Source organism: Lampetra fluviatilis, chromosome 16, assembly GCF_964198595.1.
Source record: "Lampetra fluviatilis chromosome 16, kcLamFluv1.1, whole genome shotgun sequence".
In the NCBI taxonomy this organism is placed as follows: domain Eukaryota; kingdom Metazoa; phylum Chordata; class Hyperoartia; order Petromyzontiformes; family Petromyzontidae; genus Lampetra; species Lampetra fluviatilis.
The window spans coordinates 166,006-287,901 of record NC_136290.1 but is presented as its reverse complement, the minus strand read 5'-3'; the positions used below and the strand labels follow the sequence as shown (position 1 = coordinate 287,901).

The window sequence follows — 121,896 nt, the reverse complement described above, 5'->3', positions numbered from 1 at the left end:
GTCCACAGGTTTTTGACTGCTGCTCACACACAGCAGCCTTGCCATGGAGTATGGACGAACTCGAAATAAACGCGCATGTCGGATGCATGGAAGCGGCTATTATTATCTGCGTGCTTATGACATTCAGCCATGGCCCCTCACGTGGGGAGGGAGGACCCCGTTGGAGCACGGCAACGTGTGAGGGGGGTTCAAGAGGCCCGTGTGCTGAGCTGGGATGCACACAGGCGCCTGAACCTGCGAGCACGAGGCACGGCGCAGGAGCGGTTCGACTCATCCACACGCACCTGGACGCAAACGAGAGACGATGTTCCACTCAGCCGGTAGGGTCACGTCGCTCGATTCGGGCGCCCAACACAACATGGGTGGAATATTTGTAGAGTTATAAATAGCGCAAAATTTAGACCGTCTGTAACTTTCAGTGTGTCTGACTTTTCATCCATGGCATGCGACAGTGGAGTTGAATATGAACGTACAGTTCAAGATTGGGCAGTACTGCTCACCACCCCAATACTAAATACTCCATAACGTGTCCTGAATTGCACTGCACTCTATACGTGGCGTGATGTGTTTACCTCCGCCAAAAAAAGAGTAGATGCGTCACTGGACATATCACAGCAAGCTGCGAGCAAAGTAATTTGCGTTCACTTTTTTTTATGAACGCTTCCGTTAAAATTCAGACGCAATATTTTCAGCTTAATTTAACGGAATGGTTTAAAACAATTGATTGTTAATCCCAGAGCAGTGTAAGACACGCCTGCGTTGTGATCATGGTGCGATATTTTAAGTTAATTACCCTACCAATCGGATGTTCTTATGTGGAACTCAAATGGCTAAATATGTATTCCCAGACTTACAAACATCCACACTTATCATACGAGCTTTCATAAGATAGGACAGTCATCAAGTTACAATCCCAATTCGCTCCTGGGACCCATTCGTACATCAAACGGTTCGTAAGTCGGAACACAATAATGCACTTTATTTAAATGCACATACGGTCAGTGTCATGGCGTGTGTTACGGTTCTACAAAAAGGGAAGCATTGTTAAACTCTTTTATAATAAATATTGTACATTTGCATGTAAAACTGAAATTATATATACTGCATAGTAAATAAAACGTTAAATAAAGTAACATAAATAGAAAAAAGCTGTTTTATATTCACTTACCTTGAGTCCTGATGCGAGCTTGTCGTCGGAAGGGGGGTAATGAGCCACCACAATTGTTCACACACGGGAGCACGAACACAGACAAAGACACACACACCCCAACTACAAAGATCCCCCGTGTAGCCTTAACATGCTCTTGAGGCAAGTGCTGTTAGCGAGCAACGCCTATGAAGGTCAGCACGGCACATGCCTGGCCGCCTTTGTCTCCCCAGTAGCGATGTTTACACACCGCACCAGATACTCATTTGAGGCTGAGTCGGCCTAGGGGAAGCCCAGGTCCCATTCAGACAATTGTCGCTGGTGTTGATAGTGAGCGGGAATTGAACTTTGGTCGCCAGGTTGGTAACACAAAGACCCCCGTGTAGCTTTAACAAACTGGATGAGCAAGTGCTGTTAGCGAGGAGCACTTATGAAGGCCGGGACGGCACATAAGGGTGTTGTGGGTGGCCAACACCACGCCCGGCCGCCTTTGTCTCCCCAATGGTGATGTTTACACCCCACATCATGGACTGGTGTTGGCCGTGAGCAAGAAGCGAACTCGGGGTTGCCGCTTTGTTCAATATTTTCATGAGCAAGAATAGAGGATTAATAACCCGCCGTTATGTTATTAAATTTCATCATTATGAGCTCCGTATGGGGGTGAAAGCAAAATTCGAATTTAATTTTAAAGTGGTTCAGACTCGCCAACTTTCACTGCTTCAGAAAAACTTTGGGGATGGACAACAACAACAACTTGCATAATAAAAACCTTTTGTTTGTTTGTTTTTAAATAAGGCTTAAAAGTTCATTTTTCCTTTGTCTGCCGATCCATCAGGAGAAGGAGCGGGGGCCCGTGAGCCCCACAATGCCTTCCCAAAGGCCGAGTCGCAGAAGCTCGGGCAGCAAATGCGCGCCCGCGCCGAGCACATCTTCGCCTCGGCCTTCGGAGCAGAGGACACAAAGGAGGAGATCTCTATATTTGACGTCCCTGAGCACTGCCCGATCGGTCACCGCGAGGCCAAGGAGAGGCAGCTTCTGAAGGAGAGCGACCCCGATGCCGTGGGAAAGAGGTGCAAGCGCCGCATGAGGGGACGCGGCTTGCGTCCCATAGTTCACCTCCGCTGCGAGACCTTTTAAAGCATCTGCTCTTCACATTCAGGCTTTTACAAAAATACATCCATTCCTTGTGTGATATTTAAATAGGCAGTAAGTATTACACTCGGCAACCATGGAAATGTTTTGGCCTCAGCATTATGATATTGTTTTGACTATTTAACACGATATTACTGAATTTTTGAGCCTCAAATTGTCTGTGGGTGATATTCGCTTCACTTGCAAGCAAATGCGCATGCTTTGGTTTACGGAACAGTTTGTAAGGCTGAATTGTTCTCTGCTGCAGAAAGAAGAGACTTCTCCGGACCCACACCATCTCAGTGACCATTGTTGGCGCAGATGGCGTGGCCCGGCCTGTGTCGCCCAGCAACTTCCCCCACTCTCCGATCTCTCCCTTCCCTCACTCTCCCGTCTCTTCTGCCGCGCACTCCCCCGGCACGTCTCCGCACTCGCCTGCGAACGATGTGCCACAAATGCTGGCCATGCAACCAGCCTACTCTGACGTGCCCGACTTCCAACGCATGATTGTCATGGGGGACTACGCTGCAGGCGTGAGTTCTTTGCGTGGTCATGTGTTTCTTATTGGCTGCGTGTGGGGTTTTGTTTCTCTCAAGGGGCTCAAAATCCCTGCGTTAATCTTTGAGCCATCGCATTCACAGCATGGCTTTGAATCTACGCAGATACAATTATATATACAGTATGTGAGTGGCTGGCACTGATTGTAACAATTGCATTTACAGTAAATCCTTTTGAAGCCAGAGTCGAGAATTTGGAGGAACACATAGGGCAGTGGTGGGCAACCAAAATAACAACAATATAATTTTTTTTCGAATTCGGTGAACAAAAACCTGAATATTTCAAGAGCCGCAATGGACCTGAATACGCGACAGTGCTCCTTAATAAATAACGTGACAAAGCGATCATTAAAGAGCTGCATGCGGCTCCGGAGCCGCAGGTTCCCGGCCCCTGCCACAGTTCTAATTTCGTGGTTCTGCCAAGTTGCATGAAATTCACAATGGCTGATTTTTTTTGTTGCAGCCTGCAACACCTAGGCACTAACAAGCCGAGTGGTGGGGGGCTAGGGGGCAGCGTTTTGGGAAACGAGGCAGGGGGAGACGGGAGAGAGGCGGGGGAGACGGGAGAGAGGGTGGAAGAGGGCCGGGGGGGTAGCAGGCGCACGGCGGAATTCTAGTTTGGCATCCCGTGACGTGAGGCCGAGGGGCCAGTGAGAGGTGACACCGCCGCCTGCCGTGCTGGGCGAGGGCTGTGGCAGCACAGTCGGGGGAGTGATGCCATGCATGGCACCAGCTGTTGTTGTTGGTGGTGTTGCAATGGCGGTGGTGATGCAGCCGCTATTTGAACCGATAACAACTCGTCACTTGCACACCACGCATCGAGAACCCACTTTATTGTCGCTATCGCACCTGCCAGGATATTGAGAATCTAGGACGTTCGTTCGGCGAGTCTGGACCTCTCTGGTATAGCGACACCCAATCGAGACCGATGGTCCCCAACTCTCACTGCCGTACCCCTTCATGTGAGCCCGGCTCCCAGTGAGCCATTGGAACCTCTTCTCTCTTCTCCTGCCCCATTTGCTATTCATGGGCAGTTAGCCTTATCCAAAATTGCTAAGTCGGACTTATACAATACGCAGTTTTTAATTTACTTTTAGTGACTTGCTTACCTTTTTCTCTATTCTGCACTCCAATCGTGGTGTTCTTGTTGCACTCTCTGCTGTTGTAACTCGCTGCACCACCCATACTGGACATCTGTGAAAAAGAGCTTCATTACCTCATCGGATTCCTCCTGTAACCTAAATGCCGATTCTGATCTGTATGAGCTCGAGAGTTTTAGGACTGACGTCAAAGTTAATCTGCCTCCTTTCAAGTGGGGGATAGTGCAAGGGGCCTGTTCGTTTCGAGGATAATCGATGGTACTCTGGAGCTCGAGACACTGTCTCTTAGCGTCCCTTGTGCAAATAAACCCGGATGTGCCGTGCAATTAGTGCCTTCTCGCGGTGGAGGTTTCAGGGTCTACGCCAACTCTGGTGGTGGTTTCGCTTCGATATCTACGTCACTAAAATGTAGGAACCAGATGAGATCCAGACATCTACCAAAGTTTTTCTTTGGTGTGGCCAGACGTATACTCAATATGTGGGTGCTGCCAAGCTAATGCACATCAACTTTAACATTAATCATGACATGTTTACCCTTCTAGTGCTCACGTGCTGGGACCTGCCCTCACCGCAGTCTTATCCCAGGCCCAATGGACCTCTGTTCCATGTGCGATGCAGGTGACTCTGGAGGACCTGGCAGAGGCAGGCCAGGGCCTGTACCGCGCACTGCTCATCCGTGAGAAGTATATGCGCCTCTCCTTCCAGCGCTTCCCGTGCACCACATCGCGTTATTTGCGCACCATAGAAGGAGAAGCATGGCACGACAGTGACCAGGTTCTGCCCGGTGAGTTATTGTGGTGGCCCCTGTTGGTTCCTTTCTATCGGATTGGGAGAATCGTGGCTCTAGGCCCTGGCATATGGCACTGGGACTACACAGGCAGGGGCATCGTGACTCTGATACAGCCAGCGGATGTATGATTCCCACAACACCGCTCAAGCATCCCTTCTCACGTACAGAACGAGAGTTTGTATCATGGCTGCTGAGCACGTGACGAAATGCCCAAAAAATAATTTGCGGCCAATAACAAACAACACTACATTCATTACACTGAGCAAGGTTCTAAAAACGTAGGAAAATATACAATGGGAGGGAATTCTAAAGGGAAGCAAGGAAGAAAGAAGCAGTGCGGTGGTTGAGCATAGTGTAGAGGAGACAAACCAGGCAGTCTGGTTGATAAAGTCCTCGGCATATAAGAGAGATAGGGAGGTGACTGGTGTGCATCCGTGAGTGCTGCACCATCAATCACAAAGACTGCTTTACATTCAAATCCATTGTGTTCAGTGTGGTAGGAACTGGGTGCTCACCCCACATATGACGGCAGCGGGATTCCGATCTCGGCTGAGTTTGTGTGTTTTACTAGAATAATTATTGTTCAGTTTTAAAGAAGACGGCTTTGGCATTGAAAGGAAAACCAAGCTTCTTCAATGCCTCTTCAATGCCTCCTCAGATTAGTAACACAGCTGATTCATGGCAGCTAAAATGACATTGTTGTGCCAAGCATATTCGTGGTTTTACTTCTCCATTCGAATGCAGCTCAACTTAAAAGCAGCCCTTTGACTTTGACTGTCACTCTGGAATTGCCCTTTACTCCTGGCTGATGCTGATGATTCAAATATCAAATCTCAACGTGTTTCATCATGTAGTAGTGATGGAATATCCACAACCATAGTAGGTAACAAATCGGTACTGAACATTAACAAAATAGCGACTATTATTTGGCGGGAAATTTTTTATTGAAATGTATCTTTAAAAAAACCTCAGGCTCCAAACTTAGAGCTGCAAGCAGTACAACTTAGATTCGGTGTACTGCACAGTCGTGTGGGTCGATGGGATATGGATGCTGGAGCAATTGCATGGTAAAGTGTGGCCATGAGGACTGGCCTTGCAGAATTTCCACCCTTAGTCGAGGCCAAACCAGCCACCAACTTGTCCCACCCACAGTGTTCACTGCTCCGCCCAAGAAGGGAGAGGACCCCCTGTCGCTGGGGGGCATCCCGGAGGACCTGGGCTACAAGGTCACCTCGCGGGACGGTGTGGTGCACGTTTCCAGTGGCGGTGCTGGAGATAAAGAGGCACTGCACCCACTGCCCTACCCGGACATTGACACCTTCATCGACGACATGAACTTCCTGCTCACGCTCATCGCTGACGGGCCAACGTGCGTCCAGCTACCATCCCACTGTGTCGTATGGCAGCTGCCCCTCTCACGAGAACCACATCTTTCAAGATAACTGAAATTATTTATCCATGATAAAGGGGGTTTCATTTTTGGTTACATCGCATAAATATGAATGTGTCGTTAAACCCGCCACCAACCGACACAGCCAATTTAGCAAGGTTTGTCACTTAAACAAAACGTGAAAATTAGTTACTACTTCAGCACACCGATGTGTTTGAGAGTAAACCCATAACATTTACAATTCGAGTACGACGTGTTTCTGGTGATTACAACCAGCGTCATTGGGCGATAGCAAGAATTGTGAAGAAAGTCCAATTTTTAAGCAATAATAACCCAAAAACATGTAATTATGGATAATATTTGTCGTGAAAGCCTATGTGTTAAACTAAAATTATATACAGTGAGGGAAAAAAGTATTTGATCCCCTGCTGATTTTGTACGTTTGCCCACTGACAAAGAAATTATCAGTTTATAATTTTAATGGTAGGTTTATTTGAACAGTGAGAGACAGAATAACAACAAAATCCAGAAAAACGCATGTCAAAAATCTTATCAATTGATTTACATTTTAATGAGGGAAATAAGTATTTGACCCCCTCTCAATCAGAAAAATTTATGGCTCCCAGGTGTCTTTTATACAGGTAACGAGCTGAGATTAGGAGCACACTCTTAAAGGGAGTGCTTTATTACCTGTATAAAAGACACCTGTTCACAGAAGCAATCAATCAATCAGATTCCAAATTCTCCACCATGGCCAAGACCAAAGAGCTCTCCAAGGATGTCAGGGACAAGATTGTAGATCTACACAAGGCTGGAATGGGCTACAAGACCATCGCCAAGCAGCTTGGTGAGAAGGTGACAACAGTTGGTGCGATTATTCGCAAATGGAAGAAACACAAAAGAACTGTCAATCTCCCTCAGCCTGGGGCTCCATGCAAGATCTCACCTCGTGGAGTTGCAATGATCATGAGAATGGTGAGGAATCAGCCCAGAACTACACGGGAGGATCTTGTCAATGATTTCAAGGTAGCTGGGACCATAGTCACCAAGAAAACAGTTGGTAACACACTACGCCGTGAAGGACTGAAATCCTGCAGCGCTCGCAAGGTCCCCCTGCTCAAGAAAGCACATATACATGCCCGTCTGAAGTTTGCCAATGAACATCTGAATGATTCAGATGACAACTGGGTGAAAGTGTTGTGGTCAGATGAGACCAAAATGGAGCTCTTTGGCATCAACTCAACTCACCGTGTTTGGAGGAGGAGGAATGCTGCCTATGACCCCAAGAACACTATCCCCACCGTCAAACATGGAGGTGGATACATTATGCTTTGGGGGTGTTTTTCTGCTGAGTGGACAGGACAACTTCACCGCATCAAAGGGACGATGGACTGGGCCATGTACTGTCAAATATTGGGTGAAAACCTCCTTCCCTCAGCCAGGGCATTGAAAATGGGTCGTGGATGGGTATTCTAGCATGACAATGACCCAAAACACACGGCCAAGGCAACAAAGGAGTGGCTCAAGAAGAAGCACATTAAGGTCCTGGAGTGGCCTAGCCAGTCTCCAGACCTTAATCCCATAGAAAATCTGTGGAGGGAGCTGAAGGTTCGAGTTGCCAAACGTCAGCCTCGAAACCTTAATGACTTGGAGAAGACACTATGAGATCTCCTTTACCAGTGGCAAAATATAGTAATACGTTTTTACCCTTTTAACTGGTACAAAATCATCATGTTTGCAATAACCTCAACACAAGAAGTCAAAATGCAAACAAAAATAAACAACTCTGATGATGATAATGATATGCACTGACCTTGAAGTTGATTGGTCCACACACGAGACAGCTTTCTTTAGAGCCTAGTCTCCATTGGTGTTGAACCAGATGACGCCAAAAGGCGTACAACTCAAAGAAAGCGCACTATCAGAGTATTGAGAGCTCGGGGTAAGCATTTACACGATGAGATCTCCTTTACCAGTGGCAAAATATAGTAATAGGTTTTTACCCTTTTAACTGGTACAAGGCATCATGTTTGCATTTTGACTTCTTGTGTTGAGGTTATTGCAAACATGATGCCTTGTATAAAGGTGTCAGATTTTGTACCAGTGGAGGGAGCTGAAGGTTCGAGTTGCTAAACGTCAGCCTCGACACCTTAATGACTTGGAGAAGATCTGCAAAGAGGAGTGGGACAAAATCCCTCCTGAGATGTGTGCAAACCTGGTGGCCAACTACAAGAAACGTCTGACCTCTGTGATTGCCAACAAGGGTTTTGCCACCAAGTACTAAGTCATGTTTTACAGAGGGGTCAAATACTTATTTCCCTCGTTAAAATGCAAATCAATGTATAACATTTTTGACATGCGTTTTTCTGGATTTTTGTTGTTGTTATTCTGTCTCTCACTGTTCAAATACACCTACCATTAAAATTATAGACTGATCATTTCTTTGTCAGTGGGCAAACGTACAAAATCAGCAGGGGATCAAATACTTTTTTCCCTCACTGTACATGCCAGTGTTACGCTACGTGGAGTCATATACGTTGGTATTTTTGCCCATTTTTTGCACAATTGTGAGTTTCTGAATGCATCGCCCTAATTACAAACCTCTGTTTCTACGTTGACAACGCCCAACAGAAAGACCTTTTGCCACCGACGGCTCAACTTCCTGGGGTCAAAGTTCAACTTGCATGAGATGCTCAACGAGATGGCGGAGATGAAAGAGCTGAAGGAGGTGGCACACAGAGACTTCTACAACGTCAGAAAGGTGCATCGTCCATATCCACGGGCTCGGGTGGACCTGTACAGTCTGTTGTCCTGTAATGCCGCATGTTGTTTTCATAACGCGAATTGGATACAACGTTACCAATGTTTATGGAACACAATTTTTATGACGTGGATACGAATTGGATATAACACAATCGAGAAAATGGAACTACGTCGCACGCGTAGGAATAAGCAGTCGTACGACCGCCTCTGTGTAGCATCATCACACAAGGCGTGATGCTGCTGGATGCTTCTAGACACTACTCACGCGCCTCAGTCTTTGTTCAGCCTGCATACGCATCTTACGTTTTATCGCAGACTGTTCTTTACCCTATATTATATTATTTATTATAACGCGATTTTTACACAATGCGGTGTTCTTCAGGAACGCAACTACCGCGATATAGAAGAACAGACTGTATAACTATGACAATTTGTTTCTGATAGAGCGCCCTCCTTTATCCTGGGGAATCCCAAGAGCTCTCGACGTGCCATAAAAGACTTTATTCTCTAACAAATTCGAAGAGCGCCCCCAGTGGCAGCTGTCCCAAGTGGGCACAAGGTCACTCAACACCTGGTCTAATATACCAGTTACCTGGAGACTCAGGTGAAGGCACCGCGTGACGAAAGACACCTCGAGAGTGGAATACGAGGAGGAAACTCCACGGTACAAAATCATCGGTGCCATAAATTGGGCAAAATATGGTGTGAATTTTTTTTATTGCGGAATAACAATGAGAAAAATAACTTTCATGCAAGACTCGGTAAAAGAGCATCACACGAATGATTACATACCAGGGAACATCCGAACTCGAACTTGCACAGCAGTTGCCTTGGCGTTGTTGCCGATGAACGGCCGCGCGCGCATATTTACGTATGTTGAACTTCTTCCGTATTGTACATAGCCGGCCGTGCTTAATTGGAGGTGCGGCTGCTGCGCGCAGGTGGACACGCACATCCACGCCGCAGCCTGCATGAACCAGAAGCACCTGCTGCGTTTCATCAAGCACTCATATCTGGTTGACCCAGAGCGTGTGGTGCGCGTCAAGGACGGCGTGCCCGTCACCCTGCGCCAGCTCTTCGAAAGCCTCAAGCTGCACCCTAACGATCTGACGGTCGACTCACTGGACGTGCACGCGGTGAGGCTCGCCTCTCGCCGCACTGACGCCTCTGCAACGTTCTCCCTCGGGCCCTCAAAGGCCTACCGTTGGGAGTGGCGGACAGATAAATCGAGCGATCTTCCTCCACCCCCCGTCCGTCTGTCGTGTTACTCTCTGTGTAGAGTTGTCTCACAATTGCCTTAGCGAGTGTGTGTCTACTCGTGTGCGCTTGGATAACTGGCTCGATGCGTCGTGCCCACGTCAGCGAATTCGGCTCCCGTTTTCCAGTGGCATTCCCCAAGCTACTGATTGGCTGCAGAGTTTCTTTGCGGAAGGGGGTCCATTCATTATTCACGACAAAGCGGGATAAATGTTTATATGTGGCTTAAGTGCGTGATTTTTTTCTCGTTCCAGCACTAAATAATGCATCCCTAATAATAGTTATTTGGTATTCGTGCCATTCTTATAGCACAGGGCTATCACAAAGACGCCGTGTTTCACAGATGCATATACGCTACCAGTAGGGAGTAATGTTACTAATTTGGAGTAATTTGCGGGTCACCCCGTGACGCCGGCAACACAATTTCCTACTCGTTGTGAATACAATCAGACGTTGTTTAATGTTCATTGTGCAGCAGGTGGTGCATACATTATGGTCCGTAACCCACAGTGTGAACCAGGGCGGCCTGCTGGTTTCGAGCCAGGAATCTGTGCAACAAGCGGCAAATGCGGCTACTCATGGACCACGTCACCCCTGCTAGGCAGACATTGTGCAAAAGCATCAACTAACGCCGAGTCGAAGCCATGGTGTCTTTATAAAATGGGCAATAGCGTTGTTGTCCATCTGTACTGATGGACCGGAGCGAAGCCCCTAGTAAACATTCCACCGCTTGACTCCTTGTATAGCGATGCTCATTCTCTTTATTCTGGACGAGGGTTGAAAGGTCAAGTCAGCCTCCAAAGCGCACCATCACTTGGTTCATATTACAGCTAATGAACATAAATAATAAACACTTGGTGCAAGAATTAATCCCGAGCGGCTGTTTGGAGTCGAAAGAAGAATGTTTGCAGTGCTGGCTTGGTGTCCTGAGCTACCGGGCCACCTGCTTTGTCATTAAATCAAACGAACATTGGATTATCATCTATTGCGACACATAAGCCGATCAGCCTTAAGTTGTTTGAAATGCTATCTGATCCACAACTAAGAGTATGATCATCACCGTATGTTGTTCCACTTTTCAATCTCCGCCCACTCCAAGGGCCGTCAAACATTTCACCGTTTTGACAAGTTCAACTCCAAGTACAACCCAGTGGGGGCCAGCGAGCTGCGGGACCTCTACATCAAAACCGACAACCACATCAAGGGAGAGTACTTCGCCACCATCATCAAGGTGCCACCGTCGCGTCCCCCCCCCCCCCCCCCGCACGTCTCTCCATGGCCACGTCTCAGTCGCTGCCTCTGAACAGCGCTTCATGGCAGCTGTTTTGCAGAAGCTACAAACTCTGACTTATAATTTCCTAGTTTAAGTGAAGACAGGATTTCTCCACAACTCTGGATATCACCTGATGTTGCTTATTGTAATTATCGGTGAAGCGTCATATTCGAATTGTAAATGTTGTGGGTTTACTTTCCAATACGCCGGAGTGTTGAACTTGTAACAAATTGGCATGCTGTTTACGTGACAAACCTTAATCATTGGCTGTGTCGGGTGGTGGCAAGTTTAACGACACATTTAACTCAAAAACATATTTTATGGATAATATTGGTTGCGAAGGCCTACGTGTTAAACTTAGGTGAATCGGTTCACTGGAATGTTATGGAAGCTGCTTCAGCAATACTTTCTCCATCACGGGCGGGGGGGAGGAACGCGGTCCATGAACGTGCAGTTAGAATAGTAGGGGGTTGCAAGAACGGGCCCTAGGTTCGATTCCCGACTCAGGCCCCTTTCTGTGTGGAGTTTGTATTGTCCTCCCCCTGTCCTCAGAATGTGTGCATGAGCGTGTACGTGCTCACGAACAGCACTTGCCCAACAAGTCTTTGTAGAGTTTGAATGTTGTCGCCAAGTTTGGCCTGGGTTTCCACCAGGTTCTCCAGTTTCCGTCCATAGCCAAACACACAATCACACACACAATTTATTGGCATTGGCCAAACATCCCAATGCTGAACAATTATTAGAAAATCACTCAATTAGGTGAAAATTGAGGAGGATCCTCTTGAAAGAGTCTAGAAACTCAGTAAGACCCTCCTGGGTGAATGAGTATAATAATAAAATCATCTGTTTTGAAATGAGACGTTCCCCTTGTGCTGCTGGCAGGAGGTGGCATCGGACCTGGAAGAAAGCCGGTACCAGCACGCAGAGCCGCGCCTCTCCGTGTACGGAAGCAAGAGGGACGAGTGGCACAAACTGGCCGACTGGTTCATCCAGCACCGCGTCTACTCGCCCAACCTCAAGTGGATGATTCAGATGCCACGTATTTAGTAAGTGTCACGTCGGCCTGGGATGGGTTTAGGAGGGCAGTGGTTGTGGTGAAGCTGTGCTTCCAAACCAAATTATGTTACCAGGAGAAGCCGTTTCGCTACAAGCCATGCCCACTTCAATCTCGGTTTCCAAACAGCCTCATAGACGAGTCTGTGTTAGTTGAAATAAATAGAAAGATCAGCTGGGCACTTTAAGCAGAATATGCTACCTGTTGATCCGTTATTGACTTATGGGTGAGGCCACAATTGTCTGACCACATCTGTGTCGTTAAATGTTGTGTCCGTGATCAGTGACATCTTCAGAGCGAAGAACCTCGTCTTAAACTTTGGCACCATGCTGGACAACATCTTCCTCCCGCTGTTCGAGGCAACGATCAACCCAAACCAGCACAAGCACCTGCACGTCTTCCTCAAACACGTACGGAGCTCGCCAATGAGCTCATACACACGCGTGGGGAAACAGTTTGAAATTACTATGATTCTGTCATCATTCAAACCAGGCTTGAGCATCTGTGGAAACACATCCAGACATCCAATACGTACACGTGCAAGTGGAGTATGCATAAAATACAGAGATCCTCCGTATAGCCTTAGCAGACTGTTTGGGCAAGTGCTTTTAGCGAGCACCTAATAAAGGCCGGAATGGCACACGAGGGGGTAGGTGGCCAGCACCATGTCCTGCCCATTTTGACCTAGGGGATACCCAGGACCGGTTCAAATATATGCCACTGTTATTGGTCGTGAGCAGGAATCGAACTGAGATCGCTGGGTTCGGAGCACAGCGTGCTAACCACTACACTATCACTCCCCGCTGTACCGCCCCCCACTGTACCTGGTGCAGTGTGTGAACATCGCCACTGGGGAGACAAAGGCGGCCGGGCGTGGTGTTAGCCACAGTTAGCCTCCATAGGTGCTGGTTCGTAGCGCAGCACACTAACCACTACGCCACCGCTCCTCAAAAGTACGCACGCACGCACACACATTGGAAAGTGCAGGCCCACATTGTGTATGCAAGCTTGTGAGACGGCTCAGGCACCACCTTCGGCTTGTGTGGAAAAGTGTGCACAAATGCATGGTCTTCCTCAGCTTCTTGTAATTATACATTTTTCATTCAAAGACATTCATATTCAATATTTTAGTTTTCTCATTACTTGTCCAACGAATCTTAACTTGCCTTTTCTCAATTTTTTTTCTGGTTAATTTTATTCTTATACCCGCTATTCATAATACATTTACATTGCTCATCTTTGTCTGTCCATGAAATGTTTAACATCCTTCTTAAAATGCACATTTATGTTGCTTATATTGCTTCATAGGGTCTTTGTAATTGTCCAGCTTTCACATCCATACAGCACAACAAACCTGCATGTGAAACACTAAAGTATTGTTATTTTTCTTCTTGGTTCTTTCGGTAAAGTCACGTAGAAGGGAAATAATAAAATAATAAAAATAAAACATAATAAAATAATTCTCACGACGTTTCGGCCACAACGCAAGCAGCCGTCCTCAGGTGAAGACCAGGTCTGTCGGGGAGACAGCGTCTGAATGAAACACCACCACGCTTGGAGCGTATATTTAAGCTGGGTTGGAAGGGGAAGAACGCCTTGACAAAATAATTTGCATATCAAGAGGAATTTAGCATATATATGGGAAATGCAGATATGTGATTAGCACTACTTGGGAAATGCGTCAGAGGTGGGCGGGGGGTTTCAAAGTCATATTATGCCCGTGCATTATGCAGGATTAGCAGCATCAAAGGGAGGGGATAGGGGTAGCATTAATAAAGGGAAGGAATGTTAATAGTATGTAGCTGCAGTAACTAAACAACCACGTAAAAAACGAAAGTATAAACTACATAGTATCATCAGTATACTAAATATACTCTCCAATAAGCGGAGCTACTAACAGTAAGTAATACATTACAATTCTATGTCGCAAAAAATATAATATGCTCCCAGCTAAACTTTTTTCCCTTACATCACACGGGTCTACCCCGTACTATATACTGCCATAGACAAACCCAACATTAAATGATATACTGTATTACTATACAGTATACACCACCCTATATCTTAGAATAATACATAGTGTAATATTACACTATGTATTATTCTATCCACCCTACTGTATATCACACTGCTGTATATTCACTATACAATTACGATACTATATATTACCTTATACATTGTATTAAACATTACAATTTTATACTATTTATTATTATACAATCTGCTATACACTATACCATTGACCGTCGCGTGAAAGATACTAAGAGGAAGCAACGAAATATATCAATGGGAGAGTGGTAGTAGGAGACTTGCAGCGGAGCAAAGAATCCATTCCCTGCGGAGAATACAAGATATAAAGTCAATGCCAGTGAGTGGACTGCAGTCTAAAAGTCACCGTAAACGTGAACACAATCAGTTAAGATCCGAAATGGTTTATTACATCCTTCCAATGATTGCGGAGCCAGAATCCATCTTCTCGGTTGAAATTGTCTCTGTGTTTGTATATGTGGATTGCCTCATGAACGAATCTCTCATGGTAGTCAGATGGCTTGCAGAGAACCTCTGTCTTGGAGAAGTCAATGTCATGTGAGCCCACTGAATTCTAACAGTGATCTGCCACGGCTGAGGTGTTTGTCCTACCGTGTTTCAGGTCTGCTTTATGTTCACGGATGCGGTCCGAGACATGTCGTTTGGTTTCTCCAATGTAACTGCTACCACAGAGGCAACTTAGTTTGTAGACGCCAGGGTACTGTATGTCTGGAACCACATCTTTTACAGACGGGACCAGATCACAGGTACTGTACCTGGATCTTGTGTTTAATCAGGATTTTGGAGATTTTTGTGACCTCAGCAATGTAGGGTAAGGTGATGGTTTTGAAAGGCTCAACAGGATCCTTCTTGATGGTTGGAGTGATGGCTTTGCGGATTGTGTAGTCGGAGTAACCATTACCCTTAAGAGCTTGGCGTACGTGTTTGAGTTCATTGGCAATGTGTTCCTGGTCGGAGATGCATTGGTCTCTATTGTTATTAATGTCTTATTTTTCAACATACATCCCATTTTCTGAAATATATATTTTGTCGGCGCTATTTTTCTGTTACACACCTTCCACCTCCTGTGATCACACGACCTCGATGATTATAATTCTCCACCTACTTCACGTTGGTGTCACTTACTTTTACTTGAGATTCAGCTAAGATTTCTTCTTTTATATGACCATGCAGACACTGGTTTTACAGTTGATTGTTCATGCGTTCTTTTAGCCATCATATTTATAGTTTGACCACTAACTGCTACTCCATGCAACTCCTCTGTCTGATAATTATGTCACGATGCTGTACATAGAAAACAAATGAGGTGCTCATAAACACCCTCATCTCACTCCTCTCCTGAAGCACGGACACTCACTCACCTCTCCGTCAACTCTAATGGCTGCCGTTTGCTCCCAATTTAGATGCATTATTACTCTAAGTCCTTTTCCATGTATATCAAAGTTCCCCAGCACTGTCATTCACGATGTATCACTTCATGGAAAGCTTTTGTTTAGTCAATATAACATAAAAATGTTTCGGAATTTATATCGCCAATTTGATGTCAATGTGGCCTTTTAGTCCCCTTGTCTTACACAACGCTCTTTGCTATTTCTAGATTTAATTTACTCCTTACTCTTTCCATTGACACTCTTAATATCATATAAGTAATGTGATTCACCTGATGTATTGTTCCATGTGATTAACATTTTGTTGTACCATGTTCTTTAGCAAGGGCAATGAACATTGACTTACCCAGATCTTCTGGTATACATTCCACGTAATAAATTGCATTTGGTAATTCTCCACATGCTTACATAGTTCACAAACACTAGCTTGTGAATACGCACGTTTGCACGCGCAAGCGTACAAATGTGTGGACATTCAATGTACGAGTGGAGGCGCACTTGGTGCACTCATGTGTGCGTAATTCCACGATCTGCACTACATAGTGACCATATAGTATACTACACAGGGGTATACTGTGATGACTAAAATGCAGCTCAATCCCTGGGTGGCAAAGCAATTATTCTACGCCAGGAATAAATATTTTCAGACACTGAAAATTATTTTAGTGGCATCCCAGAATACTTTGTGACCAAGTTTGAACTTGGCCTGTCATAGGTTTATCTTCAGCCCAGACACTGCATACTCCAGGGGTGAGAGTGTGCGATATACTTGGCCCATGGGTCAGCAACCTTTCAAAGAAGAGGAAGAGCCATTTTTCTAGTTTATGGCTTTGACCAAAATATTTCTAGAGCCACATCACACGCAGAGCAACTTGTACACAAACACAGCAGTGGGTATACAGCAGATGACAAATTTTGACGAACAAAATAGGTGGTGGAATGAACTGCGTCTATTTACTTTAACTCCCCCCCCCCCCTTAGTTATTTTGTAACAATACAGTTTGACTGTTGTACATTTTGTTGTTACCTAGAGGCCCATTCCCTGCCACATTTAATCAATTATTTTTGCGTAAAATTATGTTAAATATAAAACAAAAATTTACGGCTGCCCGCAAGGGGGCCCGAAAGGGGGCAACCAAAGAGCCACATGCGGCTCCGGAGTCGCAGGTTGCCAACCCCTTAGCCTCTTAACACTCTGCTGGACGCTAAAGACAGGACAATAATCACACAATCAAGCAAAGAAGCACATGTTGCTACCTCAATGTGAGGAGGCTGCATTTGCTTTTAATAATTAAACACGAAATTGTAACTAGTGGGTTAATTACGGCAGCATTGTAAAATAATTTGACTTATGAGGGCATCCGAGTGCAGCAATGGTACTTTGCAGGCGGCAGGGTGGTGGAGTGTTAACACCGGTGCCTCACAGACAGAAGGGTCTGCGTTCAATGTCTGTCTCGTTGCGCCTTGCTGTGTGGATTTTGTATGTTGTCCCCCTGTTCTTCATGGGCTTTCCTCCGGGTTCTCCACTTTCCTGACATGATCAAATGTTTATATATATATAGTGGTGTTAACTACTCGCTGTTCGCAAACTGTGAGAGAGCGGATCGTAAACAAGATTTTCCCGCTCAATCAAACGGTCAGGGTCAAAGGGGGTGAGGTAGGATCCAAACGCCAGATTGGGAAGGACCAATCGGAGGGTCCCACAAGGTGGCCGGGGATTGGACAACTCGGCCACGAACAGGTATAAAAGCCAGCGCGCTGAGAGCTCTTGGCCAGTTCTGCTACACGAAGACCCAAGTCGGCCGAATACATCTAGGACCCTGGACCAAGCCCTCCAGCCCTTATCAGGGCTAGGGCTCAGTGTAACCAGTGGTCAGGGAGAGATCCCCTAGGTCCAGCCAGAGGACGCTGGTTATAGCAGGGAGATTAGATAGCCTGCAAGGTCCGGAGGCTGTGTCTCCTCAGGGTAACGGGTGAGGGGACCATATACCCCCTTTGTGTGATAGGGACTGTGAATTAAGATAATAAACAGTGTGTGCCATAAATAAGTTTAGAAGTCTGTCCTTTACAACACTACATATATATACAATGTAACTGGCATTGGCCAGACATCACAATGATTTAAAAAAATACCTACAAATTATCCAACTAAAATTACACACGGCAAAAAACAATTGGCAGGACCCTCCTGAAATAAGTTATTGGGACTCAGTGAGGCTTTCTTGGGCAAATGAGCACAATAATAAAAATACATGATGAAAAAATCATAATAGGTTTTACCATGTCTGGCAATAAAATATGTGTTAAGATCTTCAAACACCAAAGAGATACCTTTTGCAAGGCATCAAGTTTGCATTAACCACACATACTTGTGGTGAACATGCAAACAAATATGCTCTGATAACACTATGTAATACAATTTTTGGCCCTGGGTAGTAAGTGTTATTTTTTTATTGCTTATGCCTAAAAAGTATTTTTAAAATGGCTATTATTCCCCACATACTTTGCTTTTGTGACCAGGACAATGATATTTGAAAATGTACCTATTTTCAATGAGAAAACGGGCGAATTTGTGTCTTTTCGTTCACATTAAGTCAGAAGAAAAAACATATTAATCAAAATTAACATGTATTTATATTGAAGTAATACAAAAATTCCTACAAAAGATTTAGAAGTGAGTAGTTTTTAGAGATTTACGAATATATTGTAAATCACATTCACGAATCAGACCCCAAATGTAGTCTCTCATCATGTTCTCATTATACTGTCTTTGGTAGCGGCGTTCAAATTCCAGTATATCCTGGTGGAAGCGCTCACCCTGGTCCTCCGTGTATGCTCCCATGTTTTCCTTGAATGTATCAAGATGAGCATCAAGGATATGAACTTTGAGGGACATCCTACAGCCTCTTGTGCCATAGTTCTTCACCAGAGTCTCAACCAGCTCCACATAGTTTTCGACCTTGTGATTGCCCAGGAAGCCCCGAACCACTGTGGCAAAGCTGTTCCAAACCACTTTCTCCTTACTAGTGAGCTTTTTGGGGAATTAATTGCACTCCAGGTTCTTCTTTATCTGTGGTCCGACGAAGACACCGGCTTTGACCTTTGCCTCAGACAGCTTAGGGAAAAAGTCTTGAAGGTACTTGAAGGCTCCCGACTCCTTATCTACAGCTCTGGCAGTGGTGGCATCAGCACCTTCCAGGGGTCCACCAATGGCTCCCACTTGACGTTGTTCCTCCCCACAGAGAACTCTGTGGCCAGTCCCGCCTGTGGTAGTGCGCCTTGGTGTCCCGTGATAGCAGGTGAATTCTTGCCAGTCCGACGTTTGGATGGGTCCACCAAGCCAAATTCTTGGGATGGCGAACTTCATTGCTCTCTTTTCCCCTGTGTACCATCCTACAAAAATAAATGTATTTCACCCATGATTAATGTGTAAGAGATCCTCGCAACATTTTTAACATATTATATATATTTTTTAATAACATTGAAAATTGTAAAACATTTTAAAATTAAAAACTTTTACAATTAATATGTTTTTAACAAATTTCATAACATAAAATTCCGAGCAACAATTGTGCATCTTACCTTCCAGAGTTTTTTTGCATTTCTCACAGGTGAAATGAGGTCCCCAGGGATTGTCTTGATCCCCAACAGGCATGCCGAAATATGCCTTGTAGGCCTCACACATCTTAGCAGATGCTTCCACATAGTACTTTTTCGCTCTTGTCTTGATAAATTGGCCACAGACATAGCAAAATGCGTCTGCCGGATGTTTGCAGCCTCTTCATGCCATCTCAGAAAAATGCTGATATGTATCCACTTAGGCAGCTGGAACTAAACTGAATTGGTGGGCTTAAGGCCCCTGTATTTATACTACTATTTATATTAGTGGAAAGTTTTAGAATGTTCTAGAAGTTACTCCAAGTTTACTCAGCACTGAATCTATCAGGAATTTTCATTGAAAATAGGTAAATTTCAAAATATCACTGTCCTGGTCACAAAAGCAAAGTTCGTGGGGAATAATAGCCATTTTCTGTACTTTTGAGGTATAAGAAATTAGAAGATACCACCTACTACCCAGGGACAATTTTTGTTGTTACACAGTGTAATATATGCATTGTCTTTGAAACTGATTGGCCTACACCAAAGACAGCCTTATTTATGGCTTTGTCTCACCATGCTAAGACTGTCAGGTACCTGTGTGTGTGTGCCATGGGAAGTGGTGGTTTGTGCCATGGGGAGTGGCAAATATTTGAACCCGTCCTGGGCCTCCACTAGGTCGTCTAAGCCTTAAATGGGTAGCTGGTGCAATGGAGACAAAGGCAGCTGGGCGTGTGCTGGGTGTTGGTCATCCATCCCCCCGTCTGCTGTACTGACAAGAATAGATGCTCACTAACAGCACTTGCTCCAAGTCTGCAAAAGGCTATATGAGAGAGGTTTGTCTGTGTTGAGCACACGTGGGGAGCAGATGGAAGTGTAGTAGTTAGCGAGCACCTATGAAGGCCGGAATGGTACACGAAGGGGTGGGTGGGTGGCCAGCACCACGTCTGACCGTTTTTGTCTCTCTAGTGGCGACATTTACACACCAAACCAGGTACTCACTTGAGGCCGAGTCAACCTAGGGGAGGCCCAGGGCCGGTTGAGATGATCGTCACAGGTGTTGGTAGCCGTCAGCGGGAATTGAACCCAAGTCGCCGGGTTCAGTTGCGCAGCGCGCTGCCCGTTGCTCTACCGCTCCCCGCTATGGACGGCCCCGACTTCTGCATACGGGGTGGTTCTCGCTAGGCGGAGGTTATCATGCACACCAAAGGCAACCTTTACAGACTGTTGGGCCAAATGCTTTTTGCGAGTAGTACCTATCAACGCCGGCACGGCACACTACCACCACCCTCTCACCGCAGTGCTCCGGCCACACTTGCACTGCCGCCGCTCACCCCAACATTATGGCAGCGACTTTGACCACAGCGCTCCATCTCATTGCCTGCTCCATATCTGTCTCATTCCCCGCTCCATCTCCGTCTCGTTGCCCGCTCTGCATGGCCAATCACCGCGAGCGTTTCAGAGCTTGGCCAATCTCGACGTTCATTTAAGTGCCGGGTTTTCATCTGCGCAGCATCACCAAATAATGAATTTGGTCAAATTTATACTCCATATTAACGATTTCAAATTAATTCATACAAATTTCATCATAATTAAATCTGGTCCAGTGATTAATAATACGTAGAATATTCATTATAAATCACTCACGAATATAGGAGCCTGTGGTAGGATGGCAATGCAGCGGTGCTGGGGGATGTGGACCCGGGTCAGGGATTGAACCCAGCAGGGTAAAGTGCGCCGTGGGGTAAAGCGCGCCGCTCGCTAACAACATTGCGGCCTCCTCTGCGTCTCTGCCGTGCAGGTGACCGGCTTCGACAGCGTGGACGATGAGTCCAAGCACAGCGGACACATGTTCAGCAGCAAGAGCCCCAAGCCGCAGGAGTGGGACGTGCAGAAGAACCCTTCGTACACCTACTACATGTACTACATGTACGCCAACGTTATGGTGCTCAACAACCTGCGCAGGTGGGCTGGGGGAGCACCACGGGCATCTCTCCACACTGCCCCTCTTCGCCTAGCTTGTCTTCGCACGATGGGACATTGATCATCGTTCTCGTTTCCCCCAGAGTTGTGGACCCACTTGTGTGTCCGCACACACCAACAGTTATTCTTTAACAATAAAGTGAATAAATTCTGTTTACGTTAAATTTTGTTTGAAGATTTAAGTTTTTTACAACAGCTGCCCGCAAAGGGGGAAGTCAAAGCGCCACGTTCGGCTCTAGAGCCGCAGGTTGACGACCCCTGTTCTAGTCAAATGACTTTCCTCTTCTACTTCACGCATGCCTCGTTTTCCCCTCTATTCCGGAACCTACGCGATTGCATGGTTCCTTTAATCATCTTATCACTCTTACATTGCTACTGCCATGGTTACCGTTTGCGTAAACATCGCTCGTTCGATTCCTCTACCCATGTTGAAGACTCAAGTCTACCAGACACTCACTGGCTGTTTTATCTTATCCATACTGTGTTCAACCACCACTGCCGATCACAACAACATGCTCACCCACTCACTCACTCACTCATCCACCCACTCACTCACTCACTCACCCACTCATTCACGCAGCCACCCACTCACTAACCCACTAATACACCTACTCACCCACCCACAAACCCACCCACCTACTCACCCACCCATCAACCCACCCACAAACCCACCCACCTACTCACCCACCCATTAACCCACCCACAAACCCACCAACCCACCCATCAACCCACCCACCAATTATCCTACTCATGCAGGTCACCACACTTCTATTTCTACTTCCTCCATCGCTCTGCTTTGGAATTCCCTCCCGTGGTCTCTTTTCTCATGTTCTTTTATCCTTGCTCTAGTCAAGAAATGTGTTAATTATTATTTATTCAAACTGTGAACGTGCTTTTTGATAATGGCCGCTTGACGTTTTCGGGTCTGTGCTCAGCAACGGTCTTAATAAATAGAACATACTCCCACGCATCTCATATGGCCCTGCATCACTCCTCCTTAAGCCCATCACTCTCGCCCTACCCAACGTTTCCTATATTGCGATATTGCGCTTCACCTTTCGTTCAGAATTAATTATAGGGTTTTCAAAAGTCTAAAATGCATCCTACAGCAGAACCCCATCTTATCTCCTCCTACTATTGCTCCCTCCCATCATTGTGCACACGCAGGGAGCGTGGCATGAACACGTTCCTATTCCGGCCGCACTGTGGGGAGGCTGGCGCTGTCACCCACCTGCTGGCCGCCTTCATGCTCGCCGACAACATCTCACATGGGCTAAACCTCAAGAAGGTGGGGGGGGGGGGGGCGCCTTGGGCACGCGGCCGTCTCTTTCGCGGTCGCAGCGTGTCCCTGTACCCAACTGTGCCTTGGGTGGTGGTCACCCCATTGCCAGTTTTGAGCCAGTGGTGAACATTTCACATTGCTATCGTGGAGGTCAGTCTAGAGCACAGCCTATATTGCCTTCCCTGCAAGTGTTTATTTACCCGACAGAGATTATCATCAGCAGCAGCATCATTCCTCTTGAGAATAGGTTTTCCCCTTTTATCTGGCAACAAAACAGGTGTTAAGTTGTTAAAACACCAAACTGAAACCTTTTACAAGGAATCATGTCTGCATTAACCACAATACTTGTGGTCAAAATGCAGCACGGGGCTATCAGATTAATGAGACTTCGGGGGTGAGCATCCACATCATGGGACCTGCACTGCATGATGGACATTCAACAGTTGGTCACCTTGTGGCTAGATGAGTTCACATCGTAGGAATGTGGAATTTTCACTGATCTGATGGGAGATGGTCATGTCAGGAATGATCATGCTTAAGTTGGTTTTCGAGCTGAGTGGTTTTTATCCACATCTTCATAGATCCTATCTCTCGGTGCCAAAATCTAATCCCGATCACCTATCTCGTTGTGTGCCATGTCAGCCTTAATAGGCACTCGCTAACATCACTTGCCCCAACAGTCTGTTAGAGGTTGTATGGGGAACTTTGCTTTTGTTTTTTTTTATTTCCAGAGCCCCGTGCTGCAGTACCTGTACTACCTGACCCAGCTCCCCATTGCGATGTCTCCACTCAGCAATAACAGCCTCTTCTTGGAATACGCCAAGAATCCACTACTGGAGTTCCTGCAAAAGGGCCTCTGCATCTCCCTGTCTACTGATGACCCGATGCAATTCCACTTCACTAAGGTGCAAAACACTCGTTAAAAATAGTCACTAGTTTTTATTTTACCAGGTAAGGCCCACTTGGGCGATATAGCTCTTTTTCAGAGGTGATCTGGCCACAAATGATAGCTCAACGAAGTGGCTTATCATGTGGAAGGGAATTACCGGAGGACCCAGAGAAAAATCCATGTGACCACGGGGAGAACATGCAAACTCCAAGTATTCTGGCATCAAGGTCAGGATCGAACCCACGACCTCTTGTATACCTGGGGAGGTAGTTAACATCTCGCTACTGTGGCGCCATGGTGCCATCTAATTGCGCTACAACAAGCAGACTTCACAGGGCAAAACACGCAGTAAAGCTACTTGCTAACGTATGTGTTTGTTGCAAAATAGCATAATCCACAAGTTCAACTCTGGCATGTAAAATTGCAAGCTCTCTATAACCAGCGAGTACGATTGTTTGTTTCAGTCAATCTAAAGTACAGATCCAATGGACAATCATCTGATCTGGTTGATTTATTTGTAAAATCAATCTATCAGAGCTGACAATACAACATTTAAACTTAACAAATGGCATTGATAGCAATGCACTTATTGTTGTCCTTTTTGCAATAGAAGTCCAATGCCACTCAGACGCTACTAGATTACGCAGATGCTGATGCTTGTGGTGAAGCACCGATTCAATACCACCGACACCAGCGTTTTGAACTGAGGTTTCAGCCACATCGATCACTCAAGTTGATCATCCCGGTGGCACGTCGTGTCCTTTAAAACAATATACATCTCCGGATGCCAGGGGGCACAGCAGTGAGGAGATACGTGGTGAGTACTGCTTGCTATCATTCATTTTAAGCAACATATTTATTGGCTAGCTTTGGATTTTGGCCTTCTCGCCTATTTGTTAAGATAATGAACACAAGGTGTAACGCGAGGCTCGTGTTCCTCGCAATGGTTTGGCTCAAGCTCAGTTGAGCAGGGCTGGGACCACGCTCAGAGCCGGCTCACTTGAGTGGGAGCCAAGCCTGCGTCGAGCAGCGGTAAGAATACGGCCGTCAATGTTGGTGCGCCGTTCGGTTGTGCGCTGTGTGGTTGTGCGGTTGTGTGGGTGGTTCATGATGAACGTGGCTCTGCAGGAGCCGCTGATGGAGGAGTACGCCATTGCGGCACAGGTGTTCAAGTTGAGCACGTGCGACATGTGCGAGATCGCGCGCAACAGCGTGCTGCAGAGCGCGTATTCACACGAGGTGATGCACATGACGATATTGCGACATCGCTGCACGCTCACACGTCTGAGGGCTTCAACTAGTTTTCTTCTTTTGTCTGGCTTATATAGAGTAACTGTGAAGAGATGCCGTTGTAACTGATTGAGTCATTCAGTTGCTTTGTCTAAGAGTTTATGAATTGCAGATGCACTCACCCACTGCCTTCACATATGTACTTTGGGCAGTGTGAAGTTACTTGGGTCATGGTTTTTGTATTTGTAGCCAGTCACACACGAGTCTTCGAATTTGCACTTGTGCTTTCGGTATCCATATCTTGTGGTTCTGCGGATCCGGTTAAGCACTGCCCATTGTTTACGTGAAAGGTGGGATCCGGGACTGTGTGATGGTCGTGGTGGAAGTTGCTGATCACGTGTTTGTTGGGAACGTTACCAAATGCTCACAAAATCTTGCCTTAAAGCTTTCGTGACTGCAGGAATTAATATTCTTTGGGTCTTTCGGTAAAGTCACGTAGATAGGTTAAAAGAAAATAACCAAAAACTACGACGTTTTGATCGCAACACAAGCGGTCGTTATCAGGAAAAGGGGGTTCGCCTCTAAAGGCAAACTATTTATAAAGGCTTAAAATGGGCGTAGCCCAAGTGTCAGCAGCATGGGCGGGGCAGCAAATGTTAATGTAAGTGATGGTCCAAGGCGGCGCTCGTGGTGGGTTTCCACCAATTATAGGGTATAAACTTAGCAGTCATTGGAAGGACGTTATCAACCAGTTTAAGTCATAACTGGCTGTGATGTTACTCCTTTCGATGTTAGTTATTTTTTGCTCTCCGATTTTACATTAACAGGTTAAATTGATCACACTAACACAGCCATCTTTGCACGCCGACCTAGAGGTGGCAGCGGCTCTGCGATCTTACTTTTTTTTTTTTGCATGGTTAATCACATCTTTCCAATGATTAAAGGTGCGGCTTGAGACTATGAATAGACTGCATAACAAAAGACTGAGCCTTTATTATGGAGAGGTTCGGTTTGTGACTACGCCTAGCCTACATAACAAAAGTGTGAAAAAGAAAGCTAAACCTGGTAGAAAGCTAAACCTGGTAAAACAAAACTGGCTGTCTATCAGTAACTTGTAATAGTTTTCTGTCAAATAAGATGGTCCAAATAAGTGTAGTTAAATCTTTTTTTGCATGGTTAATCACATCTTTCCAATGATTAAAGGTGCGGCTTGAGACTATGAATAGACTGCATAACAAAAGACTGAGCCTTTATTATGGAGAGGTTCGGTTTGTGACTACGCCTAGCCTACATAACAAAAGTGTGAAAAAGAAAGCTAAACCTGGTAGAAAGCTAAACCTGGTGAAACAAAACTGGCTGTCTATCAGTAACCTGTAATAGTTTTCTGTCAAATAAGATGGTCCAAATAAGTGTAGTTACATCTTTTTTGCATGGTTAATCACATCTTTCCAATGATTACTCAGTTTGTAACCATCATCACGGTTGAAATTATGTCTGTGTTTGTATATTTGTATGGCTTCGTGTACAAACCTTTGATGGTAGCCAGGAGGATTGCAGAGCACCTTGGTCTCAGAAAAGACAATTTCATGAGAACCCACAGAGTTGTAGCAATGATCGGCAATGGCCGAAGAATCAGTTCTGCCGTGTTTCAGATCTGACTTGTGCTCGCGGACACGATCAGAAACATGACGTTTCGTTTCTCCAATCTAGCAATCACCACAAATGCAACTCAGTTTGTAGACTGCAGGATACTGTAAGTCAGGAACGACATCCTTCACAGATGGAATCAGATCACGGATTTTATGCACTGTACTGAATCGGACTTGGATCTTATGTTTGTTTAGAATTTTGGAGATCTTTTTGGTCATGCCTGCTATGTATGGTAACGTGATAGTTTTGGTCGGAGTTTCATTAGGCTGTTTCTGTATGGTGGGAGAAACAGCTTGGCGGATGGTGCGGTCAGAGTATCCGTTCATCCTGAGGGCCCGATGTATATGTCTTAATTCACCGGCCAGGTGGTGTTGGTCAGAAATGCCATGAGCTCTGTGGTATAGCGTTTTGATGAGAGAATTATTTTGAGATGGGTGGTGGTGGGAATCCGGTTTCAAGTAGGAATCTGTGTGGGTGGCTTTCCTGTAGACAGAATGTCCCAAGGATCCGTCAGGTCTCCTCTCAAACAGAATATCCAAGAATGGTAGTTTACCATCTTTCTCCACTTCCATGGTGAATCTGATGGATGGGTGTCTGGAATTGATGTGGTCCAAGAAGTGGTTCAATGCTGGGAGGCCATGTGGCCAAATGACGAAAGTGTCATCCACATACCTCTTCCACAGGGAAGGACGCAGGGTGGATGTCTGGATGGCGTCTGATTCAAACTTTTCCATGAACATGTTGGCTATCACTGGTGACAAGAGGGGGCCCATAGGGGTACCCTCATTCTGTTTGTAGAAGGTGCCATTCCAGGTAAAATAGGTATTGGTGAGGCAATGCCTAACCAGCGCAGGTACATCAGAATTCAATCCATGTTGGACCAAGTCCTCAATTATTGTTAGGGTGTCCGGTACTGGGACTTTGGTAAACAGAGATACTACATCAAAACTTCGATTTAAAGCTTTCGTGACTGCACGGATTCATCTTCTTGGTTCTTTCGGTAAAGTCACGTAGAAGGGAAGTAATAAAATAATAAAAATAAAACATAATAAAACAATTCTCACGACGTTTCGGCTACAACGCAAGCAGCCGTCTTCAGGTGAAGAATGAGACACTGCCAAGCTAGGAGCTTATATATAAGCTGAGTTGGAGGTGGAAGAAGAAGAGAGCCTTAACAAAAGAATGTGCATATCAAGAGGAATTTAGCATATTCATGGGAAATGCGTAGGAGGTGGGCGGGGGGGGGGTTTCAAAGTCATATTATGCCCATGCATTATGCAGGATCAGCAACACCAAAGGGAGGGGGGGGGGTAGCATTAACAAAGCGAGGGCATGTTAATAGTATGTAGAAGCAATGAAACATGCGAATGGGAAAACGGTGGCAGGAGATCTGCAGCAGAGCAAATAATGCATTCCCTGTGGAGAACACAAGATACACAGTTAATGACAGTGAGTGGACTGCGGTCTGAAAGTCACCATAAACGTGAACAACAATCAGTTAAGATCCGAAGTGGTTTATTACGTCCTTCCAATGATTGCTGAGCCAGAATCCATCTTCTCGGTTGAAATTGTCTCTGTGTTTGTATATGTGGATCGCTTCATGAACGAATCTCTCATGGTAGCCAGATGGCTTGCAGAGAACCTTCTCCAAGACAGAGGTTCTCTGCAAGCCATCTGGCTACCATGAGAGATTCGCGTTCGTTTTTGCTGTTACTAGTGGGTTTCTTAGCATTCTTAAGAATAGTGGCTATTTCAGCTCTAAGAATGCTAAGAAACCCACTAGTAACATCAGCAAAAACGAACGCTCTGAACTCGCGGACCTAAAAAAGAGAGATGATATAGTCATCCTCTCGGCAGACAAGGGCAATGCCACGGTCATCATGGATAAAGATTCATACAACAACAAAATCCTGGACCTACTTAATGATGGGATTTACTCCAAAATTAAAAACGATCCCACTAAAAGCCTAACGACAAAAACCAACAGAATCATCACGAGTTCGACTTCCCTAATCGAACCAAGCAAACGTCCCTCTCTAAAACCATCGGCGGCAAGACCTCCCAGACTCTATGGTCTTCCCAAGATCCATAAAGAAGGCACCCCGCTACGACCCTTCGTTTTGACGATAAACTCTCATACCTACAAACTAGCCCGGTTTCTATCAGATACTCTGCTTCCCTTCACAGGCAAGACCTCTTCGGCAGTACTCAACTCAACCCAATTCGTCTCTATGGTTAAGGACATGGTACTATCTCCTGATGACATCCTCGTCAGTTTTGATGTAGTATCTCTGTTTACCAAAGTCTCAGTACCGGACACCCTAACAATAATTGAGGACCTGGTCCAACATGGATTGAATTCTGATGTACCTGCGATGGTTAGGCATTGCCTCACCAACACCTATTTTACCTGGAAAGGCACCTTCTACAAACAGAATGAGGGTACCCCTATGGGCTCCCCCTTGTCACCACTGATAGCCAACATGTTCATAGAAAAGTTTGAATCAGACGCCATCCAGACATCCACCCTGCGTCCTTCCCTGTGGAAGAAGTATGTGGATGACACTTTCGTCATTTGGCCACATGGCCTCCCAGCATTGAACCACTTCTTGGACCACATCAATTCCAGACACCCATCCATCAGATTCACCATGGAAGTGGAGAAAGATGGTAAACTACCATTCTTGGATATTCTGTTTGAGAGGAGACCTGACGGATCCTTGGGACATTCTGTCTACAGGAAAGCCACCCACACAGATTCCTACTTGAAACCGGATTCCCACCACCACCCATCCCAAAATAATTCTCTCATCAAAACACTATACCACAGAGCTCATGGCATTTCTGACCAACACCACCTGGCCGGTGAATTAAGACATGTACATCGGGCCCTCAGGATGAACGGATACTCTGACCGCACCATCCGCCAAGCTGTTTCTCCCACCATACAGAAACAGCCTAATGAAACTCCGACCAAAACTATCACGTTACCATACATAGCAGGCGTGACCAAAAAGATCTCCAAAATTCTAAACAAACATAAGATCCAAGTCCGATGCAGTACAGTGCATAAAATCTGTGATCTGATTCCATCTGTGAAAAATGTCGTTCCTGACTTACAGTATCCTGGAGTCTACAAACTGAGTTGCAGTTGTGGTGATTGCTACATTGGAGAAACAAAACGTCATGTTGCTGATCGTGTCCGCGAGCACAAGTCAGATCTGAAACACGGCAGAACTGATTCTTCGGCCGTTGCCGATCATTGCTACAACTCTGTGGGCTCTCATGAAATTGTCTTTTCCGAGACCAAGGTGCTTCTGCAAACCTCCTGGCTACCATCAAAGGTTTGTACACGAAGCCATACAAATATACAAACACAGACATAATTTCAACCGTGATGATGGTTACAAACTGAGTAATCATTGGAAAGATGTGATTAACCATGCAAAAAAGTTTTAACTACACTTATTTGGACCATCTTATTTGACAGAAAACTATTACAGGTTACTGATAGACAGCCAGTTTTGTTTTACCAGGTTTAGCTTTCTACCAGGTTTAGCTTTCTTTTTTCACACTTTTGTTATGTAGGCTAGGCGTAGTCACAAACCGAACCTCTCCATAATAAAGGCTCAGTCTTTTGTTATGCAGTCTATTCATAGTCTCAAGCCGCACCTTACCATAATAATAAAAGTGGGCCATTCCTGCCCCCCCCCCTCAACCATTATATATACGGAGTGGTATCTCTTGGAATCTCTCATTTACTTGATACAGCTGTCGGGCTGTGACGGTTCCACCTGAAGACGGAAGCTTGTGTTGCCTCCGAAACGTCGTGATTTTTATTTTATTTTACTATTATTAATTTAAAAAATTTTTACCTACGTGACTTTACCGAAAAAACCTAAGAATATTACTTCTATGTGTTGCACAATTGTTCCGTGGTATTTTACAAGTGGTTTATTCTTGGCCAATTGCAAATCACCACAACCTTGTCAACGCTTTCTACCCTCTGCCAAATCCCACAGCTGCTGCACAATAGACACATTCCCTCTAAGATCTCTCCTGAGTCTCCTGCAATCTAGCCTCAGGCCTTCCTCTTAGATGCTGGACTCGTGTGAGACCATTCCAATGCCCGTCTCCCTCCCCAATATTGCAAACAAGTCCAACCATATTATCTTCAGGACCCTATGCATTGCGTATCCTGTCTTGCCATGGCATTCTTGGTGTCCATCTCAAGACACCTGAGCTTAAATGCCAACTTCTTTTTGAGGTTACGGTCCAGCTCTGATCCATGCACCACGTCCTTTACACTCAAACTCATATCACCTTTTCAAAGTGGTTCCATCGGCCATCAAAAGCCTGCATCGCTGCTGTACCACGGCTGCGATTGTGAAATCACACCGCCATTATCATCGGTACCGCACAATTCGACAAGGCCCGACTTCTCCCCACCCAGGAGCCGCGTGCTGGTGCTCATGTGTAATGCCTCGCTGCGTGCGTACGTGCTCGTGGGACGTCCCCCCGTACACCCTCTTTTACCCATGTGCAGGAGAAGAAACATTTCTTGGGAAACAACTACCTGCAGGACGGCCCAGCGGGCAACAATATCCTGAAGACAAATGTGGCGCACATCCGCCTGGCGTACCGCTACGAGACCTGGTGCTACGAGCTCGACCTCATTATGGACGCCATGAAGGCCACCTCCGAGTGAAGCGCTCACACGGCACCTTCACACATCAGTATTCGTAGGATTAGCGCGATGGCTGGCTGTGTCAGTTTGGGTTAGGGTAAGAGAGGTAGCAACAGCTTATAAAGGCTTTCATCCAGCATTGGATTAAATATGGCTGGTGATGATGAAGTGTTCAATAGTATTTCATTAGCATAATTCTACGTATGCTAAGATTGAAAACCTGTTCGACAATATCAATAGAGTACAGCAGATCCAAGTGGTGAACCCTCACTGGTATACAGCCAACTGTTTTGGAGTAACTGCAGTGATTGCTTACAGTATTAGTATGTGCCTAAAGGCATACAGGCATCTTGATACGCAAATTGCTCACTAAGCAGTTTATAATTATTCATTCATCATGCAGTCAGCGAAGGACCGTTGCACCAAATTTGCGACCTCTTGCGACAGCATTCATATAAACTGCTCTTGCTGCCATACAGCGATGTCTCGAGTGATTTATTTGATTCACGTATGACAGGGTACAATCGCGGGGGCTGTGTCATTTCTTTGCGGGTCGCAGTCCACTTCAATTATCAACCGCCAACTTAAGTGCACAATTTATTGGAGTTTGCGCATCAAGACAGGGCAGTGTCCAGAAAGTGACAGCCGACTCCCGGGAAAGGAGCTCCCAATCGCTAGTCGCAAATGCAACGATGACATTTCTGATTAAATCAAACCATCGGATGCCAAGGCGTCTTTGGCATCACATTTGGAAAGACTGCAGCTGATCCACATCAGCTTGAAGCAACATCCAGGCCTCTGCACCATACGAGAAAACTGACACAGCACTGGTACTCTCAATTTGGTTCTCAGACTTAAACGTTTCTGGGACTAAATGCGGTTGAGGACCATTCATTATTCTTGAGGCCAGGCCGATTCGGCGCATGACATCAGGTCTGCATCGTCCATCAGTGGTCATGTAGGGAAATGTATCCACTGCTTCGACAGCTTTGCCGCTGATTGCACAGGGTGCTTCTGGAGGTCCGGAGCCCAAGTTCTGGACTTCTTTTCTGCCATGAAACAGTCCCATTTTTCTTGCATTGTTGTGGAAATGTTGGACAGGTGTGACTGTATTAGGCTTCTCAACATAAAAGGCTTTAATTATGGACTCATTTTTTTTATTTGTCTGAAGCAATCAAAAATACACTGGAGTGCAACTCCGATGAATGGTAATCCAGGGACATGCGGTCAGGGGAGACAGGGGATGCAGAGCCTCACTTGTCATACTCCAATGAAAATAGCTGTTACGAAAAAAACGAATAATCAAATAAAATAAATAAAGATTTTCCACTGATCTGTGTTATAATGTCATTTCTGTACGATTCCAATCATTTGTATAGTCAAAATCACCAAATTTGCGGAGCTTCGCTGAAAATACAGGAAGAGACGAGAGGTCAGGCAGTGACGAGCTCAGCCTCCCCTCTGATTGCGCAACTCCTCAGTAACTGGATGGAGCGTGGGCAATAAGCGCGTGCCTGTTACTATCTCAGTATGTCACCAATGTAATGTTTGTAGACCCCTTTATTTCATGCCCTCGCCTTCCATACTCCAGGTAACTTATTTCACGTATGTGTATAAAGATATTTAGGCTCGCTGGTCTCGTCATGAAACTGCAATGAAAAAGCACCGGGGGAGGCAGCTATCACATCCGCCTCACAGAGGAGGACGAGTCTAACACGCCCCCCTCAGTGAGGCCACGCCCCCCTTAGTGTGTGAATCTGGCTCTGACACTAGCCAGTGCCTCCCCAGCCATTGACCTCACCGCACGTCACTGTGGTAATCATGTATGGTGGTGATGTGGATTCGCAGATAAAAGGAATTGAACTGCTCTTATCAACTAAAACAGGTAAAACTAAATCTGTACATCTTCTTGGTTCTTTCGGTAAAGTCACGTAGAAGGGAAGTAATACGTGACTTTACCGAAAGAACCAAGAAGATGAATCCCTGCAGTCACGAAAGCTTTAAATCGAAATTTAAATCTGTACAGTGTGACAGTAATAATATTCTGAAGCAATGCCTTAAATTAACACCAAAATAAAGCTACACAATTCCACACTTCCTGTTGTACTGGGTACATGTGAACTATACTGGCCAACACGAGACAAACAGTGCATGCAGTTCACACATCGACACACCAGCACGAGGATTTCTACATTGCCATCACAATGCCAGTGCTGTTGGAGAGCAAGTATAATACACAGCCCACCAAGGGGGCGACTGACCAGCACCATAGACGAGGACATCGGTGTCCCCGGTGATTATATTCATAACCACACAAGAACAGGACTCACTGCTCCTGTCTAGACACTGCCTGCTGTGAGTGTTATGTAAATGGGAATCGAATCCACGTCACTGGGATCGTATGGCAGTGAAGGAACTGCTACAGGGCTCTCACATACCCCAAAGCATGCACACATATTTTTAGTTTGTCGTTAAAGTTACTAAAATAAGCAATTTCGGAATTTATTTTCCCATTTTAAAAAACTCTAGGATTGTTCACCAACAACTGGTAAACCGGGAACCGTTTGAGAGCCGTTAACATTTGTGAAAGTCAGGAAGCGGTGATCGTATCCAGTGGAATGTTAATGAATGCACCGATTGGCACATGCGAACGTACAAACCACCTTGTGGAACAGGGAAAGGTGCAAGCTTGATCCCTCCAATGCTGGCAGAAGAGCCTACACTAGATGGAGCACGAGGGAGTACTTGGTCTACTCTCTCACGCTGACCAGATGTCTTTGAAAACGCGAAAGCACTCGCATATCGCCCCACAACAAGAGACCAGCCAATAAACTCAATGACTTGCCCATTTACACAGCTGAAGAGATTGTAAAGTCTATTGTACTAACCAATATACCAGGGCAGAAAACTTAATTTCTCATTTAATAGGTACATATTTTATCTGCTTGACACTTCTATGTATGTGGCAAACCACACGTATGCAATTATCAGAAAGTACACTGCAGTTCAGCAGGTGCATTTCTCATAAATATAAATCACAGCTCTTGTAAATATAGAGCCAGGGCTAGGGGTCTTGTGCCATGTCTATGCTAGGGTGCAACATCATACAAGCAGCACAGACCTCGCTCAAGGCTCCGTGCCACCAGTGCATGGTGAAGTGAGCAGGGAGCAAGGTGCAAGGTGGGGGCTGCTGGCTCTGTGAGGTGTTCCCCGGGTACCAGGGGCAGCTCAAGGCTGATGCGACGTCCCTGCCGCATCGGCCAGCGTGAGGATGTAGTTTGCAACATCCTCATCTGTAGGGGCGTCTGGCAGGAGCCACGACTCCTCTGGTCCCTCCACCTTGAGTCGACAGATTGGGCAGTTCCTGTTCTGCCCACTCCTGTGGATCCACAGAAAACCAAGCAGGGCAAGAAGTGTAGTGCTTGATACTTATACAGTATGTACACATCACCGTTTGTCTTGTGCTCCATGCTTTTCCTAAGACAGGCATGGGCTCTTTCTACCCACTTAGATTACATCTCACCATCTGCACTACTAAAATAAAATGTGAACTTATAGAGTATCAGAATAAAACTGCTTCTCAAAATGCTGTAAATAATTTAACTACGAATGCTTCCAAGTCCATGACTTCCTGTTGGACCTGAAAACTATGGAAGACACTCTTAAATTGACATATTGCAAGCATTTTAAATTGTGTACAATCTAAATCACGGTTCTCCCTCAATGTTTTTCAGAGCACGGTGTTACATGCTTTTGAGGGCACCTGCAGCGCGCTGTTCCATGTTGTTAGGGTCAAATCGTCACCAGTGAGCAGTGTAGCAACATCCATTATACTGTTGTAGTGTGGTGAAATATGTGGAGCACACTGTTGGCCGAGGGCAACCGAGGACAAACGCGTGCGAGTGTGCAACATAACGTTGCACGGGCAAACCGCCACCTAAATTGGGAGAGAAGCAGGTGCAGACCGGGTCGGCCCGGGGTTGCACGCTGACACCGCAGGTGTTGCCAGGGAGAAGTGCGATAAGGGGTAATTGATTTCCTGACAGGCACCAGCCTGTCTGGCCCTAAAGAGACACAAGTGAGGAGCTGGACAATTGGGAGGGGGAAATAAGGACGTGTGTGAGAGCGGAGCAGGCGTTCGTGTTGCGGGGAGCAAGAGGGAGAAGACGTCTTGCCGCTGCCGGGAACGGACTTCAACCCTCACTAGTCGCCGGGCGGGTGATGGTTGCCCCCCCCCCCCGCCTCGGTCGGAAGAGCGAGTGGGTCTGAGGGATCGTCGGCTGCGGGAGCGCTGCTGTGTGAAAGCCTCTGTGTGAGCGCTGCTGTGTGCAAGCCTCTATGTGAGCACTGTTGTGTGCAAAGCCTTGAGTGCGGAACTGCCAAGAGCGAGGGCTGCTGTGTGCAGGTTAGCAAGGTGTAGCGTAGCTAAGAGAGGGAATTGGTTAACAGAAGTGACCGTAGCGACATTGATAGAGGTGCTTACATCTGGTGCAAGAATAGGCTAATAAAGTGTAAGCAGGTGACCTGTTACAACGTGTCAGTACGAGTGATTTTATAAGACACTACACTGTTGTTGTATGCTCCAAAGTCTGCCTTCAACCCCCACTGACCAATATGGTTAAGTACTGTATAGTCAAATAACTCTGACAGCCCACAAGGCAAATGTATATCCGTGTGGTTGGGTGAGGGTGAGTATGTTAGTGGGTGTAAAAAGATGTGTGTATGTGGAGCGTGGTAGTGTAGTGGTTAGCACGCTGCGCTATGAACCCATCGACCCGAGTTCAATTCCCGCTCATGGTCAACACCAGTGGCGATTATTTGAACTGGTCCTGGGCCTCCCCTAGGTCGACTCAGTCTCAAATGAGTACCTGTTGTGGTGTAAACATCGCCACTGGGGAGACAAAGGCGGCCGGGTGTGGTGCTGGCCACCCACCCCCGTATGTTCCGTTCCTGCCTTCATAGGTGCTCGCTAACAGGACTTGCCCCTTAAGTCTGTTAGAGGCTATACGGGGGATCTTTGTATGTACACAGCGGGTGTGTAATTTGTGCTGGTGTTAGCTTATTGAAGATGGACATCACTGGAGGAATGCAGGTAAGGTTGATGAATCAAGGTGCCTTCCATGACCTGTCCCATCCTGTTGAGTGCTATCCCCATGAGTGACTTTAATGCCCGAGTGGGTCATGCAACTGGGGCTGACATCGTCCCCCGTCCTCCTGATGCCGAGGGGAAATGGGTGAGGTTCAGGACTGTGACTCATGCAGCTGAAATGACTGCATTAGGTAAGCAGTCCAGACCCCCCAGAAACCCTGGCTGATGGAGAAAGTGTTCCGGCTAGACTCCCACCGTCTACAACATTCCATGTCGGAGAATTAAGAAAGAAAGGCACTTTCAGCGCTACATCAATTTCCAACATCAAGGAAGAGAATGTGGTCCAATCTTCGACCCTCAGGAAGAGGTCTGCAGGCTTGCTGAGCATTTTGTGAGGTCTTGGAAGAGGGGAAACCCCTTAGCTCAGATAACACCATGGAGTAAATTTCAGTTAACCGTGCTGGGGCTGCGATGCCTTAAATTTTCGTATTTTGTATTTGATGGTTGATGGTGAGGGAATTCACACCAGATCCATTCCTAAGAAGCTCTGGAACAGGCTTCTGAGCCGAGATATTCCTCAACGTAAATAGACCCAAATCTGGCGGGCCCCTTAAATCGGCCAAAGATCGCTACAACTGAAGCTCATCCAATTTAAATTCATGCACAGCACCTATTTAACCAATGAGAAGAGAGCTAAATTTACAGATGTCTTACTGGATTGCCCTTCGGGCACGGTCCAGATGCACCTCCACGCCTTCTGGTCATGCCCAGATAAAAATACCTTTTACTTGAATATTATGGACTCTCTTTAATAATATCTGAGGCACAAAACTCAGCCCCTCAACTGAAACAACTCTGTGGGGGTTGAAACCAGACACTGCATCAAATCACCAGCAAAATCTACTGTAAACCTTTAACATCATGGTCAGGAAGATCATTCTAGAAAAATGTAAGGACCATGAACCCCCCCCCCCCCCTCATGGAAACGGTGACAAAGTACCCTCCTCGCCCTCGCGGGAATAGGCTAGATGGTCCCCATTCCGACAGAGCCTGATGTGAGGCACGCACGCTGGGAGGTCGGGGAGAGGGGATGGGTGTAAGGGGTGGTGCCTCCCCTCCTCCAGGGATGGACAGGAGTGAAATACTGCTCTGCGGGACTTTGACTGGTGATAAGTTCACCGAGTGCATGCAAGTTACTCCTCCCCCCTTCCTGTTGAGGAACAGCGCAGGGCGACCCAGAGCCTGAGATGAGGTGAAGCACTGGGGAGAGACAACCTTTCAAGATAACTACTGAGGGAGGGTGGCATTTGCATGCAGGCTGCCCTATCTGACATCATTACCATCGTCAGGTCTACAGGGTGAGTTCTGCAGGATTAGGATGCTTTGGTGGTCTCCAATTTTAAGGGTGACCACACATTGATTGCACCAACTACCAGGGCATCTCTCTCCTCAGTGTACCAAGGAAGGTCCTGGCAAGGATTATTCAACATAGCCTTGCACAGACACCATATTCTCTATACGTCTGCTACAGCAGAAGTGTGGGACATTTCAAAAGGGACCTACATCTCTGCTTTATTGACCTGGTCAATGGCTTATGATACCATCAACAGTTCAGGGCTCTTGGTTATTCTTCATGCCTTCGGGGTTCTTAACCCTCTGCTCACAATCATTAAGCACCTTGATGGTGGGCAGGCCCAGGAAAAGTTGTGTGGCCCAGAGTTGGTGCCATTTCCTGGTCACCTTGGGGTGTAACAGGCAAGTCCTCTAGTCCCTACACTATTTAACATCTTTAACCACGTAATTCGATGGATTTATCGGTGAAATTTCCATTTGGTATCAATACAATGGGAGTGACTAATCCCATATCTGCATGTGTCATCAATATGCTAAATTCCTCTGTTGATATGTAAAATCCTTTGTCAAGGCACTCTCCTCCTCCCACCCAGCTTAAAATATGCTGCCAAGCTTAGCAGTGTTCATTAGGACGCTGTCTTTCCGACAGCTCTGTTTCTTCACATGAGGACGGCTGATTGTGTTGTGGCCGAAACGTCGTGAGAATTTTATTTTATTATGTTTTATTATTTCCCTTCTACGTGACTTTACCGAAAGAACCAAGAATATGGAGGAGGTTCGTGACGGACGCTACTGGGCAGTTCGGGGCGCCGCCTTTCAGCAACAATGGAGAGCAGAGGAGTGATGCTCACAACAATGAGCAGAGTGCCGGGTGTCTAAAACACAAGTTGGCACATTGGGGAGCACAGTGGGTACATCTGCCAGTCATCTCAGTCAGTCAAACCACAGTACCTGGGTCTGTTCCATGACCTGCCAGCAAGCCTTCAACACTTCACGTGGCCTCAAAGTACACCTGGCCTGGCACAGACGCCACAATGACGTCATCGCCACTTAGTGGCGAACGGCGGCTGTTATGTAATGTATGTGTAGTGACATAGAATCGGTCACTTAGCAGCATAGCGCTTGTTGCTGGCAGGGAAGGGGATCTGCAGTTACAGCAGCCCTGACTGACAGCAGGTCACGTGATAGACCAGAGAGAGGGATGTAGGGGAAACATTACGGAAGAGGCACATCCAGAACCTGCTAGTAGGTTCCAGAAGGGGGGCGTGGCCAGGGCGGAGCCAGGCCACGCTGAGGGGACCTCGGGGCTGTCGTTTGGAGTGGGATCCCGTCGTGCTGCTGGAATCTTCGTCGCCGTCACCGTTTTCACCATCTCGGCATCGCCAGTCAGGCAGTCTGCCAGCTGTCCTGACTGGGAACCGTAGTTACTAAGTGTGAACTGTTAAGGCTGTTAATAAACAAGAGTGCCTCCTACTCTTAGTGTCTCTGAGTAAGTCACTACATATGTACAAAGTGAGTGTATGTTTTTCTTCAGTGGGTGAGCGAGGGTGTGTGAAGTTGTATGTTCACACAGCGGTACCAGCGGTCAATGCAGCTGTGGCAGAAACTGTGTGTGCAGGGCAGGATGACATCTGAGCGTCCGTCCATGCAGATGCAGCATTCCTCTTCATCCGTAAGCTGTTTGATCCTGATTGACGGTGCGAAGAGAGCTCATATTCAAAATAGAAAATAAACTGTATATCGCATCATAATAATGCTAAGAGACAATATTGTATTCTTTGGGTCTTTCGATAAAGTCACGTAGATAGAACAATTATAAAAAAGTGAATATTTTTATTATTTTGTATTAACTTTATTTTCCTTTTTTTATTTTTTATTTTATTGTTCTATCTACGTAACTTTACCGGAAGACCCAAAGAAAATGAATTCCTGCAGTCACGAAATTTTTAAGTCAAGATTTGAGACAATATTGTGTTTAATATTACGATTATTATGCTTATTACCGAGAAAAATCTTACAGAGCCTCAAGACTTTTTTTAGGAGGGTTTTGACAATTTTTCTCAGTAGGGAGCGATGTTGCTGCTGTATGATCCCAATTGAGCAATGTTTTTGCAATACCGCTTAAATTGTACGATTTTTAGCTATGGGAAAAAACTAGAGAACCCTGAGGTAACTCATGCAGAACAGCGGGAGAACGTACAAACTCCCCCCAGAAAAGTGTCCCGAGTCGGGAATCAAACCCAGGCTCTTCCTGCTGTGAGGCATAAGTGTTACCGCTGCGGCATCCTGTCGCCAATATAGGTCTACAATGTCAGCGGTTTGCTTTGTTGGAATGCGTCTTTCTTCAAAGTGTACACCGATTCAGCATGAGCAGTAGGGCGAACCTTCCCATCCACAGAGAGGCGTGGCAGGCTCCCCCATCTTCCATCTCACAGTCCGCGATGCTCCCAGCCTCCTCCGCTTTTGATACATCTTCTGCATCCTCCGTCTAGTGTTACACAGGATAACAGAAAATGGGGCAAACATTATTGTAGGTTGTAAATCCAGAAATTTGGAGCTCATATCACAAGTTGGAAATTATAACAATCATAATTTAAGTCTTGACTGCTCAACCCCGGTTAAACAGGTCAACCATATTAAACACAAAATGTAACTATTTTTATTTTACCAGGTAAGGCCCACTTGGGCGATATAGCTCTTTTTCAGAAGTGATCTGGCCACAAATTCTAGCTCAATGAAGTGGCTTATCACGTCGAAATTATAGGAACCAAATACTCTAAACGCATGCCTCTAAATGTGTAGGAAAAAACCGGAGGACCCCGAGAAAAATCCACGTGACCACGGGGAGAGAGACATGTAAACTCCAAATATAAAGGTATCAGGGTCAGGATTGAGCCCACGACCTTCTGTATATCAGGCGAGGGAGTTAACATCTCGCCACCATGGTGCCCCCCCCTCTGATGACTGCCTCTCTACCAAATAAATATTCCCACATTTTATGTACATTGGCTCAAGATGTCGTAAGGTTTAGATGCTAAATACATCTATATTGTATTGTATGATAACCTTCTCTCCAGCCAGGGATAAATGACACCCGATTCCCAGCCGCCGAAGAACTTAATGACGTTGTACCATGGGTTTCACTGCGTCTGCGATGCCCTGTTCCGGCGCGAGGTCACTTGTCGGATGGGGCAACCGTAGGGGAACCGGTTCTGCTGTGGCAGCAGCATCCATAGCAGCAGCACAGTGAGCCTGGCCCATCACCTCGTGGTAGAGCAGGGTGAACTGATGCAGGTTCATGATGCGCGACGCCTCGATGAGCCCCGTCGAGCGCGTCACCTGCACAAAGGAGCTCTCTGTCTCAGAGCAAAGAACAACCGAAAACTACAAGCGCACGACCGTAACTGAAAAGAAAGAACTAAATACATTTTCCACTCGGATACGAAAATCGTAAGACCAGACTTGGGTTCCTAGCATCAGAGTTGGATTTAAGAATTTTTACATCCAAGTCGATGCCAGAGGCGTAGCTAGGATATTTTGCGCCCAGGGACGAACTATAAAATTGGCGCCCCCCCCCCCGGTTTAATCACATTTTCCTATTACATCGAAAAAGGAATAACAATTTAAATTTTAATGAAACATTGTATTTAAAGAAGCAAATTTATAGAAATTATATTACATGGCTCACTCAGTCACTGTCGTAGACTGGTTGACATAGTCTACAAAAGATTAATTTTTCTTGATTTCACTGTCGCAAACTGGTCAATCACGTAATCAAAATCTGTTTTTTCCAATGTTTCTCTTTCAACGCTAAGAAGAGCAAGATCGCTGAGACAATCTTGTCCCATTGAAGCACGCAAATACAATAAAATAAGTTTCAATTTGCTGAACGACCGCTCACAGCTTGCAATTGAAACTGCTATTGTTAATAAAATTTGCAGTGAAATTCGCAAATTTGGAAATGTCGTCTCCATAAAACACAATAAAACTAAGAAGATCCAAAGAAGTTTCTGGTAGAACTTCATTCCGGTTACTGAGCAGCATTTTGCAATCTCCAATTTCTGTGAAAAGTTCGTGGCCATTGATGTCGGTGTCATAGAAATTTCCAAAATCTGCAATTTCGGCGAATTGCATCGACATCTGTGTCGGATAGAAGAGTTTTGACGTCCAGCAGAAATCCATATTTTGTGTTCAGGTCTTTTAGTCGTAAAGACCGTGTTGACATCTCCTGTTGAAGTCGATAAAGTCGCTCTTCATAACGAGCACAATTTCTTCTTCTGCTGAAAGTCCTGCATCTCTTGCCAGTTTTCATGGCATCTTCTTCTGTCCACATCTATCCCCCAGGCTGTGCATCTTGTTTTGGCGTTTTCTACAGCAACTTGGCTCAAATCATCACGAAGCTTGACAAATTCATGCTCCAAAGATTCAAGATCAGTTGCTGCTTCCTTGAAGTTCATAGTAGGATCCTGTTGTATCTATGCCCCGTTTTCCAAAAATTCCTGTAAGCGCTTCTGAACACGATACATTTTTCCAAGAATGACATTCTAGAAATGTAATAAAACTATGAAGTTAAAATTTAATACGCATGCCTGTAACTGTTTTGCATCGCTTCTGGTTTCAGGCGTCTAGTTACGTCCTCCGATAATTTGTCTAGCAGCCCTACTAGTTCATCCAGTCCTTCATAGATAGCTTTAACAGCTTCGGATCGTGCACTCCAGCATGTTTCAGACTCCCGCTTTACTGTGATGGGCACAGCTTTTTTTAACTCTTCCCAACGAATTGTTGAACGAGAGAAAAACAAATATATACTTTCAACTGTTCCAAAAAATGTGACGAAATGTGGATCCTGTTTAGCTGAGTGTACTCCTGCTAAGTTTAAGCTGTGGTTGTCACAGTTGACAAACAATGCTCTGTGATTTTTGTCACATATTCGTTGTTGAAGGCCGGATATATGCCCAGTCATCACAGCAGCATTGTCATTACATTGTGCCCGACAGTCGGCTAGAGGTATGTTGTCAGATTTCAGTCTTTCGACGATGACTCTTTCTAGGCTTGCTGCATCTTTTGCATGTATATCGATATAACCTAAAAAAAAATATTTGATAGTTACTTTTTTAGTTTGAAAATCCACATCCACAAATCTTATGACCTGAGAAAGCTGTTCCCGATGTCCTAGATCAGGAGTTGAGTCAAGTAAGATACCGTAGTACTTGTTTTTCCTGATATCACTCAACAATTGGTTCTTTACAGTCGACGCAAGTATGTGGATAAATTCATTCTGGATTTCCGGTGACAAATAAGAAACTGATCCCGGATTTTCTCCTGCGTGCTGTACGTGTTTTGCTAACAATGGGTCATACTGCGCAACGAGTTTGATCAGCGCGATAATTTTTCCAACATTTTTATCCTCATCCGCATTCAAATTTTCCTCATGGCCACGTAGTGCCTAATTTTGTGAAACCAGAAACTTAATACAGGTGAGTATTCTTTGCAATATATCTCGCCAACGTTGTTTTTCCAAATGAATCTGAGCTTGAACCACTGCGTCAATTCCAGTACCATCAATTATCCTTCGTTCGGCTTCCTTCCATGCAGTAAAAGCTGTGCGGTGGCTAGGATTGTTTTCATGAGAATTTAGTTTTTCTGGCTTTCTCCACTTGTTGAAACCGTTTGTTAACTCAAATGAAGCTCGTGAGTTTGAACTCGATGATGTAAATAATAGACAACAAAAACAGTAAGCAGCTTTATTGATTGGTGAATATAATAGCCACGAACGATTCACTTCCTCTCCGTTCGCTAGTCGGCGTTTAAACCATGATGATGTAATTGAACGTGCGTGGGCTGCTGCGGCTGCTGCAGCCGCCTGGAGCGTGGTGTCACTAATAAGAACTAAAAATAGGCCGTCGTAGTTTCTGCCACCAAAAAACAGGCCAGTGACTAAGGCTGAAAGACTGCGCCTGTCTGTTGTTTGGGACGTTCTTCCATGTAAGTTCTTAATAGGCGCGCGTACCAAAATGTAATTACGTGAAATGTAGGCTGTGTGTAGCGGCATATATAAACTTTTAGGTTGAGGTGTAGATTTGTGCAGTAGTTTCAGGCTGCCGCGCCCGCCGCAATAAGTTATAATGTAACGTTGTAAGCCTCATTTTGGCGCCCCTTTACCTTGGTGCCCGGGGACATATGTACCCCCCTGCCCCCCCCTAGCTACGCCTCTGGTCGATGCTCCCCAGCAGCGGTCGTGTCAGCCATGACTGCTTCCTACATGCCACTCGACATGTGAAGACGAGCAGCATCTGAGGCACAGAAGAGTGCAAGTTCATGCTTATTTTGATGTTAGTTGCTTCCAAAATGGTTTCGACTGGTTCCTACCGGATTGTTATACACGTGTTGATTCCTTCGATGTTTAAAAATGTTCAGACATACCAGTCATGAAGTGGCCCACTGTGGTGGGGGAGGGGTCATGATAATTGCCTCACCCATATAGACGGTGGTTCAGATAGAGACAACATTCTCAGAGGAGGATATATCGCCGCAGCCGAGACCTCTCATTTGAACAGGGCAGAAAGCATAAGTGATAACGTTTTGTCGTAACATTATACTGTAATCATGTATATAATACAGATGCTTAGACATATATATGTAACGTTATTTTTCTATTCAAAGCAGACATGGTTATTTACATCAGTGTTAATAGCCTAGATCAATGTAAATATTTACACTGAGAGTGAAAGTGTTAGTATTCATTTTCATCAGCCCCATTCTGCAGCTGTGACGACAATCGTCTGATCCGTAACGAGATTAAACTAGCAGACTAATGATGGCGCTGCCACTACCAAGGCATTATTTGTGATTGTGTGGAAGTTGAACACATGGGAACGAGCGTAATGGTTAGCGCATTGCACTACTTCCCGCTCAGAGCCAACACCAGTGACGATTATCTGAACCAGTCCTGGGCCTCCCCACTGGGGAAACAAAGGCGGCCGGGCATGGTGCTAGCCACCCACCGCTTCATGTGCCACAGCGCCGGCCTTCATAGGTGCTACTCACTAACAGCACTTGCCCCAACAGTCTGTTAAGGATATACAGGAGATATTTGTCTTTGTTGAACATGAGATCAAGTAAGGGTCAGGATGTTGTCTACAGCGTGAGACACAAATGTGGACTCTTTGACACGCAAGTAACAGCACCGCGGTGCTAACAGCGACACACACGCACACACACACCTGTATTTCGCGGAAATGTTGTTAAGACGTGTTTTGCTGTATGTCGCTTTGGTGCTAAGTAAATACTGCACTGAAAGCAGCCATCTCTTTTTGTGTCCAATCTGTCGCCGATACAAAAAAATGAGGTGCTCTGCATCACCGCTGTCTCCCAGCGAATTAAATTTTCCTCATACGTGACAGTATCCAGATATCATGTATCATGGCAGTGACATGGCTCCAGCAGTAGCCACTCTGGCCACTTGTTACAGAGGCTCGTAGTTAAAAACGGGCAGGCTGCCCTGGTTATTACTGCGGGTATTTAAACCGTAACATACACGACAGTAGTTCAATGTCCATCGAAACAAATAGGCTATCGTATGTCGGTGTCACGGTCCAATTTTGCCAAATGTGAAAAGTTACCCGCAAATGACTCAATTAGGATCACACAGTGATATCACACAGACTGTGAAACTAAAGTGTAACATCGCCTTTATTATAGCCTCGTGCTATAAAAATGGTGCAAACACCAAAACGCACTAAATTATTATTAATACTTTGCCTCACACACACGTGTACGCACACATACATGTACGCACACACACGTACGCACACATACATGCACAAATATGATGGCAACCCTCACCTTGGTGCACAGTACACGCACTGTGATTTTCCAAAGTGGTGTGGCATCAGAGCCAGGCTGCACCTCAAACAGCAGGTGCTTGTCTTGGCCCCCTGTTAACCTGCGTGCACTGCACAAACCAATATCCCCCATATAGCCTTAACACACTTTTGGAGCAAGTGCAGCACTGCACACACAAACACACATGGAAATACGAACATGCATGCGCAAGCCTAGATGAGCATAACGAGTCTTAAGAGAACCTTACAGCATATTAAATCTTTAAAATCCCAATAAAATGTAGAAATTAATGTACCAATTGCATCCTTCTTTATAATACAGTACAATATTACTTAATACTGGGCATCTTGATGCCCATCAAATACAAAATGTAGAGCTACCAGCCATATCTATACTTGGGTTTCCAGGATTGTTGTAGCGTAACACACAGTAAACAAAGACAAAAATCCTCAGTATAGCCTCAATGGGCTGTTGGGGCAAGTGCTGTTCGCGAGCACCTATGAAAGCCGGCATTGCACACGAGAGGGTGAGCGGCCAGGACCATGCCTGGCTGTCTTTGTCCCCTAGTGGCGATGTTTTACATACCGCAGCAAGTACTCATTTGAGGCCGAGTCGACCGAGGGGAGGCCCAGGACCGGTTCAGATATTCGTCACCAATGTTCGCCGTGACCAGGAATTGAACTCGAGTCGCCGGGTTTGTAGCACTGCGCACTAACCACTATGCTCCCGCTCCCCACAGTAAACAAACAGGCATGAAAATAAATATCATGTGTATCCTTATAGAACCTCAGAGAAATGCTATGAGCTAGCACCTATAAAGGACACCACAGGACACAGCGGCTTATGTGGCCAGTAGGGCACCCAGCCATCTGTGTCTCCATACACACCCACACATTACTGTCACTCATTATCCACGCACGTATCATTGATGTCACCGATGCGGCCGAGGAAGTCTTCATAGGGGAGGCTGGCGATCTCACGCAGCAGCCATGCCTGCTTGAGCATCTTCTCGGACAGCCTGGCAGCCCCGCCCTGAGACACTTGCTGCCCCATGGACCCCGTCTGCTTTTCCTGCAATGGAGGCTTCACATGGCTGCCTCACCTACACATAGCAGCAGCAGGGCACAATGTCAATCCATATGAAGCACAGCACTACCCATTATACACTCATAATAAAGGGTTTTTTGGGTTAGATCGTGCAAGTATAAATGTGTAATTAACCCGCCACCACCCGACACAGCCAATTACTAAGGTTTGTCACGTAAACAAAACGTACTAATTAGTTACTCGTTCAGCCCACCGGCGTGTTGGAGAGTAAATCCACATGTACAATTTAAGAACTGTGACGTTTCGCTGGTAATTACATCCAGCATCATCGGGAATTTTTGCCAGAATTGTGCACTTCTTAATTTGTATGGGTTATAAACTAAAAACCATAAATCGATGTCTTGGTTATAAATCCAGCTGCTGGCTAAAGAGGATGAGTGAATCCCACTTGTGCCCTTGGGGAACGCTTGTAGTGGACAAGAGTCCAAGATGCGTTCTGCTGATTGCTGCGCCACAGTCGCACGTGGGTGATACTTTTATTTTCCACTTGTGAAAAAGGTGATTTTACCTGCGATGGCCAATTTGGATACGATGTAAGGCAGTACACTGCTCGCAGGGCAACGAGCTGATACCCTCAATGAAGCCCTCATATATTGCTCATACAAAAGAAATAACGCTGTCGGGAATGTATCGCCATATATGTAATGGTATGACCCCTTTTAGTGCCGATTCAATGAGTGCTCTTTTCTCCAGGAACACTGTGAGACCTGTGAAAACGCAGTGCAAAACACTTGATGGGGAAAAATACTATATTCTCCAAAATATAAGTTTGGAGTATTTCTTGTCACGTAGTATGTGGCATGAAACCTGGTACCTCGACATGCAAGCTACAATTGCAATCTCTATGCCCTCAGTCTACCGAATAGACTTTAACCCATGCTTGAAGACAATGGTTTGCCAGTACTGTACACAAGCTCATAATAATGTATATGTGGAGACAAGAGAAGGGAATTCTTCCTATATTGTATATGCTTTTACTGGGGCTGTAACAGTTTTGAGAGTGCAGCGTTGTACACCACGAGTAACACTGTGGTCCGTACCAGCTAAGGTCACAATTCTCACCATCTGTATTGCGTTCCTGTACATTTACTCACATCGTATATAACTGTACGCTGACTTTGTTACTCCAGGACCCAAAAGTCGGGGGTACATCTGTAGTGACTGGGAATGTCACTGTGTGGTGCCGGGCCTGCGAGGCCACGGCGGGATGTATACTGTTGTATGTACAACACGGACACGGGGTGTAGTACCAGCCCTAGTGGGGGCTTTGGCGAGTGCTGGTTAAGCGCGGTGGCACCACGCACAGTGTGCGGCGCGGGCTCCCGTTGAGAGAGTGCGCTAACTTCACGGTGGCAGCATCTCTCTTGCTACAAAGACTAAAAACATCTTAAACATTTACAACACAGGATAACTACTACCGTTCACCACTGCTACATTAATGCAAGACAATGAAACTGATATGTAGGCTTTCACGACCAATATTATGCATTCAAAAAACATTATTTGGGTTATATCTCGTAAATATAAATGCGTCATAAACCCACCTCCACCTAACACAGCCAATTAATAAGGTTTGTCACGTCAACAAAACATGGGAATTAGTTACTTCATATTTCACCAACCACCACTGGTGTGCTGGACAGCAAAACCACAAAATTTACAATTTGATTTAAACGAAGTTTCGTTGGTGATTACAGCATCATCATGCGATTGTCAGAATTGTGAATAAAGTCTTCCTGTTTCCGGTATCGAGGAAGGCGATGTCATCACTGCGCCTAACACGTTAGAGGGGCCCAGTGGGTTAATGTATTCTTACACATTATATTACTCTGATAAACAGTTCATCCATTTTGCCTGTCTGACTTTCTGTCTGTCTGCGAACGCCTATCCGTGCAACACTTTTAACTGACAAACTGTTGGTTCTACGTTTAAACAAAGTACACAGATACAACCCACTATGCCCCCAGACAAAAACGTGCTATTTGTTTTTCTCCTTGGTCCAATGTAACTAATAAAATCACACTTCATAACAAATTACGCTGATCATAATGATAACTTTGAGCGCATGCCAAAGTACGCAACTGCGCATACGTAGAAACGCCAACTCGCGGTTGTCCCGAGCAACGCAAACGAGCTTGCTGAGCAGCGGGAGCGAGGGTCTCCTTCGTGGCAAAAATGCCAAAAAAATATCAAGCCACTCCAAGAGAAAAACAAACACAAAGCGAGTGGCGCTGTGGCACGTAAAACAAACAGTTGAGGAGCAGCGGCTTTCTCAACAGGTAACAAACAACGAAGGCACCTCAGCAGCACAGCCTGAGGAAACTGAAGAGCAGTGTGCATGGAGACAAGCCAGATACTGCAAAGTCACTGCAGCAGCCCAAGCTGAGGATAATCCTGAACAGCGTGCATGGAGACAAGCTACAGACTGTACAGTTACTTCTGCATATGCAGACACCGAGGTAAATCCTGAACAGCGTGCATGAAGACAAGCTACAGACTGTACAGTTACTTCTGCAGATACACACACGGAGGTAAATCCTAAACATCATGCATGGAGACAAGCTAGAGACTGCACAACCACTTCTGCAGCACGGGCTGAGGAAACACGAGAACGGCGGGCAACTTGAAAATCCAGGGACCGCACAGCCGCTGCAGAGGTACGGGCTAAGGAAACTACTGAAAAACGTGCATCTCGACAAGCTAAGGACCGCACAGTCACTGCAGCAGCACGGGCTGAGGAACCACAACATTCAAATAAGTATAACCCGTAAAAACAAAGTTTTTGACTATAAATCCTTTATATGCGTGGCAGCGAACTTAATATAAAGGATTTAAAAATATATTCGCCTGTGGAGGACGCGGGGATCGATCCCGCGACCTTTGGCATGGGAAGCGAGGGCGCTACCAACTGCGCTACTCCGCCACGGCCTGTGGAGGGGTTACGCTCTGGGCTCTTATACTGTGAATGAGTTCTATTTGAATATATGTAAAATACATTTTTTTTTTGCCTAAAAAGTGTAAAATTTTGTGAATTTTTTTTCACGAACATTAATTGTCTCGCACAACGAGTCTGTGTGGAAAATGTCAGCTCGATTGGATCATGGGAAGTGGGTTAAAAAACGACCGAAAGATTTGCACGGTCGTAAGCAAGCACGCAAGCAAGCAAGCAAGCACGCAAGCAAGCAAGCAAGCGAACTTAATATAAAGGATTTAAAAATGGAACGCCAGAGGCAAGTCCATCATGCTGCATAAAGAAGAAATAACCCGGACTGGAACACAGCAGCTTTAAATTACCAACCTGAGATTGATCATCAGTCCATGGTGATATTAGGCTCTATGTCAATTACTTGCAAAGAATGTGGTGCTAAAAAGTGGAAAGGAGAATCCAAGGGAATGTGCAGCAGTGATGGAAAAGTCAAACTTAGCTACGTGCAGACCCCCCCGAGCCACTGAAATCCTTGATATCTGGCCATACCCCTGAGTTTTAACACTTTCTGATCAACATCAGGAAGTACATTTTTTACTTTCAAATGACTTATTTTGGTCCAACAAAGGAGATAGTGGAGCCAGGATGAATGCCCACCTTCAAAATTCAAGTCTTTCATCGAATTGGATCCATTCAACCACTGCCTGGCAAAAAGCACAAGTTTATTCAGATATACTTCATGGGAGATGAAGGTCAGCAAGGCAACCAGCGATGCAGCAATGTTTCTAGTGCCAGACTAAAATTGTTCTCTCCCTCCAACGGATGTTCAACCAACACAAATTAATGATCATACGTTTTAAACATGTAGCACAACAAGTCACCTCCAATGAAAATTATCAGCAGTGCATCCAAGGTCCCAAGGGGGGAGCACGCATGCAGGTGCAATGCCCCAACTTGTGGCGAGGTTGCTGTTTTTATGGTGGTTGAAGGACATGGTAAGCGAGACATTGTGCTTCGATACCAAAGAAATACCATCAAACTAGTTCCTGAGACAAACAAAGCATATGATGCCCTACAATACCCCATAATACTGTGGCAAGGGCAAGATGGTTACCACTTCCAGATGCCTCAAATTATCAAAGCAACGGGCCAAAATCATCCTCACAAAACCGTCTCCTCTAAGGACTTCTATTCCTTCATGATCATGGACAAAGAAGGAGGAAACCACATATTAAGGTGCGCCAAACTCTTTCACCAGTATGTTGTGGATGAGTATGACAAAATTGAGAGTGAGCGCCTTCTTTACATTCAACTCAATAAAAAACGTCTGCGTGTAGAACAGTATGTTCATCTCAGGGACGCTATCAATGCTGACGGGGATGTAAACGCTCTGAATGTGCAGAGATTCGTTATTTTATCCTCATCCTTCACAGGTGGACCAAGATACATGCATGAGAGGACTCAAGATGCAATGACCTATATCAGGAAATATGGCAGGCCTGATCTCTTTATCATCTTCACTTGCAATCCAAAATGGAAGGAGATCCAGGTTGAGCTTTATCAAAACCAAAAGCCAACAGAGAGACATGACATCATTGCAAGGGTGTTTAAACTCAAAGTTGATCAACTCATGAGGCTTATTATGACAAAGGAAGGCGGCGTCATTGGGAAGACAATATGTAACTTGCACACCATTGAGTGGCAAAAACGTGGTCTTCCTCATGCCCACATATTGGTATGGTTAAGGGAAAAATTTATTCAAGTGACATTAACACATTTATCAGTACTGAGCTACCCGACCCCAAAAAAGACCCTGCCCTATTTGATGTGGTCTGCAAGCAAATGGTCCATGGCCCATGTGGGGTGCTCAATCCAAATTCACCATGTATGCAAGACCGCAAGTGCACCAAAAAGTATCCAACAAACTTCTTGAAAGAAACTCAGGCAGGGCAAGATGGCTATCCTCTCTATCGTTGCATAAAAACTGAAGATGGTGGATTTGAAACAACGCTCAGACCAGGCACTAACTCTGCCCTCTCTTATGCAAGATATTTGAGGCCCACGTTAATGTGGTATACTGCATTTCTGTGAAAGCCATCAAATGTTTGCAAATACACCAACAAAGGATCTTACATGGCTGTTTGCCTCACAAAAAGAGGGGGAAAGTGTGGATGAAGTTAAACTTTTTGTCAAAAGAAGTTACATCAGCAGCAATGAGGCCATTTGGAGAATTATTGGCTTCCCCATCCATGAGCATTCCCCCACAATGGTCCATTTGGCAGTTCACCTTGAAAATGATCAATGCATCTACTTCACCAAAAGAAATTTCCAAGAACAGGCCCTGGCTCCACAAGATACAACCTCTATGGCGTTTTTTTGTGCCAAAGTGATCAATTTTCTGCCAACCTGTTCTATCATAAAGTTCCCTCCTACTATACCTGGTCTGCTAAAAAAAATGGAAGTGCCGTGCTGGTGACGGTGAATCTTATGCCTTAGGAAGAGTCTACACAGTTCATCCCAACAATCAGGAGTGCTATTTTCTGTGAATGCTTCTCCATGTTGTCAAAGGGACAAAATATTTCTAAGACCTAAGAACAGTGGAAGGAGTCATCTGTCAAACATACAGGGAAGGTTGCAATCTTCATGGAATTCTTGAAGATGATCAGCATCTTGATAAAGCTATGACAGAAGCTTCTGTTACTAAGTCCCCTTCTCAACTGAGATTGCTCTTTTGCATAATTCTTTAAGTTTGCAGCCCTTCTAACCCCATGGGACTTTGGGAAAAATACAAGGAAGGCAGGAGTGAGGACATCCTCCGCAGAGCTCAACGAGAAAATCCCAACCTCGAGGTGAACTTTTCTGATGCCATCTTTAACCAGGCCCTAATCCTCCTTGATGACAAACTTTATTCCATTGGTGGAAAAGACCTCAAGTCTATTGGACTACCAACACCCTCCAGGGACAACCAGCATGCTCTTGCCCAAGAGATCATACGTGAAATGTCCTATGATGGTTTAGAGATTTTCAACTTTATTGAGGAAAATGAACCAAAGCTGGTGGATGCAGAAAGAAGCCTACATAAAAAAATCTTGGAAGACATTGAGTCTAAAAATGGAGGTATATTGTTCCTTGATGCACCTGGTGGTACTGGGAAGACCTTTGTCCTCAACCTGCTCCTGACTAAGTTTCACCAGAGGGAGACAATTGCTCTGGCTGTGGCATCATCAGGGATTGCGGCAACTCTGCTCCCTGGAGGAAGAACTGCCCATTCCACATTCAAGTTTCTATTGGATCCATCCCGACAAGAATCCCCTGTTTGCAATATTTTGCACAAGTCCTGGTTAATAGTGAATTCATAGTGTGTGATGAATGCACCATGCTCCACAAAGGAGCATTTGAGGCTGACAACACAACTTTGCAGGACCTTTGGCACAATTCCAGGATTATGTGTAGTGTAACTTTTATCAAGGCTGGTGACTTCTGACAGACCTTACCTGTAGTACTTCGAGGAAATAAAGCTGATGAGTTAAATACCTGCATCAATCATCATTCCTCTGGAGACACGTGATGAAATTGAAGCTAACTACAAACATGCGCGTAAATCTCCATAGAGACCAAGAGGCAGGAAACTTTTCTGAATCTCTTCTTGATATTGAAAATTGCAGTATTCTTGCTGACGACACAAATGGACTTATCACCATGCTGTCTTTTCTTGGATTTTCTGTTTGCACTTAGTCACATATTCACTTTAAGATGTTTTTTTGTTCATGTTTTTGTTTTTTGTTTGTTGCGGTTGCACCCGATTCAAGAGCTGAATGGCTCACAGGGCTATACCTAATAAATGAACTTGAACTTGAACTAAAGGCATCCTTACCACTTAAGAAGAGGAAATGGAGGAAAAAGTGTACCCAAACATGCAAAAACATTTTCAAGATGTTATCTGGCTACGGGAGAAGGCTATTTTAGCTCCAAAAAATTATGCTGTTGACAGAATCGTCATCATTTCAGCTGACAAGGGCAATGCCATGGTCGTCATGGACAAAACCCTGTAGCTACACAAAAATAAAAAAAGATCCCACCAATAGCCTCGTTACTAAAACGAACAGTATCATTACTGATTCAGCTTCATTAATTGAACAGACCAAACGGCTTTCCTTAAAACCTTCTGCTGCTAGACCACCCAGATTATATGGCTTACCAAAAATCCACAAAGAAGGTACACCCCTCCGTTACATCGTCTCCACCATTGGCTCACCCACCTACAAACTGGCCCGATATCTCTCTGAGACCTTGCAGCCATTCACTGGTAAGACCACCTCTTCTGTACTGAACTCAGTTCACCTGGTATCATCAATTAAAGACATCGCACAGCCCCCAGGTGATGTTTTCGTTAATTGCGATGTAGTTTCTTTGTTCACCAAAGTTCCTGTGCCCGATACCATTGCAATCATTGAAAATTTGGTCCAACAAGGATTGAATGCTGATGGCGAGACACTGCCTCACAATACATACTTCACCTGGAATGGATCATTCTACGAACAAACTGAAGGTACCCCAATGGGTTCTCCCTTATCTCCGGTTGTAGCCAACATTTTCATGGAAAAATTTGAGACGGATGCCATCCAGGCATCCACTCTACACCTGTCTTTGTGGAAGAGGTACGTGGATGACACGTTTGTCATCTGGCCACATGGTCGACCGGCTCTGAACCAATTCCTCAACAACATCAATTCCATACACCCAGCCACAAAATTCACAATGAAGGTAAAAAAGGATGGAAAACTACCTTTCTTGGATGTCTTAATCAAAAAGAGACCAGATGGCTCAATGAGCCATTGTCTACAGGAAAATAACCCATACTGATGCCTACCTAAAACCTGAATCCCACCATCATCTATCCCAGAAGAATTCCCGAATCAAAACGCTACACCCATAGAGCCCAATGTATTTCCGACCATGAACACCTAACCAGTGAACTCATACGCGTACACCAAGCTCTCAAGGCGAATGGATATTCTGACTACACAGTCCGTAAAGCCATCACCGCAACCGTGAGGAAGGAACCATCTGAAGATCCAATCAAAACCATCACCTTGCCATACATAGCAGGGGTAACCAAAAACATTTCCAAAATCATGAACAAACACAAGATCCAGGTCCAAAGTAACACAGTACAAAAAAATTGTGATCTGATCCCATCTGTGAAGGACAAGATTCCTGACATACAATATCCCGGTGTCTACCAACTAAGCTGTATCTGGGGCAGCAGTTACATTGGGGAAACTAAGCGACATGTCTCAGACCGTGTTCGTGAACATAAGGCAGATTTGAAACACGGTAGGACCAATAGTTCTGCCATAGCTGATCATTATTTTATTGCAGCTGGCTTACACAAAATATATTTCTCTAAAACGATGGTACTTTGCAAGCCTACTAGCTATCAACAAAGATTCGTTCATGAAGCCATCCACATATATAGACACAGACACAATTTAAACCGAGAAGACGGTTATAAACCCAGCAATCATTGGAAAGAGGTCTTCAACCACTTTCGGTCATGAGTTGATTTGTAATTTCTTGTCAACCTTCGTCAGCAGTGTGGATGTGTGGAGCGAGGTGCAATACCCACCATCTCTACACCCTCTCTCTCCCCCTAGATCTGCTCCCTTCTCTCTCCCCCTTTGTCTTCTCCTGCATTTCCTGCCCCGCCCATGCTGCTAACACACTTGGACTGCACAGCTCGACGCTCAGGGCTGGCTCCACGGCTCTTGTGCCCCGCCCACTCACAGCTTTGGCTCGTCCATTCATGCTGCCCCGCAGCACTTGGCCCCGCAGCACTTGGCCCCACTCCTTCTGACACTTGGGCTATGCCCATTTCAAGCCTTTATAAACAGTTGCAGTTGGGGGCTTGCCCCCCTTTTCTCTCTGCCTGATGACGACCGCTTGTGTTGCGATCGAAACGTCATGAGTTTTTGGTTTTTTATTATTATTTTTGTTTTCTATCTATGTGACTTTACCGAAAGAACCAAAGCATATGAATTCCTGCAGTCACAAAAAGTTTAAATAAAAATTTAGGGAGCTACTACTGTAGAGTCGGTAGATACTACTATAGCCTACGTGTTAAACAGATCCAACTATAGTCAGTAGATACCACTACAGTCAGTAGATACTATTATGTTCAGTAGATACTATGTCAGTAGATAATATTACAGTCAAAAGCACAACTGTAGTGTCAGTAGATACTACTGTAGGGTCAGTGGATACTACTGTAGTGACTTAAATGGTGTCATTATGATGTTAGTGTGGTGACTGAGTTGAGTCACTTTGGTGGATGGCACCACCTGCTGTGTGCAAGCTCCGGATTGCCATGGAAACGGACCCTGGGGGATGTTTCTGGTGAGGGTTGGAGGTGAGCAGGTGCGAACGTGCTGCCCGGTGTGAACCGGAGAGGGCACTTGACCGGCACGGGGTAGCAAGGGGACCCGAAGGGGGACCCCGAGGGGTATGTGATACAAGCCGGGAGCCTTCTGGCAAGATCGAGAAGAGGGCAGGGCTGAGGGCAGGGCAAGGCCACACTGAACGGGATAAAGGGGAAGCCCTGACAGTGATCGGGGCTCGTCTGTGAAATCAACCCTGGGTGCTAAGTATTCGCTCGGCATCGTGGGTCAGGCAGCATGTAGGCTGACGGACCCTTTCGTGTAGTTAACGCGCTGTCCACATAGATAACGGTCTAGCTAACACATAGCAGTAGAACCAGTGTACGTTATAGTTCCCCTGTTGGGATGTTGAAATAAACGTATTGCCTCCAACTCCAGTGTGTGCCTCCGTGAAGAACACTACACTGATGAAGTGTGGTAAAATACGTGGTGCGCACTGATGCCCTAGGGCAGGAGTCGGCAACCTACGGCTCCGGAGCCGCATGCGGCTCTTTACGGGCTGCTTCTTGACGATATGTACGTATGTACAGTATGTACTCAGATGCATTGCGGCTCTTGAAATACTGAATTTTGTACCGAATTGGAAAGAAATGGCTCTTCTTGTTATTTTGGTTGCCGACCCCTGCCCTAGGGAAACCGAGGGCAGGCAGGTGCGCGTGTGCAACGTAAGGTTCCACGTGCAAACCGCCACCTCTTTAAGGGGAAATTCAGTTGTGGACGGGGTCGGTCCGGGGTCGTACGCTGGCACCAGAGGTATCGCCTTGGAGATGTGCGATAAGGAGTGATTGATGGCCTGACAGGCGCTAGCCTGTCGGGCCCTAAAGAAACACAAGGGAGGAGCTGGATAATTGGGAGGATATAAGGGGGTGTGTGAGAGCGAAGCGGGAGTTCTGGTTCTGGGACCAAGGTGAGACATCTCGCCGCTGGCGCTCAAGCCAGGGATGGACCTCAACCCTCACGAGTCAACAGTCGGGTGATGGTTGATCCCACCGCCCAGATCGGACGAGTGAGCGGGTCTGAGGGAATGTAGGCGAGGGCAGCGGCGCAGAGGGAGAGCAGCTGTGTGCAAACTATGTGCTAGCGAAGCTTCTGTGTGAGTGAAGCCTCTGTGTGAGCGCTGCTGTGTGCAAGCTCTGTGTGAGCACGACTGTGTGCACGCTCTGTGTGAGCTGTGAGTGCGGAGCTGTGAGTGCGGAGCTGTGAGTGCGGAGCTGTGAGTGCGGAGCTGTGAGTGCGGAGCTGTGAGTGCGGAGCTGTGAGTGCGGAGCTGTGAGTGCGGAGCTGTTGAGAGGAACAGCTGCCGCAGGCAGGTCAGTGAGGTATAAAGTAGATAGGGGAAGTTGGTTAACAAAATTACGGTATAGACAGAGATAGGATCGCCTACAACTGGTGCGAAAGAGTAATAAAGTGTAAGCAGGTGACTTGGAACAACGTATCCGACTGAGTGATTCTACACGACACTACTATAGAATCACTAGATATGACTGACACTATTGTATGTAGGGTGTGTCGGTATATATGACGATAAAATTAAATTGGCTGGGGGGAGGGGGGGTAAAAATATTTTTTGAGGGTGGGGGGTCGACAATTTTTGGAAACCTTTTAGATCAACTATTTACCCTCCACTTTCTATTAATTTTTGATTAAGGACGTCTGCAAGCCTCTTATAAGTTTGTTGATGGACAAATGGACAGACAAATGGAACGCCGGGCTGTCACAATAGATTAGTATTTGTGTATGTATATGTTATGTATTTTAAGAGAAGACAAGTTTTGAAATATATTTTTCCCCCGGGCACAGCCGGGTACTTCCTGCCAGTATGACATAAAAATACCTGCAATGAACGGTGTGTTGTGTGTAGGAACTGCAGCGTGCGTGTTGATGTGGTTTTGTGTTGTGTGCAGGGCACAAAACAAAGTTGATTGAGGTTTTTGGGTTAGATCACATATTTACGCGATCTAACTAAAAAAAACCTCTATTATGGATATTGGTCGCGAAAGCCTACGTGTTAAAGCTATAAATGTACATACAGATTACTCAGTTGGGACTTCATACAGCAACGACATCGCTCCCTTCTGCGAATACTTAACAGAGCCCCACTGTACCAGCGCTGTACTCTCACTGTACCAGCGCTGTACTCTCACTGTACCAGCGCTGTTCTCTCACAGCACCAGGGCTGTTCTCTCACAGCACCAGCGCTGTTCTCTCACTGTACCAGCGCTGTTCTCTCACTGCACCAGCGCTGTTCTCTCACTGTACCAGCGCTGTTCTCTCACAGCACCAGCGCTGTTCTCTCACAGCACCAGCGCTGTTCTCTCACAGCACCAGCGCTGTTCTCTCACTGTACCAGCGCTGTTCTCTCACAGCACCAGCGCTGTACTCTCACTGTACCAGCGCTGTTCTCTCACAGCACCAGCGCTGTTCTCTCACTGTACCAGCGCTGTTCTCTCACAGCACCAGCGCTGTTCTCTCACTGTACCAGCGCTGTTCTCTCACAGCACCAGCGCTGTTCTCTCACTGTACCAGCGCTGTTCTCTCACTGTACCAGCGCTGTTCTCTCACTGTACCAGGGCTGTTCTCTCACAGCACCAGCGCTGTTCTCTCACAGCACCAGCGCTGTTCTCTCACTGTACCAGCGCTGTTCTCTCACTGCACCAGCGCTGTACTCTCACAGCACCAGCGCTGTACTCTCACTGTACCAGCGCTGTTCTCTCACTGTACCAGCGCTGTTCTCTCACAGCACCAGCGCTGTACTCTCACAGCACCAGCGCTGTTCTCTCACTGTACCAGCGCTGTTCTCTCACAGCACCAGCGCTGTACTCTCACTGTACCAGCGCTGTTCTCTCACTGTACCAGCGCTGTACTCTCACAGCACCAGCGCTGTACTCTCACTGTACCAGCGCTGTTCTCTCACAGCACCAGCGCTGTTCTCTCACTGTACCAGCGCTGTACTCACTGTACCAGCGCTGTTCTCTCACAGCACCAGCGCTGTTCTCTCACAGCACCAGCGCTGTACTCTCACTGTACCAGCGCTGTTCTCTCACAGCACCAGCGCTGTACTCTCACTGTACCAGCGCTGTTCTCTCACAGCACCAGCACTGTTCTCTCACAGCACCAGCGCTGTACTCTCACTGTACCAGCGCTGTTCTCTCACAGCACCAGCGCTGTTCTCTCACAGCACCAGCGCTGTACTCTCACTGTACCAGCGCTGTTCTCTCACTGTACCAGCGCTGTTCTCTCACAGCACCAGCGCTGTTCTCTCACAGCACCAGCGCTGTTCTCTCACAGCACCAGCGCTGTACTCTCACAGCACCAGCGCTGTACTCTCACTGCACCAGCGCTGTTCTCTCACAGCACCAGCGCTGTTCTCTCACAGCACCAGCGCTGTTCTCTCACAACACCAGTGCTGTACTCTCACTGTACCAGCGCTGTTCTCTCACAGCACCAGCGCTGTTCTCTCACTGTACCAGCGCTGTACTCTCACTGTACCAGCGCTGTTCTGTCACAACACCAGCGCTGTTCTCTCACAGTACCAGCGCTGTTCTCTCACTGTACCAGCGCCGTTCTCTCACAGCACCAGCGCTGTACTCGCCTGGGGATGACATCGGTGTCGATGGAGCGGAACCCTCCCCGCACTCTCCCCGCCTTGAGTCTCGCGGAGCCGTGGGCCGCAAAGCAGTGACGTCAGGTAACCAGCGGCATGGGCTATGACGTCAGGTAACCAGCGGCATGGGCAGTGTCATCTAACGAGCCACGTGGAGCGAACGTCGTATAACCAGCGGTGCAAACGGTGACATGACGTCATCGTACATTTTGTTTATATTTAAAATTAAATTAACTATTTTTATTTTACCAGGTCAGGCTCTTGTTCAGAAGCGACCTGGCCACAAAAGATAGCTCAACGAAGTGGTTTTTCATCATGTGGAAATGTATAGCAGCCAAATACTCTAAACGCGTGATGTTGACTCTAAATGTGGACGGAAAAAACGGAGAAAAATCCACGCAGTTTCAGTTCAGTTTATTTTGAAGTACGGTAACCTGTGAGCTATGAAGCTCTTAAGTTGGGTTTCATCAATAAAAAAAACCCACACCGTGTCTGTGACAGGCATAACAGAGAAAAATAAATGAATACAAATGAATACATAAAAAAGGGTAAGAAGTTATATAATTAAAAATATAAAACATTTCTTTGAAAAGTTTTGAGCAAACTAATACATTTAAAAAGTGCAAGATTGGTCGTAAAAAGTGCCAGGGGTAAAACACAAAATTTGCCAAGAAACACTACATTAAATCTCCAATGAAATTTACAGATCTCTCTAAAATATAAATGTGCCATCACCAACAAACACATACACCGAGCAAAACACAGCAGCGTAAAAAAAGTAGTATTGCAAACAACGCGCAAGACAAGGAGGTTACTTGCAGGTGTAGTGGATTCAACTGAGTCGCAGACGTACTTCTTGGAGGCAACACATAATTATTAACACCAACACATAACACGAAGGGGTTACTGCCCCTTTACCAGATAACCTATGGTGAACTACCAGGCTAACTACGCTAGTTACTGGGAGTAGCTACAACGGGCAGGACCCTAACTTGGGTCCTCGTCCACGTGTTGGTGACTTCTTCTTGGACGTAGAACGTAGATTGTATATCTTCAGATGAAGACAGCAACGCTGAACCCCGGTCCCTGTGCGGACCCGGTTTTAATACGCCTGGGTCGTGGTTGGCCCCGCCCTTGGCCACAACCACCGTCTAAAAACCTCCTGGCGTTTCTCGACCCTTCCCATAGGATCTCACCCTGACACGTGACCACCCCCTAGCCCCCACTTGGGGCCCCTGTGTAGATATTACTGGTCACGTGCCTTCCAGGGTCAACCAGAGTGCCATGGCCTAGGGCAGGGGTCGGCAACCTGCGGCTCCGGAGCCGCATGCGGCTCTTTTGAACCTTGACCGCGGCTCCGGGGCGGATGCTAGCGAGGGGAGGAGGCGCACTGTGACACCTGCTCTGGCGTTGCCGCTGCTGACAGGTCGCCGCTCCGCTCCACACTGCCCGCCCGGTGACAGGCAATAACGTTGCCGTTGCTTTGTCACATGTTTGGAAGAAGTAAAAACCTTCCTGGGCAGCAAAGAGCTCACCTTTGCTGAGCTGGAACAGCCAGAGTGGCTGGAAAAATTACATTTTATGGTAGACATGACAGCACATCTAAACACGCTAAATACAACCCTTCAGGGGAAAGGAGGCACAGCCCTGCACATGCTGGAGGAGGTTTTGGCATTCGAGCGCAAGTTGACAGTGTTTGTCAAAGATTTACAGAGAGGTACACTGTCTCACTTTCCCTCTTTGAGAGAGTTCAAACAAAGTCATGATACGATAAATTTGGAATATTTCAAGTCTGCAATCACCACAATGCAAAGTTCGTTTGGGAAACGATTCTGTGAGTTCAGAGAGGAAAAAACGACATTATCCTTCCCTGTCACTCCCCTGGCGATCGATCCATCCCTATTGAATATGACTGCATTTGCAGGTGTAAGTCAACCTGATCTTGAGATGGAACTGGCCGATATAGCCGACAAAGATATATGGGTGTCCAAGTTCAAATGCTTGACCGCTACTCTTGAGGATGTTGCCCGTCAGAAGGCCATTCTAGCTCAGAATCATAAATGGAGTGATATTGAAAACCTTCCCAAACAGGACAAACTTGTATTCGAAACATGGAATGCCATCCCCAACACTTATATAAACATGAAAAAGTATGCATTTGGAGTCCTGTCGATCTTCGGCTCCACATATGTATGTGAGCAGGTCTTCTCCAACATGAACTATATTAAAAACAAACATCGATCACGCCTCACAGATGACAGCTTGCAAGCCTGTGTGAAAATGAAGGTGACGTCTTACAGCCCTGATGTGCAGACACTGTGCACTGAGGTTCAGGAGCAAAAATCCCATTAACCAGGTAATTTAGCTATTAATTTGCCAAAAATATATTTTACATTGTTAAGTGAAAAAGTAATTTTTTTATTCAGATTGACAGCTGACTGCACGATCCTATATATATAGCAATAAGGTAAGAAACAATATATGCAGTGTTATATTTGTTTTAAATGTTGCAATGGTTTTGCGGCTCCCAGTTTATTTTTTCCTTCGGAAACGGGTCCAAGTGGCTCTTTATGTCTTAAAGGTTGCAGACCCCTGGCCTAGGGTAACCTCATCCCCTGGCTGACACTCTCACACTCCCTCCTGTAGGAGTCAGCACTGCACGCCACGCGTGGTGCCACTGCGCTATTCCAGCGCTCACCGAGCCCCCTCTAGGGCTGGTACTACACCCACCTACAGGGTGTCCGTGATGACAATGCATCGCACGCCATGCCTCGCTAGAGCCGCCATTACACATTGACATTCAGGATGTCGCTACATAAGTGATGTCCGCGATGTGAGTACATCGCACTCCGTGCCCCGCTAGGGCCGGCACCACACAGTGACATCCGCGATGTCCACATATCGTCTAGTTATATAAAGTGGCAGCTAGGCAGGAATTCACTGGAAAGGAGTGATTCAAAGTGATTGGTTGATAGTAGGGAATGTAGATCTAATCTTGTGGCAATATGATTCCAGAGACAAAGAGCAGACACGCGACCACGGTGAAAACATGCAAACTCCAAAATATACAGCAGGCGTCAGGGTCGAGATTGAATCCACGACATCCTGTATACCAAGCGAGGGAGTTAACATCTCACCACTGTGGCACTGCCAGCCACATGGCTGTCAGCAGCATGGGTTCAACACAAGTGAAGTGTCTCACGGCCGTGCGATGGATTATCTGCTGTTGTTGTTTACCTGTTGTAAACAACCCACTCGGCCCTATTTACAAAAACAAATATCCCGCGAATACCCTTACCAAACTTTTGGGGCAAGTGCTGTTAGCGAGTAACACCTATGAAGACCGGTACATCACACGGGGGTGGGTGGCCAGCAGCATGCCCGACGCCTTTGTCTCCCTGAGTGGCGATGTTTACACACCGCACCATGTACTCATTTTAGTCTAAATCAAGTTTACAGGTGGAGGGATGGCTGATGAGAGTCTAAATCAAGTTTACAGATGAAGAGGCGGCTGATGAGAGTTTGAATCAAACTCTTTGGTTCTTTCGGTAAAGTCACATAGAATGAAAAAATAACTAATAAATCACGACGTTTCGATAGCAACACAAGCCATTGTCTTCAGGTGAAACAATACAGCAGGCGGACTGCTGAGGAGGAAATGTAGCGAGAGAGCTAATGCAACCAAAGGTTATAGACGTTTGTGGTGGGTACAACCCAAAGGTAAGTGGGCGGGACTAGGGATGAAATTTGCAAGTAAATGTAATCGCAGAGAGGGTAGGAGTGGGTGACCTCGGCTAATCCGAGGAGGGGGGAGGGGGGGCTGCCGCAACGGGCGAGAGGGTGGGGGTGACATTTACAGAGGGAAAAAGGTGATAGAGAGGAAAAATAAAAATATATCAAACTTAGCAAACTTAGAAATGTAATGCAACTCAGTCAGCCAACAGAACAGTTAAGAGTCTAAATCATGTTTACAGATTAAGGGGCGGCTGATGAGAGTCGAAATCAAATTTACAGATGAAGGGGTGGCTGATGAGAGCTTAAATCAAGTTTACATGTCAAGGGGCAGCTGATGAGAGTTTAAATCAAGTTTCCAGATGAAGAGTCGGCTGATGAGAGTCGAAATCAAGTTTACAGATGAAGAGGTGGCTGATAAGAATTTAAATCAAGTTTACACATAAACGGGCAGCTGGTGAGAGTTTAAATCAAGTTTCTGGACAATATTTTGATCAGATACAGTCACACATTGTCACCGGAACTGAGTACGTGTGCAAAATTAGGGATTGATTGGACAACGGGAAGTGGACGAAATGTAGATTACAAGATTTTACCACGACACAGCTTTCAAGTTAAATAAAACCGTTGAAAATAAACTCCTTTAAAAATTTTTTTTTTTTAAACAACGGTTTTTCTTAACTTCGTTTAACTCACGGTCGAGAAGTACGTCAATGGCGCCTGAGACACGCGGCGCCTGTTTTTTGGGCGAGCCGCTTCCACAGTTTAGGGACTGCGGCGTTTTTGACCTACACAAATATATATGTAAATAATGCTTCCACACAAAATATACATTGCATTAAAGTAGCGAATTAATTGATTAATTGATGCCGATTTTGAGACAGGCATGCATTGTTACCGGATCTGAGTACATGTGCAAAATGTGAAATTGATTGGACAATGGGAAGTGGACGAAATTTTAATTACAAGATTTGACCACGACAAACAGAAGAATCAAGTTAAGTAAAACCTTCGATTTAAAGCTTTCTTGACTGCAGGGATTCATCTTCTTGGTTCTTTCGGTAAAGTCACGTAGAAGGGAAATAATAAAATACAAAAAATAAAACATAATAAAATACAATTCTCACGACGTTTCAGCCACAACGCAAGCAGCCGTCCTCAGGTGAAGAACAGGTCTGTCGGAAAGACAGCGTCTGAATGAACACCACCAAGCTTGGCAGCGTATATTTAAGCTGGGTTAGAGGAAGGGCGCCTTGACAAAGGAGTTTGCATATCAACGGAGGAATTTAGCATATTTATGGAAAATGCAGATATGGGATTATTCACTTCTTGTGGAATGCGTAGGCGGTAGGGGGGGGGTCTCAAAGTCATATTATGCCCATGCATTATGTAGGATTAGCAGCAACAAAGGGAGGAAGAAGGGTTAGCAGTAATAAATGGAAGGAATTTTAATAGTAAGAAGCTGCAGCAGCCAAACCACCACGTAAAAACTAAAATATAAACTACATCAATATCATCAATATACTAAATATACTCTCCAATATGCTGAGCTACTAACAGTAAGTCATACATTACAATTCTACGTCGCAAAAAATAATAATATGCCTCCAGCTAAACTTTTTCCTTGCATCACACGGATCTACCCCGTACTATATACTGCCATAGACAAACCCAACATTAAATTATATGCTGCATTACTATACACCACCCTATACCTTAGACTATACATTGTAATATTACACGATGTATCATTCTACCCACCCTACTGTATACCACACTGTTGTATATTCACTATACAATTACGATACTATATATTACCTTATACATTATGTAATGCGAGCAAGGACAGGGTGGGCGCTGCCTCCGCACCACTCACACGGGCCGGTGTATTGGAGAGGCGGAGCCTGGTCGTCGGGGTGAGTGGGGGCAGAGACAGGGGCAGGATGAGAAGGTGGAGTTTGGGTCACGTGAGAGAGGGGATATAAGGAAGAGACGGAGGAGGAGCTGGGGGAGAAGAGAGTGAACGAGAGGGGAGCCACGCTGGCGGTGAAGGGAGAAGTAGCGCCATTGCCACGTGTTTGGGGCCGATAGGCGTACTGGGGTGGAGTGTGCGCGGGCAGCGGAGCGTGCGGGAGTGCACGGGAGAGAGAGAGCCGGAGCGGGTGTGGGGGACCCGAAGGGCGGTGTGGCCCGAGCGGGTGAGGAAGAGCACACGGAGGAGCCGGAGGTGACGGCGTGGCGGGAGCCACAAAGAGCGTGCGCGAGGCGTACGGCGACGCACAGAGAAAGAGAGCCACACGGAGCGTGCGCAGGGCGCACGGTGAGGGTCGGAGCGAGGACCAGCAGGTGAAAGGAAAAGAACCCAATAAAGGAGCAACGGAGAGCGACAACGTGTGAAGGAGTCATTTATTACACATTATATTTAACATTACACTTTTATACTATTTATTATTAAAATACAATCTGCTATACACTATACCATTGACCGTCGCGTGAAAGGTACTAAGAGGAAGCAACGAAATATGTCAATGGGAGAGTGGTGACAGGAGACTTGCAGCGGAGCGTGAATTGTATTTTATTATGTTTTATTTTTATTATTTTTTTATTTCCCTTCTACGTGACTTTATCGAAAGAACCAAGACGATTAAGTAAAACTGTTGAATAATTGATTGCGATTTTGATGCAGGTGTAATACCGTTGAGGACTCTTGGACGCCGGGGTTGAGGCACACGTATTTATTCCGCAACAGTTGTCACAACCGCGGACATACAACACTGGAGGGGGTATCGGCCCCCTCACCCGGCTAGCTGGGAATACACTGCTAGCTATCTCTGACCTACCTCCTAGTCCTCCACTAACGGGCTAGGGGAGGCTGTCTGGCCCGACACTGGTAAGTCGGGCTACGGTACCCGGAGTCCCAGAGCACTAGTTCTGGTTCTCGGGACCACGCCGCTGGCTCGGTCCTGCGCGGCCCTGACAAAGGCGGCGTCCCAGGGCTCTAGCTAGACGATCTTCGGTCTTCACTGGTTTAGCTTTAACATTCTGCCCCGAGCCCTCTGACACATCCCCCTTTATACTCAACCCCCGCTGAGGGGTGGGGCCCCGGGCTGCCTGGTGCGGACGTCGTTGAGAGCACCCCCCCCGTGCACTCACGTAGCCCCGCCCACTGTGTTTGTTTCCCATAAGTTGCCATGCATAACGGCTCTCTCTCTAACACCCCTACATCACCACCCCCCCCCCCCCCCCCCCCCGCATAGCTTGCAGCCGTCCCGGCTGCCAACATACAAAAAAAACGACAATAAAAGCGCATTTACCCCCTGACCGCGCGTGTGCCTCACTATTTTTCAACAATAACAAGAACAACACAACAAGAACGCAACAGCAAGAAGAGAAAACAACCCGACGCACCCCCCCGATTTAATATGAATTCCGTAAAAACAGTCTATACACAATTTGCAGGGAACCCACCACACACACAACACGCAATGAACACAACCTATGTACACATCTTCCGGCCTCACAACAGTCTGCGCATTTTAGTGCGTGTCCGTGCAGCGGGCCCCTCACACGGGGTAACCCCGGGTGGTGGACCGTCAGGTGGTAACTGTCCGTCTCGGAGTGAGTCCTCATCCGACGCCGCATGACCCTTGGCATCCCCAGGAGGGGTGATCGGGCGTGAGCCCGTCATTCCTGATGCACCTGGAGGTGGCACAGCCGGCAAGGCATTAGGTGAGCGCGACGGAGACGGACCCAGTGAGTCGGTCGACCCCCCACATGTTTGGCCACGCGTGTGTGAAGTGGGGATGTGTACCGCAACGTAGGGTTTTAATCTAGAGGGGTGGACGAACCACCGCCGCTTCCCCCATTTGATGCGCACGCACTGTGGTCGCAAAACCTCGACCACCTCCACAGGGCCCCGCCACGGCCGCACCAGCTTAGAGGAGGTTGCGAGTGGCACCTGGGGACAGTGCAGCCATGCCTTGTCCCCCGGCTTCCACTGCAGCATGTGCGCCCGACCCAGTCTGAGCCGCTCATTCGCTTTCTGATGGATGTCAGAGTTTTGCATGGCAGCATCCCGTGCCTCTGTCAATTTGGCCAAATTAAATTTTACATGGTCAGCCAATTTAGTTTTTCCCTGAGGCGCGGGGATCTGCAGCTGGGCACGAACAGGCGGGTCAGGTTCGCGGCCGTACATGAGGTAAAAGGGTGAAAATCCCGTAGCTGCGTGGGGGGCCATCCGGTACGCCGCCAATACCCCTTGAATTTGCAAGTCCCAATCGGTCTGTGAGTCCGACACCTGCTGTGACAACATTGACGCGATGGTCCGATGCAGACGCTCGACCATCCCGTCAGTCTGCGGGTGATACGGGGAGGTACGAATTTTCTTCGTGCCCAGGAGCTCACAGACTTCTTTGAGCAATTTACCGGAAAAATGTTTGCCCTGGTCGGTCAGCAGCCGCTCCGGAGCACCTTTGTCCAGGACATAACCCTGAACAAAGGCCTCCACGATGGCTGCTGCCGACTGGTTGGCAAGGGGCCAGGCCATAGGCCAGCGTGTAAAATACTCCACACCAGTTAACAAATATCTATTGCCCCTGGGTGTGGCGGGGAATGGGCCCAAAATATCCAGCGCGACGAGTTCGTTAACTCTGGACACATTGATTGACTGCAAGGGTGGGTTAGACACACGTGCTGGCGGTTTTCGTTGCGCGCACCGAGGGCATGACCCCAGTAAATCCCCAACATCCTTCGTCATGCCTGGCCAAAAATAATCGAGTTGGAGTAAGGCGAGGGTCTTTTGGGTCCCCAGGTGTAGGAGGCGCTCATGTGCGGCCCACACCGCCTTGCCCCGCAACCCCGAAGGGACCACCAGCCGATGTCGATGGGATTTTCCGTCCCAGTGCATCAGCAGACCATGCACCAATTCCCATGCGTCGGCATCACCCCTGCCCTGCCCAGCACAGCCGACGCGACGACGCAACCCGAGGAGAGAGGTATCCTCCATCTGGAGGCGCCCCCATTCATTGACGGGCATCCCCAACAGGGAATCTTTTCCCTGTTGTGCGATTGAATTTGGAACCAATGTTTCGTCGTGGCCGGCGGCCGCCAGGACCGGAACCGGTATGTCCCCTGCTGGCCTGCAACGTCCCGACCCCAGGAGGCATGCACATTCGGAGGTGGTTGGCATGCGCGAAAGAGCGTCAGCATTTGTGTGGCGAACGCCCTTACGGTAGGTGGTTTCAAAATCAAAATCCTGGAGGATCTCCAACCATCGGGACAATTGTCCCGATGGCTGTTGAACTCGCAGGGCGTACTGCAGTGCCGCATGATCTGTGCGGACGGTGAAATGCCGACCGTACAGATATGGGCGATACTGTTTGATGAAATAGACAATTGCCAACAGTTCCCGACGGGTGACACAATATCTTTGCTCCGCCGGAGACAACACCCGACTGCCGTACGCAACCACCCGTTCCACGCCGTCAACCACCTGGGAAAGCACGCCCCCAATACCTGTGTTGCTCGCATCGGTGTCGAGCAAAAAAGGCTTAGAAAAATGGGGTAACTCAAGGGAGGAGCTTTTACCAGGGCGTTCCGAAGGGAGCAGAAAGCAGCCTCCTCCTCCTGACCCCAGTGGAACCGAACCCCTTTTGATGTTAAAGCGTGTAGGGGTTTCGCAATCGTCGCAAAATCTGCGACGAAACGTCGGTAATACGACGCGAAGCCAATGAAACTCCTGACCTCTCCCACCGAGGTGGGAGTCGGCCAGGAGCTGACGCACTGCGTTTTGGCGGGATCGGTAGCAATACCTGAGCGCCCCACAATGTGTCCCAAATAACGCACCAAATCGCGTAACAGATGACATTTTTGGGGTTTGAATTTCAAATTAGCAGCCCGCATCTTTAGGAAAACCGCCCGCAACCTCTGGAGATGTTCGTCAAAAGTTTTACTAAAGACGATAACGTCATCCAAATAAATCAGGCACGAATCCCATTGCAATCCAGCCAAAACCAATTCCATCAAACGCTGGAAAGTTGCCGGCGCTGAGTGGAGTCCCATCGGCAACCGGTTGAATTGGTACAGGCCGTGCGGTGTACGGAAAGCAGTTTTAGGCTTTGAATCATCGTCCAGAGGAAGCTGCCAGAATCCCGAAAGTAAATCCAATGTGGAGAAGAATTGCGCTCCCGCCAAGGCGTCCAGCGATTCGTCCATCCGTGGGAGCGGGTATGCGTCGGCAACCAAAATTTTGTTAAGGCGCCGAAAATCAACGCAAAACCGCCACGAGCCGTCCTGCTTTTTAACCAGGACGATCGGCGCTCCCCAAGGGCTGGTGGAAGGAGAAATGATGTCGGCGGCTAACATGTCATCAATAGCCGATTTGACATGGTCCTTTCGGCGGGACTTAACCGAAACGGATTCTGGCGTATTGGCGCGCTGTCACCCGTATCAATATGGTGACGCAGCAGATGAGTGCAACCCAAATCGTATTTGTCCCGACTGAAAACGTCGGAAAATTCCCGCAGTAGCATTTTAAGCTGTTGACGCTCTGAATTTGACAGGTCCGTCGATCCCGCACAAAGCGCCTCGAGCCACCCTTCATCGCTGTCCGAATGTGGTCGCGGCGCAGGGACAGCACTCACGTGATTCGCGACGGGTTCCTCACAGGGCACCGGCGTCGCGTGAGCAAGCACGGTCCCCTGCGGGACCACCACCATCTGCGAGCCCACATTGAGGACCGCGATGAAGGGGTCTCCGTCCCCTCTTACTATGGTCTGGGCCGGAAGTAAATGAGGTCCACTAACCCCGGCCCTAGATGGCCCCAGCAGAACCCCTTGGGCCCCAATGCCCTTAGCGAAGGGCCGCCGAAGTTTCAAAGGAAACAAACGCCGGCACCGTTGCGAACGCCATCCTACTCGTACCGGGGGATGGCAGAAAAGCCATGCGTCGGCCCGACGGGAGCTCAATGCATCCCTGGTCGATTAATATCCTAATCGGCATTTTGGCCAGGAAGTCCGTCCCCAGCAGGCACGGAACCGCCAGCGAGGAGGAAACAAAAATCGGCCCAGACAATTTAATATCCCCGATACAAATTAGGGCTCGAATCTGTCCGATGATGCCAAGTGAGCCCCCGTTAGCAGCAAAGAATGGCACGTTAACAGGCATCAAAGGACGGCTCTGGGCAGGGAGAATATTGTAAATTAACTCCGAAATAATGGTCGCCGATGCTCCCGTATCGACCAGGATGCGCACCTCGACCCCGTCGATGTGCCCCACAACGGCCGACGACCCCGACGACGCGGCTACAACACGATGGGCCAACACGGACCACTGGCTGGGTTCAATCTGAGTACCCAGAGCGGTGCGTGTTGGTGCGATGGTGCGCGATATTGGCCCCCCAATCGGTGCGGTGTATGAGTGTGTGGCGGGTGTGTGCGTGGGCCAAACATGTGAGGTGCCGCGACTCGCCGGGTTATGATGATGGAGCTTGGGAAGAGGGCCGGCGTCCCGTCGAGGTGTCGTCCCGCGCTGCCGAGGAGAGCGGCACCCCGAGGCGACATGGCCCCGGATGCCGCAGTTGTAGCAGCGCGGGAGCGCTGGTGATGACGACGGATGATCGGGATGGCTCGAGCCGCCCCAGTCCGCCCGTACTCCCACTCCCTGCCGCCGTTGATGGTCGATGGCGCAGATCTCCTCCGCCGGGAGGGTGGCTGCGGCCACGGTACGCCCGCTCGCCGCCTTGCTGGCCTTGCGTCGTTGCGCGAGCAGGTTTGCGTGGAGGAGTCGTGCTGCTTGGAGGGAGCACATCTCCGCGTCGTCCTGTGCGACGATGACGATCTCCAAGTCGTCCGCCAGCAGGAGTATCTTCTCTGTAACCATGGCGTCGACACCTTCGTTGTCCATTCGTGGAAAGGCCGCCTTTGCCAGTGCCAGGAGGCTTGTGCAGTACGCCAGAGGCGACTCCTTTGCCCCCCGCTGGCGATCGTAGAAGAGTTGGCGACAGTCTGACGGCGGACCGTAAACTGCAGCCAGCACCTGCATCGCCGTCTGCAGCGTAGAGCGCCTCTCCTTCGGTGCCGATGTTAAAGTGGCGAGGGCATCGCTGTCGAGGAGTGCTGGCAGCGCGCGGAGAGCCTCGGCGTCCGTCCACTTCGCCATCTCCTGGTGAGCGAGGAAGCGCCGCTGGAAGCCGCCCCAGTTGCCTTCCTCGCCCACAAATTCTTTGAGTGGAGGCAGTCGCTGATGTAGCGCAACGGCTGCCGCAGAAGGTCGCCCTTCCTCGTCCCCCTCACCCGGCTCTGCTTCGGCGCGCACGACCGATGGCATCGCCGGTCGCACCCGTGGTGACGTCCCGTCCGTTGGCGATGACGCGGCAGGTACTGTATGCCCGCCGTTGGACGCGATGCTCAGGCCGGCCACGCCCTCAACTGCAGCTGCGGTGATGGCGGGATTTTCAAATTGGTGTTCCGCCGAAATGGCGGGAAGGCGCTGTGGTCGTCGGCTTTCGTCGCCCCGTGGCGGTCCAGCAGCCCCCAGCTGAGTGATGTGGTCCAGCATGCTGGCAGCGGCGTGCAGCAGCTCCATCAGCTTGGCGTGCGCCTGCCTCAGCCCCTCTGCCGACACCTCTCCACCCTCCTGTTGCTGCGGCGTAGCCGTATCTGGCCCCGACTGCTCCGTGCTCTCTTCACCCGTCCCGGGCTCTCCGACTGCAGCGGTGTCCTCCGCGCCCGGTATCCTGACCCGAGCTGACCGGCGTGTGTCCATGTTCATAGATTTTTACTTCTGACACCAGATGTAATACCGTTGAGGACTCTTGGACGCCGGGGTTGAGGCACACGTATTTATTCCGCAACAATTGTCACAACCGCGGACATACAACACTGGAGGGGGTATCGGCCCCCTCACCCGGTGTAGCTGGGAATACACTGCTAGCTATCTCTGACCTACCTCCTAGTCCTCCACTAACGGGCTAGGGGAGGCTGTCTGGCCCGACACTGGTAAGTCGGGCTACGGTACCCGGAGTCCCAGAGCACTAGCTCTGGGTCTCGGGACCACGCCGCTGGCTCGGTCCTGCGCAGCCCTGACAAGGGCGGCGTCCCAGGGGAGTCCAGGGCTCTAGCTAGACGATCTTCGGTCTTCACTGGTTTAGCTTTAACATTCTGCCCCGAGCCCTCTGACACATCCCCCTTTATACTCAACCCCCACTGAGGGGTGGGGCCCCGGGCTGCCTGGTGCGGACGTCGTTGAGAGCACCCCCCCCCCCGTGCACTCACGTAGCCCCGCCCACTGTGTTTGTTTCCCATAAGCTGCCATGCATAACGGCTCTCTCTCTAACACCCCTACACAGGCATGCATTGCCTCTGGATCTCAATGTGTGCAAAATTTGGGATCGATTGGACAACAGGAACTGGACGATATTTTCATTAGAAAATTTGACCACGACATACAAAAAACTCTCAACTCCTACGTTGGTATTAATATTTTCACAAAACGTGTTCGCAAAGCGCTTGTCGAATAAGGCTTGCATACAAAATATAATTTGCTTTAAACGAGGAAAGTAATTGATTAATTGATGCCGATTTTGATTCAGGCATGCATTGTGTCTGGATCTGAGTAAGTGTGCTAAAGTTGGACAACGGGAACTGGACGACATTTTGATTACAAGATTAGACCACGGCATACAGAGAAATGAAGTTTAATAACTCGATTGGACAAGGGGAACAGGACGACATTTTTACTACAAGATATGACGACAACATACAAAGAGAGGAATTAAGTTTAATCATTTGTTTTCACAATTTCGTTTAACTCACCTTCGAGAAGTACGTCAATGATGCGGCGCCTGCTGTCACATCAACGCTTGCCTGATTTAATGGCTTATTTTAGAAATGAATCTGCCTAAGGCACGTGGCGCCTGCTTCTTGGGCGAGACGATTCGAGTGTAGAGACCGCGGCGTTTTTGACCTACAGAACTATATATAACTAATAAGGCGTCCATACTAAATCTTAATTGCTTTAAAGGAGCCAATTCATTGATAAATTGATGCTGATTTTGATACAGGCATGCATTGTCACCGGAACTGAATACGTGTGCAAAATTATGTATTGATTGGACGAGAAGTGGACGAAATGTAGATGACAAGATTTGACCACGACACAGCTTTCAAGTTCAATAAAACCGTTGAAAATAAACTCCTTTAAAAAAGTTTTTTTTAAACAACGGTTTATTAACAACTTCATTTAACTCACGGTCGAGAAGTACGTGAATGGCACCTCAGACACGCGGCACCTGCTTTTTGAGCTAGCCGATTCCCCAGTTTAGGGACCGCAGCGTTTTTGACCTACACAAATATATATAAATAATGCGTCCATACAAAATGTTTATTGCTTTAAAGTAGCGAATTAATTGATTAATTGATGCCGATTTTGATACAGGTATGCATTGTCACCGGAACTGAGTACGTGTGCAAAATGTGGAATTGATTGGACAACGTGGAGTGGACGAAATTTTGATTACACGATTTGACCACGACAAACAGAGGAATCAAGTTAAGTAAAACCGTTGGAAAAAAGCTTTTTTTTTCTCAATAATTATTTATAGAGGGGAGGGGCGAGTGGGGAATAGAGGGGAGGAGCGAGTGGAGATAGAGATGAGGGGAGGGGCAAGTGGAGGATGGAGGGGAGGGGCGAGTGGAGGGGAGAGTGGGGGATAGAGTGGAAGAAAGTGGCGAGTGGGGGATAGATGCTAAAATATTCGTCAATAACACTGGCATGAAGAGAAAACATAAATGGGCGATGTTTCGGCCAATGCCTGTTCTTTGTAGAAACGTCGCCTATTATATATGTTTCATTTACGGTATTATTGACGAAAATATTGCGTTTACTGTCTCTATTAGTTGTGCTTGCGCACCACTGCCAACGTAGCATCAAGAGATACTTTTAAATTTGTTTGCGGATAAGAGACACGGCGAGAAACACAAGCGTTCTTTGGGATTACAGTCAAACCTCTTCATTTGTGGATTTTACTCCCGCGACTATTTGAAATTTTATACTTGTTTACCAGTTTAACGTTCGCGGCTTTCCCCTCGACTATTCGCGATTTGGCAACATCGCATAGATGGGAAGGGGTACTCTGCTTGTGCAGTACAGCAGCGGATTGGGGTCCGAGTGCCAGGTTCCTCATTGCTGAAAATTTTACTCTTCACTTGCTGTTTCCTTTCGTGATATTTCGGGTTTTTTATTTTGATTTTGGAGTCTAAGTGTCAAGTGAATGGAGAAAGCGATAGCAAGAGTTAGAGTAGTTGGATAGACCTGGCCACCGTTACATGGTAAACGAGTCAACGGTGGGATATGTGTAATAACACGCTGGAGACGGCTTGTAGAATCGGTCCTTTTATTTCACTTCTTTCCAGTTCACAAACACTCCCCGTTGCTGGCAGGCAACGGGAAGCGGGCAGACAGCCACCAGAGACACACCACCACGTGGCACCCGGAGCGCCACTCGCGCGTGGCCTCTCTCTCTCTTTGTTCCGTGTCTGACCCCGTGTCTCTCCTCTCTCCCCTTATTTAATGCCTGGGTCACGTGGTACACTCCAGCCAATCCTCAATAGCCTGCGCCGAATGTTCCAGATCACCCCATCAACTCCCGGAACCACGCCCCCGACTTGTCTTCCCATTGGCTGAGGCCAAGACCAACGAAACCAATCACCTAGCTGACATCCCGTGATCACGCCGGGGCCATGCTCCCAGGCTCTCCCCCCATTGGCTGTAAAGCGGGACCGGCAAAGCCGATCACCACGTGAATCTGACATAGGCTCTTATTACATATGCAAGGAGTCGCCAGTGGGATGTGTAACGAGTCAAGGGATCCCCTGCATCAGTGGCGGCTCTTGACATTTCCACTAGGTGGGGCTGTTGTGTGACCTCTGAAAAGATGGTGTTCTCATTTAGAAAAACCTCGTCATGTTATTGGCCTTTCCATGAAAGTGACATAACTTTCTTTCTACCAACGGTAGGCATTTATAAACAATACGAAACAAAACAACAAAGCACTCAAATGCTGTCCCCATGACCCTCAAGTCCCCACTACACAATCCCTTTGACAGTGCCAAAAGCCTAGATAGTGTAAACTGTGACCTGCTATATTTGCACAGTACAACCTCGCGTTGTAACATAGTCATTACAGCCATGGGCGCCTTTTTCACCACCCTGAATGGGTCTCAAATGGCGTGGCTATAATGTGAAGCTAATTGCAACGAAAAAAGGGATATATCTCACTCAGACACCTCCGCAGCTGCCCCGAGACCTCCTAGATGCACAAATCAGACTATTGGAGCAATTTCTAATATAAACAACTTAAAATGTTATATTTATGAGGTAATTCACAATTTAACACGTAGGCTTTCGCGACCAATATTATTCATAATATAGGTTTTTGGGTCAGATCGCGTTATTTATAAATGTGTCGTAACCCTCCACCACCCGACACGGCCAATCAGTAAAAAATGTGTCACTTTTTCAAAGTACAAATAATTCACTTTTTTAGCCCACCGGTGTGCTGAAGAGAGATTCAACAGCATTTTTAAATTTGAGTACGCCGTTTCGCTGATGGTTACAATCAGCTTCATCGGGCAAGAATGGTGAAGCTCTCCTATTGCTTCCGTTCTTAAATAGAGCAGCATCAGGGTGACGTCATCATTTAATTCAATTCAATCTGGTGCAGTGATTCGAGGCAAAGAGGGGGAGGGTATTGTAATTATATAGATTGGTAATCGTTCAATTGTTATTCATTGGTGTTTGTTTCCCTTATAAGGAATTATTGTATTTAATTAATAATACGCTTCCAGGCCGCACTAAGCCTGTAGCTGTCAGAGCGATTTAAGTTATTTCTGTTTCTCTCAATTTCAATGGATTCTCTAATTAGTCTTGGCCAGTAATAATTAGTTTTACACAACACATCAACGTTATCAAAATCAATTGAGTGTCCTTGTTGATATATATAATTACAATACCCTCCCCCTCTTTGCCTCGAATCACTGCACCAGATTGAATTGAATTAAATGTTGACGTCACCCTGATGCACCTCTATTTAAGACCGGAAGCAATAGGAGAGCTTCACCATTCTTGCCCGATGAAGCTGATTGTAACTATCAGCGAAACGTCGTACACAAATTTAAAAATGTTGTTGAATCTCCCTTCAGCACACCGGTGGGCTAAAGAAGTGAATTATTTTGTCCTTTGAAAAAAAAAAGTGACACATTTTTTACTCATAATCAACGATTTTTGGGTTTAGATCGCGTTATTTATAAATGTGTCGTAACCCTCCACCACCCGACACGGCCAATCAGTAAAAAAAGTGTCACGTTGACAAAAGACAAATAGTTCACTGCTTTAGCCCACCGGTGTGTTGAAGCGTGAAACCACAACATTTACAATTTGAGTACGACGTTTCGCTGGTAATTGCATCCAGCATCATCGGGCAATTCGCCAGAATGGTGAGGCTCTGCTGTGTCTCCCGTTCTTATATAGAGCAGCAGCAGGGTGACGTCATCATTAACTCATTAACTCATTAACTCATCAGGTGCAAAGATTTGAGGGGGGGGGTTATTGTAATTATATACTTGATTAGTAATAAGGCTATTGTTACGATGCGAGTTGTAGATTAGTAATCATTTGGAATGTGTTCTATTGTGATTATGCTACATTAATAATCAGTTAGTGCTTGTTTCCCTTATAAGGAATTGAAATGCATCTTATTTAATAATACGCTTCCAGGCCGCACTAAGCCTGTAGCTGTCTGAGCGATTAAAGTTATTTCTGTTTCTCTCAATCTCAATGGATTCTCTAATTAGTCTTTGCCAGTAGTAACTAGTTTTACACAACACTTCAACGTTGTCAAAATCAATTGAGTGTCCCTGTTGGCAAGCATGTTCTGCCACTGCCGACAGTTGTGTTTGCGATAGTTTAATATTTCTCTGGTGTTCTTTTAGTCTTACACTAACGTTACGCCCTGTCTGTCCAATATAGCATCTGCCACATACACAATTAATCCGATATACACCTTCTGTTGATAATTTAGGTAATTCGTCTTTAGTGCACGTTACTAGTTGTTGAATTTTGTGTACTGTACCAAATCTTACTGTAATGTTTTGCTTTTGCAAAACACAGGCTAATTTGTCAGTTACTCCTGAGATAAATGGTATTTTTATTGTTTTAATAATCTGATCGCTTTCAGCAGTGTTGCTTTGCGATCGTGATTTGGCATTTAGTGCTCTGTTAATTTGAGCATTATTGTAGCCATTCTGTCTTAGTGCTTCTTTAACATGTTTAATCTCTCTCACTAGACTTTCATCATCTGACACTGTTTTAGCCCGATGTATGAGCGTCTTGATTAGAGAGGATTTCTGAGCTGGGTGATGATGCGATTTCGCATTCAGATAGGCATCAGTATGCGTTTGCTTTCTGTAAACGCTGTGTGTTATTTTACCATTTAGGCCATGCCCAAGTAAAATATCCAGGAACGGGAGTGTGTTATTCACCTCCATTTCCATGGTGAACTGAATGGCCGGGTTTTGTGCATTGAGATGATTTAGAAAATCGTTAAGTGTATCTTTACCATGTGGCCAGACAACCAAAGTGTCATCCACATATCTAAACCAAAAGGATGGTTTTAATGTGCTCGAGGCAAGTGCTCTGGTTTCAAAGTTTTCCATGTACAAATTTGCTATAGCAGGAGATAAAGGAGAGCCCATTGCTGCTCCCTCCCTTTGTTTAAAGAATTCACCTCTCCATAAGAAGTAAGTGTTATTTAAACAATGGTCAGCGAGTTTCGGAATATCTTTTGGTAAATCTGTATTCTTTACCAGTGTATCAAGTAATTTAAGCGACTCGCTCACTGGAACCTTAGTGAATAGCGAAATCACATCAAAACTCACCAAAATATCATTAGGGTTAAGTTTAATATCTTTGATCATATTCACAAGATGTTCTGAATTTCTCATGAATGATGATGTCCTACGCGATCTAAACCCAAAAATCGTTGATTATGAACAATATTGGTCGCGAAAGCCTACGTGTTAAACATTTTTTACTGATTAGCCGTGTCGGGTGGTGGAGGGTTACGACACATTTATAAATAACGCGATCTGACCCAAAAAACTATATTATGAGGTAATTCACGTTGAAAGAATCATATATTGTTTTAAACAACAAAACTATTTACAGAAAAGTATTTTTATTAGAAATATAATTTCTCATCTCCAGCTGCTTGGTGTGGCGGCGCCCCAACTACCCGAGTGGACGAACCGCGCCTGGCACAGGCTATGCACGCATTTTAGATTTCAGCTCTGGCTAAACGCTCACTTGTATAACCCATTTCTTACCAGAGTTTACGGTCCTTAAAGTTACATATTCATTGACCCTCATCCACATATCATAGCAAATTACAGCGTTGGGTGTTTAATTTCCCTCCTCGGGCCCTTTGGTCCCACTCTTGGTGTTTGGCGCATCAACCCGCATCACTGCGACCCGATTCTGACACCGCTTGCTCATCTGATCCGCGTTAACTCCACCCTCTGGCTTCTAATTTGTCAATGGGCCACTGTCCTAACGTCTTATTCCGCATGCTCAGGCGTGTCGTGTAACTATTGCCATTCAATGATTTCCCAACTCGACGATGCCCGTGCGATTTGGACCACCTTCCAGCGCCCAATCAACTGCCATGACATTTCGGCGGCATCCTAGACTGAAGCTCGCCATGGCCACCCACACGTTCCGAGAGCCGTCGTGCCGAACTCCCACCTCGTGTGAACCCGCACACTCCACACCACTGGCGTCATCACAATCCACATTGTAGCTGCATTTATGTTCATACTGTCATGATATAAATAATTATTGGGATGTTTTCTGATTTATTCTCTCATTACTGTATTGTCCTATGTGTACTCAGCCTTGTGTTTAGCATGTGTCTAATGAGTTCCTCTTCCTCCACATGATATCGATATATCAATATCTTGGGAGGAATTGTATTCATATCTCGACATTAAAGACATTCGTATGTCCTAGGAATCGTATCATGTTTCACATGCAGAGCAGGAAGTTACAGATGCCCACAACTGAAGATGAAAACTCTGCCCCCTGCCACGACACACGAGGGGAAGGTCGTGGACCGGGGGTTTTAACCACAGGCATCAGCAAATAAACAGGACCAGTGTTTGGAACAAAGTTGCAGACCTACTCACTAAATGTTAACACAGAAAAACAATATCTCAATCATGGAATGATTCCTTAATCATTTTATAAAAAAGGAGATACGATTGTTGTAAAGAACACACACACACACACACTTGGTTCTTATTCATTGTCAATGGGGAACATAACATCGAATAATATTGAACGCACCCAAGCAGAGTTTAGGAAAAAAATAGCTACAATTTTTTTCATGGGCGTACTATCCAGCAATATGTTAAAGGACAAATTCATTTGACATACCATTATGCCTATCCTTCGCAGACTATAAAATATTATTAAAAGGCATGCTGTCATTACAAGCTCTCAAAAAGAAATTATTCAATATAAATGTATATACATTATCAAATATATATAAATAATGAAAGGCAAATGGGCAGCAGATACCAGTAGCAACATATATGGGGAAATTACAGATATTTAGGAGAGTGATTTAACAGATATTAGATACTGGTGATATATGCAAAAGTTTTACGTAAGTTGTGGGTATGAAGTAAAACTTGAACTGAAGAAGTTGCGATGTTTCGTATATGAAGTGAAAGAGAAATGCGACTCAGAGCGCGACACGAGCACCGCGTGTCCTGCAGGGACTCTCATCGCGCGCACGGCGAGGCCGTCGTGCAGCCACCATGAGTATTTGTACTACTAGTAGTAGTACAGTACAACTAGTAGTACTGTAGTAGTATTGTACTATTAGTAATAGTCGTGATGATGCGCACCCATTATTACGCACACCTCAGTCAAGGCCTGGCTCGACCACAGCGTCACCATGGCCTCCACACGCCGAGTCCCAGCGCCGCCTCCGCCTTTTGGAGCTTCACGGCTCCTCCTCTCCCGTGCCGCTGCTGCTGCTGCTCGCATCCGTGCGGCCCGCGCGCCACCTGCGCGGTAGCGAGGTCCAGGGAGGCCGGGGACGAGGCCGGCGTTGGGACGCGTGTCCGCGCTGCGCCAGGAGGCTTTGTAGCTGCCTCCAGCTGCTGCTGGAGAGCGGCTACGCGTGACTGCTGTGGCTGCACTGTGAGCGCCTCCAGGCCGCGATCCTGCACAGCCAGGATGGACGAGCGGATGAAAGCGACAGCTCCTTCCAGCACATCCGCCTTCTCCAGCCTGCGGTCCTGCTGCTGCTGTGAGGCGCACGCCTGCGCCTGTTGCTGCTTCATTGTTGCTGCTTCCGCGCCACTGTCGCAGAGACGCAGCATGAGCTGCTTGAGTTCGTGGAAGCTCTCGTTCATGCGGTGCCGTCTGTCCTTCTCCACCAGGGCCTTTCGCAGCTGCACAGAACACCAGAGTTCGTGATTGTCACAACTAATGGCGCTTCACGATGTTCACTTACCACTGCACGATGCGCACGTTTAAGTGAGAGCTCGACGCATGTGTGAGTGGGCTTGTAATGCAATTGTGGATTGTGTAACAATACTCTTGATCGAGTGGATGCACGGACTCAGACTGCCTCACCTTGCGCTTCTCCCCTCGCCCTCTCTGCGGCCCCACGTGGCGTGGGAAGGCTGCGGGACTCGCGCCGCCGTCTGGAGGTGGCGGCAGCGACGCGAGTCCCATAGCGGCCGCCCGCAGTGGTTCCACACCGACCGGACTCGGGCCCAGCAGATCCCACGGGAAGACGGCGGCGGCATTCATTGGACACGAGCTCGAGCGTCTTCCTCTTCGTCTCCACGCTCGGTTCTCCCCAGCGGAGTCGCGTTTCGGGAAAGCGTTGGAGCGCGCGTCGAGCGAGCGAGCGGAGAGCTTCGGCTCGCAAGCAGCGCCCTCCCTCCTGCTGGTCCTGCGATGGATGCCGCGGTTGAGTCCGGCACTCCGAGCGGTGTCAGTCGCCTACGGGTCGCGTGGTGCCGAGACGCAGGGATCGCACGGCGCGGAGCGACCAGCGCACTTGAGTGTCGACTCGGTGACGGAGCGGCGGGGAATGTGGCGCTGAGAGAGGCGCGGCGGCCGCCTAAATGAGCGTCTCAAGGATGGGCGGGGGGGTCACAGCGAGTGGGGGACGGGGAGGGGTGCTGAGCACCGTCAGAGGGGACCTCGGAGCTGTAAAGTTCCCTGATGTGATGAGGGGGGGGGGGGGAGCTCGGGCGCGATTTGTCGGTTGTTCGTGAATACGTGGATGAGGCGTACGGGTGTGGGGGTGATGGAGCGGAGGTGGAGGGTGCCGGGGGCTGTTCATTGCCCGCGACTGTTCAACGTGACGAGGGCGTCAGAAGTGTGGCCATCGCCACGTCCGCTGCTCGCTTTCATGTCACGCGCGGCGTCAGCACACGCCGCCACAGCGAGGCGCATTGAAGTCGTCCTGCGTCTTGGTCTTTGTTGAGTACCACGTGCGAGATCGGAGGAGTCTGTACGTCTCATAGGTGCACTGTGATTCAATGCAGGTGACCCACGGTCGATTCCCGGTCACGTTCTTCAGTGGTAAGTGATATGTGAACCTGTTCTGGGCAACTCGTACATGGACTCAGCTCTTGTGGGGAATTATTGTCAAGAATCACTCGTGAACGTGCACTATGCTCAGCACTACGTCCCGTGATTATGCTTTTTTATAGCACATCAGATACTAATTAAGGCTGAGTAGACCTGGGGGAGGCCAAGGACATTTCAGATTTGAACAACAGACAGCTTCACAACCACTCCCGCACTCACGCAACATTCCCCTATATAGCCTCCACATACTGTTGGGAGATGCCCAGAACCTGTTCAGATATTCTTCACTGATGGTGGTTATAAGCGGGAATCGAATTCTGGTCGCCAGATGTGTAACAAAGTACACTAACCACGACCCTCCCTTTTCCCATATACGGTACACATACACGAAGATACATACAAACTTAGACACGTACAAACAATACTGTACCAGGCTGTGAAGTGGACAGGAGATAGCAGGACAACAAGAAGATCATGAACCTGTCTGTGCGGACCTTGAGCGATATTACGTCATTTTCGCATTTTCCCTTTCGCAGCTAAAACCACTCCTTGATACGGGATTGGATTCACAAACATTCTTAATGCAGATGCAGCGATAATCTCAGAGATAAATGCGTCATCGCATCGTTACCATTATCACTTATAATACATCAAACTCATTACAATTGCTCCCGTTACCGTGAACAATATAATTAATAGCATACTACTCGCCGTCTTTATCATGAGCCTCTTAGTCAAGGTCTGTATCACCTGTACTCGTAAATGTATCATTTAAGATCATTATATTCGTCGTTGTGGAGAATATAAATACTAACACGAGCAATGTCTCCTCCGCGTGCACCCGCTATGTCCATTCTCCTCCGCGACGTCAAGAGAGGCTCCTTCCTTGTCTGATGCATCGGCTGTTCACCGGCATTGCTTCAAGTGAGCTTGACTCCCCTGATGAGACACTGCACGTCCAAACCGATCCAGAGTTTGCTTGGAATGGATCAGTGCTGCTGAATTAATGCGATCCCAGAAGGTCGTAGGGCTGATGGGTTGTGTAACAAATACTTTCAACTTTGATGTGGAGGGCGGGACTTGTGAAGGAGGCATTGTGTATTTGTCTTGTCAAGTGAAATATATCGGTTATAGGATGCAGTTCAACTCCAGCAGTGTTTAAATAATAGGTAATTTGCGGTGGCCTACGTTGACTTTGCATTGTTTGGTGAGATTTCCTCAACTGAAGATCTCTGTTGTCTACAGTACGTGTATGTTTTAACGTGGTAATCCCTAACGTGGTAGTCCTTTGCTGAGATATACACATAGTTGTGGAGACGCCAGTGTGTTTGGTGGGACAGCGATGGCACGGAGTGGCGAGGCTGTTAGTGCGAGGCGCATTTAGTGCTCGCAGAGTCGGACTCCACGGTGGGAGCCGTGCCAGATGACACCGCGAGGAGCGTTCGCTACTTACGGTGCGAAAGAAGTACAACGTACGTGCAAGGTACATGAGAGTCTCCGGGCTGGGTGGTGCCACTTCGGGCGTGAGCCACGCTGTGGATCTGAGCGGGCCAGGATGCGCACGTCTCCACACGCAGCACCGCACGTGGCACCACACGCGGAACCGCACGCCCTCCCTCACTGCCGCTCTCATTGTCGCCGTGACTCTCACTGGTAAACAGTTCACGTCAGCGGCTCCATTAAGTCGGGCGGCAGGGTGCCGCAGTGCTAACACTTGTGCCTCAGCAAGAGGTACATGGGTTCGACTCCCGATTTGTGCGTCTTTCTGCATGAAGTTAGTTTTCCCCTTGCTCTGAATGGTTTTCCTCCGAATTCTCCAGTTTCCTCTCATCGCAAACGCCGTAGAGTGTGACTGGATTATGGAAACATTCCAATGCTTAAAATGGCCTGTAACATTGCCTAAAACTGCGACAACTTAGCATGACCTTCCTGAAAACATACTCGGCGAAGCGTTCCTGGATTTAACAAAAACGCGTAACGATTAAGTAAAATCTCACGTACGGGACTTGTGTCGCTCTCCGTAGCAGCGACAGTACCAGCTCGACAAGGGAGGTTGACAGATATAAGCGCAGTGCATCGCATTCACCGTCACACCTCGCATCACGATCCATACGGCGCTCTGTGTGGTTCATATGCGAACACACGGAGACAAATCTCACGGTCACTCCGCGAAACAAATAGGAACATCTCACCACCCAAAGTCATTAGCTTATTGACCATCGCACCACTGAAACGTGTTTTTCTATTGCGATTACTCTAACCCGACCATAAAACTCACACTTAGTAACTATGGGTAGAATTGGAATTCATACGCTAATGTATATGGCATATACTTTAGAATTATACATTAAAATACAATATAATGGTCAAGAGGTCACCAAATGACTTAAAAGCCTCGAGTAATAAACACAATTCAAATTTATTTGCTAGCAACGATTTCGCTCTCCGTTGATCTTAAAAAGTTATTCCATGCTCACATAAGCGGTGACGTGCTCATCATCTCCTGTTTACAACCGTGAGCTGGTGGTGTTGTCTTAGTGACCCTCGAAGGATGATGGGCTCAGCCAACACTCAGCCGGGATGTGAACTCGTAACATTTGAATTGCGAGTCGCTCGCTATACCGCTGAGCCGCCGCCTGACCGGGACCATCTGAATTGAGTAAGATAACGACGCAAACAACGGTAGTCTTCAGCATCAAACGAGTCCCACGATAATCACAATAATAGATTTTACTTAGAAAGGGGCACCCCAAATACACGGCTACAGCCATAAGCCAATAAAGTTCTGTAAATAACATAATTACTGAGGAAAATAATCGCGAATTCATCTGGAGCATTGAAGGGAATGTCCGCCAATGCATTGAACCTTTTTGACCAGAATTAACTTTCTCGGAGTCACGTTTGTGCTAAAATTGTATTCCCAAAACGCTCACCTCGTGCAAGGCTAGAACTATACGCTGCGAGTTTGGAGGTTGCACCTCCGCGGCACTCCTCTCTGATGTCTCGCGTGACATCAGAGGGCTGCTAACGAGACAGCTGCAGTGGTAATCGGCAGGCGAGTTCGGCTTCGCCAGGAGGTGCGCCTCCTTGGCCGGAACGAGGGTTGCAGACAGGTGCGAGGAGGAGGGGTGCCGGGAGCGCTGTGGTGGTGTGGGGGGTTGAAGGATGCGGGCCGGGTCCTGCTGTGGGGCACGGCCAGTGGGCGGAACAGCTTACCCCACGTAAGGCGCGGGTTGAGGCTGTAATGGGTGGGGCCCCCCCGCGGCGAGCGGTGCCACGAGAGGCCCCGCGCGGACTCCCTGCTGCGCCGCTTCACGCCGTGGAGCCGCGGGGCAACGCGGGGCCGCCTCTGCTGCTGCTGTTGCCGCCGTCGCCTCGATCGCGCTTTGAGCCGATGCCGTGGTGCGACATTCCATAGGCGAATGACTTTAGGTGGTGAGATGGTCATATTTTTCTCCACGTGTTCGCATATAAACCACACAGAGCCCCGTATGGATCGTGATGCGAGATGTAACGGCGAAAGCGCTGCACTGCGCTTGTATGTCAACCTCCATTTTCGGGTTGGTAAATGTCGCTGCCACGGTGAGCGACACGAGTTCCGTACATGGAGTTTTACTTCATCGTTACGCTTTTTGTTAAAAACAGAAAAACCTTTTTTCAGGAAGGCCATGCTAAGTTTTTGCAGTTTTGGGCATTTTTTTCAGCATTGGGATTTGGCGTACGGGTGTGATGGAGCGGAGGTGGAGGGTGTCGGGGGCTGTTCATTGCCCGCGACTGCTCAACGTGACGAGGGCGTCAGAAGTGTGGCCATCGCCACGTCCGCTGCTCGCTTTCATGTCACGCGCGGCGTCAGCACACGCCGCCATAGCGAGGCGCATTGAAGTCGTTCTGTGTCTTTGTTGAGTGTCACGTGGGAGATCGGAGGAGTCTGTACGTCTCTTAGGCGTGATTCAATGCAGGTCACCCTAGTTCGATTCCCGGTCATGTTATTCAGTGGTGAGTGATATGTGAACCTAAAATTAAATAAATTAGACAATATGCCTCTACATTACAGACGACTCCTAGTTTGACCCAAACCCGCGTTACACACTCACATCACACACACGTCACAGACACATTATAACAAAGATCCCCCGTATAGTGTTATCAGACTGTTGGGGCAAGTGCACTTAGTGAGCACCTATGTATTTAGCACTTCTTTCGTAGCGAGGAAGGATACAAAACGAAACACAAAAGAAACGAGTTTTCAATCTAGTTTTAAAAGTGCATAGCTCCAGTTGCTTCCTAATATTGGAAGGCAGAGGGTTCCAGACGGCCGCAGAAGCGAATCTGAAGGCGCGCAATGCAGTGCCCGTCTATGTTTGATGGACAGCCAAAAGCCACTGCCAGGATGACCGGAGTTAGCGGGATATTGTTTTATGCTCCTTGACAAGATCATCAATAAATTGTGGTTAATTTGTGGCAAGGATTTTGTGTGTAATGAGTGCGACCTCATAGGAAGCCAGTACAGCTCGGCGAGCACTGGACGAATCTTGCGGTACCCGTCACGACATGTGCTAAAGAAGGCCGGAACGGTATATTAAGGGGGTGGGTGGCCAGAACCATGTCCGACCGCCTTTGTCTCTCTAGTGGTGATTTTTACACTCGATACTCATTTGAGGCTGAGTCGACTTAGAGGAGGTCTGAAACTGATTCAGATAATCGTCAAAGGTGTTAACCGTGAGCGGGAATCAGACCGGAGTTGCCGGGTTCGTAGCGCAGCGCGCGAGCCGCTACACCACCGTTCCCCTACACGCACATTTTACACACACACACGTTACACATTACACACACATGTTACACACACACGTCACACACGTTACAAACACACACATTACACAACACACGTTACACACACACTACACACACACGTTATAAACACACACATTACACAACACACGTAACACACACTACACACACCACACACACACATTACACACACCATAATGAGTGTCGTTGCAAAGAATATAAGGAAATGGATCACACTGTTTCACGTAACTCTAACCCCAACTGAGTTGAGGCTCATAGAGCTAGACTAAGGCTCTCATAGAGTTCGTGCATGGATACTCAATTGCACACTCATACACAGTAAGCCTATATCGGCAGCACGTACTGCACACAACACAGATACCGACGAACGCGAACCAAGCACTTCACGATTTCCCCAGGCTCCATTTCCCTCCATTTAATAACCTCCGTAAATGCTCACGCTTTCAGTAACAGTTGTACTCATGTGTCCATTGTTCCTAAATAACATTTACGATTTGCCTTCATCACGTCTCTGCACGTCGGTAACGAGTGGCTTGGATTGAAAACCGGCTTGTCAGCTCTCCACAAACGTCCACATACGGTCCAATTTGCTTGATTGTGAAGTGAGGTTAATGTATTGGGGGTTCAGACATGTGCAGGCTTAATTATTACGATCATGAACTGGTTGCACGGTATACTCAACATATTTGTGAGCTACGTTGTCGGATAAATGGGACAGGAGATCGGAATTGGCGCAGCGGTGTTGGACGCCGCTGGCTACGCACGCGGCCTCTTATGCGGCGTTGCTGTGGAGGCAGCGAGGGTCGGCGGATCGCGCGCAGATGTCGCGAAACTCCTTTCTCGAGGGCGTCGAGGAAGTGCCATTCCTTGGCTTGCCAGGAGAATGCGGTCCAGCAAAGGGCGGTCGAATCTCCATATGTTCCATCTGTATGGAAGTGTTGACCCTCGCACGCGTGGGGTTACTCTGGGTGCTCCAGTTCCCTTCCACATGTACAGTCACTCGTTCATTGGCTGAGAACACATTCATTTAAAGAGGGCCGTAGAGCTTAGGAAATTGTTCGCGGCGGCCCAACACTTGGCTGCCTTTTCGCGTGTCTGTGGTTCCTCCTCGCGCCTTCGAGCAATATTCTCAGAGACCGTGGGGCCAGTTACCAATTGAAAAAAAAAATCGCAGCGTGTTAAGATCGAACGCAAAACAGAGTGTGCCTGTTGATGTCCCCCCCCCAACCCTCCGCGGGTAAAGTGGAATACAAATATACAAATATGTTGCAGGTCTCAGGCGATCTTCGCGCAGCATTCCTTTATTATTTCAGTCGTTTACTGCCGTATGCACCCTGGAAGTTGTGTGTGTCTGCAGCAAGCACGTGTATATTCTTAGGTTTTTTTCGGTAAAGTCACGTAGGTAAAACAGCTGCATCAAATGCAGCTAATCTGTCTGTGACGGTCCCACCTGATGACGGAGACTTGTGTTGCCTCCGAAACGTCGTGATTTTTGTTTTTATTTTATTTTCATTAATTTTGATGTTTTACCTACGTGACTTTACCGAAAAAACCTAAGAATATGATTCCTTGCAGTCACGAAAGCTTCAAATCTAGAAGCACGTGTATGTGTACCTATGGACGCGCGCGTGTGTGTGTGTGGGGGGAGCGGTAGTGTAGTGGTTAACGTGCTGCGCTACGAACCCGGCGACCCGAGTTCGATTCCTGCTCACGGCCACTACCGGTGACGATTTTTTGAACCGGTCCTAAGCCTCCCCTAGGTCGACTCATCCTCAAACGAGTAACTGGTGTGGTGTGTGAACATCGCCACTGGGAAGACAAAGGCGGCCGGGCGTGGTGAATCCAAGTCCCGGGTAGTAAAGCTAGTCTATATATGAAAGGGAAATTTGTGAATGTGTGTCTTTTCGAAATGTTGAACATACTTACCAAACAAACTTCCAGACTGTACACAATGCAAAAAGTATAAAAATAGACTTTTGTGTTTTGGAGGGGGGGGGCGCAATAATTGTTATATTTTGCACGGCAAGTGAGCGGTGACGTCACATCTGTGATGTCACCCGCATGCGGCAGCGTTATGCAGTGTGCCTGCTGACGTCACACATCTTTACACCACAGGGCCTGGTGATAGTTACATTTGTAGTGGGTTCGAATTAGGTGCACACACACGCAGCTTGGAGGCAACACTATTTATTAAACGGTAAGTAATATAACACTGTACATGAGGTGGTGACCACCTTCCTCAACTCACTAACACTCTGGAACACGACACAGACTGGACCAGGCAGGCAACGGCCTGCCTGGCCCAGGACGACGACCCGGGACTTGAGAACCGATGATGTCATCTCAACTTCGGAGTACAACAGCCCCGCTCTGCGTTCACACCACGCTTATATCTCCTCTGGCGTGGCCGGCTCCGCCCAGGCGTGGCTGGCTCTGTCCAGGCCACGCCTCCCTTCCCAGACCACGCCTCCCTTCCCCCCACCTCTGGGAAGGTCCGGGTCCCTCCACCACGTGACCCCCCAGGCACCCCCTTGGGGCCCCCAGCCCTCGTACGGGCCGACACAGTAGTGACCGTTCTATGTCACTACACATTTATTAAATAAATTGTGACGACCTGACAATTTGCGTATAACTACTACAGTATTACTAATTTTATTTTACCAGGTATGAATATACAGCATATAGGGTCGCTTGCATAGTTACCTAATAACTATTGTGCAACAAACAAAGGCTTCAACAAAAAGTATTAATAAATGAACTAAATGACGTTAAAACTAAAATTATACAATGTATGGAATGCATAGTTGAGTACTGGTATATAACAGCTGTGTGTTTATATAGATTGTCGATTCATTTGGCACATACAGTTGATAATCGACATGTAAATGTATCATAATTATACATGTTTGATAATTGAACATGTTTAATACCTGTTGATTCAATGTGCCCTCTATAAATCTTGACAAAGCTTTCGTGACTGCAAGAATTCAAATTATTTGGGTCTTTCGGTAATGTCACGTAGATAGGTAAAACAAATTACGAAAAACTACGTTTCGATTGCAACACAAGCGTTCGTCATCAGGCTCTTCCTGATGACGAACGACGTTTCGATCGCTTGTGTTGCGATCGAAACGTCGTAGTTGTTGTTATTTAATTTGAACCTATCTACGTGACATTACCAAAAGACCCAAAGAATGTGCCCTCTATAATTATCAAACCTATTAATAAATGAATATTGTAAATAATTTATTATAATCAAACGTAAAATGTATCAGTTATTTTAATGTGCAACGAACGTAATGTTTGTATTTCTTGAGACTGATTGAATGTTGTCTAAAACCGAACATCGTAGCAACAAATATGCCATACACACGTTGATGTGATGGATAACGGTGACGTGACGACCACCGTGTCGGACGGGCTCCCTGGCACTGCGCTGCGTCGTTACCATCAGCATGGCCCTCACCTGGGCTACAACCACACGGAGCTCCGTCTGTGCCAGGAAAGGTTGTTGGTTCTTTTCGTGGACTCTATGCGCATACTCATTGGTGTTGTATTTTTTTTCTTTCCCAAAATGCATTGAAAAAAAACGTTCAGAACATGTAGAGCGAAACGTCTGACACAATGCTGAACAACACGCGGGACAACCTGAACACACGTGGGAGCGCTCCAGCAGCGGCGAGTAACCCGGGAGCTTCACTGCAAATAAATAAAGTATGGCAGGCAACTGTAACATTCTGTCATGCCTCTCTCTTCCAAGTAAGGGCCATTGTCCGAAACGTTATCGTGGTGTCAAAAACAAGTCAAAGTGATGTATTGCTCGAATGCGCATCGAGGTAATACTCATTTCTTGTTGACAGCCCTGAGCAAGTGGTGGAAATGTCACGTTCCTATGACGGAGGCCAGTACGGTAGAACATCGATTATCCGGCTTCCAATATTATCCGACGGTCCCGGGCTGATCCGGCGAAACTGGAAAAATCGCTCCAACGGCTGTAACCAGTCCGGCGATCGTCAAACATAATCATGTTGTTTAACCAAGAGCGTAATAGTACTAGGTACATCACCCCATGATACAGTCTTCGAGATGAGAGTGGTAGGTACGGTACAGTAAATACAATAGTTTTTAACAATAGGATATTTGTTTGTCTATTTGTATCGTTATATATATGCCAATTTCATATAGTAAATACATTAAAAACGCTAAAGAAACGTATACACAACACCTGCAACATGTTATGCAAGAATGTGCAAAATAACCTATTTGAAATAATGATTAGCATACCTGTCAACCCATACGGCTTACCTATATTCTTGTACAGGGAAATCGAGTTTTCAGGTCCATACGACGTACAGCCGTTTCAATATGGGCATTTTTTTGTCTATTTGTTTGTGTTTCTCACTTGTGATGGGGCTTTTAAGGATTAATGTTGAGATTTATAAGGGCACGGGGTGACCAATAAGGTCTGAATTGGTCTTACAACTTTCGTGACGGCAGGAATTCATATTCTTTGGTTCTTTCGGTAAAGTCACGTAGATATAAAAGCATTTAAAAAGTAACAATAAGTTCAAATAATAAAAAACAAAAAAACACGAATGTAGACTGTAGCCTGGTTCTAAATCATGAGTGTACTGGCAGTCTGTAATGTAGACTGTAGCCTGGTTATTACATTTGGTGAGTGCACTGGCAGTCTATAATGTAGACTGTAGCAATGGTTAGTAAGCTGGGTGAGTGTACTGGAAGTCTATAATGTAGACTGTAGCCTGGTTCTTAACCTCGGTGAGTGTACTGGCAGTCTATAATGTAGACTGTAGCCTGGCTTTTAAGCTGGCGAACTGAGTGAGTGTTTAATAACCATTGCTACAGTTTACATCATAGACTGCCAATACGCTCACCAGCTTAAAAACCAGGCGACAGTCTACATTATAGACTGCCAGTACACTCACCCGAGGTTAAGAACCAGGCTACAGTCAACATTATAGACTGCCAGTACACTCACCCAGCTTAATAACCATTGCTACAGTCTACCTTATAGACTGCCAGTACACCAAACAAACTTAATAACCAGGCTACATGTTCTACATATTCAGTCACAAAAGCTTTAAATCAAAATTTAACCAGGCTACAGTCTACATTATAGACTGCAAGTACACTCACTCCGATTTTGAACCAGGCTACAGTCGACATTAGTGTTTTTTTCTATCTCTGTGACTTTACCGAAAGAACCAAATAATAAGGTCGGCACTGATAAGGGGTTGGCAGATATGGATTAGTGATTATTGCGCGTTTTTGAAAATCCGGCGCCCCCTTCCACCCGAAGTCACCGGATAATCTACTGTATATCAAGAGGATAACCAATTATAACTCCCCACGAAGTGGTGCTGGATATGGCAACATTTGAATTGCGAGCAGATCGTCCTTCCGCTGAGCCACTCGCCCTACTGTTGAGCCGCCCGGCCGCATTGTGCGGACATCAAAGGCGGCCGCGTGAATAGCGAATAGTGGCGGCGTGGAGCGTGGGCCGTGACTCACAATTTCACCAGAGCTAGTAACTCGATGGCTCAATGCAATTTGTCCATAATAGAGGTGTTTTGTTTGTATGATCGCGCATATATAAATGTATCGTTAAACCCGCCACCACCCGACACAGCCAATGAGTAAGGTTTGTCACGGAAACAAAACGTTCCAATTCGTTGCTAGTTCAGCACACCGGCGAGTATGAAATTTTACTTCCTCATCGCTCCGCATGTAAAAACATGTACATTACTGTGCAGTATAGATCGTTTTATAAAGCTGCATTATTAGTAAATATAATTAATGTCCAATATCCTATTAAATAATCCGTTAACTTCAATATGTTAATAAATACGAGCGAGTATATTCAAACATTTCAAAATCCATGCCGTTTGACCCATTGACGACGTTATCGGTCTTCATAGTAGAATGACGACAACAACGCGGGGCGATGCATCAGACAGCTGCAGTGGTAATCGGCAGGCGAGTTCGGCTTCGCCAGGCGGTGTGCCTCCTTGGTCGGAACGAGGGCTGCAGGGAGGAGGGGAGCCAGGAGCGCTGCGGTGGTATGTGGGGGCTGAAGGAAGCGGGGCCGGGCCCTGCTTTAGGGCACGGCCAGTGGGCGGGACGGCGCGGGTTGAGGCTGTAATGGGTGGGGGCCCCCCGCGGCTAGCGGTGCCACGAGAGGCATCGCGTGGACTCCCTGCTGCGCCGCTTCACGCCGTGGAGCCGCGGGGCAACGCGGGGCCGCCTCGGTCGCACTTTGAGGCCGCCGCCACGCGCCGTTCGCGACGCCCACCCACCCGCGCGCCGCGTGTCGCGCGCGTTTGGCGAGGTCGCGCGAACGCGACGCGCGGCCACGCGAGATATCAGAGGGCAGTGCCGCGGAGGTGCAGCCTCCCTAGGTTGTGTGTAGAGGCCGACCGAAACTGCATTTCCGGTTTTGGTCAAAACCGAAACCAGACCGAAAGTTAAAAATTGATTTCGGCCGAAATCGAAACCGAAAGTTTAACTCCACTTTCGACCGAAACAGAAAGGTATATAACCGCGGTTACCGAACACAAGATTTATGAAATACTAGCTTTACTCCCCTTCTTCGCCTGGGACTTGGATTCACCATGGCCGGCCGCCTTTGTCTCCCCAGTGGCGATGTTGACATACCACACCACTTACTCGTTTGAGGCTGAGTCGACCTAGGGGAGGCCCAGGACCGGTTCAAATAATCGTCACCGGGCGTGAGCGGGAATCGAACTCGGGCCGCCGGGTTCGTCGCGCAGCGCGCGAATCGCTACGTAGTCGCTGCCCCGCCCCCCCCACAGGCTAAAGACAAAGATCCCCCGTGTAACCTGTGAGACTGTAGGGGCCAAGTGCTGTTAGCGAGCACCTATGAAGGCCGGCACGGCACACGAGGGGGTGAGTGGCCAACATCACGGCCGGCCGCCTTTGTCTCCCCAGTGGCGATGTTGACACACCACACCACTTACTCGTTTGAGGCTGAGTTGACCTAGGGGAGGCCCAGGACCGGTTCAAATAATCGTCACCGGCCTTGAGTGGAAATCGAACTCGGGAAGCCGGGTTCGTAGCGCAGCGCACAAATCGCTACGCTGTCGCTGCCCCGCCCCCACACACACAGGCGAAAGACAAAGATCCCCCGACTGACCGGCTGACTTAGCACTAGCGTTATATTCTAAAAATAGATCTTCGGTTGACGACCGAAAGTAACTATCAGTTTCGGCCGAAACCGAAACCAGACCGAAAGGAAAAAAAATACTTTAGGCCGAAACCGAAACTATGCCGAAAGTGGCTAATTGCCAACTTTCGGCGCCGAAACCGAAAACGAATTTCGGTCGGCCTCTAGTTGTGTGCGGCGTATCGAGTGGTCTCCATTCGCCCCAGGAATATGGTTAAAGAGCCGCCTCGACTCGCACTCTGCGAGGTTCTCTTAGACGACCTTCACGGAATTCAATTGCAACGGGAAAACCTCTCCATTGCCACTGCAATGACCCGCAACCGTATAACTCTGGCCTTGCACGAGGTGAGCCTTTTCGGAATAAAATGCCAGCAAAAACGTGACTTCGAGAAAGTTAATTCTGGTCAAAAAGGTCCAATGGTTTGGCAGACATTCCCGTCAGTGCTCCAGATGAATTGGCTATAATTTGACTATGTAATTAGTTTATTTACAGAACTGGCTTATAGCCATAGCCGTGCATTTGGGTTGCCCCTTTCAATTACAAATCTATGATTGTGATTACCGTGTTTGCGTCGTTATCCTACTCAGAATTCAGATCGTCCCGGTCAGGCGGCGACTCAGCGGTAGAGCGAGCGACTCGCAATTCGAATGTTGGCAGTTGACATCCCGGTTGGATGTTGGGGGTCGATAAGACAACAGTGGCTGTGCTATGTACCGACTCGTTCGCGCTAATGTAATGTATACATTCCACCACCAGCTCACGGTTGTAAACAGGAGATGATGATGAGCACGTTAACGCTCATGTGAGCATGGAATCACTTTGTTTCAGATCAACGTAGCGGAATAATTGTTGGCGAAGAAGTTTTTTTTATGACTCGAGGCTTTTAAATCAATTGGTGACATCTTGACCATTCTGTATTTTAATGTAGAATTCTCAAGTATAGCCATATCCATTAGCGTATAAATCCCAATTTTACCAAAAGCGACTAAGTTTGAGTTTTATGGTCGGGTTAGAGTTATCGCAATAGGAAAACACAATGCCGTGGTGCGATGATCAATATATGAATGACTTCGGATGGTGAGATGTTCCTATTTGATCCGCGGAGTGACCGTGAAATTTGTCTCCACGTGCTCGCATATAAACCACACAGAGCGCCGTATGGATCGTGATGCGAGGTGTGACGGTGAAAGTGCTGCACTGTGCTTGTATTAGTCAACTGCCATTGTCGGGCTGGAAACTCGCTGCCAGGGAGAGCGACACGAATCCCGTACGTGGAGTATTACTTCATCGTTACGCATTTTTCTTAAACCCAAGAATGCTTCGCCGAGTTTTTTCAGGAAGGTCATGCGAAGTTTTCGCAGTTTGAGACAATGTTGCAGACAGCTTTTAAACATTGGCATGTTTGCATAATCCAGTCAGATTCTACTGTGTTAGCTATGAGAGGAAACTGAAGAACTCGGAGGAAACCCATGCAGATCTAACTCGATGCAGAAAGATGCCCAAGTCGGGAGTCGAACCCATGTACATTTTGCTGTGAAGCACGAGTGTCAGCACTGCGGCAACCTGCAGCCCGACTTAATGGAGCTGTTGACGTGAACTATCAACCAGCGGTGCCGCGTGCGGTGCCCGTGTGGAAACGCGCGCAGCTTGGCGCGCTCAGAGCCACAGCGTGGCTCATGCACCAAGTGGCTCCACGCAGCCTGAAGACTCCCACGAACGTTGTACTTATTTCACACCGTACGTAGCCAACGATTATTGTGGTGTCACCTGGGCCGGCTCCCACCGCGGAGTCCGACTCCGTGAGCACCAAACACGACATCGATCTGCGCCTCGCACTGACAGCCTCGCCACTCAGCCTCCGTGCCAACGCTGACCCGCCAAATACACTGGCGTCTCCACAACTATTTGTACATGTTAGCAAATAACTACTACATAAGGGATTACCACGTTAAAGCATCCAAGTACTGTAGACAACAGAAATGTTCAGTCGAGGAAATCTCACCAAACAATGGCAAGTGAACATAGGCCGCCACAAATGATCTATTACTTAAACACTGCTGGAGTAGAACTCCATCTTATAACCGATATATTTCACTTGATAAGACAAATACACAATGCCTCCTTCACAAGTCCCGCCCTCCACATCAAAGTTGAAAGTATTTGTTACAAAACCCATCAGCCTTACGGCCGTCTGGGATCGTATTAATTCAGCAGCACTGATTCATTCCAAGCAAACTCTGGATCGGTTTGGACGCGCAGTGTCTCATCAGCGGAGTCAGGCTTACTTGAAGCAATGCCGGTGAACAGCCGATGCATCAGACAAGGAAGGAGCCTCTCTTGACGTCGCGGAGGAGAATGGACATAGCGGGTGAAAGCGGAGGAGACAGTGCTCGTGCTAGTATTTCTATTCTCCAGAACGACGAATATAATGACCTTAAGTGATACATTTACGAGTATATACAGATGATAAATACCTTTCATTTATTACGGGAACATTTGTAATGTTGAGTTTATATCATCTTAATGATAACGATGTGATGACGCATTTATCTCTGAGATTATCGCTGCATCTGCATTAAGAATATATTTGTGACTCGAATCCTGTTCCAAGAAGTGGCTTTGCGTGCGAAGAGGCAAATGACGGAATATCGCTAAAGGTTCGCACAGACAGGTCACGATCTTCTTGCTGTCCTGCCATATCCTGGCCACTTCACAGCGACACGAGTTCGATTCCCGCTCATAACCAATATCAGTAAAGAATATCGGAACAGGTTCTGGGCATACCCCCAACAGTCTGTGAGGCTATATGGGGGATCTTTGTCTTTGCGTGAGTGTGGGAGTGGTTGTGGATCTGTGACATGGTAGTGGAGTGGTTAGCCCACTGCGATACGGCTGTCTGTTGATACTCAAATCCGAACTGTCTTTGGCTTACCCGAGGTTTACTCAGCCGTAAAGGAGTATCTGGTGTGCTATATAAAGTAGAATCACTGGCGAGATAAAGCCGACAGGACGTGGTGCTGAGCATAGCGCACGTTCACGATATGGTAACTACCTTCCCTGGTGTGCAGGAGGTTCGTGGATTCAATCCTGCCACTGACGTCTGTACATATGGAGTTTGCATGTCTCTCTCTGTGGTCACGTGGATTTTTCACTGGATGACTCCAGTTTTTACCTCCACATTTAGAAACATGCGTTTAGAGTATTTGGCTGCTATAATTTTCCACACGATGAGTCACTTTTTGGAGTTATCATTTGTGTTCAGGTCGCTTTTGAAAAATAACTAAAAAGCTCAATGGGCCTGGTTTAAAAAATAATAGTTCAGTTTTAGTTTGGACTTTGACAATACTTCCCCACAAGAGCTATGTACGAGTGGCCCAGAACAGGTTTACATGTTACTTAACACTGCAGAACGTGACCGGGAATCGAACTAGGTTGACCTGCATTGAATCACGCCTAAGAGACGTACAGACTCCTCCGATCTCCCACGTGACACTAAACAAAGACCAAGACGCAGAACGACTTCAATGCGCCTCGCTGTGGCGGCGTGTGCTGACGCCGCGCGTGACATGAAAGCGAGCAGCGGACGTGGCGATGGCCACACTTCTGACGCCCTCGTTACGTTGAGCAGTCGCGGGCAATGAACAGCCCCCGGCACCCTCCACCTCCGCTCCATCACCCCCACACCCGTACGCCTCATCCACGTATTCACGAACAGCCGACAAATCGCACCCGAGCTCCCCCCCCTCATCACATCAGGGAACTTTACAGCTCCGAGGTCCCCTCTGACGGTGCTCAGCACCCCTCCCCGTCCCCCACTCGCTGTGACCCCCCCCGCCCATCCTTGAGACGCTCATTTAGGCGGCCGCCGCGCCTCTCTCAGCGCCACATTCCCCGCCGCTCCGTCACCGAGTCGACACTCAAGTGCGCTGGTCGCTCCGCGCCGTGCGATCCCTGCGTCTCGGCACCACGCGACCCCTAGGCGACTGACACCGCTCGGAGTGCCGGACTCAACCGCGGCATCCATCGCAGGACCAGCAGGAGGGAGGGCGCTGCTTGCGAGCCGATGCTCTCCGCTCGCTCGCTCGACGCGCGCTCCAACGCTTTCCCGAAACGCGACTCCGCTGGGGAGAACCGAGCGTGGAGACGAAGAGGAAGACGCTCGAGCTCGTGTCCAATGAATGCCGCCGCCGTCTTCCCGTGGGATCTGCTGGGCCCGAGTCCGGTCGGTGTGGAACCACTGCGGGCGGCCGCTATGCGACTCGCGTCGCTGCCGCCACCTCCAGACGGCGGCGCGAGTCCCGCAGCCTTCCCACGCCACGTGGGGCCGCAGAGAGGGCGAGGGGAGAAGCGCAAGGTGAGGCAGTCTGAGTCCGTGCATCCACTCGATCAAGAGTATTGTTACACAATCCACAATTGCATTACAAGCTCACTCACACATGCGTCGAGCTTTCACTTAAACGTGCGCATCGTGCAGTGGAAAGTGAACATCGTGAAGCGCCATTAGTTGTGACAATCACGAACTCTGGTGTTCTGTGCAGCTGCGAAAGGCCCTGGTGGAGAAGGACAGACGGCACCGCATGAACGAGAGCTTCCACGAGCTCAAACAGCTCATGCTGCGTCTCTGCGACAGTGGCGCAGAAGCAGCAGCAGAGCAGCAGGCGCAGACGTGCGCCTCACAGCAGCAGCAGGACCGCAGGCTGGAGAAGGCGGATGTGCTGGAAGGAGCTGTCGCTTTCATCCGCTCGTCCATCCTGGCTGTGCAGGATCGCGGCATGGAGGCGCTCACAGTGCAGCCACAGCAGTCACGCGTAGCCGCTCTCCAGCAGCAGCTGGAGGCAGCTACGAAGCCTCCTGGCGCAGCGCGGACACGCGTCCCAACGCCGGCCTCGTCCCCGGCCTCCCTGGACCTCGCTACCGCGCAGGTGGCGCGCGGGCCGCACGGATGCGAGCAGCAGCAGCAGCGGCACGGGAGAGGAGGAGCCGTGAAGCTCCTGAAGGCGGAGGCGGCGCTGGGACTCGGCGTGTGGAGGCCATGGTGACGCTGTGGTCGAGCCAAGCCTTGACTGAGGAGTGCGTAATGGGTGTGCATCATCACGACTATTACTACTACAGTACTACTACTACAAGTAGTAGTAGTACTGTAGTAGTAATAGTAGTAGTACTGCTAGTGGTGGCTTCGCGACGGCCCCGCCGTGCGTGCGATGCGAGTCCCTGCAGGGAACTCGGTGCCCGTGTCCCGCTCTGAGTCGCATTCCTCTTTCACTTCATATATGTAACGTCGCAATCTCGTCAGATTAAAGTGTTACGTAAAAACAATTGCATATATGACCAATATCTGTTAAATCACTCTCTGAAATATCTGTAATTTCATATATATTTCTACTGTTACCTGTTGTCCATCAATTATAATTGTTTTGATAATTTATATACATTCATATTGAATACTTTATTTTTGAGAGCATGTATGACTGTATGCCTTTTAATACTCGTTTGTATAGTCTGCAAAGGACAGGCATAATGGTATGTCAAATGCATGTGTCTTTTAACATATTGTTGGCTAGTACGCCCATGATAAAACTTGGATATCTTTTTTTCTAAACTCTGGTTAGGTGGCCTCAATATTTATATTACGCTCTTTGAGTCAGTTTAATCCCTTTGAATACGATGATGAAAGAACTCGTAGACACATGATACACACAAGGCTGAGTACACATACGGACAATACAGGAATGATAAAATAAATCAGAAAACATCACAATAATCATTTACAACATCATGACAGTATGAGCATGAATGCAGCCACAATCTGGATTGTGATGACCCATTCACAGCTGGTAGCGCTCAGGCAAAAAAAATATGTGACCAAAACAAATACAGTGTATTCATACTGTACATAATGTACACTACCCCGTATCCGCTTGTAAGTGACAGTGTGGAGTGTGCGGGTTCACACGAGGTGCGAGTTGGGCTCGACGGCTCTCAGAACGTGTGGGTGGCCATGGCTAGCTTCTGTCATGGATGCCGCCTAAATGTCATGGTAGTTGATTGGTCGCTGGAAGTGAAATAAAGAATACATATACATTCAATGGGTATATAAACGGTTTCCACCATATTCCAAGAGCGAATGGAGCTGGTTTTGCCTGGCCTTCAATGGCAAAACTCATTTACCCCGATGCTGTTATTGTATTCACCCGTACTTTAAACCTTTGACGAGAAATTTAGGGCGCTTACAGACTGTCCTGTCTAGAGAACAGGATGCTCAAGCTTAACCGCTAAAAAGTACATTGTTTAAATCATAATTTGTGTATCAGACAGTGGTGAAAATTGCCACCAATGTCATGGTAGGAGTGAAAATATGAACCCGGCTGCGTACTTTTTTCAAATGTATTTGACTCACAGATATACCCCGAAACTAACAGACACGCACATGAACCCGCAAACATGCACAGAGACCCACAGACACTAAAACATACCTACCAACAAACACAAAGACTCACAGGCACGCTCAGAGAGCCATAGACACTACAGAGACCCACGGACACACACCAAGACCCACAGTCACACAGCGACCCACAGACACACTCAGAGACCCACAGACACGCACAGAGAACGACAGAAATGCACAGACACGCACAGAGACTCACAGACACGCATAGACTCACCGGCATGCTCAGAGACCCATAAAGACCCACAGACACGCTCAGAGAGCTGTAGACACGTACAAAGACCCACAAACACGAACAAAGACCCACAGACACGCTCAGACAGTGGTAGACACGCACAGAGACCCACAGACACGCACAGAGACCCACAGATGCACACAGAGAGCCGCAGACAAGCACAGATTCCAACACACGAAGAGAGACCCACAGAGCCCCATAGACACGCACAGAGACCCACAGACACGCCCAGAGAGCCGCAGACACGCACAGATACCCACAACCACGCATCGAGACCCATCGAAACGCACAGACCCACATACACGCACAGAGACCCACAGACACGCTCAGACAGCAGCAGACACGCAAAAACCCACAACCACGCATAGAGACCCACAGACATGCAGCATCCCACAGACATGCGCTGATAGAGACCCATAGAAAGGCACAGACCAACCGACACGCACAGAGACCCACAGACACGCTCAGAGAGCCACATACGCTACAGAGACCCCCAAGGACACACACCAAGACCCACAGTTACGCAAAGACCCACAGACACGCACAGAAACCCACAGACACGTACAGATCCACAGGCACGCTCATAGACTCACAGCAAGCACAAAGACCCACAGACACGCTCAGACAGCGGTAGACACGCACAGAGCCCCACAGACATGCACAGAGACCCACAAACAGACACAGAGAGCTACGGACACGCACAGAGACCCACAGACACGCACAGAGACCCACAGATGCGCACAGAGACCCACAAACACGTTCAGACAGCGGTCGAAACGCTCACGGACCCACATAACCACACAGATACGCTCAGAGAGCTGTAAACTCGTACAAAGACCCACAGACACGCAGAGACCCACAGACACGCTCAGACAGCGGTAGACACGCTCAGACACGCACAGAGACCCACAGACACGCACAGACACCCACAGATACGCACAGAGAACCACAGACACGCTCAGACAGCGGTAAACACGCACAGAGACCCACAAACGCACAGAGAGCTACTGACACGCACAGAGACCCACACACATGCACAGAGAGCTACGGACACGCACAGAGACACACAGACACGCACAGAGACCCACACACACGCACAGAGACCCACAGACATGCACAGGGAGCCGCAGACACGTACAGAGAGCCGCAGACAAGCACAGATTCCAACAAACAAAGAGAGACCCACAGACACGCTCAGATACCCCAAACAACACTTAGAGACCCACAGACACGCACAGAGACCCACAGACGCACAGAGACCCACAGACACGTACAGAGAGCCGCAGGCAAGCACAGATATCAAGACACGCACAGAGACCCACAACCACGCTCAGAGAGCCACAGACACTACCGAGAACCACGGACACACACCAAGACCCACAGTCACGCAGCGACCCACGGACACACATCAAGACCCACAGACATGCACAGAAACCCGCAGGCACAGAGACTCATATATACGCTCAAAGACTCACAGGCACGCTTAGAGACCCACAGACACGCACATAGAGCTACGGACACTCACAGAGACCCACTGACACGCAGAGAGACCCACATACACGCACAGAAACCTGCAGGCACAGAGACTCATATATACGCTCATAGACCCACAGACACGCACAGAGACCCACAGACACGCACAGAGAGCTACATAAATGCACAGAGACCCACATACACGCAGAAGCCCACAGGTACGCTCATAGACTCACAGGCGCACTCAGAGACCCACAGACACGCACAGAGACCCACGGACACGCACAGAGAGCTACATGGATGCACAGAGACCACAGACACGCACAGGCACGCACAGAGACCCATAGAAAGGCACAGACCCAACGACACACACAGAGACCCACAGACACGCTCAGAGAGGCACAGACGCTACAGAGACCCACGGACATACACCAAGACCCACAGTCACGCAGCGACCCACAGACACGCACCTAGACCCACAGACACGCACAGAGAGCTACGGACACTCACAGAGACCCACTGACACGCACAGAGACCCGCAGACACGCACAGAAACCCGCATACACAGAGACTCATATATACGCTCATAGACTCACAGGCACACTCAGAGACGCACAGACACGCACAGAGAGCTTCATAAATGCACAGAGACCCACAGACATGCACAGAAACCCAGAGACACGCACAGAGACCCACACACACGCACAGAGACCCACAGACATGTGTAGAGGTGTTACAGAGGGCTTAACAAACACACTGGGCGTGGTTATGCCCGTACGCCGAGAGGCACTTACATCGACGTCCGCGCCGTTCAGCCTGGGGGGCTGACACGGAGCTGGGATCCCCCACGGCCCCACCCCTCAGTGGGGGAGTGGATATATAAGGCGGTGAGCCGGAGGGCTCGGGGTTCAGTGTTCAGCTTTAACCAGCGAAGAAAGAAGATCTGCTAGATAGGCCCTGGAAACTCCCCTGGATCGCTGTCCTTCTCAGGACCGACCAGGGCAAGCCAGTGGCGTGGCCCCGAGAGCCCAGAGCCGTTGCTCTTGTCAGAGCCGGTCAGGGGACTCAGGGTGCCGTAATCCCAGCTTAACCAGGGCTGGGTTAGCTAGCCTCCCCTAGCCCGGTAGCGGAGGACCTAGGAGTAGGCTAGCTGTGACATTCAGTGTTGATCTCCCAATTAGACGCGTGAAGGGGCCGATACCCCTTCAAGTGTTGTACATCTCGGTCTGTTCTGTACTTTGTACTTAATAAATAAGTGTGCCTCCAACTACGCCGTCCAAGTCTCCTGGAACCTACTACACATGCACAGAGAGCTACATAAATGCACAGAGACCCACAGACACGCTGAGACCAACAGGCACGCTCATAGACTTAAAGGCGCGCTCAGAGACCCACAGACATGCACAGAGACCCACACACGCACAGAGACCCGCAGACATGCACAGAGAACCGCAGACAAGCACAGATTCCAACACACAAAGAGAGACCCATAGACACGCACAGACACCCACAACCACGCATAGAAACCCATAGAAACGCACAGACCCACCGACACGCACAGAGACCCACAAATACGTTCAGAGAGCCAAAGACAAGCACAGATTACAACACACGAAGAGAGACGCAAAGACACGCTCAGACAGCGGCGGACACGCTCAGAGAGCCACAGACACGACCGAGACCCACGGACACACATCAAGACCCACAGACACGCACAGAAACCCGCAAGCACAAAGACTCATATATACGCTCATAGACCCACAGACACGCACAGAGACCCACAGACACGCACAGAGAGCTACATAAATCCACAGAGATCCACAGACACGCAGAAGCCCACAGGAACGCTAATAGACTCACAGGCGCACTCAGAGACCCACAGACACGCACAGAGACCCACGGACACGCACAGAAAGCTACATGGATGCACAGAGACCACAGACACGTACAGGCACGCACAGAGACCCATAGAAAGGCACAGACCCAACGACACACACAGAGACCCACAGACACGATCAGAGAGCCACAGACGCTACAGAGACCCACGGACATACACCAAGACCCACAGTCACGCAGCGACCCACAGACACGCACCTAGACCCACAGACACGCACAGAAACCCGCCGGCACAGAGACTCAAATATACGCACAAAGACTCACAGGCACACTCAGAAACGCACAGACACGCACAGAGAGCTACATAAATGCACAGAGACACACAGATAAACACAAAGATACACAGACACGCACAGAGACGCGCAGACACGCACAGAGACCCACAAACACGCACAGATACCCACAGACACATTCAGAGAGCCGAAGACAAGCACAGATTCCAACACACGAAGAAAGACCCACAACCCCGCTCAGAGAGCCACAGACACTACTGAGACCCACGGACACACATCAAGACCCACAGTTACGCAGCGACCCACGGACACACCAAGACCCACAGACACGCACAAAAACCCGATGGCACTGAGACTCATATATACGCACAGAGACTCACAGACACGCAGAGAACCACAGGCACGCTTAAAGACCCACAGACACGCACAGAGACCCACAAACACGCACAGAGAGCTACGGACACTCACAGAAACCCACCGACACACACAGAGACCCGCAGGCACAGGGACTCGAATATACGCACAGAGACCCACAGACACACACAGAGATCTACAAACACGTACAGATCCACAGGCACGCTCATAGACTAAAAGCAAGCTCAGAGATCTACAGACACGCACAAAGACCCACAGACACGCTCAGACAGCGGTAGACACGCACAGAGCCCCACAGACATGCACACAGACCCACAAACACACATATAGAGCTACGGACACGCACAGAGACCTACAGACACGCACAGAGACCCACAGATGCGCACAGAGACCCACAGACACGGTCAGACAGCGGTTAAAACGCCCACAGACCCACAGAACCCCACAGATATGCTCAGAGAGCTGGAGACTCGTATAAAGACCCACAGACACGCACAGAGACCGACAAAGACGCTCAAACAGCGGTAGACACGCTCAGACACAACAACAACCGCCATTCGCCACTAAGTGGCGGTGACGTCACCACGACGCTTGTGCCAGGCCATGTGCACCCTGAGGCCACGTGAAGTGTCGAACGCCCGCTGGCAGGAGGTCACGGGGCAGACCCAGGTGCCACGGGTCGACTGACCGAGATGACCGAGATGACTGGCTGATGCACCACCTGTGCCCCCTACTGTGCCAACTTGCTGTGCTTTAGCCACCCGGCGCTCCGCTCGTTGTTGTGAGCGTCGCTCCTCCGCCCTCCGTTGTTGTTGGAGGGCGACTGCCTCCAACTGCCCAGTAGCGTCCTTCACGAGCCTCCTCCACTGAGACCGATCTTGACACCGCTGGTACCAGTCATCGGCAAGTCCACTCAGCTCCACGTCCTCCTGTACCACATCACTCCATCTCTTCTCTAGCCCGTGCCGCGCCCGTTTAGCCCCCTCGATCCGGCCGAACAAAAGCTGTTTAGGCATGCGATGGCTGGGCATGCGGGCTACATGACCCAGCCAACGCAGCCTTGCCTGCCGGAGGAGCTCACTGATGGGACTTTGCCCAGATCTTTCAAGGACTTGTGAGCTCCTCACACAATCCAGCCTGGTTAAACCCATGATGGATCGTAGGCAGGCCAGCCTAAATGTTTCCAACCGGCGAAGATGCTCCACTAGGGGGGTCCACGTTTCGCAAGCGTAGAGAAGGGAGGGAATGACCGTGGCCGAGAAGACCTGAAGCTTCGTGCGGAGCGACAGACCAGGTAGCTTCCACACAGCGTTACGCAACCGATGAAAAGATATTGCCGCTCGACTGATTCGGAGTGAGACCTCTGCTGATAAACTGGAGCCGGTCATAAGCACACTGCCCAGGTATGGGAAACTCTCCACTCTCTCCACAACTGCCCCATCACCGATTGGGAGTTGTGGGGGTGGAGTGCCCGATGGTACAGAATACCCAGGCAGGTGCTTAGTTTTGGTGGGGCTGATGGTAAGGCCCCACCTCTTAGTGGCACGCTCCAGTCTCAGCAGCAGCGTCTCCAACTCCTCTTCTGAATGAGCAGCTATTACCAAATCATCGGCATACATAACGTGGTTGACCAATAGGGAGCCATCCCTTGATCGCACCCGGGCGTCGATCAGCCTCCCATTATATCTGTACCAAATGGTAATTCCCCCGGTACAGCTATTGAAGGCTTCACGAACTACGCAGTCGAAATAGATGTTAAATAATGTGGGAGCCAGAGGACATCCCTGTCGCACCCCAAGGTGTACAGGGAAAGGCTCCGACTCCCGGCCACGTAGTTTTACCCGGGCCCGCTCACCATCATGAAGGTCCTTAATGATCGTGAGCAGAGGGTCAGGGACTCCGAAAGCACGAAGAACAACCCAGAGCCCAGTCCTACTGATGGTATCATAGGCCTTGACCAGGTCAATAAAGCAGAGATGTAGGTCTTTTTGGAATTCCCTACACCTCTGCTGTAGCAGACGGACAGAAAATATGGCATCTGTGGAGGACCGCCCTTTCCTGAAACCGCATTGGGGCTCCGCAAGCCTCTCCTCAGCGTGCCTAGCAAGGCGATGTTGAATAATCCTTGCCAGGACCTTACCCGGCACACTGAGGAGTGAGATGCCCCTGTAGTTGTTACAGTCGGTACGGTCCCCCTTCTTAAAGAGGGGGACCACCAGGGCATCCTTCCAGTCCTGCGGAACCCGTCCAGTGGTCCAGACTGTTGTTATGATGTCATATAGGGCAGTCTGTGCACAAACGCCACCCTCCCTCAGCATTTCGCTTGGGAGATCATCTCTGCCCGGTGCCTTCCCTGGTCTCAGACTCCGGATCGCCCTCAGTACTTCCTCAACAGCTGGTACCTCAGCCAGCCACTCACAGGGGGTGACCTCTTCCAATATTTGAGGCACCGCAGCCTCAGCAGGGTTATCCCCACTTTGTGCCATGATGTTTTCCTGGCTGAGAGATTTTCCCTCCCCCAGGACCTCACAGAAATGCTCAGCAAATCTGCAAACCTGTTCCTGGGGGTCGGAGATTGGATCACCGTTTTTTCCTCTAATGATGGTAATAGGTGTGGCGCTGCAGGTTACTTTTTTGATGGAGTTAAATAGTGATTTGTGATCGCGGGCCACTGAGGCAGACTCCATCTCCTCAGCAACCCGCGACCACCACCCATCCTTACAGCGCATTACGGCTCTCCGAACCTCCGAGCGAAGGCTGCGGTAAACCTCCTCATTCTCGCTCAGACACAGACAGAGACCCACAGACACGCACAGACACCCACAGATACGCACAGAGACCCACAACCACGCATAGAGACCCATAGAAACGCACAGACCCAACGACACGCACAGAGACCCACAGATACGTTCAGAGAGCCAAAGACAAGCACAGCTTCCAACACACGAAGAGAGACGCACAGACACGCTCAGACAGCGGCGGACACGCTCAGAGAGCCACAGACACTACCGAGACCCACGGACACACATCAAAACCCACAGACACGCACAGAAACCCGCAGGCACAGAGACTCATATATACGCACAGAGACTCACAGACACGCAAAGACCCACAGGCACGCTCATAGACTCACATGCACGCTTAGAGACCCACAGACACGCACAGAGAGCTACGGACACGCTCAGACAGCGGTAAACACGCACAGAGACCCACAAACGCACGGAGAGCTACTGACACGCACAGAGACCCACACACACGCACAGAGACCCACAGACATGCACAGGGAGCCGCAGACACGTACAGAGAGCCGCAGACAAGCACAGATTCCAACAAACAAAGAGAGACCCACAGACACGCTCAGATACCCCAAACCACGCTTAGAGACCCACAGACACGCACAGAGACCCACAGACACGCACAGAGACCCACAGACACGTACAGAGAGCCACAGACAAGCACAGATATCAAGACACGCACAGAGACCCACAACCACGCTCAGAGAGCCACAGACACTACCGAAAACCACGGACACACACCAAGACCCATAGTCACGCAGCGACCCACGGACACACACCAAGACCCACAGACATGCACAGAAACCCGCAGGCACAGAGACTCATATATACGCACAGAGACTCACAGACACGCAGAGACCCACAGACACGCTTAGAGGCCCACAGACACGCACAGAGACCCACAAACACGCCCAGAGGTCTACGGACACTCACAGAAACCCACCGACACGCACAGAGTCACCACAAACACGCACAGAAACCTGCAGGCACAGAGACTCATATAAACGCTCATAGACCCACAAACACGCACAGAGACCCACAGACACGCACAGAGAGCTACATAAATGCACAGAGACCCACAGACACGCAGAGGCCCACAGGAACGCGCATAGACTCAAAGGCGCACTCAGAGACCCACAGACATGCAGCATCCGACAGACACCCACTGATAGAGACCCATAGAAAGGCACAGACCCACCGACACGCACAGAGACCCACAGACACGCACAGAGACCCGCAGGCACAGAGACTCGAATATACGCACAGAGACCCACAGACACACACAGAGATCTACAAACACGTACAGATCCACAGGCACGCTCATAGACTAAAAAAAAGCTCAGAGATCTAAAGACACGCACAAAGACTCACAGACACGCTCAGACAGGAGTAGACACGCACAGAGCCCCACAGACATGCACAGAGACACACAAACACACACAGAGAGCTATGGACACGCACAGAGACCCACAGACACGCACAGAGACCCACAGACACGGTCAGACAGCGGTTAAAACGCCCACAGACCCACAGAACCCTACAGATATGCTCAGAGAGCTGGAGACTCGTATTAAGACCCACAGACACGCACAGACACCCACAGATACGCACAGAGACCCACAACGACGCATAGAGACCCATAGAAACGCACAGACCCACCGACACGCACAGAGACCCACAGATACGTTCAGAGAGCCAAAGACAAGCACAGATTCCAACACACGAAGAGAGACGCACAGACACGCTCAGACAGCGGCGGACACGCTCAGAGAGCCACAGACACTACCGAGACCCACGGACACACATCAAAACCCACAGACACGCACAGGAACCCGCAGGCACAGAGACTCATATATACGCTCATAGACTCACAGGCACACTCAGAGACGCACAGACACGCACAGAGAGCTACATAAATGCACAGAGACCCACAGACATGCACAGAAACCCAGAGACACGCACAGAGACCCACACACACGCACAGAGACCCACAGACATGTGTAGAGGTGTTACAGAGGGCTTAACAAACACACTGGGCGTGGTTATGCCCGTACGCCGAGAGGCACTTACATCGACGTCCGCGCCGTACAGCCTGGGGGGCTGACACGGAGCTGGGATCCCCCACGGCCCCACCCCTCAGTGGGGGGAGTTGCTATATAAGGCGGTGAGCCGGAGGGCTCGGGGTTCAGTGTTCAGCTTTAACCAGCGAAGAAAGAAGATCTGCTAGATAGGCCCTGGGACTCCCCTGGATCGCCGTCCTTCTCAGGACCGACCAGGGCAAGCCAGTGGCGTGGCCCCGAGAGCCCAGAGCCGTTGCTCTTGTCAGAGCCGGTCAGGGGACTCAGGGTGCCGTAATCCCAGCTTAACCAGGGCTGGGTTAGCTAGCCTCCCCTAGCCCGGTAGCGGAGGACCTAGGAGTAGGCTAGCTGTGACATTCAGTGTTGATCTCCCAATTAGACGCGTGAAGGGGCCGATATCCCTTCAAGTGTTGTACATCTCGGTCTGTTCTGTACTTTGTACTTAATAAATAAGTGTGCCTCCAACTACGCCGTCCAAGTCTCCTGGAACCTACTACACATGCACAGAGAGCTACATAAATGCACAGAGACCCACAGACACGCTGAGACCAACAGGCACGCTCATAGACTTAAAGGCGCGCTCAGAGACCCACAGACATGCACAGAGACCCACACACACGCACAGAGACCCGCAGACATGCACAGAGAGCCGCAGACAAGCACAGATTCCAACACACAAAGAGAGACCCATAGACACGCACAGATACCCACAACCACGCATAGAGACCCATAGAAACGCACAGACCCACCGACACGCACAGAGATCCACAGACACGCTCAGAGAGCCACAGACGCTACAGAGACCCACGGACATACACCAAGACCCACAGTCACGCAGCGACCCACAGACACGCACCTAGACCCACAGACACGCACAGAAACCCGCCGGCACAGAGACTCAAATATACGCAGAGACTCACAGGCACACTCAGAAACGCACAGACACGCCCAGAGAGCTACATAAATGCACAGAGACACACAGACAAACACAAAGATACACAGACACGCACAGAGACGCACAGACACGCACAGAGACCCACAAACACGCACAGATACCCACAGACACGTTCAGAGAGCCGAAGACAAGCACACATTCCAACACACGAAGAAAGACCCACAACCCCGCTCAGAGAGCCACAGACACTACTGAGACCCACGGACACACATCAAGACCCACAGTTACGCAGCGACCCACGGACACACCAAGACCCACAGACACGCACAAAAACCCGATGGCACTGAGACTCATATATACGCACATAGACTCACAGACACGCAGAGACCCACAGGCACGCTTAGAGACCCACAGACACGCACAGAGACCCACAAACACGCACAGAGAGCTACGGACACTCACAGAAACCCACCGACACGCACAGAGACCCGCAGGCACAGAGACTCGAATATACGCACAGAGACCCACAGACACACACAGAGATCTACAAACACGTACAGATCCACAGGCACGCTCATAGACTAAAAGCAAGCTCAGAGATTTACAGACACGCACAAAAACCCACAGACACGCACAGAGAGCTACATAAATGCACAGAGACCCACAGACACGCAGAAGCCCACAGGAACGCTCATAGGCTCACAGGCGCACTCAGAGACCCACAGACACGCACAGAGACCCACGGACACGCACAGAAAGCTACATGGATGCACAGAGACCACAGACACGCACAGGCACGCACAGAGACCCATAGAAAGGCACAGACCCAACGACACACACAGAGACCCACAGACACGCTCAGAGAGCCACAGACGCTACAGAGACCCACGGACATACACCAAGACCCACAGTCACGCAGCGACCCACAGACACGCACCTATACCCACAGACACGCACAGAAACCCGCCGGAACAGAGACTCAAATACACGCACAGAGACTCACAGGCACACTCAGAAACGAACAGACACGCACAGAGAGCTACATAAATGCACAGAGACACACAGACAAACACAAAGATACACAGACACGCACAGAGACGCACAGACACGCTCAGACAGCGGTAGACACGCACAGAGCCCCACAGACATGCACACAGACCCACCAACACACACATAGAGCTACGGACACGCACAGAGACCCACAGACACGCACAGAGACCCGCAGGCACAGAGACTCGAATATACGCACAGAGACCCACAGACACACACAGAGATCTACAAACACGTACAGATCCACAGGCACGCTCATAGACTAAAAGCAAGCTCAGAGATCTACAGACACGCACAAAGACCCACAGACACGCTCAGACAGCGGTAGACACGCACAGAGCCCCACAGACATGCACACAGACCCACAAACACAAACATAGAGCTACGGACACGCACAGAGAACCACAGACACGCACAGAAACCCACAGATGCGCACAGAGACCCACAAACACGCCCAGAGATCTACGGACACTCACAGAAACCCACCGACACGCACAGAGACCCACAAACACGCACAGAAACCTGCAGGCACAGAGACTCATATATACGCTCATAGACCCACAAACACGCACAGAGACCCACAGACACGCACAGAGAGCTACATAAATGCACAGAGACCCACAGACACGCAGAGGCCCACAGGAACGCGCATAGACTCAAAGGCGCACTCAGAGACCCACAGACATGCAGCATCCGACAGACACCCACTGATAGAGACCCATATAAAGGCACAGACCCACCGACACGCACAGAGACCCACAGACATGCACAGAGACACACAAACACACACAGAGAGCTACGGACACGCACAGAGACCCACAGGCACGCACAGAGACCCACAGATGCGCACAGAGACCCACAGACACGGTCAGACAGCGGTTAAAACGCCCACAGACCCACAGAACCCCACAGATATGCTCAGAGAGCTGGAGACTCGTATTAAGACCCACAGACACGCACAGAGACCGACAAAGACGCTCAGACAGCGGTAGACACGCGCAGACACAGACAGAGACCCACAGACACGCACAGACACCTACAGATACGCACAGAGACCCACAACCACGCATAGAGACCCATAGAAACGCACAGACCCACCGACACGCACAGAGACCCACAGATACGTTCAGAGAGCCAAAGACAAGCACAGATTCCAACACACGAAGAGAGACGCACAGACACGCTCAGACAGCGGCGGACACGCTCAGAGAGACACAGACACTACCGAGACCCACGGACACACATCAAAACCCACAGACACGCACAGAAACCCGAAGGCACAGAGACTCATATATACGCACAGAGACTCACAGACACGCAAAGACCCACAGGCACGCTCATAGACTCACAGGCACGCTTAGAGACCCACAGACACGCACAGAGAGCTACGGACACGCTCAAACAGCGGTAAACACGCACAGAGACCCACAGACACGTACAGAGAGCCGCAGACAAGCACAGATATCAAGACACGCACAGAGACCCACAACCACGCTCAGAGAGCCACAGACACTACCGAAGACCACGGACACACACCAAGACCCATAGTCACGCAGCGACCCACGGACACACATCAAGACCCACAGACATGCACAGAAACCCGCAGGTACAGAGACTCATATATACGCACAGAGACTCACAGACTCGCAGAGATCCACAGGCACGCTCATAGACTCACAGACACGCTTAGAGACCCACAGACACGCACAGAGACCCACAAACACGCACAGAGACCCACAAACACGCACAGAGACCCACAGACACGCACAGAGACCCACAAACACGCACAGAGAGCTACGGACACTCACAGAGACCCACCGACACGCACAGAGACCCGCAGACACGCACAGAAACCCGCATACACAGAGACTCATATATACGCTCATAGAATCACAGGCACACTCAGAGACGCACAGACACGCACAGAGAGCTACATAAATGCACAGAGACCCACATACATGCACAGAAACCCAGAGACACGTACAGAGACCCACAGACACGCACAGAGACCCACAGACACGCTCAGAGAGCCACAGACGCTACAGAGACCCACGGACATACACCAAGACCCACAGTCACGCAGCGACCCACAGACACGCACCTAGACCCACAGACACGCACAGGGAGCCGCAGACACGTACAGAGAGCCGCAGACAAGCACAGATTCCAACACACAAAGAGAGACCCACAGACACGCACAGATACCCACAGCCACGCGCAGAGAGCCACAGACACTACCGAGAACCACGGATACACACCAAGACCCACAGTCACGCAGCGACCCACGGACACACACCAAGACCCACAGACATGCACAGAAACCCGCAGGCAAAGAGACTCATATATACGCACAGAGACTCACAGACACGCAGAGATCCACGGACACGCACAGAGACCCACAAACACGCACAGAGAGCTACGGACACTCACAGAGACCCACCGACACGCACAGAGACCCGCAGACACGCACAGAAACCCGCAGACACAGAGACTCATATATACGCTCATAGACTCACAGGCACACTCAGAGACGCACAGACACGCACAGAGAGCTACATAAATGCACAGAGACCCACAGACATGCACAGAAACCCAGAGACACGTACAGAGACCCACAGACACGCGCATAGACCCACAGATGCACACAGAGACCCACAGACAAGCACAGATTCCAACACACGAAGTTAGACCCACATTCACACTCAGACAGCGGTAGACACGCTCACAGACCCACAGAGGCCCACATATACGCTCATGGAGCTGTAGACATGTACAAAGACCCGCAGACACGCACAGAGACCCACAGACATGCACAGAGACCCACAAAAAGGCACAGATAGGTATGGACACGCACAGAGACCCACAGACAAGCACTGACCCACAGGCACGCTCATAGAATCAAAGATCCCGCACAGAGACCCACAGACACGCACATAAACCCACAAAGACGCTCAGACAGCGGTAGACACGCACAGAGACCCACAGAGACCCACAGAGACCCACAAAAAGGTACAGAGAGGTATGGACACGCACAGAGACCCACAGACCCACAGGCACGCTCATAGACTCACAGACACGCACAGAGACCCACAGACACGCACAGAGACCCACGAACACGCACAGACACGCACAGACACTCACAGACACGCATAGACTCAAAGGCATGCTCAGAGACCCACAGAAGACCCACAGACACGCTCAGAGAGCTGTTGATATGTACAAAGACCCACAAACACGAACAAAGACCCGCAGACACGCTCAGACAGTGGTAGACACGCACAGAGACGCACATACACGCGCAGAGACCCACAGATGCACACAGAGACCCACAGACAAGCACAGATTCCAACACACGAAGATAGACCCACATTCACGCTCAGATAGCGGTAGACACGCTCACAGACCCACAGAGGCCCACAGATACGCTCATGGAGCTGTAGACATGTACAAAGACCCGCAGACACGCACAGAGACCCACAGACATGCACAGAAACCCATAATCACGCACAAAGAGCTACGGACAAGCACAAAGCCCGACAAACACGCACAGAGACCTATAGACACACTCATAGAGCCACAGACACTACAAAGACCCACGGACACACACCAAGACTCACAGACACACAGAGACCCACAGGCACGCTCATAGACTCACAGGCATGCACAGAGACCAACAGACACGCACAGAGACCCACAAAACGGCACAGATAGGTATGGACACGCACAGAGACCCACAGACAAGCACAGACCCACAGGCACGCTCATAGAATCAAAGATCACGCACAGAGACACACAGACACGCACAGAGACCCACAAACACGCACAGACAAGCACAGACACTCACAGACACGCATAGACTCACAGGCATGCTCAGAGACCCACATAAAACACACAGACACGCTCAGAGAGCTGTTGATACGTACAAAGACCCAGACACACGAACAAAGACCCACATACACGCTCAGACAGTGGTAGACACGCACATAGACGCACAGACACGCACAGAGACCCACAGATGCGCACAGAGACCCACAGACACTCACAGAGACCCACAAACACGCACAAAGAGCTACATAAATGCACAGAGACCCACAGACACGCACAGAGACCCACAGACAGGTACAGAGAGCCGCAGACAAGCACAGATTCCAACACAGGAAGAGAGACCCACAGACACGCTCAGACAGCGGTAGACACGCTCACAGACCCACAGAGCCCCACAGATACGCTCAGGGAGCTGTAGACATGAATAAAGACCCACAAACACGCATAGAGACCCACAAAGACGCTCAGACAGCAGTAAATACGCACAGATACCCACAGACATGCACAGAACCCCACAATCACGCACAAGACCCACAAACACGCACAGAGACCTACAAACACACCCATAGAGCCACAGACACTACAAAGACCCACAGGCACGCTCGTTGACTCACAGACACGCACAGAGACCCACAGACACGCACAGAGACCCACAAAAAGGCACAGAGAGGTATGGACACGCACAGAGACCCACAGACACGCACAGAGACCCACAGACACGCAGAGACCCACAGGCACGCTCATAGACTCACAGACACGCACAGAGACCCACAGACACGCACAAAGACCCACACACACGCACAGACACGCAAAAAAACTCTCAGACACGCATAGACTCACAGGCATGCTCAGAGACCCACAGACACCCACAGACACCCTCAAAGAGCTGTTGACACGTACAAAGACCGACAAACACGAACAAAGACCCACAAACACGAACAAAGACCCACAGACACGCTCAGACAGTGGTAGACACGCACAGAGACCCACAGACACACACACAGACCCACAAATGCGCACAAAGACCCACAGACACGCACAGAGACCTGCAGACACGCACAGAGAGCCGCAGACAAGCACAGATTCCAACACACGAAGAGAGACCAGCAGACATGCACAGATACTCACAGCCATGCACAGAGACCCCTAGACACACCTAGAGAGCCGCAGACAAGCACAGATTCCTACACACGAAGAAAGACCCAAAGACACGCACAGATACCCACAACCACGCATCGAGACCCATAGAAACGCACAGACCCACATACACGCACAGAGACCCAGAGACACGCTCAGACAGCGGCAGACACGCAAAGACCCACAACCACGCATAGAAACCCACAGACATGCAGAATCCCACAAACACCCACTGATAGAGACCCATAGAAAGGCGCAAACCCACCGACACGCACAGAGATCCACGGAGACGCTCAGAGAGCCACAGATGCTACAGAGACCCACGGACACACACCAAGACCCACACTCACGCAGAGACCCACATACATGCACGGAGACCCACAGACATGCACAGAGATCTACAGACACGCACAGAGACCCACAGACACGCTCAGACAGCGGTCGAAACGCTCACAGACCCACAGAGCCCCACAGATACGCTCAGAGAGCTGTAGACACGTACAAAAACTCACAGACACGCACACAGACCCACAGGGACGCTCACACAGCTGTGGTGGTCAAGGTTGACACAGGTTACACAACCTAGGAGAGGGGTACGTACCGGTCTGGACTGGTCCGGACCGGTCGGGCAAAAAGGCGGTTGGAACCGCTCTGAGGGGAGGGGGTTGGCGAGAGCCGGGGACCCGAGACACCCCCGCCCCTCAGAGAGGGGATATATAAGACGGCTCCCGGAGAGCGGGAGTCAGTCCATCTCATCTGAAGCTGAAGGTAGGAGCCGCCGGAGATCCTGGACCCCAAGCCCCGAGGATGCCGCCGAGCCGGGACTGAGTGGGCTGCGGGTGGAGTGTGAAGCTTCCCTAGGCTAAGGAGCCGTAGGGTAGGGAAGGAGAGTAGTCAGAATAGAGCAGAGGCTGTACCTCCCTAGGTTGTGTGGTTAGGCTATTCCCCAGTGCGTCAGAATGTCTAGCTGTTATTGATACTACAACTGGTGTCAGAAGCGGCCAAAGAATCTCGCCGACATGGAAACCAGACAAAAGGCGCTCACCATTTCTGGGGGACGGGTCCGCGGCGGCGGGCTCGGGTTCTCCGGGCCCCTCCACAAGTCCGCCATCGTCGGGATGGGCGATCCAATCGGCCCACGCCGAGCTGGCTGATCTCCTCCATGCCGCTGCCTCCATCCTCGAGGAGCTCACGCTGGGGGGAGCGGGAGCGGCGAGTGGAGGACCAGGCCGGAGGATGGGAGCCGTTTCCGCCGAAAAACGCGGGATTCCCGCGCAAAATTTTGACGTCACCTCCGGGGGAGGGGGACGTCACTTCCGCCGGGAATGCTGCTGCCGGAGATGACGTCACTTCCGCCGGGGGATTCACCGCTTCCGGGGGAAATGACGTCAACCGGCCAGGAAGTCATGGGGCCCAGGAGGGGCGCGTCACTTCCGGCATCGGAGGCCTTGTACCAGGAGTAGCTGCGTCTTCAGAAAGGCGACCGCCGCTTCGGGCGGACATTCTGTCAACGGACGATGCTCCGAAAGCAACACTCGGGACACTGCTGGCTTCAGGGGGAGACTACATCCCGGCACTCCAACAACGCTTACCATCTCTGCAAGTTTTCGCAGCAAAGGGGGGGGTAACTGGGCTGCTTTTTCACGACGTTTCGTGGCCAACGACCAAGACTGTGGGGTGGTCTGCAGACATCGCTCTCCGAGCCCTGCCTTCCGCCTTGGACGACGTGGCTCTGGCTACGTTCCTCCTTATTCCACGGAAGGCTCGCTCCACCTTGCAGGATGCCCTCGATCGGATGGCCTTGGTGTATGGACCTCCATCAGAAACAAGACATCGGTTCGCAAGTCGGAGGAGGGAGGCGGATGAGACACCCCTTGCCTATCAGAGCGCGCTGATGGCGTTGGCTCAAGCTGCCTACCCTCGGATGGACGATGTGGGCCTTGACTCCATCGTACTCGAGAAGTTGCTGCTGCTGGCTCGTGAGCTGCGAATCGCCGTCCACGTTAAAGACGAAGCAAATCTTTCCTCGCTGGGCACTGCCCATTATCTGCACACGGAGTTGCTCCTCCAGCGGGATGGGCAGGTAGCGGCGTGTGCCACACGGGTCGCTGCGAGGGAAGACGAGGTCCTGGATAACCAGGCCTTCGCATTGCAGCAGGCCGCCAGTTGGAAAAGGGCTGACCGGATCCCCGCGGGTGTGGACCCGCGTGATGTGTTACAACTGTGGCCAGCAGGGTCACCTGGCATCGGGCTGCCCAATACCCCGACGCCGTGCTCCGGGTCGACCGCCATTGTCCGCCCGTCCGCCTGTCACTCCACAAAAACCCCAGGCATGTCGCGACACCTCACGCACACGGTCCCTGCCCACATCTCATACACCGCGGATCCGCTCGCCGCTCAGTCGCGTTGCATCAAGCAGTCTGAGCCGGCAGGGGGTTGACATTCGGGGGCCACTCCGCACAGTTCAGTGGTCGGAATTGGCCCATAGGGTCGTTGCCGCGGCTACGGGCTCGTCGGTTATTATCGGGGCCATTGAGGGGGTTGAATTTCGGTTGTTGGTCGATACGGGTGCTTCGGCTACTATAATTTCGGACCTAATCTACAATGTGCTGCCCAAAAGATGTCAGGCGCTCGCACCAGTTTCCGTCCCTTGCTTTGTGGTGAATGGGGGTTCCTTGGGGATTATTGGGCAAATAACCGCACAAATTTCCATTGGCGACATTAAATTAACGGGTCCCATTTTGGTCTCCGAAGCCCTTGCCGTTCCCTGTTTGCTGGGTACGGACTTCTTGGGAAGAATGCCCATCAAAATTTTAATCAACAAAGGTTGCATTGAGCTCCCTTCGGGTCGCCGGATGGCGTTCCTGCCCTCACCAACCCGGCTACGTACGGCTTGCGCCACTGTTCCGGCTATGGCATCTCAAACCGTGCGAATTCCGCCGGGTGCGCAAATGCTAATTCCGCTTCAGTTATGGAAACCACTGGGGGCAGACGCTACATCGGGGGTTTTACTGGCTCCCTCCAATACGGCCGTACGAGGGTTGGAGCTGGTGGGGGCGCAAACGCTTGTGCCTAAGGAGGGGCAGCCCTTCATTCAGGTGTTGAATGCAGGGTTGCGGATGAAGGTCGTGCACCAAGGGGCTGTAATTGCACATGCGTCGTTGCCGCTCCACACTGACTCCATCGCGGCTCATGTCAGTGATGCGCCGGGGACCGGGACGCAGTCGGGTGTCGATGAGGGTTGGATGGATTCTCTCTGTTCAGGGGTTGAAAATCTTTCCGAGTCCCAGCGATTAAAACTGCGCATGCTACTTCGTGAATTCCCCGATGTTTTTAGCAAGCACAAATTTGATGTTGGGTGCACTAATCTATTGAAACACCATTCGGCAAAATCCGTTACGATTGAGTCCGGCAGAGAAAGAACATGTCCGGTTTGCGGTGAACGACATGCATGCCGCGGACATTGTGGCTCCCTCCAACAGCCCATGGGGTGCGCCGATTGTGCTCGTTAAAAAGCATGATGGCAGTTTGAGATTTTGTGTGGATTTTCGAAAACTCAACAAGGTTTCGCTGGCGGACGCGTATCCGCTTCCTCGCATGGACGAGTCGCTCGATGCCTTGGCGGGGGCGTGGTACTTTTCCACCTTGGACCTTTTATCCGGGTTTTGGCAATTGCCCTTGGATGAGGCATCCAAACCTAAGACGTGTTCCGTACGCCACAGGGCCTTTATCAATTTAATCGGTTACGTCAGAATGTCTAGCTGTTATTGAAATAAAAGCGTGTGGCCTCTAAAGAAGTCTCCGTCTCCTTCAAGATACTACACAGCGATAGACACGCACAGAGACCCACAGGCACGCTCACAGACACGCAGAGACCCACAGACACGCACAGAGACCCACAGACATGCACAGAGACCCACAGACACGCCCAGAGAGCCGCAGACAAGCACAGATTCCTACACACGAAGAAAGACCCATAGACACGCACAGACACCCAAAACCACGCATCGAGACCCATACACAGGCATGGTCATAGACTCACAGCAAGCTCAGAGATCTGCAGACACGCACAGAGACCCACAGACATGATCAGACAGCGGTCGAAACGCTCACAGACCCACAGAGCCCCACAGATACGCTCAGAGAGCTGTAGACACGTTCAAAGACCCACAGACACGCACACAGACCCACAGGGACGCTCAGACAGCGGTAGACACGCACAGAGACCCACAGGCACGCTCACAGACACGCAAAGACCCAAAGACACACACAGAGACCCACAGACACGCACAGAGAGCCGCCGACAAGCACAGATTTCACCACACGAAGAAAGACCCATAGACACGCACAGACACCCAAAACCACGCATCGAGACCCATACACAGGCATGGTCATAGACTCATAGCAAGCTCAGAGATCTGCAGACACGCACAGAGACCCACAGACATGATCAGACAGCGGTCGAAACGCTCACAGACCCACAGAGCCCCACAGATACGCTCAGAGAGCTGTAGACACGTTCAAAGACCCACAGACACGCACACAGACCCACAGGGACGCTTAGACAGCGGTAGACACGCACAGAGACCCACAGGCACGCTCACAGACACGCAGAGACCCAAAGACACACACAGAGACCCACAGACACGCACAGAGAGCCGCCGACAAGCACAGATTTCACCACACGAAGAAAGACCCAATAGACACGTTCAGACAGCGATAGACACACTCAGAGACCCACAGAGACCCACAAACACGCACAGAGACCTAGAGACACGCTCATAGAGCCACATACACTACAAAGATCCACGGACACACACCACGACTCACAGTCACGCTCAGAGAGCTACACAACCACAGAGACCCACAAACACGAAAAGAGAGCTACATAGATGCACAGAGACCCACAGAACGCAAAGAAACCCACAGACACGCACAGAGATCTACGGACATGCACATAGACTCGCAGGCATGCTCAGAGACGCACAGACACGCACAGAGACCCACAGGCACGCACAGAGACCCACAGACACGTACAGAGAGCCGTAGATACGCACAGAGACCCACAGGCACGCACAAAGACTCACAGGCACGCACAGAGAGCTTCATAAATGCACAGAGACCCACAGACACGCACAGAGACCCGCAGACAAGCACAGATCCAACACAGGAAGAGAGACCCACAGACACACTCAGACAGCGGTAGACATGCTCACAGACTCACAGAGCTCCACAGATGCGCTCAGGGAGCTGTAGACGTGTAATATGAGAGTTCACCGACGAGCGCCGATCAGTGGATAGGCTCTGCCGCTTGGGCCATCACCCAATCAGAGGGATGGGCCGAGGTTAGGGGCAGAGCTCAAAAGGCTCGGGGGAAGTAACCATCTCGAAGGTTCGTGAGGGGGCGTGGCTGTAGGCGGGGATTGGTGACGTAGGCCAGGGGATATAAGGGGAAGCGGAAGA

The 121,896-nt window shown here is 48.7% G+C and overlaps 3 protein-coding genes across 3 annotated transcripts; 2 read left to right on the top strand and 1 right to left on the bottom strand.

Annotated features, from left to right (window-relative positions):
- The first annotated feature begins 240 nt into the window (after positions 1 to 240).
- On the top strand, positions 241 to 31,238 carry AMPD1 (adenosine monophosphate deaminase 1). Its single transcript, XM_078863502.1, has 15 exons — positions 241 to 320; positions 1,983 to 2,217; positions 2,547 to 2,811; positions 4,554 to 4,719; positions 5,878 to 6,094; positions 8,747 to 8,876; positions 9,820 to 10,014; positions 11,235 to 11,366; positions 12,291 to 12,454; positions 12,746 to 12,872; positions 21,298 to 21,461; positions 22,647 to 22,767; positions 23,493 to 23,666; positions 24,779 to 24,889; positions 31,077 to 31,238. Exons 1-15 carry the CDS (start codon positions 305 to 307, stop codon positions 31,236 to 31,238), a joined length of 2,379 nt encoding a protein of 792 aa, XP_078719628.1. The 5' UTR covers positions 241 to 304.
- Positions 31,239 to 32,348: 1,110 nt separating this feature from the next.
- Positions 32,349 to 59,667, bottom strand: RNF141 (ring finger protein 141). Its single transcript, XM_078863501.1, has 7 exons — positions 59,567 to 59,667; positions 46,424 to 46,606; positions 45,505 to 45,613; positions 40,792 to 40,998; positions 40,044 to 40,147; positions 39,239 to 39,346; positions 32,349 to 34,596 (listed from the first exon to the last, which is right to left on the bottom strand). The coding sequence occupies exons 2-7, from the start codon at positions 46,555 to 46,557 to the stop codon at positions 34,446 to 34,448; spliced, it is 813 nt and encodes a 270-aa protein (XP_078719627.1). The 5' UTR covers positions 46,558 to 46,606; positions 59,567 to 59,667; the 3' UTR covers positions 32,349 to 34,445.
- A 38,434-nt stretch (positions 59,668 to 98,101) lies between these two features.
- On the top strand, positions 98,102 to 99,035 carry LOC144936610 (uncharacterized). The gene is made up of 2 exons (XM_078863842.1): positions 98,102 to 98,350; positions 98,535 to 99,035. Exons 1-2 carry the CDS (start codon positions 98,171 to 98,173, stop codon positions 99,033 to 99,035), a joined length of 681 nt encoding a protein of 226 aa, XP_078719968.1. The 5' UTR covers positions 98,102 to 98,170.
- Positions 99,036 to 121,896: the final 22,861 nt, after the last annotated feature.

Coding starts and splice junctions, on each gene's coding strand:
- AMPD1 (XM_078863502.1), top strand. Junction 2,812..4,553: donor TGGGGGACTACGCTGCAGGC/GTGAGTTCTTTG, acceptor TGTGCGATGCAG/GTGACTCTGGAGGACCTGGC. Junction 22,768..23,492: donor ATGGGCTAAACCTCAAGAAG/GTGGGGGGGGGG, acceptor TTTTATTTCCAG/AGCCCCGTGCTGCAGTACCT.
- RNF141 (XM_078863501.1), bottom strand. CDS start 46,557: ATGGGGCAGCAAGTGTCTCAGGGCGGGGCTGCCAGGCTGTCCGAGAAG. Junction 45,614..46,423: donor ATCGGTGACATCAATGATAC/GTGCGTGGATAA, acceptor TGGTTTGTGCAG/TGCACGCAGGTTAACAGGGG. Junction 40,999..45,504: donor TGCGTGTACTGTGCACCAAG/GTGAGGGTTGCC, acceptor TCCTTTGTGCAG/GTGACGCGCTCGACGGGGCT.
- LOC144936610 (XM_078863842.1), top strand. CDS start 98,171: ATGAATGCCGCCGCCGTCTTCCCGTGGGATCTGCTGGGCCCGAGTCCG. Junction 98,351..98,534: donor GGCGAGGGGAGAAGCGCAAG/GTGAGGCAGTCT, acceptor TGTTCTGTGCAG/CTGCGAAAGGCCCTGGTGGA.